Raw genomic sequence first — 144,179 nt, 5'->3', positions numbered from 1 at the left:
ATATCTACCACGTTTTGCTGAGAATTATTGAACGCTCCGGAAACGAAGCTCACCCCACCTTTAGACTAAGACCAAAAATGGCAAAAAAATTTAAAAATCTGTAAATAGCAACAGGCATATATATCAATTTTGGTCTATGAAATATTGAACGGGTTTTGAGTTATGCTCCGGAAACAAAATGATTACGGGTGGGCGGACGGACGGGCACCCCACCAATAACCACCCCACAATGACATGTCGGGGGGATAAAAAAGTAATGGGAGGTGAGCGCGAAGTGATGCATGCCAGACATTTATCACTATAGTGAAACTAACACTTAAATATAGGTGCTGGAGAACCTAGGAATATAATCGAACCTTCGAACCCACAATCACAGAATTCTGGAGTGTCCAAGGGAGGCCACTCTGCATATTTCTGCTAAGCATATGTGCTAGAATCGAGGTGGGTCTAATACCAGGTATTCACCTTCACTCCCAGTTTACCAATCCAACCTGCCACCACCTTCTCGATACGATGGCTAGAAACTAATGTCTCACACCCGTGTGTCTTGTGGCAGGAGACAACATACACCGAATTACCTCAGTAATGGAACATATAAGGTTACAAATTGTTCTTAAAATGTGAATACAGAGAGTTTCTTTAGCCACAGAATTGAAATTGTCCGTGGATATAGGATACTGCAAAAACAATTTAAAACCTTCACGATTAACATGTAATCTTAGAATTCATCATGTGAAGATTATATTCCAAGATGTGTTTGATCATAAGCCGAAATGAAAAGTGGCAGACAAACCATTCGGTAGGTTGAAATCGCCAAAGAAATCGAGTCACGACTGGTAATTTACTTGTACCTCTGAAATATGGACAAGTTTGCATCTTGGAATGGTGTTGCCTCATTTCCCTGTCGAAAATGTCAATATGGATGAAGCTCTTTCTCTTGGGGCCGAGCTATTACAACAAGGAAATTAAGACCAACATTTACACTATCCGCGCGCGATCTTAATTATAAACCAATGATTGATAGCAAACGTTAGATCTTCCCCGCAGCAGTTATTTCCCCTTTCCATGTAATAAGCAAACTATAAATCAAACGTGTGTCTTCCGTGATACCATAAACCAGGCGAACGGCGATATTGTGCATGTTTACATTCCATTCCCTGCACGTGGAGCGCTGTTCTGTAACAGGGCCCGGTAATAACAAACATCAATGGGAAATTATACTCAGCAGGGTCACGATCCTGGGCTGAAATCTGCTTCTTGATATTTCAAGTTATTGTGCTCACGTAAACTGCTGACATTGCTCTTTTCCAGTAATAACGACCCGCTGGTTCAGATACGCCGAGGCACCAAGCAAGTCAAGACGACACAACTTTTTCCTTGATGTTACTCAGTAGATTCAATAAAAGAAAATATAATGTCAGTATAATCAAATCCAGTAGATCTAAACATCGGAAAGTAGACATTATTTTGCATATTTCGATTGTGTGAAATTTCTGCAGCATTGAATCAATACATTTGGGTTTCCGTGGGGATCGGTACAAGGAACAACACACCGAGGACACAGCTGGATGAGGCCTGCAATGCATATTAGAGTTTATTGATTGCTAACATACGTTAATATATTTCCCAAGCGTAATCGCGTGTTTACTGCTGTAATGATTGTTTCCTTGTGTAAAATATAATACCATTAGTCAAGTCGGTGTAACGCTAAGCTGAACGCTGCGACTGGCTTCTGGAACATACAAACAATGAACAACTGACCGAGGGAATCAATGGTGTTTCGTACGAATCTTTGACGTAAAATCAAGCATATCCTTTCGACGAAGATTTCGTATACTGTCAGTCGGTGATGTATTTTTATCATGGCTACAACCACTAAGGGCCCAGCAACTGTGAACAACATCATGACTGAAGCATTGTACTACATCTATATCATCGTCCGGTGACATGTCTTCGTGTGTGTGTGTGCGTGCGTGCGTGCGTGCGTGCGTGAGTGAGTGAGTGAGTGCGTGCGTGTGTGTGTGCGTTTTTGTGACAAATGAGACATGTAAGGCAGGATACACTCACGTGTTTCGGAAAAAAGCAGATTGTTATGATATAACGGGATCGTAAATAAACACTGCATTCAAAGCAGAATGTGATCAACAATATTTCAACTCCTTTCCTGTTTTTTTATATGAAAACCATGATTGTATGTCGGTGGATACACAGGCTGACCTGTTTCAATGGTATTGATAACTAGCACTTATTATGCGCTAGATTCACAAACCATTGCATGATCAAAGTCTTACATCGGTGATACCCTAGTCAATGGATCAGCGGGCTGTCGGGAGATAGAAAATAGATAGCGTGGTTGCCTGTCAATCAATCAATCCAGCATTGCACGTTACACTGTAACTATATGATGTTGCTCACTATACCATGTCACGATAACATACCACTACAGCTTTTCACTGTAAGATTTCACTTTGCCCAACTACATTAGCATGCCACAGTACCATAACACTACACAATATACCAATACCATGTTACTTCCACATGTCAGTATAGCATATGTCACCGTGTTGTCTTTAGTGTTTCGATTCATTTGGGGGTACTGGTGTGGCAGTTTGTATATTTGGATTTGGAGTTACGAATAAACTGAAAGCTTCCTGAATAAAATGGACCCTTCAAGTGTAGTCTTAGTCTGTGTATAACGGGATGTTATAGAAGAGATTTGTCTGTGTTTGTATAAATACAGGGCATCTCTCACATGTCACATTACATCAAGACAAACAGTTTGTGAAGACTGTCGCTGCACCTTTGATACCCACATTAGTGTTAAGGTGAGTTTAGCACTCAGCAATATTCCAGCTGTATGGCGGCGGTCTGCAAATAATCAAGCCTGGACCAGACAATCCAATGATCAAGGGTGTTACGAGTGTGTATTTTCTGTATATTTTGTTATTAAGTACTAATTACTACTGGGTCACGACGTTTAGTGTTTTCTTTCTGCATCTGTCAACACCTGAATCTTCATAGCCGCCGTCAGACCGCTCGCAGTGCTACATTCTACATAACTGTTTCTCTTTCGCACAAAGACTTTGGTGAGTTTGCTATATTATATTTTGTGACCCATTGCCTTAGCTTTTGTCTCACTTTTATTGTATTTGAAATCGGTATTGTGAAATTGACTTGTGACTTTGTATAACTTGCTCTCTTGCTTAGAGCTTGAGCATCAGTGTACAATGACATGCGTCAACCAAGTCAGCGGGACTGACCATCCGATCCTGTTAGTCATATCTTACGATAAGCACGAGTTTACTGACGACCAAATCTACCTCGGATCTTCACGAGTACTAGTGTATAGGAGACGTGAACACTGTTATGGTTACTGGCTACTGTTACAGGTAAGTGAATATTTTCATCCCCTACTTTACTTCCCCTACCTCTGCTATTCTGCTTGATACTGTAGTTGACGCTGAATTTTAATGCTTGTATTTATTTTGTCATTGAATGTCGACAGAGTCCACTTTATTCATATTTTAATTTGTGTTAATTAGTTAACTGTATAATACACTTCCCAACTTCTTTGGCTTTACCCTGTTTAATCTCTTGCTTTAACTTGGAAATCGACAGGCAGCCACACCATATCATATTACTACCTCACTTGCCTGCAGAGATAGGAGATATGACAAGTGTTTCAGTGTGGGCGGGATTGACGACCCAGACAGTTATTATTTAGATTTGCCTAACGCGCTTTCAGTGTTACTTAATCAGTGTAGCCATGTGCTTCATGCATCTGACAAACGGAAATACTGTCTTATTTGCCATGTTGCATTATTTATCCACCAGTGTCAACAAAGTTTAACTGCATTTGTGCTGGCTAGTTTCATTCACGTACGCTTGCACGTGTAAGTGGCCACTACTTTCTATATTTGAAACTATGAGTACACAATTCCGTCGAGCGATTCACATACAGAATAGACCGGCATTTAATCAGCGAGCTAAGAGCTAGTTCGTGGTGAAATAGTATCCTTTAGTGTGCTTTCGACTAAAACATGTTTATTGAGACGTCAGGCCTTTGATGGTGACAAATTAGTGTATTGATATTATCAGAGCCATCTTTTAGTACGTGCTCACAATAATTGAATGCGATCATTCCTGGACAAGTTTATGACTGAATGTACATTAGGACTGACATGAAGTCGTGTGCATTTCAAGCTGCTTTCATTACCAGATTAGTTTAATGGTGGATAGACATCAGTAAAGTGGGGTTATTGCGGGAACTCAAACAACCTGTCATTTCTGACAACTGTACTATTAAATCAAACTTGAAAACAACGGCTAATCCTGGCTTCAGACAATAGAACAAGTAACGTGAAATTGATTATAAAAATGCGAAATCGACTATCTGTCTACTGATGCAGAGTGTGGATCAGTGAGATGGCAGTTGCTCTGAATTCAATAGAATGAGTCAATTATCTTAAACGCTGTAAGAGACAAAACTCGATCAGGTTTTTTATAATGTGCTTGCAAAGATACACAGTCGTCAAACAATCCTGGGCGATACAAAGCAGCATCCGATCTCGGTTCTCCATCTCCCAAGTACATATATTTCCACTACGCCCCTTTCATCCGCGATGCCTCACCGTATTCGTGTGTGATGAGGTGACGAAGGTGTTAATTCCTGATTAACGAATCTTGCGCTCTTTGTCTGTACAATGTCGCAAGGGACGATCATGTCAGTGTTTGTCTTTGTTTCACAAATGCCTTACACAATAACAGGTATGCAGAATATTGACACTGTTGCCTATATCAATAACGTATTGCCAGAAATACAGGGCTCTGGACTGCATTGGTAACTGCATTATCTGATTGTATGGTTATGCTTCTAAATTCAAATACAGAAGGTTTAGTGTTAAATGAAATATGCTATGTCGTATTTTTATAATGCAGGATGATACCTGATACCTGCCACAGTAGGAACCTGTTAACAACTCATTGTACTGATACTTTGACTTTTTGTCAAAGTCTATGAAGTCAAGGTGATTAAGTGGGAACTATATAAATTGCGTCACAGTATGTGGGGGTGGAGGTGTTAAAGCATTTGTCGTATCAGTGATGACGCTCACGATCTTTCATTGCGTCTTCAATTGCATTTGCCCTTTGCCGAAGAGAGCACGATGAAAAAGCAAACAATTTTCAGCACAGCGACTACAGCCAAACCTTTTTCATAGGGTGCTCCCATTGACACGCTTACCAGATCAGTCATGAAAACATATTTTCGTTTTACCAAATGGAACCAGTTTGAGATACATTCATGGCCAGTGTCAGTGTAGTTGTCAGAACGACCGTTGGCCTAATTCTTCATTCTTCATCTTTGAGAACTAATAACCCTTGTTCATCTGAGAGAGATCTAAATACTGAAGGATCTATATAATGAAGTTATAAAAGTCACAGCAAAAATAACTTCGTTTCCATTTTTGCGGAAACCTGATGGATACTGGGTAATGTAGCACTAGTTTGGTTTTCTAATCTACAAAATACTGTAACAGACTCTTCACTAATATTATGATTAGGAGTAATTGTAAATTCTGAGAATTTGCATAACATCAACGACCTCACAAATTACAGAATCTTGAACATGCAGCCTTGTCAGATCATAAACCATATCTCCAATCGGCTTGTGTTGGAGTTTCCTGACAGATCACGTCGACTTCAGTCATCTCATCTGCGTGCACGACGTCAACGTTTAGTTTCTCTTTGCCCGCAACGCCAACAGAGCGGACAGTGCAGGAAAATTGGAACAGAAGATGATCATGTATAATGGTCTCACTTGATTCCAGATTCGCGAAGTTCCGTGATGAATGGAGGAGTGTCAGCCAGATACCACACAGTGGAAGGTCGGTGGTTCGATCGACACAAGCTGACAGCTCACATCAGAAGATGTTACAAAAGGATACTTTTGGTAAACCTGCACTCGACTTTAAAGGCTTGCACTCGACAAGTACGGAGTGACTGGGTGAGTTTAATTTTACGCTCAGAAAAATTCGACCTATATCGCGGCGGTATGTAAATATTTGAGTCTGGACCAGACAACCCAGTGATCAACAGCATGGACATCGATTTGCGCAACTGAGAACAAATGACATGTATCAACGAAGTAAGCGAGCCTGACCATCTGATCGCGTTAGTCGCCTCTTACGACAGGCATTGGTTACTGAAGGCCAATATTCTAGCCCGGACCTTCACCGGCACCTAACACATTTCGGAGTCGGTATACAGCCGTGTCTTAAAGGGTAACCATTTTGAAGTCAGTATAAAACTATCATAATGTCTTATAGGGTTACCATTTCGGAGTCAGTATGGAAGTATGCCTTACGGGGAGACCATGTTAAGTTGCGGCGTGGTGTGTCGGTGCACACAAGACCTGATAACTACAAACTGAAATACGGAAAGGCAGGTGGATACAAAGAGTGACAAACATCCATACACATGCACTCCCGCCACATACACATATATCAGAAATCAGTAACGTCAACGTAACCCCCTCTTCATCTCCAATATTTGAAATGCCTCATGGATGTGTTTATTAGATGTCGATGAAGACAATACTATGTCTATGTCAGCCAGTATGATAGGTTTAGTGGGGACTGATATTAAAGGGTGTTTCAGTTTCAGTTTCCATTAATAAATGACAAGAATCTTGAATCCCAGATCAAATAAACACTTAAAACATAAACTCAATGAAGCTGCAAGTCTGTAACCAAACTCTAAAAAATACAACATATTTAATAAAAATAAAGTCAGTAAACTATCGATAGCCATGCATACAATCCATGCATCGATAGGTTTTCGTTTCTGTCATCGATTAATTTCTATCGCAGACTCAACAATTGCAATCCTTTGATAGTTCGATGCATCGTTGCATCCCTAGTGCTCAGGGTTCTGTTCTCAAAACTAATACAATGTCCATACCCGTCTTGGAGAGTTTGGTGTGGCGCCTATTTCTACAACTTGTTTTTAGTCACATCAGGACTTGAATCATGTCTTTAATATTTAATGCCTCACAACAACCCACGAACTCACATACCCGAACACGTAATCAGAGTATATGTGATATCACTGATACCACTGGTATTCGAACCATTGGTTGCAACTATACGCCATACAACCCCTCATCACGTATCATTTGACGAAAATCAAGATCACCAGGATGATGGAGCATCTTCCTCCCGAGAAATATGAGGCGATATATTCCTCTGACTACTGAAACCTTTCAAAGCGTTGACTTACTAGTAATTAAGAAATGTACTCACGTAGGCAGGGCTATCGCTACATTGTGTAAGTGGCTCTGTATCTTCATAGAATATCTCACTTAAACCACGTTGGAAGATTAATCAGACCTTAAAATATTTCCCAACACAAGACACATTCTACTTAAGACGTGCTCCGATATCATTCGTAGGTGGCGGTAGTAGATTGGAAATTACAATTCAAAGATCCTATTTCATTACTTGAAAAATAAGCATTTTTCAAGCATCAGGTAACGCAAATGCCTGGGCCGACAAATGTCACTTTCTATACGTGTACACGTTCCTGTCAATACTCGTCCAGATAAACGGTGTCTGGAACACTATTTCATTGTATGAGGTGTGATCTCTGAAGCGAAAGTATTATTATAAAAAACGCTAGATTTTGCACACATACCTATTTTTTCAATGAAGGCCTGGCTCAGAATTTGGTGCAAGATTAAGACAGTGAAAACATCTTTGTGGTCTAATTTTCTGTAACACCACATAAAATATAACACAGATAGGTAATGAAGTTCCCGCTGTCTTTGTTGCAATTATTGTAAACTAATTAGCGCTGCTGATCAAGTGTTACTGCAATCAGTTCGCGAATAAGTTGAAATTTAGCCATGCCCTCTAATGTGATGTATCTTTGCAATTACAGACAGACAGAATTCTTGCCATAGCCGTTTTAGTATTGCACGCGAAGATCAGTGTTAGAATCAGTATTCAGCAACTCAAAAAGTGACTCATTTCATCGTATTCCGGTTGCGTGGATCGATGCTCATGCTGTTGGCCACTGGATGTTCTGGACCAGACTCGATTATTTACAGACCGCCGCCACATAGTTGGAATATTGCTGAGTGTATCGTTAAACACAAAGCAAACAAGCACTCCTTTAACATTATACATGCATATTCAGGATCCTTCAAACCACTATTCGAGGTCAATGGCGATCACAATTTACTCATTCTTCACTGAACTGAAACAAATATGTCTACGGACGCCAGTTAGTGTTTGATTGCAAGTATCACTAACGGCATGAGAAAGACACGATGGCATCAACTAGTCCGGTCTATAAAAGCTGAAAATAATGTAGACCCCGTTCCACAAAGAGTGCCGTGGATGCACCTGTTACGATCAAAGTTAAAGTGAGACGAATAGACCAATTATTATTACGTTTAATGAACATGCAGCAGGATGGTTTCGAGTTATCCTTGCACAGTCAGGCTTGTAAGGCCAATCATCAGCTCAGGGCCCTTTGCCCCTACTAAACGCAGACAAGACAGCGAATTGGACTTCTCCCAGGAAACGCTGCTTAGTCGAATCCACCAAGAATTTTCCAGAGGATATGTAGATATCCCAACACTGCCGCCTTCTGCATTACCCGCTGTGTCAGAAGGGCTGTGCTCCTGGTGGAGAACCAGGGCACTCTCCTGATGTGCGCCAAGAGATCAGGAGGCACCAAACCATGGGCATCGAGAACAATGGGGAGTCTGACGACAATACACTTGGGTTGCAAGTGCGCCATCACTGAATCACTGATTCCCCGAATCTTGCCAATCACGTTGCTGTCACAAGGGACAGAAATGCAAGGATATTAATAAATACATTGGCGTTATCCAAAAGGTCAGGATCAGGTTTCTTGGCTGGAATTTTTCTGATGCTGCATATAGGCCCATTCCGAAAAAGTTTAAACGCACCATTTTCCATGGCACCCTGGACATGTTCAGGGTCGCACCACCTGACCTCGGAATTAAAGCCAAAGGCATGGCGAAGATGGTAGTATACGTTATGATATGCTGTTTGTGCCAAGAAAGCCATCCACTTACCAGTGTTCGTCAGTCGCTTCATTCCACATTTCATGCAAATATTTTCCTTTAGAATGGCATTTAAGCGAAAACAGGAAGATCTAACTTTCACATTTTAGACCAGCCGACTTTCTTACGTATCAGATGAAGGGTATCGGTGGTCATACATCTTATCTGACAGAAAACCGCCGAAGGTATGACACGGTTAAAAGCGCAAGAGAGAGAGAGAGAGAAGGGTATGACATAGATTGGCGCCAACAACAGCCATATTGAACTGTGCACGTGGTACCATCATCAGGCTGTTCCAGGGAAACCCAAGACATGCCACGATCAGGCTGACCACGAGTTACGGCCCCACAGGAAGACAGCCATCTGCGTACTATTCATCTGCGCAACCGGGTCATCACGGAAACGTAAACGGCAGCGGCGGCTCAATTTCACCAGTTGACGTCTAGGTCAGCTCCGACGTCTTCGTGCAGCAGGTATGAGAGCTCTGTGTAGAATGACATAGTCCAAGGAACATCGTAGGTTAGAGTGGGCAAGGACCTTATGTCGCTGGCTCGTGCGAAATTGACAGCGAGTGATTTTTCCGGACGAACGTGGATCCACCATGTTAGATAATGATGGCCGGTTATGCCGTCGCAGGAGAGAAGTCTAGCACCGGACTGCGTTCAAGAAGTGCATTTTTTTTAGCAGTCAGCATGATGATGTGGGAAGGAATTTGTGGGAAACACGACTGGTCGTTATACATGGAAACGTGAACGCTCAGAGATACAGATATTACATTTTACAACCCGTGGCAATACCATTTCTTCCCCAGCAACAACATGAAACACATATGCAGCACGACAACGCTTGACCCCATACAGCGTTGCCTTGAACGCCCAGAAAATCAAAGTTATTCCTTGGCAGCTCGCTCTCAGGACTTGAACCTCACAAAGCACTTGTGGTCACCTGAATCGCAAGGTAAGAAGCCAACCGACAAGCACTTTCAGACGCTGTGCTGGCTTCATTACATGTACTATAACTTTAAAAGCCGTTGTATGTTTTGCTTTGATTGTACCGATCATTAATGACGGTGTTCACTTGTATTTGTTCACTAGGTGTGGAAACAGCAGACAAACAGAAATGTGATGTAATGTACACTTTATTCTGTTCACTAAACAAAACAAATGCATCACTTTTGCAAAACAAATTATAGCGGCAGAACAAAAGCAGCATAACACAACAATGGTTATTACAAGGAGGATAATAGCCTCTCAGTAACAGTGATCTAACTTAGAAGCATGGGTAAGGAAGAGTGTCTCAGGGTATAGACTGGACTCAACATATACTGGTCTTATGCAACATGAGTTGAAATGTGAGATGATACGCAATATCTAGTTCCTCAGCTACCTGAGATCATATATTTCTAAATTATCACTAGAATTGTCTAAATGTAGCGCAAGTCTTAAAACAGCTATGTCATCCATTGCTCCTTAGTACTTAGTCAACAGGGAACAGAGTATAGCAGCTGAAACACTCGTCCGGAAGGTATAATGCTGACTCATAGCAATATTATTATTATAATTATTAGTAGCAGTATGAACAGCATGTGTCATACCTTCAGCTGATTGTTTGTTCTTATCAAAATGTCAGTATATTCTGTAAAATAGATAGGGACAATTAATATCTTTAGATGCACGTTACTACTGCATTAAAGAGACGTGATATAATCATGAACAAAATATAGAGACGGACATTAAAGGCTGAGTAAATGATGAAATGTAAGCAAATTCCTTCAATTGGATGAATGTCTTTGTATTTAGTGTATAATTGTTCTTGTAAGGAAGGCTAATTACTCTTAAGTACGATTTATGCAGTACATATCTATTCGGCTACCCTTTCGTTCCCTCCAGTCATCGTTCCCTCCAGTCTGATAAACAGGAAGGTTTATCTTCCAACGGTGCCGAACTGTCGGTGAGAGTTACTCACAGCCATCAAGGTGGCTGTTTTAACTTGGTTACTGAGTTAAAATTCGAAGATTAAAGATAAATTTCTTTATGAAGCGTTCTAAATATCTGCCGAGCACAAAAGATGAAAGGAAGACGTCGCTAGCAAATAAAGAAAGTAGACGGAAGCGGGCGGGGATATTTGTAACACGGGAATCGAATTCGTGCCCTGGCATTTAGTTGGAGCCTATCGTCAGCGAGGGTACCGATTGCTTGAAAGATGACCCGGAAACTATTATCATCTTTGGCCACGGACATTGTTAAAATGAAGTGAATGCCCTTTTATTAGCTTTCTCCAAGGCGTGTTAATTTTGTATAGTGGCCATTTTGTGTGCTTTCCTAAAATGAGACACTTCACGACTCGTGGTCGAATTACTTGCCTGCGTGAAAGCCTAGCGTCTAATTATAAGTTTGCCTTAGAGGAGCCAGATGCACTTACAAATGCGTTTTCGATGTCCTTATCGAAAGATTCATTTAAAGGCCTTACCTTCAAATACCATGGCGTTATTGCAGCTGTAGTTTAATGTGCTCGTTTTTCAAACGAGCCTTAGCTTATCCTGCAGTGAATACCAACAATCCTAAGCGTTACCTGAAAGGGAAACCTACATAGATTATTCTCATGCAGGATAGACTATATATTACACATTGTATCATGTAGTGGAGTGCGATGTGAAAAGTGAAAATGACATGTGTTACAATTCAAATTATAGCACAAAACGCTTATTCTTAATGTTTTCATAACTGATTAATGTATAACCCAAAAGCAATAGATTCAAAAGATTAATATGCAAACACAATATAAGGAATGCATAGGAATTTCAAAGTGATATACAACGATTCAGGTGTCCGATCAATGTTTGAAAGACACTTTGTGCTGTACAGGTCCGCTACGTTATCGTAATTCTGACAATACAAAATACAATACAAGCAGTCCTGATTGAATGACGTGTGCTGTTGATCGTCGTGCGTGTGTTGTTTCTAGAAGGATGTGTTTGTTAATCTGTTTGATGACTGCTTGTAAATAAGACAAGGCTGCATAAGACAAGGCTGTACATGACAAGGCTGTACAAGACAAGCTTGTACAAGACAAGGCTGTATAAGACAAGGCTATATACGACAAGACTGTACATGACAAGGCTGTACAAGACAAGGCTGTATAAGACAAGGAAGACATTAATCACTATTAAGCCATACAAAGATGCTCTCTCAGTGTTTTACTTCTTCGAAGATTACATAGACACCTGAACGTATATTATCATTGTCGTCTCAGTGCCTGTTTATGATGATTGTGACATATTACTGACATCTATACTTGTAGCGTGTGCTCATTTCGACAATATCAGACAGCAGCGTTGTAGCTGGTCTGGATGAGGCGTTGTAACCATTCATATATTTTTCAATACTACTTAGTTTGGAATCTGTCTTTGCAGAGGACGTAGGCTTTGTTTTCTTGTTTGTATTATTTTGTTCAGAAACATACGTCATAGCTTAATTATATTTCTCCAGGTGATGCCAATGAGCGTTTCACTAGTGGAAGGAAACGAAAGTCAACTGAAACGGGCCAGTATTCACGTTGGAAAAGATTTGATTGGAGGAAAATGTTATCTCCGTTCAAGTCTCCGCCAAAGTTTTCATTTTCTCATAGGCCATTAAACACTTTCAAAAGCATTCACAGACTTGAAAGAGAGGTCGGCATTGACGCTTCCTCCGTTGATAATTCTTTCGAAATTTGAGGGGGAAAATAATTCAGAAAACTTCTTTTTATTCTCGCCCAGAGGGCGCTTTAGACGTTTCATTCGCTTCACAGTTCGCGCTACCACTCTTGTGCAGAATTTAGAGGAAGGGTTTTGAATTAAATACTATGAAAAAACATGAAAAGCTACCCATTAAAAATGAACCCTTAAAACGCCTTGCGAATTCGAATAAATGAGATATTTTACATTGATAGTATTGATGACGGCCTAGAGTGCACTTGAGAAATGCACCATTCAGGCATTAAAAACTACGCAAATATTAAAGCGACAACAGCGCAAGCGGAGGGACACAGCTGACGATCGAGATTCGTCGTTTCTCTCTAAGAGTGTCTATCATTCCGCGCTTGCCTTTGCCAAGGTTAGCCCCCCAAGGCCAACAAAATATCTAAGAGAATTAAGTGCTACAAACATTAATTTTATTCTCGCACGAAAATCGCAATGAGATCTCGGATGGCTAATGGTTTTAGTAACGGTGGATGTCAATATCATCTGTATAAAATATCCATTCATTACTATGGTATGGGTAATTCCAAACAAAACTTTGTAAAAGAAACATTTATCGTTTCTGATTGAATTTATTGGTGTTTAATGACAAATACGATAGCATTAGCGAAGGAAATTATAACAGTTTCCAAGCATGGCAAATTTTATTCGCAGTTTTGGACGGTGTATTAGACAACTGGGATATTTATGGGTACCACTTTTTAACCAATAACGAATTTATTGTCGTACCTAAACGATAAAGTAATAAACCGCCTTACAGCGGGAGTATATTCTTTAATCTTGCCAACCGATCAGTATCACAGCGTTATTCCCATGTTTTGTTTTAATCGTTCACATTAATCAATGGTTCCTAGAGCTAAATGGAACGTTGTAAAAGATCCCAATAAAACTCCCAGGTTCTGTTTATAAAAGCGCTCTCTCGTTGTATCAAAGACGAGAAGGGAATGCCACTTGATATAAAAATAGGGGCACTGCCTCGAGCATGCAGTATTACTGTACATAACAATAAGCAAATTGCCAATTAACGTTCCATAGCATACAAGGAAGGCATCGAAGATTATTCCGTTATCAGAAGCATTATCCCCATTACGTACGTGTCGTTGGTATGTATACGGGTGTCACTTGCTGGTGATGGACTGAGGACCACCGTTTGTGATGCCATGGTAATGTTTTAATGGATGTGAAGGCACAGAACATCATATTTTCAATACTAGCGTTGGACAATATTTATCAGACTACCATGTCTCCTGTCAACCTACCTACCACTGCCCATCCACCAGTCTACCATGTCTCCTGTCGACGTATCAGTCTACCAGTGTGCAGCCACTACCAGTGTCCAAACACTAGTCTACCATGTCTGATGTCAACCTATCACTGACCCGTCGTCAGTAATCTGCACCCGGCCGACCAGTAAGCTATTGACTCTGCCCAGGCGTCCTTGCATTATGGCCTCCTACACACGTGAAACACATGTCATCTACTTACATCTTTCCCAAGAAGTAACTGAGAGTGGGCCGAACTTTTAAACTATTTACTCACACCATGGTCTGCTTCCGTTCAGTCAGGGTTATTCAGACCCCGATCTCTCTGGTTCCACCCGTCACGACCACAACAACACATCAGTCCGAAATGAACCAGTCCAAATAAATCATCCGGATTTCAGAATCACGATGGCGCTATGTAGGTTAAGAAATGTACACTGGCCCAAAAAAGAAACGCATAGGTGAAAATCCAATGTTATGAGAGATGATTTATTAACTTAAATTGCACAAAAAGTAATGGAACTTGAGCAATGATAATTCACACGGGTATTAACAAATGTGTGTCAAGACATATACAATCATTCACAGTGGTATTAAGCGTCTCTATTTTCCATGGCATAGTGAGAAAGTCAGTATCTGGTGTGACCACCACGCGCATCAATCACTGCTCTGCATCGCCTGGGCATTGACTGTATAAGACGTCGTATCCGCCTTTGTGGGATTCTTCTCCACTCATCTCGCAACGCATTCACCAACTGTAGACGTGTCTGTGGCTGCGGCTGTCGACGTCGTAACCGTTTACCCAATTGGTCCCATAAATGTTCAATTGGGTTCAAATCCGGCGATTTTGAGGGCCATGGAAGAACTGTAATGTTGTTGTTGGCAAGGAAATCCGTGGTAATGCGTGCTGTGTGCGGTCTTGCATTGTCGTGCTGGAAAATTTCCCTTCTAGCGTCAATTATAGGAACAACATGACGGTTCAGAATTTCATCCCGGTCGCGTTCAGCATTGAGATTCCCTTGCACATGCACCAACTGTGTCCTGCCGTTCATAGATATGCCTCTCCACATCATTACACCTCCACCACCGTGTCTGTTGACCTCACGAACGCACTGTCGAGCATATCTCTCATTTCGACGTCTGTAAACACGCATCCTTCCATCATGTCTGTACAGCAGAAAACGTGACTCATCGCTGAACCAGATCCTCCTCCAATTCAAGAGGTTCCATGCCCGAACGTTCCTGCACCACTGAAGACATGCACGACGGTGATGGGGATGCAGAACAGGTCCTGCATGAGGTCGCATAGGTCGAATTCCATGCTCTCTTAGGCGATTCCTGATGGTTTGTGGAGAGACTCTACGCAGCCCAGGAACGTGATCAGCGGTATACGTAGCAGTGACGGCCCGATTACGCAGATGAAGCACCCGGATGTAGCGGTCTTGTGCTGGAGTTGTCACCCTTGGTCTCCCACTCCTTGGACGGTCTCTGGTCGAGTTGTGTTGCGTGTATCGTTGCCAGAGACGGGAAATCGTGCTCTGCCTCACATTCAGACGTCTGGCAACTGATGACTGACTTTCCCCAGCTTCCAGACGTCCAATGGCTCTATTTCTGTTTTCTTCATTTAACCTTGGCATTTTTCGCGTCGCATAGAAAGAAATTCGAAGAATGAATCGCAACAGGACCTGTCCCCTTTTATAGCCATCATAATCAAGATTGAGATCCTGCATTTGCACGTGCACAATGCTTTCAGATTTTCCCACGTGCAGATTATACAAAGCGTTTTCAAGGTGCTGTGGTGTGGCGAATAATCACCAGAGGTTGTGTTTGTTTGTCTGTTTTGGTTGTATTGACTATAAAAACAGTTAATATTTACATTAATTGTCATTCCATTCCATATTTTCCGAAAAAATCTACTTTAAAAATGAGATTTCAGCTATGCGTTTCTTTTTTGGGTCACTGTAAAATGTAATCCAGATATGTATCTGTTCACAGTCTTGTCACAGGTAGGCTTTCAACCATCAGTAGCCGTCAGTGTTGTCACTAGGTCATTCATATCAGGACTGGGCAAACAATACTTCCTTAACGGACACACGTAGCCAGTTAGCCAGTTCCTGATAATAACTATGTTTTCAAGTTATCGCTTGGGTGTATTTGAACCTCTGGGTAACTGACAGGTTAGACTGGTGGTCATAACAATGACCCGTCAAGCCGAAGAACCAATTCATTTGCCAATGAGAAGACCTTAGATTATGCCTTTGTAGCATGTGGTTTTGCCAATGATAAGCCCTTAGATTATGCCTCTGTAGCATGTGGATGAAAGCGGAGTCAAAAACCATACACACTGAGAATTATCAGCGATGGGCATGCTCATCCTCTTGCGTTTACCTGTTACCAGCCTTTATCTGTCTAACCAGCTTCTGGGCAAGATCTATTGAATGGAGATTCATGGAGAGTGCCAACAATGCATGGACAGTTCCTATGAACACAAGCTTCACTACTTCGAACCGTACGTATGAAATCGTGGTTATCAACAAATGTTGCATTAACATCTAGTTTGGGTCCGAACGATTAGTCTCTGAGCTACACCTGCTGTCAAGGAGTTGTGGATTTAAACTGCATGGGCAATACTTTGATACGCAACTGGTATAATCCAAGTTGACGATCCGTGAGAATAAAGTCTAAATATGCCACTTAAATATTTTAACAATTATCATTGCACCCTGAATAACAAAGCGTCATTACCCGTCCAACGTGAACGTTCATATTGATTTAAGCAGGTCATTTTGTTTTATCCAGACGCGTTTCAGGACGGTAATTGAGAACTCGTCTGCGTTATGCCAATATGTCTGCACTGACCGTATAGGACAGGAAGAAATACGATAGCTGATGAGAATAATTTGATATTGCAGAGTTCCAATGGCTGGGGCCTCATTCAAATCACGAACAACTCACAGCCAATTTCAAATTATGGCTTGTTACCATCCTCTGAAGACGTGCCAATTTTATGAGGAAAATGTGCAAGTTCTTTGTTATCTCAGCCGCCGAGGCTTCTATGTTACTTGTGTAGTGTCTTCTCCTGGTGTTTTCATAAGAATTTCTAAGTGTGAACCAGAGACTGGAATACAGTGAGTGAGTGAGTTAATATTTACCGTCACATCGGCAATATCTCAGTCATGTCGTGACGAAAACAATTTATATATAATGAAAACATTTTGAAGAATAAAACCCGTCACGATAGACAGTAAAAGTACTAGGGTGTCACAGATGTGGACATAAAACTAGCATGGAAAAGTACAACATTCTAGTAATTAAAACAGACAATACAATATAAAACACGGGCTATAGATCGCCAACAACTGAAGGGAGATCACCATACTAGGGACCACGGGGACTTACAGTACATTTGTTTCCTGCATGGACCCTAGCTGGATTTGCGTCATCCCTTCAGCTGTTAACAATTTGCACACATTTAGCCATACATTAAAATACGGATATGCTACGAGTACATAAGTGGAAAATTTAAATTCACCCTTAAATGTACCCTCTCAGAAGGACAATAATTTTACAGTACTTTAATCTCCCTCGAAGATACAGCCATTAACAATCTGAGTTACCAATTCAAACTTCAATTCATAAATTATGTATTTATTTATAAATCAGCCAACAAATCTAATTATTTTAAAAAGGCAAAAGGAGGATGCAGAACGGAGGCTCATCTTTCAAAAGGTACCCATGAGCATATCTGACGACATCGTCGTATAATGACCTCTTCAAATCTGGACTTACAACCCAAGTACCTGAGTATACAAGTTAATTACCATTCACACAATCTTCATAGGTGAACCTGTCGCTTGTGATTAAACCTGCAAAAGAACTGCCCAGCGTTGCAGTTTTAAAGCTTTTTGTGTTAGTTGTCAAGTGAAGAAGTCCTGCTTTTATATTTAACAACTTGTGACAACTTCGATATGAACCAAGATACTATATACCAAATATGACATGTTGTAACCAAGATACTATATACCAAATATGACACATGTTGTAACCAAGATACTATATACCAAATATGACATATGTTGTAACCAAGATACTATATACCAAATATGACATATGTTGTAACCAAGATACTATATACCAAATATGACATATGTTGTAACCAAGATACTAGTCTGCCCCATATACGTTGCCTGTTTGTATGAACTATGAAAGACAAGGCTTACCGTTGTTACTATAATTGCTCGTAATCGTATTCATAGCTATATTCTGCTTCACAAATATTTCATGAAAGGTGTTTTACTTTTCAGCATATAACTGATGGTGGTTTCATGGACACGTTCCCCGGTTGCGCCGAATCAGTGTGTGGATGCCACATGGCCTTACTAATTATAAGGTAATATAAATACAGGTTTCCATACCAAACGACCATTTGTAGCTTGTGGCACTTTGGTCATTGTAGATTTTATATGTAAAAATAGCTGTCTTGGCGTTTTTCGATTATCTTGTCTAAATATGACAAAGGAGAGCGTTGGCGATGTTGTGTTTTTGCTCCCCTGAGAATGCGCGAACGATAGGGTTACTGCGCAGAAATGTCAAACAGTGCAATAAGTATAGGGTACCAGTACTTTTTAGCATTATCAGTATAGAAGAATTACGAAGCATCAGTATTAAGAAGACTTTACGTCTTGAATGCAACTTCCACATGATTGTCCATGCTTGTTCAGCTGCAATATTAATGATGAAACTGAATACAGCAGTTTCCCTCCTTGAAAATATCACGCTTGAATACTCTCACTGTTTATCCGCTTTAACAAATAACATTCTGAGCGAACTTTAATATAGAGGGGTTGCATAAATTCAGTGACGACACCAGCCATTTTCCTAAGAGCATGTTTAAAAATGTGAGTGTTTGCCAGATCATACTGCACGAAAGCATACATATTGATTTCCTTTTCTCATTGCGACTATGTCTCTGTGTATATGAAAACAAGCGTGTAAACTGTCAAAACAAATGCAGCATGGGCTTTCCAAAGTGTCCATTTTATCTGATGTTTCCTTCTGGTTTCAGCAAAATATGGTGTTCGTGTGATTAATAAAACAAATCTATATGAATATACGTTGGTGTAACGCCGATCTCTTGTGTCTTGTATATGACAGTTGTACGGATGATAGTGGTGAGTATTGCCATCACGATCCCAGTGTCAAACGTTATGTAGTTGTCAATGTCTTTCCCTCACGATTTCATGCTGATAACAGACATACTGTTATGATCACTCTAAAAGTATATTTATCTCTGGAGAACGATGTGTACTCGTGTAGCATCGTCAATATGTTGTCAATTGTATCATATCTATGGCCACATATAATGAATGAGGGAAGGGCGTTTCTTGTTATCTCCTGCTGGGATGGTTCAAGGTGTAAAATAACCAACACCCATTTCGTCATAGAGCAAATAAAGTTTCAAAGCCCGACTCCTTCCTGCAGTGAAGAAACATTTTGATTCGCTTTTAAGTGGCATGATGATATGATGATACAAAGCTTCAGTCTGTGTTTGGCAAAATGTACTGATACTGATTCACATCTAACATTGTTTAAGTTACAATTGGGGATTTAAAGTGATCGGGACACAGAGCACGTTCCATTGAATCACAAATATTTTGCTTTGTCAGTGACACAAATTTAAGCCTGATATTTGTTTGTGCAAGCCATGTACACCGAGAATAATTCTTCGGGCTGGAAGGATATCACCTAAAAAATCAAACAGTGAGTGACCCGACAGGAAAATGTTGTTTCGATAACTGCATCAAATCCTGGGGGACAGAAATGTAAAACAATCATCCACCATTATCAACTCAGCGGAAGAGCATAATTACATTAATAAAATATTATCATGATGTGTTTGAGTAATATGTATAGGTAATCAGGGAACACAGTATTATAACGACCTCAAATTAGTTTACATGATTCAGATAAATCAGTCAGAGTGTGTGGAACGACAAAAGTGCAACTGGGTCTCACAAAACAAACGGAGATTATGAATCATGAAAGTATGACGTCCCAGGATACAGTCGAGTAATTGGAACTTGTCAGTAATTACCACCGACAGTTGCCTGAGAACTGGACAAAAAAATCCAATTAGCTTCAATATCTATACAATAATTATCGTAGACATGCGTCACGTGGATTCATAATCCATATAATTGGGTTGCGATAACTCATAGATACAAAGGAAAACTAACTCCATTCTAATCTTAGGAGATATCGCATACAGAGATCGCGGTATCTTATTTCAGCCAAGTAGCATAAATATGTTTTCTGTGCTGCATGCGTCTTGTCACGAACACCTGGGCCATTTCTTCATTACTGTGATCCATTCATGTGCCATGTGTCCTCGTTTTGTGGATGTTTGAGTTTAGTTCAGGTATGACGTTAACACTGGCTATTTATATGGTTGTTATCAGCAGGAAAGAGAATCCTCTGAGCTCGCACATTTCGCAAACAACTTCATCACTGCTTCACAGAAAAAAACCATTCAAATCTGGTATACCTTCAGGTACCTTTGCAGGAACATTTTCATCTGTACTGTGGACAATATAACCTGGTAAACTTGATGGGTATTGTTACGGTGAGTAATTTGCCGTGACAAAAAGGTATAAGGAATCCCCTCGGAACCAGCAAAAATATAACACAGACAAGTCGAAAGAAATCAGTATTTTGTATTGAGCAGAGAGCAAGATACATTGATTCACAATAGAGGTTTCTAGAACAATGCAAATCTAAAGTAATGGGTTGCAAATATTATGTCAACTCACGAAAGTGTTGGTTTGAAATTGAGAAACAGTTATACTGAATGTTATACGGTTGATGCGGTCAGGCAGCAGCAGTAGGTTGGCTGCAAAATGTACTCCAACTGTTCTGTACTAACTGAACTCTCCGGAACTCGGCCCCTATAAGATCATTACCGATCAACAAATCGACATCTGGAACTGGGAGAGAGTCACGAACACCAACTTTCACCTCACCTGAAATCAGACCTGAAGTCAAATTCACGAAATGGAGAGGACTAGGTCGACGAATAGATAAGGTGGACTTGGTTTAGTCCAGTGTTTACAAACTCTATGTTGCCCTGGACTTATATCATCGTGACTGGTTATATCATTCTGGGACACCAAGTTTGTGTTTTGGGTAACGGTAATGAGATAAGCAGTGTATGGTTTCTTTGAAAGTGAACAAGGTTGGTCCACTCATTGTTGCACATGCCCACTACCTCCGAATCTAGAGACACATTGACTGTGTATCTTCTTAAACCATACATCGGAAATCTCCGATCTGCTGCACGAAGCGAAACAATATTTATAGGAACAGATACGCACACAGATATTCACCAAGCATCTACACTGTGGACGTGAAACAACAAAAGTTCTAGTCGAACTTGGCTGTGCGACAAACTGACGCTTCTGGGAAAACCTGAACCAAAGCCGACCTCACTTAGGTGTCTTCACAACGTCTGGCGGTCGAGGGGATCTGGTTATTTTGGGTAGTCACATGTGAATTACCAGATATGTACGTCCAATTCCGATTGACTGAGCAGTCAGCGGCTTTCTTTCTTTTATGTCGCTCGGACGTGGCAAGTGCATTCACGAATTCAATGGTAATAAATTGTAGCATATAGCCATGATATGGTCATATTTTGTGATCAACTACTGGTGCACTACTGTGTTTACACGTTCTTACACAATCTAGATACATCAACAAAATTGCCTCCACGTGCTTTCCAATCCTAGTTCTCTCTCCCATTCTTAGGAATGCCCGTGTGAACAATATAATGATCTACAAAATGACTTATACATCTACTCTTTCAGTACTTCCGTAAAGGGCAAAAACGAGCATATGTCTTTCATCTTTAATGTTTTCTAGAATATCATATCGAGAACACTGATATCCTTTACATTACATTGTAAACATATACTGTTACGGTCGTTAAATATAACCAGTAATGACATTCATGTTGGAATGTTCAACTTTTTAAACACACATGGCATTTCAAAATGCTTACATCCAGGAGGTCCATTTCGGTTCCACGGGGAAGGATATTTGAAGATTTAAAAGAGAATCAAATTGTTTCTTTACTGTTGCTATTCAAGCGCCCACTTACCAGCCTATGTCAGCATCTTACGGATGGTACAAATCATGATTTTAAAGTGGAGGAAAATGCACGACTTGCCAATATTCATGTTGAAATAGATTTCTTTGGAGGAAAATGTTAAATGTCATTCGAGTCTTTCGGAGTCTTCATTCTCTAATCTCACATGCCACTAAACATCTCCCAAAGTATTCACAGACATAAAAAGAAAGGCCTCTTGTGAAGCTTCTTCCATCGATGTTCAAGGCACACAATTCAGAAACCTTTTCACTCTCACCCTAAGGGCGTTTTAGACGTTTCATTCGCATCACAGTCCGTTATAACACTCTTACCCAGAAGTGAAAGTATGGGATTTGAATTAAGGAAAACAAAAAAAACAACCAAAAAACACCCTTTAACAATGCAGTCTTTGACTTTATCCCAAGAATCCGAACAAATGGGATACGTTACATTGATAGAATGGATGATCGCTTTTAGTGGACTTGAGAAATGCAGCATTCAGGCATTTTTACCACACAAATGCGAAAGTGGTAAAGGAGTGACCGAGTGGACCAACGAGCTTTCTCACTACCAGGGTCCGGCATTCACTTACTTGCACAATGTTGAGTTTTCCATCACAACGGATTGCAAGGACGATAAGGCCGCCTAAAGCGGATGTGGTTAAGGTAAGCCCTCTCACTGGTCGACGCCTGCTATCGTTCGCCATTTCTGTCAAGATCGTTTAGTTGAGGGTCAAAATCGACTTTCAGTCGACTTGGTAGGTGTCATGAGTGGTGATCAATAGGCCAATCACCCATGACTATGCTTAGATGAAGTTTTAATCGATTGTATGCGACGGTAGCGTAGCGATCGGCAAAGCAGGCGCGTGGGGGTATACCGAAGTGACGGCCTTGTCTAGATATAGTGTTTATATTTTACAAAGAATATTTAATCCTCGCAATGGCACGCGGGCCTGTGATGTGTAGCCCGTGTTTTGTATGGTATTGTCTCCTGATATTAACATGTTTTAGGTTTACATGCTAGTTTTATATTGATGTCTGCTATACTATAGCATTTTCAACGTCCATCGTTGAAAGGTTTTACTCTTCAAAATGTTCACCTTTCTAGAATGATTTCATCTTTATTGTATACATATTGCTAAGATATTGCTCACGTGACGTTAAAGATTAACTCACTCACTTTGAGTTTACGAAGCATAATGCCTTAGGCTGGCGAATTCACTGAGAGATTTAAGTATGCTAACTTACAAAGTTATCTTTGATATCATCGCATAAATTTGAAATAGCTAATGGTTTTAGCACGACCGAGGTCAATATCATCTGCATAAAATAGTCATTCCATACTGTAGCCTGGCTGATTGCAAATGGATTTAGAAAGAAAGACACATTTATCGATATGGCTGTTTGATTGTAGTCAAGTGATCCATGCAATCTCCTAAGCGATATAAGGTGTAACGGTGCACGCATCACACATTTGATATCGTTCATTGGCACGACAGTTTAACCAGTGCCGGATTTATGACCAAATCATAAACACTTAACAGCCGAGTATATGCTGCGATATTTGCGATTTGTTACTCTGCGTTATTTCGATGTTATATTGTAATCGTCGACCTTTAGTCTTAGAGCTTAATGGAATGTTGTAAAAAGTCTCGATAAAACTACAACGTTGTGTGTATGGGAGCAATCTTGCTCATGTTCATTAATGAAGGGCGACTGCCCCTCGATGTAAAAATATGGAATGTGCCTTGGGCAAGCAACACCACTCTATTACCCATACTTAATTTATTTAAGCCGCTTCGTGTTGGTTACACGGATGGTCGGTCGCGTGCGCTGGGTTTAATTTAGCTCCTTAGTTTTCTTAGCCATATCTAGTAGAGACTTTCGTCCTGGCCAACGCTGGGGCATGTGCTGTTTCCAAGTAGCTTTGCTTGAAGTATGCCTCTGTCCGACCAGCATGAACAGGGTACTAGGTAGTATGAGAGAGTAATACAAATATTGCCTAATTACGCATGAATAGGTATCATTGCTATATTGAAAAGGATCCATTCTGGTATTCCAATTTGTGATATGACTAGATTTCCTGTTGAGTATCCCAAATGTCAGAGATCATGCTTTTGTATCATCTGTGTCCTATATTTGTATACGATAACAATTCTAATAGGTTGTAGAGAAACGAGATTCAGTAGTACTCGTTTACACGCACCCCCATGCTCGTGTTGCTGACCCTTTTGTTATGACAAGCTATCGTCATGTATCACCCTCTTTTTATATGGCGGAACTCCATTGTCAAACAAATGATGAAGCTGACAAGAACCGCAGATAAATAAAATACGGGAAGCAGTTATGTCCCCAAGCTAACCCACAGACAGAGGGGTTTTGGAGTAACAAAGTTGACCAGAAAGGTATATCGACAATGACTCTCACAGAGCACACCGTTATGGAAACTGCTCTGCACAACAGGTATTTCTTAGCTACGTCTACCCCTTACAAATAATTTACAACATTGTTCATAACCAAAATTCATATCAGCACGATAGCAATGTTTGTATCAATAAGTGGCGCTATCCTTGTTGACCTATCAGTGATGGTATGTATACAATATAAATACACGATCTCATAGCTGCTAGTGTGAAGACATGATATTGTTATAGCAAACAGAAAGGGATTATACCTTATTTCTAGAAGGAGGGTACACCAGCAGAGATTTGTCGGGTAAGCTTCAGAGGAATATAATATTTTGTCCCATATGTCTGCACTGACCGCATAGAACAGGAAGAAATGCGATAGCTGAGCAGAGTAATTTCATATTGCAGAGGGTCAATGGCTGGGGACTCATTCAAATCACGAACAACTCATAGCCAATTTCAAATTATGGCTTGTTACCATCTGAAGAGGTGCCAGTTTTATGAGGAAAATGTGCAAGTTCTTTGTTATGTCAGGCGCCGATGCTTCTATGTTAATTGTGTAATATCGTCTCATGGTGTTTTCATAAGAATTTCCAAGTGTGAACCAGAGACTGGAATATAGATGTTAATTACCATCCACAATATTTTCATAAGTGAACCTGTCGTGTGTGATTAATCCAGCAAGGGAACAGTGTGTCGGTGGTGGTATATTGCTCTTTTCTGTCAGTAGAGAATGGATTTCCAGTCATTGAGATCTGGAGCCAAACGAGAGTCGCATTTATTAAAAAATACCCTTCAACTTAATAATAACGCAACAGACATGGTATTCAACACTAATGAAAACATTACACGAAACCATTATGAATACACATTATTCGAAACAGAAATAAACTTTACTGTAGCACTGCACAGACTATATCTTCCATTCTTCTCTGTAGCACTACGTTAAGTTTGCCTTCCACTGTTCATTATGCCGGTACGTTCTGTACATCACTGGTATCTACGTCTCATGAACATTCTCCATTCGTCACGGTAATGTTTCCCTACCATCTGTGTCCCACGAATGTTCACATCAATAGTGTCCATCCCGCTCTAGGATATTTCCCCTTGTGTATCGTGTTTATGATGTAATAGTGCCCACGAATGTTCACATCAATAATGTCCATCCCGCTCGAGGTTATATCTTCTTGTGCATCGTGTTTATGATGCAGTAATGCCCACGAATGTTCACATCAATAGTGTCCATCCCGCGCTTGGCTATTTCCCCTTGTGTATCGTGTTTATGATGTAATAGTGCCCAGGAATGTTCACATCAATAGTGTCCATCCCGCTCTTAGCTATTTCCCCTTGGGTATCGTGTTTATGATGTAGTAGTGCCCACGAATGTTCACATCAATAGTGTCCACCACGCTCTAGGCTATCCCCCCTTGGGTATCGTATTTATGATGCAGTAATGCCCACGAAAGCGTCTTCGCGGTAAAGACATCATCGTCATTAGATTATCCATACAATACATTCATTTAGTGCTCAGTTGTTTCTAGTTTTCTCTGTCTGTGATTTGTTTAATATGATTTTTGTAAAACATCACGGTCGAACTGGAAGCATTTTCCGGTAGAGACGACTCATGGACGGTGCATTTGTGTTCGACTTGTAATTAAAATGATTGGAATTGGTGTGTGACCTCATAATAGTAGCTAATGAGGCAGTTTCAGATGATTAGCAATCAAGTGTTTTATTTCGAGGGAATATTTCAGATACAAATGCCAGATTCCCATGACCCAATAGGTTTTTTTCCTACTTCGTCACCTTTTGCACTTTGTAGTTTGGTTGTTTTCTCACAGCTCAGATGCCTTTCTAAATTTTAAGAAATCAAAGGTTTGCAACTCAAGAGCGTGACCCGTCTATTTTGATTACCGAACCTACATATGTGTTGGCAGTAATAGGCTTATGTAATGAAAAGGGCAAATAGATGACTTGGAAGGTTTTCATTAGTCTCTCTAAATATGACAACTTGTAGCGAAGGAAATGTATGTGTCTCTCAAGCGAATGCCTAAAGTCCATCCAAATATCACGACACTTCGAGATTTAAGAACAATCAGCACGAAATGCAAATGCTATTTGGCATTATCAATTTATCAGAGTTGAAGTGCGGATTATGACCTGAACGCTGTGTTCATGCATTTTGACAGAGTGTCCGTTTACAGAACCGTCAATGAAGGCAGGAATTCCTCGCTGCTGTTCGTCTTGTATTGGTTTTGTTAGAAACCGTACACTGGCTAAAGAATGGTACATGTGTGCCATCCATTCATGACCAACATTCACATCTATTGTTACAACCTTATAGACATTAACAGATATGTGTTTCTCAGGTATTGGAATGTTCTATGTTACAAAACCACAGTTGACAGACAGATCGTGATTTCCCTGACTGTAATGAAGTTTCCCTCAAACGGCATTTTAACTGTGTGTTGTTGTTTTTTCTGTGGCTATGTATACTTGATCTGCAGCTTCTCATGTTTCGATCTTCTGGTAGGTATTGCTTTCGGCTGCGCAAATACCGCCGTAAAGAAACAAAACCTGTTGAAATTATAACAAGCAACTTTCCAGTCTGAAAAACCACGCCGATAGAAATATCAGTGATTGCAAATGTGCTCTGTTTTTTTCTCTTTTACTTACGATGCAGTCGCCTCTCAAACAATGTAGAGCTGATTCGTAATTGTCAAAAACGTGATCAAAAGTATATGCTCTGGAGACGAGGAGAAATTCAGACCGACTATTTTATGGGCACTAAGCACGATAATCCAGACTTTTGTGATGACTTTCATAAGTGACTCATTAACCATCAGTAATAAACGAGGTTCAAACAAGCGATACAAGTTGATCGAATGTAGCGTGAGTAACTTGTAAGTGTCGAATGTTGACACCACTGGCCTGTATTAACATACATTTTCTCTAATCTAAATACACAGAGGCTACTACAACTGCCATAGCATCAGTCTAACTGGGTTTCCCGGATTAAACTACCTGTAACATGACCAGCTTCAGTCCTCACAGCTCAGCAATGACTCTAGCCTTTGGTTTTGCCTCGGAGACACAAACAGTCATGATACAAGCTCTGGTCAAACTCTCCCTCAAGAAATACAGCGCAAGCCAAATACATGCCAGTATGATGCTGAGTGCAAAGGGTTATTAAAATGTGTTTGTATGAAACTTTGAATCCGATAAAACAGTCAACATTCAACCCAACGTACGTAGTGATAGCAGTATAAAAAGGTGCATTATTTTCTCTTTATGAACTTCTGTTACATGTTATGAAGATGCAGGTTCTTATCTAAGAAGCCGGAGAAAGTTAACAGACTACCCAAACATGTGGTACATAGTACATAGTCCCTGATCTAAACATGGACACGGCCCGGAATTCTCCATGTTGGTATGGCGATCTATAGCACATTTTTGTTCTGTATCGTCTTCTATAGTGAAAGATTTGACATTCCATTATGTAACGAAAGTGCATTTGCTGTAAATTGTATTATTAAGTACTAATTATTATTGGGTCACAACATTTAGTGTTTTTAATGATAATTATCATGGGTCACATTTCGTATCATGATGATCAATGGTATTAGTATTTTATCGGCAGGCCTTTAGGGTAGTTCTCTAGAGTTACCTCCCTTTTGAGAGAATTCTACGTTAGTGGCGATGGTCGTATTTGCTCGAAAATTCCAGAACCTGTGACCTTGTATATAAAGGCTGGTTGTCGTGTTGACAACACGGACACCCACAGATTAACTGGAGTATAGAACCTGCCTCCGTCAACGTTTGGCCTACATAACCGCTGTCTGACCGCTCGCCGTGTTACATTCAGTAAAACTGTTTCTCACTCTCGCATCAAGACTTGACATTATATTTGTGACCCATTACTTTAGAATTGACTGAGTTGTATTGTACATGAAACCTCTTTTGTGAATCTTTTGTATCGTGCCTTTGTTTTTTTTTCTGAATACAAATTATTGAAAACATCAGACGTCTGAGCGTTATATTTTGCTAATTGTTAACCATAATAATTATTAGTTTTTGACAGTTATCGCTGATAATCTAATAAGTTCTACTGTCCTTTACCGACAACTCTTTTAAATTATATACGTACCTTGTTTTCATCGCTACATGGCTGTAATAATGCTAGTGCGATGTAAACTTGTAACATCCTCACTCACCCTCGTTAATAAATCACATTCTTCCCAAAGCCCCAGATAGCAATTCTGAATATTTGTATGAATAGGTTTAAGGTTATTTTAATATATCTCGCAGGAATGTATCACTGCATCAATTCCACAAAGTAGCCATTTTGGGCAATGTAGAACGATAATCATGTAATACACGACACGTGAATCGCGGCAATGCATTATTCCAAGCTGTATGGCTGATAAGTTTTGGAGTCTCAAGAACAACCATCCATCGCAATTATTTGACATTATGTAAGGAATTGCGTGATTTTCAAGTATCTTTCTGAGTAGCTGCGTTCTTCAACGTAGTAAGGGAATACGGCGGATTCGAAAACCATCGATCAAACAAACAGCTTCCTTGTGTTTTATCGTATCATTATGACGCATTGCCTCTTCAGCGATATACAGGGAGACGCCAGTCTAAGAGGATGACTCCTTCCAGCAGAGACATGTGAAGAAACCATTTGCTTCTCGTTTGAAGCGTCTCATAAGGTTCGTTCAGAAAGCGAAATAGGCTGTGTTGACGTAATGCCATATGTCTCAAATTACATTTAATTAAATTATATGCCTTCAAGTGTCATTTGATCTCGCGTCTTGATTTCGGTGTTAAAACATTGAGGGATACAAAAATACAAAATACCTTACTGTAGAGGGTGTCGATTGTTATTCAGATATTGTAAGTCAATATAACCATTATCACAAAATCTTAATGGTGATTGGATAGTTTGATTTCAAAGTAAACGAGACCTTTACAGTAAACACAACACTTACACAATTAGAAAACAGTAAACATTCTAATTTTGGGTTTTTTTTAAATTAAAAACGTCGTGGTTATGGAGCATTGCTGGATAAGACTTGGGTATTATATTCATGAGTAATATAAACACACATAGTTGTTTTTGATCACGCTGTTTTATTTCATTGCGGACAAACATGATTACTTTACAATGGTGTTGTAACTATCTCATTACGCCTACTGAATATTTGTAGAAATATTCTAAGATTTTCTACAACACTGAGATAATAACAACCCTAAATTATGCGTGATCATATTGATAATGTTTTACATTCTATTAGTAATGTTTTCCCACAGTCATGTTAGCCTCCTGTTAACGAAGCGTTTGTAAACATAAGCAATGGTTCTCGGAATCGGGAAAACATGCTGCACAAGTGATATCTCAGAATCTTACATGAATCCTCTGCTCTCGAGTCTAGCTGTACTGTACATGTCTATTGAATCTGAAGCACACACTGGTATCAAACTGTATTTACGACGATGATATAATGACTTAAAACAGCTTGGGTTTGATGTAAATAGTGATATTAAGAACAGCGAATTACATTCAAAGAAGAATGAGCCCAGTTTAGGTTCTTGTTCTGTTCATATACTTCCATGACTTCTCATAGATTTTCATGACGTGAAAGCATTGTAAGGAAAGACTGACTGACAGAACGATTGATGCTGTTTATCAAGATGAATGTGAGACCGTCACTGGCACTAAATATCCCCAAGATCGGTAACATAAAATGCCCAAGAAGCCAGTTTCTCAACCGGTTTTGTCTGCTTTTCTGTAATTTAGAATTATCATAATGCATAACTAGTTTCATAGAGCAATACATTGACTGTGCTAAAAGAAACAAGATTTTCAGTTGTATCCAGAAGTCTATTTTCGTACTGCAGTGATTCTGTCAAACCTAAACAACATCACTAACTGAATCTATTGGATTTTGATGCAAGTATCACCTGATATGCATTATGGCTGCCATCAATATTTTATCTTGACATAGGTTGATTCACGCTATGTAATCCAAATGGGGGATCACTGTTCATCCAGTATCCATGTTTGTGACATACCCTTAAGGCTAAATAAAAACAGTGAAATGTTTCTCGGGCATCCACGTGTTACTTTAGAACGAGTGTGACTGAATCCACAACGCCTTAAGACGTGCTAAACTTTCCAAGATGTATTTCTGAGAGAAATAAAAATGTTACACCCTTTTTTCTATCAAAAATTACAAATAAAGTCCTACCACCCTAATCAGTTTGAAACAAAAATTGGCCCAAGGAAGATTTAATTTTTCTATGCAGCCTAATATTCGAATAATAGACACTGTTCTTAGTAGAAGATATTTACAGCTATGGAAAAGAATTTGTCGATTTATAGCAATAAAACTGTCATTGCATAGAATAATGGTATTACTGACACTTCAACATTTGTCGTGGTGATTTTGCGAAGACGATGTCACAATGGATTTACGAAGTGTAAAGACGTTGCACTCAATCAGAAGATTTTGACCATTCTTTGTAATGCACTTAAAACGCTAACTTGTGATATCCTGGAATTGGGAGAGTGGACGACTGCATTGGTCGCACTGGTCAAACTAGATATATAAGTAAGTCTGACTTTTTGAAGGGCTTCTGGCAGATTCCACTCACAGACCGTGCAAAGAATATTTTGGCATTCGATACACCAGATGGACTATATCAACACAAAGTAAGGCCGTATGGTCTCAAGAACGCACCAGAGAATTCCAGAAAATCGTCAACAATGTCACATCTGGTCTTGACAGCGTCGAATCTTACATGCATGATGTCCTCAAGTACAACCTAGAGTGGGAAGAGCATCTGAGAAGAATTGACAAAATTGACTGTGAATCTAGCTAAGTGTGAATTTGGGAAGGCACAAGTTGAATTTTTAGGGCATGTTTTAGGGCACTGCCAGGTACAGCCGGTTCATGCTAAAGTGGAAGCAATGGTACATTTTCCAGTCCCTAAGTCTACGAGAGAACTCATGAGATTCTTGGGTATGGCAGGCTATTACAGAAACTTTTGTTAAAATTTCTCAGCTGTTGTATCACCACTTACCAGCCTTTTAGGGAAAAAGGTAAAATTTCAGTAGGATAGCAGACTGCATTTGAAACAGTCAAAGCCATACTCATGAATTCACCAGTTTTGCAGGCACCAAATTTTGAGAAAGGATTTAAGTTGCAAATTGATGACAGTGATGTAGGTGCAGGTGCAGTCAGGAATCAAGAGGATGATTCAGGAATTGAACATCCACTTTGTTATTTTCCAAAGACATTTAACAAGCACTAGAGAAATTATTCAACAATTGAGAAGGAGACATTAGGTCTAAGAGTTAGCTTTACAGCATTTTGAAGTGTACCTAGATACCACTACGTTGCCAACTGAAGTGTTTACTGATCACAAACCCCTGACGTTTCTTCATAAAGTGAACAACAAGAATCAAAGACTTATGAGATGGAGTTTGAGCTTGCAAAGCTTCATTCTTGTGATCAGACACGTTAAAGGCAACCTCTATGTTTGTGTTGATGCACTCTCCAGGCCTTAAAATACATGATGGCTTGATAATTATCTACGTTTGTATCTGCATTATATCATAGCAGTTCTGCAAGATGTTTCTCATGTTATTCATATTTTTGCATGTCATGTTATAGTGTAGGTATGTTACTATGATTGTAAAAGAAAGGTTCTGTGAAACGTTTTTCTTCTTAAGGTGGATTGTGTTACGAGAGTGTAACACCACCTCCCTTTGGTGTGTTTTGACTGTTCCCCAATCGCGAAGCCCCGATATATATATATATATATATATATATATATATATATATATATATATATATATATATATATATATATATATATATATAAGGCTTGTGTTGTGTTGACGACACACGGACTTACACTGGAGATGGGTCATCATACTTACTGCCTACCTATATCTGTCTGCTTCTTCGTCAGTTCTGACCAACATCCAGGACAGAACGCTTGCTGCATAGCATTTAGTAGAGCTGTTTCTGACTCTCACTGAAAACCAAGACTTTGCTGAGTTGATATTATACTTATACTTTAGATTTGACTCAGTAGCATTGTTCTAGAAACCTCTTTTGTGAATTTTTGTATCTTGCTCTTTGGGCAATACAATATACTAAATATTTTTGACTTGTCAATGTTACTTTCTTGCTGGTTTTGAAGGTATTCCTTACACCTTTTGTCGTGGCAAATTATTCACCGTAACAAAAACCTTTGTTAACCGTAGACATCACGAATATAATCCCGGTAATCGCCAAAGGAAGCGTTTGGTAGACTGAGTTGACAACATTAAAAAATGAATGGGAATTACAACGCTGTTTGAAAAGTATTTTCTTAGTTCCATGTAAAGACTGTACCCCCTCTTGAACTGTGTCTGAAAAGCTTGTCGTGTGGACAAGAGAGTGTTAGAAAGTACAGCGCCATGATATGACATCAATCTATTCTCCAAATTTGGTGAAAGTAGGAAATACCGTAGTATTGATTATGTAAAAAGAAATCTGTATGTGCTATTTCCGGGAATGCCCAGTAGGTATTATACAGACTCTAGATAATAGAAACACAAATTGATTTTGCTCCAACTGCGTATCATCAGAAATGACCTCAGAGAGGGTCTGCTCCAAGGTCCTTACAAAGCACAATGGGTCTATTTCAGTGGGTTGATTTTTGTTTTTAAACGAGCATGAATTTAAACGACTGGTTTACAGAGCTGACATTTTATCAATAAAGTTATTATTAACCGTGACATGAAACAGACATCGAGACTGTTTCATTTGGTAATTTCCATGCCCTAACGTTTGGATCACATCTCAAAACCAACTTACATGTACATCTATGTGATGGAACCGCGATCACATAACCTTCAACTTCTCCTTCCACTTATACCACTTTCATTCAGTCTATACACCCCTGACGTAGTTCACCATCATTGGGTTCTACTGTTACAGATCAAGTCCGCGAATTGTAGAAAGTATAGTCCCATACTGTACATCCACGCGTGTAAGCCCCAAACTATACAGTGTTCATACCGGTTGTAAGTCGCCGAACTACATAGAACAGAAGTATGTATGTTCCTGTACCACGTTTAGTCCACCAAGTCTTCAACAATCTAGACTATATGGAATCGATCAGTTATAAGATATAGCTAACATCATAGAAATTATTTTGAAATTTGTTCATGTGCTCCTTTTTTTGTTTTCGTTGTCGTATTAGCAGGACAAAATCCACACTGAGATTAGGTGTCAATTAAAGCGCTCAAGTTACACCACCGTACAACCACTCATTCACGCGCATGCAGGTCGTCAGCGATATATTCTTATACACGACAATCCCCATTTTACGTCACCTATAGCAAATGTCCATGGACATTACTTGCAGTACATTCCAGTTGCACAACTTGCCGGGTTGGAGTACACGGATTGTTAGTTTACAAATCATTAATCCAGTCGAAGAAGCATCTTTCTGGTGTACGTTTTCATAAAGTTCAAAAAGTGAGAATGCCGATAGCTGAGTTCACTGAGTCTACCTGTTTACAATGAATTGGAGATAATGAGTATCCCGTACGCGTGTCTTATATCAACTGCATTTGCAGTTACTGGATTGCAAAGATGTAAAGAAGTTGCAAATATGACTATTCATGGACCAGCATTACACCAATTTGATTGCAGCATAAATTACAAGTACGACAAGTATTTGGCGTCAAAATACCGCTTTATATCTTGACCAAATATGATAATTACTTACATCGTACATGATGCAACTGAAAGTTCATTATTACGTCAAAAGCCGCCTGTGAGGTATACCCACAGACTAAGAAATGCGGTCGCGGCAGTTGTCTGTTTTTCTGTTTGTCTGTTTAAAAACAGACCATTGAAATTTAGCTGTCTTGGTCAGACTTGCTGCATGAACGGGTTGTTTAGTATTGTTATGTTATGTAACATCAGCAGTTAACTGTTCAAACACAAACATCGAAGCGTAAATTGTACACTTCTCAGAAATCCATGGAAAGATGCAGCATAAAAAGTAATAGCGAAACAAATGACGTTATCAAAGAAACAAATGCGTCCCAAGACTCCCATAATCACCTTATTTATAAAATGTAATTTGACATGGGCTGTCCAATTAATGTTGTATTTCTAGATTTTCATGAAGAATATAAAAAAGTAACGGGAAATGTGAAACGTTTTTGTTTGACGTCAGGGTTTGTTTTATGTCTGTCAGGACGTTGGAGGAAAGGCAGCATTGATTTGTTAGTTAACATATGTACGTACCTCACATTTATTTCGTCCTGGCTATCATGACAAATATCCATCCGTAGAACAACTTCTGTCATTTTGAAATACGATGAAAATCTCTATTCATTAACTGTTATGCAACAGTTGTTATGCAACTGAATATGGGTGAAGTGGATACTTATGTGTGAGCGGGTTAACATTTTAAGTAATATCGGCAATATTCCAGCCATTTCTTGACTAACAACAACTTATTATTTCATAATAGATAAAGGTACACTATTCAAATTAAACTGTCAACGAAGGACAGTAAACCAACTAGAATATCAAAGATATGAATATGAAAGTAGGAGGCAAATCTGAATCACTTTAATTCCAGAACACAATACGACATAACAGACTACAGACTGCCAGCAGCTGAAGATAGAGCTCCTTACTATGGGTCATAGAGACTTACCGTATAATTGCCTCCTGCTTGGACCCAATCTGCATTTACACTATCCCTTCATTTCAAGAAATATCAGACAATCCAGTCATAAATTAAAATATAACATTAATACATCCTGCGATTGAAAATATTAGTATCTTATATTTACTTGGAATATTTCCGGACTTACGTACTCTCTCAGGAGTACAATGATTATATAACACTTCAATCCCTCTTGTTGATACTGCCTTTAACAATATCAGTTGTTAATTCAAATAACTAATTATAGGATATTTATCTGTTTAGAACCTCTATTCGTTTCAGATGAAATTGTTATCTTTGAACCAACATTAAAAAGATATTTCATTGTTTTGACACTAAAATACTTTTGCCAAGTGATGAAAAACTAAACAGTGAAGGAGGACATGCTTGACTCCTTGATCCTAAACGGAAGATCGAATTGAATTCTACTCTCGACAACAAGGACTACATTTTATGAATATTTACAAATTCACTTCAAACAGGTGGCACTAAATGTCTTTCTGTCTACTTTATATAACGATCACATTATCGAAAAGAATACTGCAGTTCTACATATTGTGATTGAAACTGTTAGAAACAGAAGAAAGTGAGCTCAAGAAAATTTAAACGTGTTTCCTTGAAACAAAAATTGTATACAACCAGTTTTAAGTCTGTAATTACTGCCGCTGAGAGTTTTTACAAAACATCTTATTCACGGAAGTAGTACGCGCCAGAGGTATTTTCGTACTATTTCATGTTACATGATGTACCATCTTCCCAATACTTCGGATGTGCTCAAATCTGTAGAGCTTCATTCCGTATGATGTTGACATGCAACATATTATATTAAGATAACGATTGCAATGAGAATGAGCTTGTGTTTACGTTGGTAGGTTGGCTATAAGTTTACGTGGCACTCGGCAATATTCCTGCTATATGGCGGCGGTCTGTAAATATTCTAGTTTGGACCGAACTAGTCTGATGTGTCCGCCTAGACCTGATGAAGTTACACTTGAGATGACTAAATGTTGTAAATCTGAACTGTCGACTTATTTTAATGTGTTACTTAATACTATGCTTAGTAGTGCTAACCTTCCTATGAAATGGGCCAAGGGATTAGTGGTACCATTGCACAAAATTGGAAAAGCCTCAGAAATTAATAATTATAGATGCATAACACTTACCGACATTATGAGTAAAGTATTTGCATTTATTTTGAATAAGAGGCTAACTCTGTTCTGTTCTTTGAATGAAGAGCTGCCTGAATCACAAGCAGGGTTTAGAGCTGTTTACAACACGTTGGACTACATTTTTGTTTTACAATGCTTAGTACAAAAGTATCTTACAAAGACCAGTGGTCGTTTTTACTGCTTGTTTGTTGATTTAAAAAAAAGCGTTGGATTCTGTCAATAGAAAATTACCGTGGTACTCTGTATTGAAAAGGGGCATTCATGGTAAAATATTCAATGTCTTGTTTTACATGTATTCAAATGTAAAGTCTGGTGTTAAAATAACAAATTCTTCAATATCCAATTATTTTTATACACTGAGCGGTGTGAAACAGGGATGTGTGCTCTCCCCTTTGCTTTTCTCATTATTTGTGGTAGAACTTGAACATATGTTGTATGAATCTAATGTTTGGGGTATTTTTGTTGGTCAAGAATATGTGGACGTATAATTGTCATTTTACGATGATGACTTGTGTCTTTTTGATAACAGTGGTGTTGGTTTGCAGAGAAAACTAGATGTACTTAAATAGTGTAGTATGAAATGGGGATTGAATGTTAATTTAGATAAGACAGAGATATTAGTGCTTAGAAACGGGGGTAAGCTGAGGGGAACAGAAAAATGGATGTTTGGAAGTGATCAGGTTAAAATATCAACGTATTATAATTATCTAGGAACTGTATTTTCTAAAAGACTATGCTGGTCGAAGGAAATCTGTGCTTCTTCAAAGAGCCAAAAAGGCGTTATTTTCAGTCATACACCTACAGTATAAGTTAAAAACATCTCTCCTACTGTTTTGTTTAAGATCTTTGACACACAGAAAAAAACAATTTTACTTTATTCCAGTGACATATGTTTTTTTTTCCAAAACTGAATGTGTTGAACGTTTCCACATTAGATTTTGTAAACATGTTGTAGGTGTTTGGTATTACATCCCAAATGATTCTGCTTTGGGTGAATGTGGTAGACATGGTCTGTTTATTGACTACTATAAACGATGTATTACGTATTTGTTAAAATTGTTAGATCAATTGTTAGATATCCAAAACAACGTTATTTATCATGTAAATCATTAGATGAATGTAATCATATCACTTGTGCATCAAAGATATAAGACCTACTATTTAGTTATGACTTTGGTTTAGTGTGGATCACACACGAAGTGGGCGATTAAAAACATGTTTCTCAATACTTTCGTACAACAAACTAGGTACTGTAGAATTTGTGATTCAAGTAAATTATGTAATTATATAGAATATAAATCTCTATTGGCAATTGAATGTTATTTGTGTGCTAGCCCAGAAAGAGAATACAGAAGGCTTTTATGTCTATTACGTATATGTGAGCTCCCTTTAATGGTCAATGTTGGTAGACGGTGCGGCACAGTCCGCTATAATAGATTATGTACATCTTGTGCGCTAGGTTGTATAGACGATGAATACCACCTTCTTCTAAAATGTCCATTGTATGACCATCACAGATCAAAATATATACCATGATATTGTAAACCACCCACGATGTTCAAGTTTAAAGCTATTTTAACTTGTAATAAGATAAACATAATGTTGAACATTGCAAGGTATATGAAGGAAGCCCTATTACTCAGCAACTCCCATCTGTCATTATGATGATATTTTGTTGTATTATGTTGTACATAGGCCGTTGGTCGAATACCGAATAAAGAAATTGAATTGAGTCTGATCTGATATCTACTGAAAACATGGGCAGCTGGGATACGATAGTCAAGTTAACGCGTCTGACTGTCCATTTCCGTTAGACGCCTCTTGTGACATGCGTAAGGGTTCGAACTCCCCGAACCCCACCCAGCCTCCAACGCAAACCCCCCGGATCCGCCCATGGAACAAGCCTTGTATGTTTACACAAGCTGACAGACGTTTCCATTTCAAGGATTCGGGGTTGGGCCATTTCCAAAATGTTGGTTGTGCCAGAAACACGAGTCAGTTAGAAACTTTTACAACGTGATATATATCTTCTGGTCATTCCGTATTCTTGCCGCGTTATTATACTTATGATGTTTATGAATGTCTTACTGTAACCGCTAAACGTTTGAATCGACTTGCTCATTGTTCTTTGATCTTCAATATATACCGCCTTCTTGGCTAACCGTAGACATCACCAGTCACATGATTGTTTAAATATTTGGTTCTGATGCAGCTGACCACATGATAAGGCGTGTTATTTCCTTCGGAGAAAACCCTCGCAAGTTTTCCACAGATGACAAAGCAACCTCATGCTGCAACGTCCGATCTAATCGAATGTGATTTATTTGCATGACACATGTCAAGCAACCAAATGAAATATCATTGTACTGTGCCGACTCTATCACTGGCATCATCGACAAATGCTTCCTCCGTCCTTCCACGATTCGAACGCTGTACATCGACTTTTAATACCTAAAATGACCTCTAGCAATATACTGCTCAGAACGTGTTTTCCTGAGCTGGTGTTAATAGCGAAATGCATGCATGAATATTTATTTTGAAAAGGACGTGTGAAACTAATGATTATTCCAAGCGACGGTGTTTAACTAAAATCCCGTAAATGTTTCCGATCGGCACACACTTCGCTCACACATAGTGCTGTGCATATCTTTTGTAAATGAGTATATATCATAAACCGATTCCCTCGTGAGTGTTGTTGGCGAACTCGATTTGCACAGTGGCATCATTAAATCACAGAGAGCAACGAATCTGTCATCTTCTAAAACATGACTTCAGAGGACGTTCTGTGTACTGTGTATCTACAGTTACATATGTTTGAAGACAGTGTCCTTCTTCTGCTGTCGACGAGTGCTATGGTACGTTGAAGCTCGATTTCACGACTGAAATTAATCAAACAGAAGCTGTTGTTTTATAAGGTTGAACTAGCATAAGTGAAATGGATGTAGAAAAGAGATGCACATAGAATCTGTTTTAGAAGAGAGTGATATCTCAGTCATGTATAATGTTTCGTAACAGCTTCTGTTTGACAGTTTACTGTCTATTACAGAAACTGGAATAATTCCACGGCGTTTAATGTGACGGAAATCGATCAGCAGAATAAGAAAATAGTCTTAAATAATACCTGTACTGTTACGTGGCCACTGACCTAACACATGAAATGAAATGCTAGCAGTAATTTTGTTCGACCATGCATGAAAAGGTCGTCATGAAAAGCCATACAAAACCCAAATACAAAATGTAGAGTTACACTGTTTGATTTAACAAATCGATAACATAAAACAAAATATCCCTCTTATGTTTTTTCAATCCATATTTTCCCCAGTCCAGATTAAATTACGCTTAGACCTATTGGAAAGTAGTAAATTAATGAGTCTGATGTTTAGTCATTGATGACTTATGTGAAAACATAAATGCAACAACATATTAACTTCGTTACACGTACAACTTTCAACTTTTGATGTCTCTGGAGATTAATATTGTTGCAGAAAAGACAGCACATATACATGTAATGGAAGGAATTGTACGGAGATATCGATTGTCATTCCGTGCCGAATATCCTCAGGAGTGCCATAATATGCGGTTACTTGACAATTGTGTAATGAGTTATACATTACAAGGATTTTCGAACTAAATATCACTGAGGCAAATGCAGGAAAATTGGATATTACTGATATTAGATTGTGCTGCCTCTTACGTGGTTTGTTTGATGTCGACGTTGTTGACAGAAATGTGCTTATATATTATATGTTGCCCTAATGTTGAAAACGATATGTTTACCATTATATACAAGTTTGATTGTGTTTGCCGTGACGGTACACATATTTATGCACCCGTGGCGAACCACCTCCTCGTCGTGGGTGCTGGGTAACGCCAAGAGCTCGCCAACACCCCCGTTGTGGACACGGGGGAATATTTGGTCCACCAACCCGTTTGCCGTGGGTTGCGGCCCTGTGTCGGTGGAGGAGGGGTCCTGGTGGTTGAGGACATGGACCAGTGCTCCTAATCCTCAATACACCACTTTGGCCCTGACTTCACCTAGACGGGTGGTTGAATGGGCCCGGTTCAACCAATCAAGCCCTGTGCATGGATTATATGCAATTGCACAAAAATTGTTTTGTAATTTTTTAAACTTTAGTCTTAGCACCCTTTGTTCAGAATATTATTTGACTTGAAGTTTGTTTACATGACTTCATGCCTAGAGTCTCATGCCCAGAAGGCGGTGGCTCATGGGCCAATCTGGTGGAAGAATTAATCTTTTTTCTGCTGGAGTATATCATCTGAGTATCCTTGGTGCTGCAAGTTGGAGACCCGCTTGTGTTTAGCATTGTCCTTAGTGATAATCCGTGGTGGGTGAGGAGCTCGGATGATGAAACATGTATACTACCTATGGAATACCAACCCCCCAATAAATACCAAGTTGACAACGATGATGACGACCAACGACCTTCCAACTCAATCCACTATTGGCCACGATTTTTAGTTATAGAAACTGTAGACAAGACACCACTGAAACTTAACCCTTTTGCCATTTCCAAGGGTATACATGGCATTGCAGGTGAGGTTAAAAACATTAGACGTTCAGGCTCTCTGTTGGTTGAATGCAGCAGAAAACAGCAAGCAACGAACCTGATGTCAACAGTAGTATTTGTTGGAATTCCCGTCTCTATCACTGCCCACAGGACTCTGAATGCCAGTAAAGGCATAATCAGAGACAGCGATGGATTGTTTGCTGATATGTCAGAGTTAGATATTGCTTCTGAGATGAAAGACCAGGGAGTGATTTATGTTAAAAGATTCACGATCCACAGAAACAATGAAACGATCCAAACAAATACTTATCTGTTCTCCTTCTCATCGCCGAATCCTCCGAAGTCTGTTAAAGCAGGTTACTGTAGTATTTCAGTTGACGTGTACATCCCAAATCCTTTGAGATGTCTTAGATGTCAAATCTATGGGCACGGTGTTAACACTTGTACCAAGCCCATAACATGCGCCCACTGTAGTGAGAAGACTGTAACAGTGACTACAAAAAGTGTACAAATTGTTCGGGAAATCATTCGTCTTTCGCCAAAGAGTGTCCAGTCTGGAAAAAAGAAATGGAAATCAATAAAATTAAAGTCATCCAGAAAGTCAGCTTTTCTGACGCCAAAAAACGTGTGGAATCTGCAGCACATACTGAATCATTTGCATCACTTGTCAGAACTCCTGAATATATCTCAAAAGTAACTACCTCGTCGATACATTGCCAGACAGATTTGACGTGGGTTAAAACAAATAATGCTCAGTTTGTTGCACCCGAACAGTCTACGCAAACCTTGACATCTTCTGTCAACACTCAGGTGGTATCTAAGGCCGGGTGACAGTCCTGTAGTCAGACTTCATCTGTATCTGGAGAACAATCTTTGTCTCAGCCAACTCACAAATCACGATCCAAAACAAACTCGGAGAATATTGTTCAGACTAAAACTGACTCAAGAACAGAATCTTCAAAAAAGAGTGGCAGACCCTAGAAGGGTTGAGAAAATCCTGTAAAATTATTCAATAAATACGGATCGCTTGAGGCCATGGAAGTGTCAGAAGACTTCCATTCCAGGGCACATAGCTTGTCGCCCTCGAAAAATGTGAGGGGTAGATCCCCTATTAACCACCAAAAAGATAGTTTATGCCAAAAACATTGCGCAGTGGAACTGTGGAGGTCTACGGACTAACTTCAGTGAGATACAGCTATTAGTCCAGGATTTAACACCATCATCATTCTGTTTGCAGGAAACGTACCTGAAACAGACAGACAGTTTTACATACGTCAATTCAAAGGCTATCGTTGTTTTTCTCCCCTAGGTGATCGGGCCATTGGAGGATCTTCTATCCATGTGCGACAGGATATTATACACAGTCCTGTTACACTCAAAACTAATCTTCAAGCTGTAGCAATTCGACTTACTCCTGGTGTTGCGTTTACTTTATGCTCTCTGTATATTCCACCTTCGTCAGCACTTCAGCAGACTGATCTTCAGTCTCTCTCTGATCAACTACAGAAGCCCTGTGTTATCATGGGTGACTTAAACTGCCACAACCCACTCTGGGGAGGTACGCATACCAATGGTAAAGGTAAAATACTTGAGGAGTGTATCTAACAACGACCTGGGCATATTTAATGACGATTCAAGCAGCTACCTGCATCCAGCCACAAACACATATTCTTCTTTAGATCTGTCAGTTTCAGAGTCTAACCTATTTAATGAATTTGAAAGGAAAGTTCACAATGATCTTTGCGGAAGTGACCACTTCCCAACAATACTTTCAGAAACAACTCCATCTAATTCTCCATCATTTACAAGATATAATTTTTCGAAGGCTAACTGGTCCTTGTATCAAACTATGTGTAACTCGATACTCCGACCAGAATGTTTCAATGATGTACCTGATTCCATTCAGACATTTTCTGGCATTCTAAATGAAATTGCTGATGAGTCCTCTACGACTCCACATGTACGAAAACCATGGTTTAATACAGTTTGTAGACAAGCCAGGAGAGCGAGGAAAAAGGCTAAAAATTAGTTCCGTCACCATCCAACTGTCCACAACTTGAATAAATTTAAAATATTAAATGCAAAGGCACCTTCAAACAAAATATACGTCTTTCCTGGAAGAACTATGTCTCCAAACTCAACTCACGCACGCCTATGTCCAAGGTGTGGAACATGGTTCAGAGAATAAAAGGCAAAGGTTCAAAATCAGCTGTTCACCATCTTAAAGATGGAGATAATTTATTAACTGACAAAACTCAAATTGCAAATAAAATAATGCCATTGTAGTCCCAATACCAAAACCTGGCAGGGATCATACAGAGCCGTCTAATTACAGACCAATATCTCTCACTAGTTTGTCTGTAAAACCATGGAACGTATGGTGAATAATAGATTAGTTTGGTATCTTGAAACCAATAACCTGATCACAAATATTCAGTGTGGTTTCAGGAAAACTCGTAGTACCATTGATCATTTGGTACGACTAGAATCCTTTCTGAAAAATGCTCTAGTAAATAAGCAACATGCAGTATCGATTTTCTTTGATGTTGAGAAAGCTTACGATACCACGTGAAAACATGGCATTTTGAAGGATTTACATAACTTCGGTTTAAGGGGTCGTTTACCTCTTTTTATCTCACAATTTTTAAAGGACAGGCAATTTCAAATCCGAGGGAGTTCCACAAGGCAGTAGTTTGTCTGTTACACTCTTTAGTATCAAGATAAACAGTTTATCCAAGGTTTTAAATGATTCAATCGATGATTCAATCGATGCCTCGGGAAGGAGGCAAAGTTCTTGAGTCTAATTTTCGACTGAAGGCGCTGGATTTATTGAAAGTCGTTTCTAATTCAAAGTTGGGGAGGGGATCAAGCTACCCTCCTCCACTTATATAGATCACTCGACAGCTCAAAACTTGACTATGGTTTCATCGTATATGGTGGAGCCTGCAAAAGCAACATAAAGCTATTAGATTCTGTCCATCACCAAGGTCTAAGACTTTGTCTTGGCTCCTTCAGAACCTCACCTGTTCACAGTCTCTGCGTTGAGGCTGATGAACCATCTCTTACACAACGCCGTATAAAATTGTCTTTACAATATATTACTAAATTATACTCTAATGAATCTAACCCTGCATATAATTGTGTGTTCAATCCACTTTATGAGGATTTGTACAAGAAGTCTTCTCTTGTTCCACCTCTAGGGCACAGAATTAAACCATTTCTTTCTTCGGCCGGCATTGAGCTGGAAAACATAGCTCACTCCCGTCATATGTCCTCCCCTCCTAGGCAGTTGGTTAGACCACAAGTTGACCTAACATTAACTTCATTAATTAAAATCCGAAACTAATGAATGACAATATATACAAGAATATAATCAATTAAAAAGTAAATATAGCAATTACAAACCTTTATTTACAGATGGACCCAAGGACGGTGGTGCAGTAGCTTGTGCCACTGTCATTGGATCGAGAACAACATCTTCTAAAATTCCAGATAACAGTTCTATTTTTAATGTAGAAGCATATGCCATATTAACGGCTCTCAAATATATTCAAAGACACTCTAAACGTAAACAATATATACTCTCTTTCTTGCCTTCAGGCGATGAAAAATATTTCTTGTAAACATCCACTTTTAATTGAAATTATTGAATTATATAATGATCTTGCTACTGGCCAATACGACATCGTCTTTTGTTGGTTACCCAGCCACGTAGGCATTTCTGGGAACACACTGGCTGACCTTGCTGCTAAAGCAGCACTCAACAAACCTGTGACACCACTTCTTATTCCATACACTGATTATAAAGCCAGCATTAGGTCTTACATCCGTCTTCTGATGCAGAAGAGGTGGGACACTCAATTAGGTATCAACAAATTATATGAAATAAAACCCTACATTGGTTACACCTACTTGGGTTGTCAGTCCAGATTTGAAGAGGTTATTCTGGCCACACACTATAAACACATGAATATTTGCTTAAAGGTGACGATCCTACGTTTTGTATCCTTTGTGATGAAAGAATCACAGTCAAACATGTCTTACTTGACTGTGCTGAATATTCCATCACAAGGGATAACTTTTTTAAATCAAGAACTATGAAGGATCTTTTTAGTAATGTTAGTGCTAATTTAATCATTGCGTTTTTAAAAGAATTAGACCTGTTACATGACTTGTAAATAGATAAATATTTTATCACTGGAAGGGGGTTGAAGTACCGTAAAATTATTGTCCTCCTGAGGGGATACGTAAGTCCCTAAACAGTTGAGGTCAGATTTAATCTTCCACATTTTTAGTCGTAGAATATGTGTCATTTTAAATTATGGCTAATTTTGCATACAGTCGCCATCAGCCGTGGGGATGGTGTAAATCCAGCTAGGGACCATGCAGGTAGCAAAGGCACTGTAAGTCCCCATGGTCCCTAGTATGGTGATCTACCTTCGGTTATTGGCAATCTATGGCCTGTTTTTATATTGTACTGTCCAAATAGTGATAATATTATTAAGTTTCCATGCTACTTTTAAACACTAACTGTGATAATCTAGTGATTTTAGTGTCCTTCGTCGACAGGTTCTTCATAATGTGCACATATATTTGGTTTTTAATGTTACGTATGCTCTCGTCACGATATGGCTGAAATATTGCCGATGTGACGTTAGATACTAGCTCACTCACTCACTCACATATTTAGTTTATTGTGTATATCAACTTTGTTCAATAGTACCGACATTTCCCCGTTGTGGTATTCGCAGACGATTACATCCATTGTACAATTCTCCGATTTCAACACGTGAGATGGCAAACATCAGGAATACACGTACATTGAGCAACTTGTTTGATAACTGCACAGATGCTCGCCATAACATTCAAGCGGGACAACCAACAACAGAGACGGCTAAAATAATGACAGCGTGCTTTTTTTACTACCGTTTGAGTATATATCTACAAATATTACCGCATTTACGTCAATGTAGTCGGATGATAACGTCGCTGGCAAACTGAGTGAGCTCACCAGCTCTGCCTAATACACATAATAATAGCTGATAAGCATTTCATAAACATCACGTCATTGATAGTATCACCAAGCCTGTTTGGAAGACACAAGTCAATTTGACGATTTTGGTTCAGGACTGTGCATGTAAGTGCTTATCCTGATTAATTGTGTTATTGAGAGATTCAGTGTCGGAACATTTGCTACATGTCCTGTCGTGACTGTTGGAAAGCGATCAGAGTGTCAACTGACCGATGCGCCGCGTACCCATCCATTTATGATTTCAGAGCCAAAAAATGCATTCGATAGATGAACGCTGGGATCTTATCTATTAATTAGGTATTAAGAATTATTGAATCATACCAAAAGAAAGACGCAAGGGGTGATGGATGGTTTCACATTTTGTACTTTTGTACATATCTTTGCCTATTCATGTGATATAGTGAAAAATTGATGGATAAATATATGCTTGGGCTCCCTTTATTTTCGTACTTTTGTGCAAAATTGAAAGTGGTGCATTATATCAACTGCATTCAAAAGGCGAGTGAAAAATGAAACTCCACAAAATGTAATTTTTAAAATTAATATAATGAGTACTTTTTCTCTGTTGATACATCTATGTATCCAAAATGTAATCCCTATCTTTCGACTCTAGATAAACGTTAGCAAAACCCACTCAAACCCATCCATTCGTCGTGAAATGACGTTAGTGCAAAATCAGGTATTGCACGTGCAGTCGATTACGGGATCATTGCATCGAAATTTTCTTCGTTTGCACGTATTTGCCTTAGCCTTAAGAATTGAAAAATGGTTTTAAACCACAGTTCTAATGGCACTTTAAATACCACGATTGTCAAATGTGCAACATGAAGTTGCCGGAGGCAGTTACTCACGTCGCAAGAGCAATGGGATGCAGCCGTCGTACTGTGTATGCTTGCGAGGTCGTCTACAACAAACTGGCACCACTTCTGATCGCCCAAGGTCTGGTCGTCCACGTGTGACGTCACGAGCAGAAAACCGTCAAATCGTCCTACGTCACATATGTGACAGATATCTGCCAGCTACACGAATCAGGGCTGAGATGTTGAGAGGTCGACTGTCCTCACAGACCATTCGAAATCGGTTGCGGGCTGCTAGTCTGAATTCCATATAGTGACATGACATTCTGTGTACTCATGATTTGGAACGGCGGTGTAGCCTAATGGAACTGATTGTGGCGCTGTCACTGTCAGAACTAACAACAATTTAATCATCTTACCATCTCTTGTTCTTTTACAGTGAAGACAGAATGTGAAGTTTCTTGTTTTTTGACTCAGTATATACGCACGGATATTATATCTTTATCTGCATTCAAAATATGGAACGTAATTTCACTGATACATATTCAGAATGTACCACACGATCACTATACACCGAGCATGTATCCATGTGCCTTTTATCCACTTTGTCTTGGCTGAATTCGGTTTATTCCTTAAATAGGATGAAAACCGATCCCCAACAACTTACAAAGACCATATGTGGCAAAACATATCGCTAAAAGGAAAATAACCATTCACGGAGAGTTCAAGTTATAGTTTTGCTTCACCTGAAATATATGATAAACAAATTTTACCTGAAATATATGATAAACAAATCTTACTAAGTTCAAAGTTATTACTTCATCTGGTTTGTGACAAATTTATAAACGTCATCGTGTTTGGACACTTGTGTACTAATACATTCAGAGGTAAATAGCGATGTATCAATCTCAAATACATAATACAAACCATGATGCCATTATATTCATCCTCTATGTCATTATTGCAAAAGGAACATTATCGGTTTTCTAAAGCTAACTCTGGGCAAGGCCGTCTTCCTTTCTCAGTCATTAGTGAATGAGAGGACGATCGTAAGGCTACCCTGTTGTTTATAATTTTAATTTCATGAGCAATTTTTTTTCACTAGGAGGGAAGATACGTAGGAGATCTGGTTCCTTGCTTCATGTACTCAAGTCCGATACATGCCGACCCCTTATTTTAAGAGCTCTGTCTCTCCCAGTGTGTAAACACAATTTGAAATTCGACAGATTAGCACAGAACCACTCAAACATGATTCAAACGATCGTCACTTCTGACTGTTCACAGTTCAACGGATTTGACCGTAATCAATCCATGATATCGTGGCTGATTAGGCTGGTTTGACAACAACATATTTCCTTTGGTGACCTAACGATCGCCGATTGAGATATGTTGTCAGTGATCGTCGATACCAACATGAACACAGTGTCAGATGGTAACCTTTAACCAGCGGATATGATGATCGGTGACAAAACATCTCAATAATCATGAAGATTTCAACGACTCTGTATATGATACGGATGTTTTTTTCTGAATCCTTACCCTTCTCGACATACAGCGTCCCTTAGAAACACTTGTTCAAGTACATAGAAGTGCTTATGATTCCGACAGGATGACTAAGTGTACAGGGTGTAATCATGTCTGTCGGCGTGGGTTATTCTGATAATATCAATCAGTTCTCGGTCTTGTCCGGTATCAATTATTTACAGGGCGAGAGCTGAAGGTGAGTTGTTGCTGAATAGACAGTTAAGCAACAAACAGATGACTCAATATGTTACTCAAACATGTCGAGCCACATTGATTTCAACTACAATGCCTGACTACATGACATTAAACCTCATAAACGACTAGCTGGGTTTACAATGAACCTTTCTAGTTGCTGTAAATATGCGTTAGCCTCACTAAGATATAATAACACCGCAGAATAAGCAACCATTGTGCTATAATTTGTCACTGATCAATTTCCTCTGAGGTTTTACAAGGCCTTAAGCTCCTTATCAGTTTTAACACTACAGTTGCACAGAATCTGGTGAGGACTGTCTGCAAATTATGGGCAGCTTTCCACCGCTTTTGAAATATTCCATCAATGAAGCAGCGGGGTACACCAGGAATTCCATCGCCCATCACTATCAGCCAATTCTATTCGTAGGAGGAATCGACTGTTATCTGAGTATTGAATGCCTCGCCCTCTTTCGTACCTTCCTGCTGCTTCTGGAACGGGAGCGCTTACGAAGGCATCGTTTTAACCACCAACATCAGGAGATTATCTGCTATTACCCACGAGGGCGAGCGTATCGGGGTTCATATTTTTCATACGCTGCCCTAGGGCAAAATATCCCTTGTCATGGGAATGTGGCGTCATGTTACAATGCCATTACAATGTCATGACGCCACGGTTCTTCTGTGACGGCGGGTAGCCAGCCCAAGTTTGAAAGTAGGTTTGGGTTTATTTTCCCCAATTTAACGACTCCGGTAATAAACGGAATAATCAACTGAGCTGGAATTTGTTATTTAGTAAGTGGTTTAAGTCTTATGTGACATCGGCAATATTTGAGCCATATCGTGGCCAAACACCAGTAATAAAGTCGTAATAAGAAGGAGCATTACAAACCTGTCGACGAAGAACAGTAAAAACAATTAGAATGTCACAAACATAAAAGTAAAATTAGTTATAACATCTAGAACATTGAACTATAGAGGACAATGCCATATAAACATTGGTTTTCAACAACTGTGGTAAATCATGATACTCGTAGGACGTTTCAGTACATTTACTTGTAATTTGTGCTGTCCGTGTTAAGATGTGAACCAAAGACTTCAAAGACTCGTCGCCTAGACGCCGCGTACGAAAACTGCCACCACACACTCAGCTTAGCAACTCAATGCATACAGCGATTTCTATTTCCTGATGTCAAGTTCAAGAGAAATACGTATATTTAATGTATGACTTTCCTGGTGCTCCAATTTTAAAACACGCGATATCAGTCACTTTTCGATCGGTTAATAGGACTTGTGTGTAGTGGTTGTAAGCATTACGGGTGTTAGAGATGCAGTGTGGACCATTAAACCAACATGGAACATAAATTATGCACTATATTCTTTTCAACAGCATTGGGAACATTCAATCACACATTGTGCAAGTTTCTACATGTAATTATAGCAGCATATTAGACGGTCCTTGAGATCAATAATTTAGTTTGCAAACCCCCAAGGAAGGTTATGAAACCAAAAAACCAAATTGTTTGATAAAACTGGGTATAGCATTTGTACAGTTGCTATCATTAGTAAATACCTCGACAAACTGAAGCCCTTGGGAGATAAATGAAACGCTGGACTGCAGAAGAGTGTCCTATAAACAGAACATTCATTCCATTAGGTTAGTTTGTGGTGAGCTGATATTGTAGATTCATGTGCTTTGGGTTCATCTGGTTCCTGGAGTTTGCTCAGAATGTAAGTCGCCAGATCCTTTAGAATACCTAGTCTTTATAGAGTAGTGTTACAGCTCTACACGTGCGACACATTTTACAACTAGGAACCAAACCAAAAGAATTGCCTTCAAAACAAACCAACCCAAGGAACCTCCTAAATCGCCAACTGTACTGCGAGTGGAAGAAACATACACATAGATTCGTTGGTGGAACGAGAAGAGCACAACCCATCTAACACGATCGTCTGTTTCATTGGTTTTATTTTATTTGTTTATTATTTTTCATATATTTTATTTTATTGTGTTTGCTGGTCAGTATGCACCCAGCAAAATGTTCATGAACTCCAGTATGGTCTTATCAGAGCTGATAAAATATCACTTATACCGAAACATGTATTGCAATTGCATGAAGACAAATACAGCACAACATAGCTTAATGTGAATAAATCAAGAAAACTGATTCGTTGGTTACTTACAACAGATAACCTAATGCAGTCTTTACAGTTGTTTCTATTATTTTCCGTTCCTTTACTCACTGACGATCGTGTCTCCTAAACTGAGATGACTTAATCTGCCTACTTTGCAAACCATATCTTGTTAAGTATGTTCAGTGCTTCAGCTATTTCGCCTTCTTTTGTAAGGGTCTTTGTCCCGTGCCATATCGAAACAGATTAATGGATTCAGCTGACAGATAACCAGACAAAACGGATGGTCCTGAAAACAGTCACAGGAGAAAATGAGATCAGAATGGCATTCACCAAGGGACAAGACATATCTATATCGAAACACATTACATAGAATTTCTTTTCCTTGTCGAAATGATTTTATAAAATTATATGTTGATAATTCTAGATCGATAGCATAAGACATAATATAATGTAAGTTTGCAAGTATGAATCATGCCATGCATATATTCAATTCCGTGACGTGGCCATTGCAGCAATGTGCTCCCTAATTCGTCATTATATTACTGACTTCATACAACAACGTATGTATATTTCATTACATATTACGTGTGTGCACGTCACTGTTGCATCGTACACAATGTTATAATGGTTGACCAGGGCTCTAATATCCATGGTTCATTAGTGAGTAACGGTACACAGTCTATTCTTGTTGACAGTGTGCTCCACTAGGCTACAGTGGGAACAGTGGATTATCATATCCAAATGTTTGACATATATATTCACCTTGTGTTTAATGTAAACATTTTGTTGGTTGACACATCACTGCGTAGTACATTGAAGACATGCTACACACGCCATATTTTCAACCAAGTCACTATCGTAGAGTCGAGGCGTTTTCTGAACACACAGCATCATGGGGACAATTTCAATTTTCTCTGTTTCGAATTCTTCGTAGTGACAACTGGACTGGCACAACGGTTTTAACCGCAGTTCAGTTCTACTGCGACACGTGGTCATTAGATAATAACGAACCCGATAACGAATATGGTACTGAAGCCAGATTATTATGTAATTGTGGCGTCCGGACGACCGGACTACACTTGCTTCGACAAAGACAAAACAAGAACCACTATTGTTTTTTTTTCAATACCAAAACACAATTATCCCTAAAGACATAGTCCATTGTCCATGTAAGATATATTGGTAACAACTGAATCTTTGTGTCACCTTAACGTTCAAAATTAGTCATGTCAGACCGATTCTTAAACAGGATTCCAGTGCCTACTCTGACGAGTAAAGAAAAAATGGGTGCCAACGACATGCATTTGTAGGCAATCTTGTCCTTTGCCTCGATACGGTGCTGGAGGGTAGATGACAAATATATTGAAGGTATTTTAGAGAGTGTGTGAGTTCAGTTTTACGCGGCTTTCAGCCATATTCCATGCATTTGGCGGATTCAAGTCTAGCTAACCAACTCCAGTGGAGGCAGAAACCTAGCTTCATCACGAACACACATATTTGCAAGCCGTAATTGCAACTGATGTAAGTAGTACGACGTCTTGAGAATGTTAGGACAATCATGATTTAGATCTTGATTTCTACAGGTTAAACAATTTGCACCCACTCGGAAGGCTCTGTTCATCACCGATGAAGCAGGGTGAACGTTGCACTATAATTCTCCGGAATTTGTTTCCCCTGGTGATGCTTAAAAATGTCCAATTACTGTAATCGCCAAAGGAAACGTTTGTTAAATTGAGTTGGCAAAATGAATTTGAATGGAAATAATTACAAGAAGGCCTGAAAATGATTTTCGTGGTTTCATTTAAGGACTCAGTTGTCGTCTGAATCTTGTCTGGCAAGCTTGCCCTTTGGGCGGTAACGTATTTGTTAAGTACATGCACCGTGGTTAGAAAATCTATTTCCTCGACTTACCGAAGAGGGAAACGCCAAAATATTGATTGCAACGGAAAAAAATCAATATATCCTCTTTTCGGAAATGAGTGGTGGGTAAGATATAGTGGCATAAAAGTGGAAATTTCTTGGTTTTTTCCTCAATCTGTGTATCAGTACAAAGACAGCTCGAGCTCAATGTACACTGTGCTTTACTCGATTTTGCCATGTGTGCGAGTCAAGACTATCTGGAAAACGTGAACAAGCGTGACATATATTGGTCATATCAATCCTCATAAAGTGTCACAAGAATCTGGTCAAGGCAGCAATCGCCTCAAAGAGACATGTGTTTACATTACATATGCGCTAGTCAAAACCACATGCGTCTGCCGGTGACCAAATAATGTGGCATTTGACCTTTCCACCATGTCTTATCCATGTTGTATATGTTGGGTTTTTTTTACTCGCATGATTGTCGCGCGCGATGTGCTTTATAATAATCCCAGTAATAGTGCTGCACCAGTGAAGCAGGACACACGGTTTCGTCAGTTACTGGTATTATTCTTGTGTGATAGTGAAAAATGAGTACATGTTTACAATGAATTAATGTAGTTTCTACTAACATTGAGAGTTACCCTATGGCATGTAATGCGTTATCTCTTCCCGGTGTGCAATTGCCCAGCACCATTACTGATTCATATACTAACTCAGTTACCATAAGCCTCTTAGGAAGGCTACAACAGGGAATGTCCTCAACAAGAGGCCGGTATCACATGAGTTCTATCCATTGAAAACTAATCTGTTAACATATGTGTTCCAGTTGCTCTTCAGCAGTCCAGTTGCAGAGAGTGTTTCTCATGATGTCCATGCCTGGAGTGTATGGTCAACTCTTGCGTATACACATACCGCCGTCATTAGTATACGTGAGTGTGCTTAGTTCTTATTTTCAGCAATATTCCAGCAATAATACGACGGGAGCACCTGAAACGGTACCCATGTGAGGAATCGAAACCCGGGTCTTCGGCATGACGAACGAATGCTTTAATAACCACTAACCCATCGATCATATTTCAATACCTCATTTGAAGCATATATATACTGTTGCCTGTACAAATTTGAATAATTCGTCCACACCTTCGATTCAGCAATCTTGCTAAACAAAACAACGTATTATGTACTTATTGTGTGGGTCCTCACACATCTGCAGATATTAGTAGTTTCTATTTTCATTCTTAGCAGTTTAACAACTATTAGTTCTATCATCGCATCTACCGCTTTAGATTCAACAAGTGTCCGAAGCGCTATGTTTCCAGCACTTTTCATATTGCCACTGGCTAACCTAGGACCTGGGGACGCAAGCATAACATATCATGAGCAAGGTCCGCATACTTGCCATGCTTTTCCTGAATCTTATCAATCATATTACTCCCAAAGGGGAAAGGGACTTCAATGATGTAAATGATTTCCTTGGATTCATAAAAAAGGGAAAACTTGGGTTTGTTGAGTTCAATGCGTGTGAGGCTCTATACGGCCCTATTCCAAAAAAATTACTATTAAGTATTCTGAGTCGTACCATTGAATTCTGATTCTAAACCACTACACCTTTTGAAGAGGTGTTGAGCCACGCCATCATGATGCTTTAGGAATTCAGTTCGTGGGCATGCACAGACACCGACAGACGTTTTAATTAAACGCTGAGAGAATAATATTTCTTATTTTTTGTTTTTGCAAAATAGCACATTGACCTTCCCATGAAAAACTGAAAACCTATAAATAATTTCACACTTCGCTTGGTAGGCATCAGTACTGATTTTTTTAAAACCAGTATCCTTGTCTCATACAAGAAAACAGTGCCTTTACATCATGACATTTGGCAAGCTGCACAAGAGGGATCATCAGGCAAATAAATCTGTGCGCGAAGATACAATATGTCATGAAGAAAGATCATCAAATGACTACCCTGAACCCCATGTCTTGTCCACTCAATAAGACTAAAAGAATCAAAAACTCAAAGTAGCATAAACGTATATGGCCTTGACTGTAAGTATGTAGCACTGATCTCCATGTCTACTGCCCACGTTTGTTCTTCATATGGACATTCCGGAGTTTGTTGCTAGGATATAAATAAGTATATGTTAGCATGTGTTCGACTAATCTTCACGTGATGGTGAATAACTTCTCGTCCAAGTAAAGAGAATGATCCTTTCTCTTGCATCTTGTCTGGTTCGACAAAGATCATGTCGTTCTTCAGAGTGGGGTCTCCCATGGAAAGAGGTTCATGCTCAGGTTATACATGATAACTTCCCTTTTATCAAGCAAAGGGATTAAAGGATTTGGCAACAAACAGAAAAGAAAACTACAAAGACGGCCTTCTTTCTACGTAAGCTAAAGGTACTGTCAGGCCTCGATTGGATGAAGTGAATTCTATGAACCAGACTTGAAACAAGAAAGTAGAGAGCTGTGAGTTCCAAGTGTTCATAAATGCAAATGTTCCCGAGGAAAAAAAAGAAATCCCGAAGATTATATTATTCATAGCTGCAGTCGCTTAACAGTATTTTTTCAGATGTTCTAATTTCCAGTTCTGCCCATTACTGTCAAAATTGACTTGATTTATTTACAGCTGGTACAATATGTTTATCAGTTTTTGACCATGAGAATCAAGACCGCTGCCAGTACGTATCAATGACTTTGTAATCTAAGTTTTGTATGAGCTCATTGGTACGGTTCACTGGTTGTTGATACAAGGAGCTCTGCGTGTCTAGCGACTTGCAGACATTGGCTGTGTTACATGTATTAGTGAAAAAACAGACAAAAAAGCATCAAGAAATTCATGAACTGTATAAAAACTTTAAGAACTGACTTGCAATGCTTCTTCTTGTTGATGTGGGTTCTCTGCTGTCTCCAGCATAATATCTTTCATACTTACATACTTATCTTACCTCACACAAAAATGGCGTTTTCTGTCTGGTTAAGCGTTCTTCTATTATTTTCAATGTACCACACTTAAAAGAGAGGTACATTTCAATGTACCCTGATGCCAATGGCAACTCATTCGGTACTTCGTGGGATTACTTCTTTATCTCGAATAACATAAAGTCACGCACGATGCCGATGTCTTGCGAATGCAAAATCGAAGGTGGGGAGAAACTCTAAATTTGTTTTTCTTGTGTTGTCTGCAAAATCTTGCGATGGCTACGAAGGGATTTGCCAATGAACAAATTTTTACAAAACGTTTAAATGTAGTCCCTGTGATTATTAAGAATGGGAATTTCTCTACGACAGCTTTACCAATACAACACCTGCGTGAAACACAGCAAGATGCAAGATTCGAATCGTTCTATTCACACAGGTTGGGTGAAGTGTACGGTCCGATACCCATGCTCCAAACCGTTCATATTTAACATTGAGGTGTTCGGTAACATACATACGTTGTTCACTCGTCCCTCGGGGCCCATGGGTTGATGTACCCTCGATGTTTGTTTATGTTCAACGTAAACACACATCGAAGGTATATCAACACATGGTCCCCCTAGTGACCAGTGAACAACTTATAATGTTACCTTAATAAAATCGCATTGATCAGCTGTTGGGCAGACAAATCTTGGGACGAATGTTGCTGATGGATTCAGTTTCAATGAATCCTCCCTGGAACCAGAGAAACCTACTCAAAAAGTTAGATATAAGGTGGTGATTAAAAACAAAACGACACCTACTTGCTTTAGTGTCTTGGCAACTGCATGGATCGTTGGCAGCAGAACAGAAGATTGTTGGTTTGTCTGGTTGTACAAAACCTTGTTGTGTAATCTGATACTCCAGGCCCAGCATATGTATATTCCCTGCAGAATAATTAAATAATCATAATCAAGTAACCTTTACATGGCGGTATTCGATTGAATGGCTTAGTATAATAACTGCAGGTGGGCGGTATGAGGCAAGAATTGTATGCGGTTTAGCGTGATATTTCAAGATGCGTATCGTTGTGATTGGAGAACATCATGTAAGGTTGACGCAATGATGCTGCCAATAAAGTTTTAAGTAATTATTAATTGCGATTTTGCGGAATTGGCTCGCTTGGCAAGAGGGATGACTATACCAACCCACACACAACACAACACCTGAGTAAAACAAGCCTGAGTTTAATACCCGCAGTCACAGGATCATTTTACATAATCATTCAATAGTAATATGTTATAATTATAGTGATCAATCAGCTTTCCAGAACATTTACGTGATACGTGGGCTCGTTAACTATAGTACATTATTCATGATATACATTCAAAAGCATACAACGTAATGTCATTGTTAAATACTCTACACATCAAGCCAGAGGGCGTTTACACAATCTACATTGTACACAGTTACAAACAGCATAGTATTGGTTTTAAAATAATTTCAAACGAAAGCAGTTTCAAAACTGCACCATGTTCAAAACAATTACGTGATGGAACATGGGCAACAGTGATTGCAAACACCTATACACACACACACATATGTTTGAAAATACCTTTACAACGTACCCGCAAGACGGAGGGAACTTACGTTACGACCAGCATATGATCGGTTGTGACTTTGTGTTGTCTCCAGAATATTCAGTGCCCTTTCCGCCTTGCAGTATTTGCGAGGATAGTCGATTCCGATATTGAATGCATACAGTGTGATGTCAAGTTCAAAGGAAGTATGTATTTAATGTGTGGGTTTCCTGGTATTCCCTTTTCAAAACACGTGATATCAATTCGTTTCTTGTAGGCAAACTGGATCTCTGTGTGCAAGTGCTGCATATCCGTCATACCAGTTACAGATACAGAATCATGCACTGTCGAACAATAGCAGCAGAACGGTTACGAGAACAGATCATTTGCAAAGCAATAAGAATCTTCAAACATGTGTTCAGACGACAACAGCTGCAAATGGAGTGAGTGAGGGTACTTTACGCCATACTCAGCTATATTCAAGCTGTATGTCGGCGGTTTGTAAATAATCGAGTCTGACCAGACAATCCAGTGATCAACTACATGAGCATCAATCTGCCCAAATGGGAACCGAAGTGTCAACCACGTTAGCGAGCCTGACCACCCGATCCCTTTAGTCGCCTCTTACGACGAGCAGAGTCGTCTTTTGTGGCAAGCATGGGTTGCTGAAGACCTATTCTTCACGGGTGGCTACAAATGGAAAGCATACTTTTAGGCTATATTTCTTGTGCATGTTTGTCTGGCATGATTACTGACTGTGGAAATATGACGTCCCATTGAAGCCGCAAACTATTTGAACTGGGTCAGGATGTACATTCCATTCCCCAGCATCACATGAGTTCCCCGAATACCAGCAGACCCTTGAGTCACCTCAGAGTTTCTATATTCTACATATGTCAAAGCCATTGGAGTCACCATGTCCATAGAATTACAGAGCATCCTGAGTCATTCGAATCACTTGAACCATGACGCTCTCCAAGCATCGGAATGCATGTGGAATCCCTTGCATCCGTAGAGTCCTTACAACTTAGACTTCAAGAGCAGCCTGAGTTTCATAGTCTTCATTTCTCTCTGATCCCCAAATCTACAAGTGTTCCGACCTGGTAGTACATGTAGCAAGAGCGTCAAAGATCCAAAAGAATTACGATTCGGAGATTACTTTAATCGATGATTGTTAATATATCTACCATTCAATTGCATGACATTATTATCATATGTCACATTAAATTAACAATAAAAATTACTTGTTTTAACATTGACATGGATGTTGATCTTGACAACAAATCAACGCAAATTGGGAAATATCAAAACTCACTTCTTTTATAGGATTGAGCTTGCATTGACCTAATCAGTTTAATCTTTAAAACATCTCTCATGTGAAACTGTATCATTTTTTATGTGCCGAGTTTCTTTCTTTTTTTCTTTTTTTTATGGCACAGTTAGAACATTTTGGTATGTATTTGGCGTCGCTTGGGGTTATTCCAGTACTATCCTATATACAAAGACATGAGACGTTCAGAAATTACACTCAATAATGCATATAGTTTGCGACCATTCGCCGAAACAGACTATACTTGGCGACAAAGGCAAATGAACAAAATCCTTTTGTCTTATTTCTTGGCCTTAGTAAAAGGATAATGTATTTTGAAGTAAAAGTAAAATATTACGATTACATAGGTTAGAATGAAACGTGTAATTGTCTGGCGAACATAACCAAAAATCAATTATCAATCACTGAGAAGGAATATGACCAAGGTACCAATCAGACAACTATCCGACACAGTAACAGACATTCCACACACATTTTGAACATTGGCTGCAGTGTCAAACATCACGCTAACATCATAAGTCATGATGGCACAGTATCAGTAAGTAATAATGAATGACCACCCGGTGTCCGTCAGGTCGCCAGGATATCCATGTTAGAGTTGGGTGTCGTAATTCATAGAGGTGGCGATGAGGCCTAGTGACTCGACTGAATGTGTGTCATCGTTCTGGATGGATGATCGTACAAAGAAATTCATGTCAGCCGTCCGTTAAGACGGCCACGACACACCGGGGATTACCTCAACTTGGTATCCTCCACCGGGATATTCATTATTTAGTTCAGTGCATATTTAAACAGTTTTTTCTTTATCTGAAACTGCACTTCACATTATGCAGTACAAGTGCGGATAAATATCTAAGCATGCTAACTATGTTATTCTTCTCTTTGCAAAACAAAAACAGAACAAGGTAGATGACGCATTTCGATGATGGGTTTCACACAATACAAGAGATATCCCCAGGGGATCAACATGTTACAAGACATTTCGCTGCTTGTGGAGGGACGCCGTTACTCTCTTGTTTCATTTCGTTTTATCTTCTTTTGTCATGGATGCTGAAACTGCCCGGTTCCATTTGTCATCATTTCACTGACTGACTGACTGACTGACTGACTGACTGACTGACTGACTGACCGAGTTTGGCTGTACGCTGCTATTAGCAATATTCAAGCAACATCACGGAGGGAGCACCAGAAATGGGTTTTACACATTGTACCCATGTGGGAAATTGAACCCTGGTTTTCGGCGTGACGTCAATCATTTATAGACATAGCAACTGACTTCTAAAGAACACAGTTGCAGGGTCACATGTGTGCCAAACGTTGTGTTATATGTGACACATGCAACACTTGCAAAACAGTGATATATTTGTTGGTTTTTAACTCAAACATTTAGTGAGTGCTTGTCATAAAATATATACTTTACCAATATGGACTTTTACATTTGCCCGCCAACTGTACTCAATAACAAGCTGTTGCCAATAAACTGTCAATCACAAGATAATAAAAGATAATGGCAATATTCCCATATCCACTCCATGGAATCACAAAACCCGTCAATCAATACAGCAGCTCGGTCTTTGAAACTGACTGTGTAGCATAATACCTTGAGATATCTCTAATGCAATCTTACAGTTGAAAACAGACATCTTCATGAACAAAATTAAAGCACGAGAAACGACAATCACAATTGGGTCACCGTGATACGTTGTCATTCCGTCAATAGACACGTCAAGCAGATCCTGGCACGTCCACGTCACGTACCTCTTCCCTTTGTGGTGCATCGTACAATCAGATCTCAATGCCGGCATGATGAACTCTTGCTTGGAATATAACCAGATTTTCCCTCGTCGTTCTGTGGCTAGGTGGGATGTGAACTGGTGCCTGTTGTCCCCTGTCTGTCGATAGGCAAAAGAGGACCGGATGTTCACGCCGCTACTTCTCGACCACCGCATGTTGTGGATCGTCGTTCAAGTTTCTAAACACTGACTTGCCATGTCATGGATAACGTATTCACAAACGCCATGACATTTTCCGGAGATTGGCGTAAATGACACCCCGCCTCATTCTGTTTGTGTTTGGATCTGCGTGTGGCGTTCCCATCGCTCGTCTTGCTCAACCTAACACTCAATGTTATTTTCTGTTAACAACCTTGTCGTCAAACCTTGAAAAACTCCAGACTACGTCTAGACCTACTGCGCAAAATGGCAATTGACAACCAATTTACGGACAAATATCGGCTTCTTTTTTGTTGCGAGTACAACGATAAAATTATACTCCCCTTTGAACACTTTTTTCTCTTTTTTTATAGCAAATGCCCCAAAGTTTTCCTTAAGTGTATTTCACATTTCCTACCATAGTATAATCCAATTCTGAAATATCCATCTAGTTTCTGCATGTATTTCAAGACGCCGTAAAGCACCTTTGGTATGAGGGGTAGGATTCTACCTGAGAACCACCGTCTGAGGATCCTACAGTCAAAACTGGTTTCGATTCAAACATATTTCGATTGAAATTCGAGCACGAAATTTATGTGTACATGATTCATTCATTCTGTTGTGTTGGAAATTTGGAAAGCCAAAAGTGGCTTGAAATCTTACGATTTCGATGTGATGCTGCCCTTAGCTGAGACTCCGTAAAGCGATGTGTAAACGTTTTACATCAGTGAGCTACATGCATCACTACATCGAGATGTACTGGTGTTATAATAGCATTGTATAATACAGCGTAAATGCAAAATATTACAGATGCATCATGTAAATATGTACGGATATGAAATGAATCTGAGACAATGCGGCTTTTCTTGAACTAAATGAATGAATGAGTGAATGAATGAATGAATGAATGAATGAATGAATGAATGGGAGACCTAACCGATGTCGTTGGTAGAAAACGTTGTTGATGGTATTCGTCACTGATGTGTGTAGTGCGATTGTATACGGATATAAGGCAGTGGAAGACGGTTATGGCCCCTCTGTGGTATTTCGTTTACGTGATGCCAACATTGTACACAAACAGAAATATCACAAGGTAGGGTGGGACTAGAGATGTGATTAAAGAGATGTGATTAAAGCGTTTGATTGTCAGCCCGAAGACCCAGAAGTCAGTTCGATTCACCGCTTTGGTATAATATGTGAAGTGTCCCGTGCCATGATGTTCCTGGAATATTTTCTGTTAAGCCTATAAATTATAAGTTTAAATATCATTTTCTTATGAAACAGGAAATTGTGTAATTTAGAGTTGCAATATTTGTTTGTAGTGTCGTCTTTCACTTTCACGGGAGAAAATTCGGCAGAAAGGTAGACCATTGTCTGAACTGATTAATGATACTGTTTCGGCGTGCTCACAATCGTGATCATCATATGTTTAAGCTAGCGGGATATCCCGTTGTCCAGTAGAAACGACAGGATAAAAAGGTATAGATTTATGAAAGAAATACAGACACTATTAAAATATTTAGAGACTGACAATGGCGACACAAGCGCTGGAAACTTAATGCCCCAAACTATGATACCGTTGACTTCCAATCATGTGGTGTCCGACTTTCATGGCTGTGGTGGATGCTGTAGAATAGTGTCTTCTAGCGGAAGACTTATGGCTAGTCTCCATCTCGAGATCTTGCTATGATCATAAATTCTTTGATTCGAATAATCTGAATACACTTAACCAAAGAACGTTACCTCAACAGTAAGTTCGCTGATGGTATCAAGTGTGCGACACGGAGAGTCCTACCTGTCTGTGTGCCTCTAGTGACAGTGTAACTGCCCAAAGCTTGAACTACGCCTTGACGCTGGTGCAGGGATCATGATGACATACTGGAAATACTCGGCAGCGCAAAGTACGAGCAAACATCCCGAATATTATGAATTAACTGCAGTTCGAGTCCACCGGGTATCAGTTATGAGGCAAGCGTGATTCTATTTCGAGACACACCTATCCGGATCAACCCATTTCGGGAACAGCAAGTTTCCAGTTCCAGACCAGTGGATTTCCAGACCAGTGGATTTCCAGTTCCAGACCAGTGAATTTCCAGTTCCAGACCAGTGAATTAGTGACCCATTAGAGCAGACTGGGGTTGCCGAGTTCTATTCCTTAACCGTACTAATGATGATTTTCATTTCGAATCCCAGATTTGCGACGCTTGTGATTCCTGATATCTCTGTATCTCTCCATGTCATACCCGAGAACAAGGTCGTGCTAACCTACTGATGTCCTCGACCTCCTTCATGGTATGTTATCTTGAAACACGCGGTAATGCAGGAGAATATTGTTCGAAACGCCAGTAAACTCACTCGCCCACACGTTCACTCAAATCCCTTCCTCCCCACCCCCACCCCACGATTAACGGTCAGGGTAAAAAGCGGACATAAAGATGTGGGATTAACATTCATTTGAGCAAGTCTTTTCATTCGTTCAATTTTTCATTTCTTCTGTCACATCAAATACCATAGTCAAAGGCAAATGAAGGATTCGAACCGATGTCTATCAGATCCTAGCTCACTCTGGCACAACGCGTGAGTTCTCGATTACAAATATGCGCGCCTCTCTTCCGGAATAGCAATCCAGTCTGGTTCAATGTAGACCTACATCCGGAGAGAAATATCTAATGAGGCCTCACATATAAGCAATCACTATGATTTGCCTCTGCCGTCATAAATCGACCGGTATTCATCCACAAACACGCATATGTTTTATGACGTAGCTAACATCTGGTGGCCTTTTTGAAAGGCGTAATTACAGAGCTTCAAGTCACATCTCATTAGAGGGAACATTAACTAATTCCTGCTGACCACGCCAGTGGCCACCTCACACACACATACTGACACGTGGTGATGAAATGACTGAACACTGTCGATAACGTCTTGGGGGTTAATCGCTATTGCCGTCATAGCCCATCGCGCCCATGCTGCAAGTAGATAAGACCAGCTGCAAATAGATAAGACCAGTTTAAGAATTTAGCCATGTATTTTACTACAGTTAGTGTGTATGCCAAGGGGACGAGCGCTTTTAGTAACACCGTCGTAAAGACACATTGAATAGGCTTCGTGTCAAGAGCCAAACGCTCTGTGAGCGACGAGTTCCCACTTGTAACTTACAACACTGGCCACTACAGCTGGGAACGATAGTATCAATATTCTAACATTAACCATCCGCTAAATCTTTTCGATTACGTGTAATGGTTGCACATCGATTGCGTTAGGCCACACTAGCAGATAGACCGCTTTTGTAGTCACTTAGAAAATCGGCCCTCAGAAAATAAATCTCCTATCGAAATGTTTTATCGATTGGTTTAGCCTGTCTCGTCACGGTGGCTTCTCCAGCCAATCTGCGCCTATGTGAGGAGTTGCCACTGGATGTAACGATCTCGCCAAGTCTCTATAAATGCAGGCTGTTTTATCGGAGTCTAGCGACTAGATATGCTGGATTAATACAGATCTCCGCTTCATATACGTACAGTGGAGAATGTCAGAACAGTTCAGCTATGGATTTAGGCTCGAGATACTGTGACAGAGATTTCGATAGGAGGTATTTCAGTCGCTACCTGTGATAGACAGAGGATTTGCTATGGAAAACTTACACTTGTGACTGAGCAAGTTCTGACGGAATTAGTTCTTTTTCAGATTTTTTTACTTTCAATTCCTAATAGGACAATAATATGAAATGGAATTTCACGTGTGGATTCTCGTTTTCATCTCGTACTTGGAACTAACGAGAGGTGAGTGCTGATTAAATACTTCTAAACTCAACAATACGAAAGTATCATTATGTTGAGAAATGAAAATCCACAACATATTTTTACAACGTTTAACCTTTCGACATTTTGTTTCCGAAGGCTATCAAAGCTGCAATCCAATTGTAACAGATACCGTGCGGGTGAATTGTAGCTATCAATTATTCATTAGAAGGAAATAGCTCTTATAAAAAGGGGCATAAGAAAATACAAAAATGAAAATTGTAGTTATTGTTGTTCTAATGGAATGTGTCACACGCACGTATTTCACTGAATACGGTCTACCATTATCTTTAACAATACACACTTCACACTTCAGTTTGAATATAAGCTAGCTGCATGTCGGATCGAACTTAAATCACGTTTATACTCTAACTTAATTAGATATATATAATTCACATGCCAGACAACGCCTGTTACCAGTACGGATGCAGTTAGGATGCATGGTTAATGTTCCATTATACTCTTTAACCAAGCTGCATTCTCTTTCTGATATATCTGCTGGCTGACATACTGAAACTAAAATAATATACGAGGAAACCAAACCAGCTAAGGTTGTCATGGTGGTATATTCTTTCGCGTGTTTATTGACATGTATAAGACATCTTTTTCCAAAGACTGTTTGAAAGACTGCTAAAACTCAATGGATCGGATGATCCTGTGTTGGTTTAAGTACATATTATCGATACAATTAGTTTACGACATGCCCTGTAATTCAGGAATGCTAGTGAAGCTTGGCATCTTCTCGTTCGTTTTTTTTTCATATATATCTGGTTTAAATTCATTTACATTTGACACCAATTATGAATCATTTATCAGTACCATACTTAAGCATTCCGATGTTTAGTGGAGATGTTTTACCTCGTCATATCTATAAATGAGTAGACACATGACTGCAAGTATAACGTGTATAGTTACTTAACAACCTTCACCAGAATGCAAGCCTTTGAGCTTTGTCAATGATTCTTAATGCGGTGTAATGGCAATGCCATTGTTAGGCAATATATCATTATCTTGTTGTAGATAGCGAATCGATACTTGTATTATAGCAAGCGGTTTTTTTGCGTTGAATGCACTTACATGCAAAAAGACGATATAATGATTTATACATCAGTCTAACTGCAGGCCCCCACACCATGATCAGACGTGAGCATTTGAGTCGGGGTGTCTTTGACTCGTTCTTAGACAAGATTCTAACTCTGACAGTTCGGATAATGGTTGCATGTCGGACAATAGTGGTGCCGTCATTTGCACATGATATGATGAATGATTGATGGTGACTTTATGAAATATAGACGCTGTATATGCTTACAATCGATGTAACCACACGGGCATGACTAGATTTAGCTACATTGTTGAAAGAAAAGTTGTAATACGCCTACTTTATATCTATTCCAATCGTTACTCAAGGTGACACATTCTGAAATATTTCCGTCGTCCGCTGTGTTTACAGTCGCAGCGGTGATCCAGCATGGGTACAGTGTCAAGTGGTTGTGGACAGAATGTCTTGAGCAAGGCCATGTCTCTGAGCGGTGTAAAATCCAACTGGCTCACAGAACACTCAAGCAATGTAATGACTGTTCAGTAAGGCTGGGTTCCATTCTCGAATTTGCCGACGTTTTGAAGCACATTCCGAGTCCACTCCTTGTTTGTATTCATTCGTATCTGTCTATGTCCTCCATTCACTACCTTGGTTGTATTTATCCGTATCTGTCTGAGTGTCTGAATCAACAACCAACCAGAATCACCCCTCTCTCCGTCCCTAGCTTAGTGGTATTCACCCGTATGTCTTCCATCCACACCTTGGCGGTATTCATCCGTATCTGCCTATGTCCTCCATTCACACCTTGGCGGTATTCATCTGTATCTGTCTATGTCCTCCATCCCTAGCTTGGCGGTATTCATACATATCTTTCTTCGCCCTCCATCCACACCTTGGTGGTATTCATCTGTATCTGTCTATGTCCTCCATCCCTAGCTTGGTGGTATTCATCAGTATCTGTCTATGTCCTCCATCCCTAGCTTGGTGGTATTCATCCGTATCTGCCTATGTCCTCATTCCACACCTTGGTGGTATTCATCCGTATCTGTCCACGTCCTCATTCCACACCTTGGTGGTAGTCATCCGTATCTGTCTAAGTCCTCCGCCCACATCTTGGTGGCAATCAACGGTATCTGTCTATGTCCTCCATCCATAGCTTGGTGATATTCATCCATATTTGTCTTCGTCCTCCATCCACACCTGGTTGGTATTCATCTGTATCCATTTCTCGTCACTATATGGCTGCAATAATGCCGATGTGACGTTAAATTTTAACTCACTATTCATCTGTATCTGTCTACGTCCTCCATCCACACCTTGGTGGTATTCACCCGTATCTGTCTATGTCCTCCATCCACACCTTGGTGGTATTCATACATATCTGTCTATGTGTCTGTATCAACATCTAACCAAACCAACAGGCCCCACTGAGCACGGTACGACTGCCGGAATGACAGAGGAAAGTGCCCACACGGATACCACGGGGAGGTCCAAGTACAATACTTCTCCAAGCCAGTGAATAGCGACTATAATGGGAATCGATTAACAAAGTAGCTAAACGTGGAAAGTACCTTAACTGGTTCCCTGGGGAGGACCAAATCAAAGCTCAAGCATGGCTGCGTCAGTATGTCCTTAACTGTGTTGGCTGGATTATAGCACGTTGCGGTCAACACCCGGTGTCACAATCATTGTGATGGCCTCTCACACCATTAACGTTAAGTTCCCATTCCATTTCGTTACATGGCGGATTCTGAGCTGTTTCTGTACCTCTCTGTTTACAGATGGATTGATGCAGTTGTCAAGCGTGTACTGTGGGATACTATATAGGATATTCTGCTACTCAAACATGAATACTTATTAACACAAATGAAACATGAATATTTGACATGTGACTCGCTGTTATCGATTCGCATTATATCAACAATCCATGGTGTTGTAACATATATTTGTTTGGTCGGGTTTCAGTGCGTGAAGTTGTATCTCGTCTTGCAAAAAAGGTTACTAAATAGATCCGCCATACCTCATAAGCAAAGACAAATATCTATTCATCATCAGTAATGATCAGTATCAATACTCGGTTCTCGGATAAAGGAGTTTCAGAAAGTTGATATTATCATATCAAATAGCTCCATTTCCGTATTGAGCGTTTGCTCTTCCGCTGTCGCAAAACAGGTTATGGCTTTGACGGTATGTGTTTTGTTTCCCAACGACAGCTGCAAGGAAACTGTTGTGGAAGCAGATACTGCCAGCAGGCTTCGATTATACGAGTGAGTGAGTTTGTAAGCTTTCAATATGCCTTTGCCCTTGAAGGGGTACGCAGAATAGGACACTACACGTTGTCCCCTCGTGAAGACGACCTTGGGCCGTGATGAGACAACGCTTCATCTGGGTAACCAGATTGAATACTGAAGAGCCATAATTCACCAGGATCTTGTGTTTGCGTACCAGGATCGCGTATAAAGTCTCGTCTAATGCTATCCTCGACTTGTCCTGAAATTCACCCACACCATCGGTTCCATAATGTGTGTGGAGTGTGCATCACTGCTCTAACAAAGTTCTTGAGGGCATTCAATTAAAAGTCTTAGGTGACAAACGCTCTCACCTAAACACACACTTTCACTCAATCTTTTGGACAACTGCTCTGATATTGACACAAGCAATTGCACTCGCACATCCACTCACGCCTACACACCTACTCAGTCGGACAGGTCCATAGATATCCCCATAGTCATTAGCTCAAACTCACACACACTCACATACTTACACACTCGGGCAGTTCCAAAGGTATCCACTGTCATTCAACTCTTCTTCCTTCTATCTCTCTCTCTCTCTCTCTCTCTCTCTCACTGCTCACCGTTACCTACAGTCACTGCAATACATACATGAGGACTGGTGATCCTCCACGTTTACCCTTATTTCTGCTCCCGAACGGAGCAGGACACACGCAAACGTGACAAAATGCATAAGAGAAGACATCGATATCCTACCCTTCTCACATGCTTAATATTAAATGATATTTGATTAATACGATATCTTTGACACAACTGGCATGACTTGACAAACGACTTTCCATCAGCGAGTGTAACTTTTTGCTGTGCCCACGACACAGTAATCCCACACAGCACGCAAATATTGACGATAAAAGTCAGCATAGAGAAAAGATTCCAACAAATCATCTATCATACACATCATTTAATGACATTTATTTCGCAAGCTAACATTACAGGTCAATATTACCCTAATACTGTGACCCTTTCAATCTAACATACCTAACTGAATATGGTGTTGAACGCATAGCGAATCTCCTGTCTGTGCTGAATGTAACCTTTCAGTAAGGCGACCGACTTTTATACGCAGAGCTGCATATGCAAGCATTCATCCAATCTGAACACATTAGAATGCGGTTGTAAATTCAGATTACATCATAGTTGTTCCCATCAGGTCATACCGACTGGGTACGTAAGTCCCAAAACGTTCAAAGGCAATGTAAACTGACCAGGATATTTAAGCGTAGTATTTTTGTTATTTTAATTTTGGCTAAACGTTCTTGCAGTCGCCAGTGGCTGAGGGGATGGTGTAAATCCAACTAGGGTCCATGCAGGTAGCAAGTCCCCATAGTGTGGTGATCTACCATGGCGATCTGTAGCTCGTGTTTTATATTGTATTGTCTATATAATGATATGTTATAACTTTCCACGCTAGTTTTAATGCTAATTGTGATATTCTAGCTGTTTTGCTCTCCTTCGTTGACAGGTTTTGTAATATACATATGGTCTTTTTCATTTTTAAATGTTCTCGTCACGATATGGCTGAAATATTGCCGATGTGACGTTAAATATTAACTCACTCACTCAGTCATACCGACCGGTTCACAGGTTCACTGCAATCATCAAAGGGAAGGATATTTTAGCATCTAGGCTGTACCCATGTCCGTAGGGCGATTTATGTGTTTTAATCCAAGAGGCAGTCATTTTCATGCTTTCTCCTGAATTTAGCAATGTAAAACAAGCATATTAACAATTATTGATAAAAATACACAACTCTGAATCAATAGACACACAGGTGGCAGGCGTGTGATGATTGAGTTCAAAGTAAGTCACCTGCTGGTCGAATATCGCACATAAAATTGAATTTGTCTGACGGGACCTAGTCGACAGCCAACAGCGACGTGTTCAGCCAAACGGCAGCGTCAACGAACACATTCGTCAACACATGCGGTGAGGAACGCTGAAAACAGACACGTCTTTATAGAATATTCCATGTCCCGTATTCACATGAGTGAGTGTGTTTTACGCCGCTTTCAGCAGTATTGTGTCAGTTACGTAGCTCTGGTGGTGGTGGAGGATGAACGCCCGAAATGATAAAAGACTTAAACATCTATCACTTTGATGGAAGCCACGGGGACAACTAGAAACATAAACTGGACAAACTGAGATTCGAACCAAGGGTGATAGGATACTGGATTGTCTATTGGACCCATACTGAAAGCCATATACCGTAGAACTACCGACTTTTTCAGGGACATGTTTAAATATGAATGTTCTCGTTACTACATACCCCGATAGTACATACCGACTACAAGAATCTACTTGTACAGATGACACATTAACTCTACCTGTGGTTCTTTAGTGGTGAATAGTTTGATCCAAATGATTGTATTGCAAATCATGCAGGCCCCTTCTACTATATCAGAACAACATGAAAACACGGAACCGAAACGTTAAGTTTATAAATATCCACATGCATCCCAATTTGCCGTTTCGACCAAGTGTTACACACACATTAAGGGTCAGACGCTTGGGCGTTGTTTCGGATTGACGTCATTGTTGTAATGCTCTATAACACCTTAAATGTAAAATCGTTGCATATTGTATGTGCATAGCAGTATCATTTCTCATAATGGCAGTAAACTGGATGTTTTTATGGAAAGTAGATTACGATCAAATTATTTAACTGTCACATTTCGGAATTGTTTATCGAAGGCCTTGGTACAAACTTAGTTCAGCTCATCTAAACCGTTCAAAAAAATTGGAACAGATTTAAGATTTCTCTCTAAATCAATTACAGATGTGTTGGGTCTGTGCAGAACAATAATGTAAACCGTATTTGGACATTCGTCATTGGCTGGGGATGGTGTTAATTGCTTGTCCGCGATGAATGTTTTAGTTTGTAGTTGGATTCCTTTAAACAAGCATTGATTGCTATGGTACTCGCTTTACAGGACTTTCGATCTTGTAAGGTAACTGAGTACAGATCGGAAATACAATTACTTCTGGGGCCTACTGTGAAGGTGTGTAGTTATGTTTGCATCAAACAGTCTTTGTTTACCTGGAAAACAGTTACTGAACTTACAAGACTGTAAGTAGTAATGCAATGATGCGCCCTCGGGAGGCTGGGAGACACTGGGCAAGGGACACGCTGTATGCTCTGTGACTAAAGATACGGGTCACCGTCGGGTGGATGGGTACGCGCTATTGTTCTTGTTATTGTGCGAAAGGGATATAATAGCCAAAGGTGTTTGAGATTAAAATCCTTCGGGGAGTGGAGTGTTATTTAAAGCACAAAGGAATGATAACATCTTTCAATCCAATTGAAAGGTAATTTTGTAGAGGTTTCACAACTTAATTTAAACTTTCTGGAATTTTCAAACAATCAAACGGTCCCGGCGTCACTGGCAATAACAACCGGCGCCGAGGTTCAAACCATGCATCAATTTGGTGCCATTTATTACCCCACAATATTCAAAACAGCTGTTCTTCAGGTCCAGTGGTGACCATTCTTAGACACATCATCATTGAAAGAATTCTTTAAACGCAATAGGTTGAATTGATCACACTAAGCCAAACGTTTCCTTGAAGAAAGGCTGGTCATAATGTGTCTGTGTCTCAAAAGAGACTATTGGGTTCAGGCTTACCGTTTTATTGGATCCCTCCTGGAGACTGAATAGCACAGCGGAGGGGGAACTGTCTTGAATCGATTACCAGATCTTATACATGAGTTGCTTCCATACGAGTTGATCAAATAAAACTTACATGTTTCCTCTGTGGTGGGAGAACCCACTGTATTATTTACTGACAATCCCGTTAATCAAAATGTCACCAATATGCCTTGCACAATGGCGTTAACAATTCGCCTTTGTTTCTTTTACAACATCTTCCATAAAATGGAGATCGTCTAATTTATAAAACATGTGTGAGGGTCTGTCCGTCTGAACAACAATCAACAAACAATGCATATTTTTAGCAGGGATTGCTACGTCCATCGATTGCTGTCAAGTATTGCTCTATTTACGATGAAATATGCATCTTAGTTTGACAACATCTATATATCAGGCCAGGTATTGACATTTGTCAATGCGTGAAATAGAAAATGCATCCTGAGTGTTTTACAGCGTAATTTTCTGTTTTATTACTTTAGGCAAGAGAAATATATGAGATACTTTGAGTCCGGGGATACTAATATTTAATGAACAAAGCTAATACGCAACAACGTCCGAGGATCACAGCACCGATTTATAGGCAGTTTGGAAATTTGTTTTCGTTATGAAAGACTAAGATCAAGGCCACCGATTCATATCAATTTGTAAACTATTGATTTCTCTGTGAGACTCCGTATCAAAGCAAGGTGCTCCCCATCTGTGACACACAACAGATGAGATTGGACATTGCACTAGGAACACAGACATTGTTAACATTCTGCTAGTCATGTGGCTGAATCAGTACTGATCTGTACAGACATTGGGGGTTTCAAGGGGAAGAGCTGAGATGACGATTTAAGGATATTTTAAAACATTTGAGTCATAAGGCCTATCTGTGTTGTATACAGTGCGATAATTGTTTGTGTTTATGTGGGGAAATTGTTTCATAAATATGGTGATGTTGTGTAACACGGGCATCACACTGTTACGGTTAGTAAATTGCCGTGACAGAAGGTAACATAAATCTCCCCTGAACAAGCAAAATATAACACACAAGTCTAAAATATTCAATAATATATAGAACAAACAATGAGCAAGTTACAATGAATCACTATACAGATTTTTAGCACAATGCAGTTGAGTCACAAGTCTAAAGTAATGGTCACAAATATTTAATAATCACGCGCCAGAAACGTGCCATTACAGAGAAAGCGGACTTTACAAATGAAGCTTGTTTGCAAGGTCAGTACTCAGGCAGACTGTACCAAACGATGCTGACAAACAAGCGTTGATAGGCAGAGGCACACAACTCCTGTAATTCCTAGTGCAACTCCGTGTGTGATCGTCAAAACAACAACCAGCCTATATATACATTGGCACAGTGTCCAGCAAAGTATCAATTTTCAGTCAGAACTATTACCAAGGAGAAGTTAACAATAGATTGCCAAGGGCAGGTAACTGGACCGCTATCAAGAAGGTCTGCCGCTAAACATACTTATTGCCATAGCATACAGGATATAGAAAGTGACCCACATTTCACACACAAAACTCTGCACAATGTGACCCAATTATAACTATCACTAAATCAATGATAATACAAATTACAGAAAACACTCTCGTAACAACATGTTGTACCAAACAAAACATCCCGTATCTGTATGAAATAATCAAACACATGTCACATGAGCTCATATGTACATATGTTTGACATGAATGCATACTGGTCCTGATAACAGCGCGTGTTACACTGCAGCACAGTTGACTAGTTCATTTTATTGATATTGATGTAAGGTTGATTCTGTTTTCAATAGAGAATTTAATTAGCTGGTAATAAGAGTGGATGATGTAGAGAATATTACACCCTAGGGATTCTCATGCCGATTATACAAAACTATAACAAAACAGTAGTATGTCTTGGATCACGTTCACTCAATGTCTCACTGAAACCTATGTCAGTAGCACACTTGTAATATTGTTGTGTACGTTATGCTAATGTGGTTTGCCTTTTTATGAGGTGGAGCTGGGGGGAGCTGATGTCGCACACTTAATTTTCACCCGGGTATCAATGGTCATATAACTAAAATTCACTTTCTGGATATTGCTCTCTGAGGTCAATGTCTGTTCTGTCCACACATATCCATGCATAGTCTTGCGAGTGTATTATGGCGTTTTGCTACTATAATTTCTCTAGCCTGTCGACATGACTCTGCTGTGTCTAATATACGTGAATGATTCATGCCTCGATAATACCATGCAGAAAATAAGTAAAGATATCGCTATTCCAATTCGTTGTAACAAGTTGTTTTGCGCAACCTTGAAGTGGCAAATGCTACAAAGTTGCTTTGCTTGATAGATCATTACGTAGAGGAACCACAAGATACAACCGCTTCATATGACACAAAGCCCTGGGCTAGTCTGTCGTGTCGCCTGTCTGTCTGAAGTATATATATCCAAGAAAGCCCACGCAAGTCTACAAAATGTGGCAAGTCTAGATTTTCATAGCTTCAGGGTTTGTACCAGTCTGCTGAATGCATAGCCAGTATATGGCTAGTAATTATCAGTTGATCTCTAGCTGTCACTGGTGTTTAGTATAAATTCATGTGGAGGCTCCCACTCGGCTCCCCCATGGTCCCACACTTGGCTAAGACCTCCTGCCCTGTCCTCTCACCACGATGCAGCATGTGTCGGGTTTTATCCAAGATTCCTGATCTTCCTTCCTGGAATTCTGTCTTCCTGAGCGAGTCCCTCGACTCACAATGTCTTCGGTAGTTTAACAACTACTCTCCCAAATGAACATATTTTACTGGGAAAAGTTCATAGTAAAAAAATAAGAATAACATAATAAAATGGAGACTGAGACTTTCTTCACTCTCAGAAGCTAAGGGAATCTAGACTTGCCACATTTTCTAGACTTGCATGGGCTTTCTTGGATATATTTACTTAAGGATCTGTACAACAGACTGTTTTTCTATCTTAGTTGTTTTGTGACTTCAGTTCAACAGGACTGGTACAAATCGATGGCAGTCTTTTCAAAGGGTTTTACAAGACGGCACAAAGTATTGAAAATGAAGAAAGCCTCAGATCTCCATTTCAATATATTATGGGTTTTTTTTCACTATGAACGTTTGTTTTCAGTACAATATGTTCATTTCAGAGATTAGCTGTTAGTCTAAGACCTGGGCCAGACGTAGCAAACGAACAGGACAGATTCCCTCTAACTAACCTCCAGGGAATTAGTGCCACTACTGGGCTGGCTTTTTGACACTGATGCACTCGTACAATTGACAGAACAAATACTGTGAACACTGCGGGTGTCAGGATCCGCCTATAAACGTCACAACTGTCCTCTGATCAAGAGATGGGGCACACGAAAGAGACAATTGTAAGGGATTAGTACAAGGGCAAACAGCTGCTTTGAAGGCAATTTTCAGTCGGCAAACATTCTGAGGTGAGAGTCGATAGGAGGAATTACTGGGAGCCAAAGCCTTCGAAATACTTGTGGTTAAGCCCTGGTGAACCACGACAATCGGAGCTGGCTGCTACATCTATGTCATGCTGCAACCACGCTTACGCAATAACATGGTCATGTTTTGCTTGATTTAACACAATGATTGATTAAGGTTTAAAACGCACTGAAAAGTGAACGGAAACAATATTAAAATCAAATACAGCATGCAATTTCGCAGCTTAATTATTAATAAAAGAAGACGTGTTGAACTCGTGTGGTTCTATGATTTAGTGTCCTAGTAAATTAGCGGCACAGGACGATGTGTCCATGAGGGAAATCCAATACAGACCCTTGTCATACCCAGAGTTGTTGACACCGCCAGGTTGTCCCTCTAACCAACTATCACTAGAGGCACTTGATACGTAGAAGGGTTAACATTGCGTAATGTGAAAGGAAAGTTTAAAATGACTTACCTTGGACATCTTGAATGTGCGAGTACTCGTATATGTGTGAGAGATCAAGGGGAAAATAGTAATTAAACCTAGGTTCAAACTCACTAATCGCCGTGTCCCCGTGTCTTAGTAATATTTAGATTGCAAAGCCACCTTGTCCTGGTACACCTGTAACATTAAGTTCAAAAGGTCACATTTCTCAATGTCTTTGTAGTCATTGTAAGCCAAGTGACATCTCACAGTTCACAAGGCACCAAGTCCGTGTGTGTAATAATCACAAACCAACCTGTCCCTTGTGCCTTAGTAACAACTGTATCACTGGAGCTTGTCCGCCGGTCTTAGTACTAATTATTGCAGTTGGTCATTATATCCACGCGTCTTTGTATCAATTACCTCAGTGTACCAGGTTATTCCTTCATATCAGTAGGATAACGAGACGTATTGTCCCCAGGTCTTGGTTGTCATTAGCTCAGTAGGTCATCTTAGTGTTAGTGTAATGATCTGGGACATCATTTTTGGTACACTGACTATCAGTTTCTTTAATTGCAACCCAATATATTACGTGTGCGTCAAATGGCCAGCTTCGAAATATTTTGTTCATAGACGACGATAAACCTCCGACTAATGTGACATGAATGAAAGGGTTCTCTTGCAAGCAATGCACTCCCACTATGGGAGAAGTCGATGAAGCCTGTACGTTTTACTGATTCAATAATTTTATGTCTATTTTGTCTATACGTTCCTGTACACGTCTGCAACAGTTCAATAACACCCACTGTCGTCATTCAGCTCACCTTCGTAGAAATTTACACATTACCATGGTAACGCATAGCTATTACACAAAATATTGATCAGTGTGTTACCGTTGAAATATCACACATTTCGTCCGATTTTGTCCGTTTTATCAGTCTGAAGCCTTCAAGATACACTTGCGACAATAAGCACATGGCCTTTAAAATTTAATTTAATTCTTTTCATCGACAGCACTTTTCGCTGTAAATAGCTCCTAGAGTCGTGTAGAATGTGTATAAGAAGGTGTTTTTAATGAATGTAACATGATAGTGCAACATGCTGTTGTTCTTTTTGAAAGTGTTTGTTTATTTATCATGGTAAAGTTTTATGGCGAGTGGATCTGGAACAAATTATACTGTATCTTCAGATGACATCCGTATTCTCCTCAATGTGATTAAGGTTTTCTCTAGTGGGTTTATGAGCAGCTTACTTCAGGCACAGTTCTTGACGTATGATGTCCTCTTAAGCACAGCTGACCACAGACGTAGTGTGTGAAGATTAATTCCGATTTTGAAGGCTTGACGCCTAGCACGGACTCATTTCATTTGCGACCATTTCAAACAAGGTCTCATTGTACAAAGTAATCTGGGCCCTACCAATATCATCACGCATACCATCAAGTATACTTCTGACACCACAAGAATGTCACAGCGTCCACACTCTGAAGCAGAACTATGGCCATGGCTGTACCAATACCAGCCATATCATTGTTCTAACATATTCTTATGACTGTAATGGTAGGGTGAGACAGTGCCACGGGACTAGGGGCAGTGGGGTAGCCCAGTGGATAAGAATCCAAAGATTCTGGTTCGATTTCCCCCATGGGTACAAAGTGCCCATTTCTGGCGTACCCTCCCCCCTGCTAAAAGCGGCGTCAAACTAAACTCAGTCACCAACTGATCTAGCAATATTAAAGGACTATTGTAGCTTATTAACCACTAGGCTACGGCTACCCGCTCTCCCGTACCTAGTGAACAGTTATCAAGGTAGACAATTACTAATCAATGACTAAAACAGTTTATCGCAACCATATGAATTCGGTGACATAATATAGCCACTGTTTCGCAAATTTAAAATTAATGAAGGCCATTTTGATCCCAGTTTTAACGTGCTAATCGCCGTGAATAGAGGTTTAAAGCTATGGATTTTGTCTCTAGAATCAATTATCGGCACGCATGTTGAGCAAAGGTAATCAATATTCAATTACGGTCGATCATCTCGACATCGTCAGTGAAAAGAGCATGAAATGATTGCTTGAATACTGTGAAGTATGCCAGTGAACCTAGTTCATGCGTGGGGATAGACAATCAATATTAGTTACTATTCATAATTTCAACCAAATCCCCCGGCTGTTCCTCTTGTCCTCTAACCACATGAACTCGACTAGTCACTGTCACGCCTAACTGGAGTGTCTTCCCCGGTGAGGTTCTAATGAGTACCACATTCGTTTCCACCGAAACACGACGGATCAGGTTACCGGATCTGTGACACAAATGTTCGTCAATATAATATCACCGGTGCAAACTGCGGCATGTGTCATCCCTTTTCTGAGAACGATGAAGTATATGAATCAAACAATTTAAACTTCTAACATACGGTAGATACAAACAAGTGAACACATGCTCATTATCTGAGATCAACTGCTTGGGGTTTAGAGTTTAATACAGATCCGCATCAAGCTGCTACTTGTCGATCTGTTATATCTGTGTTATCATTCCCTGATCATGTGCTCAGTGTATCAGTCACTGCTCTGACTTTGCTCACGTGAGATTATCTGCACACTGAATCCCTTCGTTAGCACCTGTTGAAAACCAGTTCTGACCAGTTCAACGATTTCTCGAAACAATCTTAGGTCTGTCTTAGGTTTGATTTAAGGTGGAGAAATTGCAGGAACATCCCCACAATAAACTGAAATCGATATCAAGCATAAATATTGCAGACAGTTTGGTGGATAGATTACTTAAGGTGTTCTGACATTTTTATTTCAGAAGCGCAGTTGAGTTGAAATCTCAGTTTGAAACTGAGTAATAACTGAAGTTTGTTTATATATATATATATATATATGTGTGTGTGTGTGTGTGTGTGTGTGTGTGTGTGTATGTGTGTGTGTGTGAACAACGTCACTACCGCCATATGTCTTATACAGCACGACGGTTCACATTTCAGCCATCGCAATATGTTAAAATACAGACAATTAAGGCCACGATCAAATGGGATTCATATATCTGGACGTACGAATTAATAACATACAGCAAATATCAATACTGATAGCAATAATGCACGACCCCACAGGTACTCCTTTTGTTCGACACACTGCGTCCTGAGACTGTCCTACATACCATACACATTGATTAACCGTCTGAATCCAAGTTCCTTTGAAATATTCATTTTAGTTTTGTTTTCTCGCGTTAATGTGTTTCGTTTAAGCGGTTCAACGTGTTGACACGAACAGTGCGCTGGTAATCTACGACCCGATATTTTACGAGACAATGCTCCGTGTAAAAGATGATATTAATTTTTGTATTGCGTGTTGGCTGCACGATAAGAAGTTTAAAACAGAAATGAATTAAAGTGAGATAATAAAACACGATATGCGATATGCAGGCTTTGCTGGCGTTGAGGCGGACACATCTTCATGACACTCCGATAATGACATTCTGGTACGTCAAACTCCACTTACAAAGACGTATATAAAAATGTCACATGAAACGTTTTGAGCATTTCGTTCAAATAATGTCGTTTGATTGAATATTGTTAAAAAAGATTGGCTTTCATATTAATTTTTAATAGGCCTTTTACAAGGGTTTATGAGTACAATATTTGAACGATTTCAAATCATTTGATTTCTTTGAAGTGAGAAATATACTCTTTGCAGAATCGCTATTGAAACATCTCTAAAAGGAGTCTCTGAACACAGATATTCTCAGGTATCCTATTCCACAACTTCAATCTCTCATTTGACAGATGGTCGATACTAAGCACCAACAAATATTCATGTGGTGTCACGCACTTGTTCTTATTTTGTTTTGAAGTAATATCCCGGTGAAAGGTCGATTAGCAGTAGATGGACGTATGATCGGTATACATTAACATCCCCTGTTCCAAGAACTGTTCTTACATCCACACGTCTATAAATGATGGAAATGGTAGAACGGGAATAGTCAGTGCTACTCAATCCGGCGGATCTATGCACTGTTAATCAGATGTTGTGTCAAGTACCTTGGCGTTCTTGCAGCTTAAAGTGTATATCAGATGTTTGGATGTAGGAGGGGTTAACATTCCTCAGGACCTCTGTGGTCAGAGATTATGGATTTATGACTTAGGATCAATTAATCATATGCATAGTTTATTATCTGTCTCTTGGACTGTGTAATGGAGATACGTAGGTGCTATTATTGTATTATGTGTGGGGAAGGGAGACGGAAAATGCATTTTGTTTCAATATTTAATTTGTTTCCTCGTAGTCTAACACAGAGTTTATTTCGTAAATGCATTAGTTCGACACGGAAAGAAGTAAATGTATGTTCTGATGTCATCTGTCCCCGAAACATTCTTCTGTCTGTGATATAAACACGAACCACACATCATGCAAACTTCGTGTGACATTGAAGGAAAACCACACGCCAAGTAAACGTCCTGCGACATTCAAGGGAAACCACACGCCAAGTAAACGTCCTGCGACATTCAAGGGAAACCACACGCCAAGTAAACGTCCTGCGACATTCAAAGAAAACCACACGCCAAGTAAACGTCCTGCGACATTCAAGGAAAACCACACGCCAAGTAAACGTCCTGCGACATTGAAGGAAAACCACACGCCAAGTAAACGTCCTGCGACATTCAAGGGAAACCACACGCCAAGTAAACGTCCTGCGACATTCAAAGAAAACCACACGCCAAGTAAACGTCCTGCGACATTCAAGGAAAACCACACGCCAAGTAAACGTCCTGCGACATTCAAGGAAAACCACACGCCAAGTAAACGTCCTGCGACATTCAAAGAAAACCAGGGAATGCCAGTAATAATTACAAAAATGCATACTACCTATAACTGGAACTCGGACCAACAATTTAAACAATTTGCAACCATATCGGCCAATAACATCATGGATTATGTATTGAATTTTGATAGTTTTACTTTGAAAGATGATGTGTAATGACATCATGTTTTATCATCCCCTTTGTCCGGTAAACATCCTTTCATTTTATTACCAGTGACTTCAGTGAATGAATACCTCTTCAAATTCATAGGGGACGTTTATTGTAACCCACTTTCCATCCCCCAAGTAGAGTGTTATGGGTCAGACACCCAAATGTGTTGAAATAGAATGAAACAGAATAATAGTAGAAAACAAACGCTTCTCTAATTTCCGCCAAAACAAGAATGTCGAGAGCGAGCAAATGCTGCAAGAAGGTATATCAGGGAAAGAGTCCTACTTTTCCTTTTGTCGTATTCGACGCTGCAGCGGCTTATTATTCACACAGCTTATTTCATCATAGCACGATACCACACGTGGCATTATAATGGGAACCATGTCCCTATTCACATATCTGTAATATGTACCCTAAGACAACGAGGATTTTATGTTACTTATCATGATTGTTTTATGATGCTGTATTGGCATTGCATTTGGCCTTCCACGCACAGAAACCTCAATATCTCAAAGTGAGTTAGCTCAATAAGGTACTTCATGGCAACATGCCTCTGAGATCCCAACCGATACATGTTTGTATGATCTAATCTCGATACTCAACATGTATAAACTGATAACTCTGTTTGAATGAAATACATTTTCTATGTATATTGTTACAGGTGAAGTTTCCCTTCAATGCAAATACGTTTACTCGGGTGGCACTAAACATTATTTCGTAGGGACATAATTTAGGTTTGTTTGAAGCGAGCGGTGTCAATGTGTGTTTAGAGCTTCTCCGAACAAATGAGACTTGATATTCTCTGTTTAATATTTTCTCATCAAAAACGTATTTCCCCAATCACCATGTTTTCCGAGCCTATATGCACCATTGGAATAAGGTATATTATGTCATATTACTGCCCACCATCGGCTCTTACTGCCCTCTTCCAGCTTCCATAGCCATGATGGACCAACGATCCTCATGTACAATATCACTCGCCTTTATAACCTTATCAGGACGCGTACTTAAATACTTATGATTACAGCAGTAACAAATTAGGATGCGGACAACCATCGCGTTATTGATGTATTCCACACGTCAGCACGGCTTCGTCACATGTACAACCATCCATGTTAGTCCTTCTCACTGACAAGAATTGTTTCTGAGAGACAAATGTCTTAATCATCGCTTGGGGCTAGCTACAAATGTCATAACCTAAAACTGAGATAGTGCTTTCAGTGCCTAGCTACAAATGTCATAACCTAAAACTGAGATAGTGCTTTCAGTGTCTAGCTACAAATGTCATAACCTAAAACCGAGATAGTGCTTTCAGTGCCTAGCTACAAATGTCATAACCTAAACCTCAGACAGTGCATTCAGTGTCTAGCTACAAATGTCATAACCTAAAACTGAGATAGTGCTTTCAGTGTCTAGCTACAAATGTCATAACCTAAAACTGAGATAGTGCTTTCAGTGTTCACTAATTCACTGCATATTGACTCTTCTCTCAGACTTGAGTTTTCTCCATGCTCCGATCTTTTCCTCACGTACCATCCTCTTCTCATTTCTTCTCCATACATCAGCCTCCAAGTAAACGGTCGCACAAACACGTTCCAATTGGCCACATTCGCCATAAGAAGGGTATGGAACGCCAATGGCCTGGGTTGCACGTCTTTCTTGTTTTACTATCGACCTCGAGGGAGGGATGGCATGGCATATTTTCCACTTGAGTGCTTTATTTGTTCTCCAAGCGTGCTGTTCTCGATGTTTGATTTCTGGAAGCTGGCGCAGACTCGTTGGTCTTACAACTTGATTACTTAGTTAAGCCATAGAAAATACCCTCTCCTCTGTTAGATAATTTCATTTAGCTGTTACAGAAAATTAGTATTAGCAAATGATGTACGATACCAAAAGAACGGCGGGAAGGGAAGAATTGATTCAGGTCGTTTTGGTCGATATCCTGCCACGACACAAACCAAGCCTTTGAAAGCCTTCGTAATGACGACAGCGGCCCTACGTGTGGCGTAACTGCATATAACGGGTGCAGTCAGGCTCGCAGCTCTTCCAGTTGGAGTCTCGTCGATTTGTTTGTACTTATGATTCATACTTTATAAAACCAGACGTTTTTTTAGTGACGGAAATTGAGTGGCATGGTTGATTACTTTTCAGAGAAAGTAAACTAGCTGGCCATTAAACCGGCGTTTGCTGGAGGGAAGGCCAGAGAGTAAGGGGAATGTTTGTCTATGAGAGCGTTGCGACGTTTGTGATGTATGATAACAAACAATGGGTTTAATTATAATCAGAAATTCATTTCGAAACATAATTATTTGCTCTTGCAGGGATGCATTTGTTGTAATTTGAGTGAATGAAATCGGCCTATATTTCATTGTGTATTTAACTGATGTCTCTGTAAATTTGGACGTCCATGTACACATGTACAAAAGATGAAGCTGTAATTAATACCAGCACGTAACATCAAACATACTGTCCAGATGTAGCGTATGATAATCGGCTTCTGTTGACAGATTGTATTTTTCTTTCAATGTGAATCGTGGCTTACCATGAACCCATTTCGCGAAAGTATGAGTTTTGGTTAATGTCATGGAGCCTTGACAGGACACAACGACTGCTTACGCGCAACAGTGAAGTTTCGCTGAGTCTTCTTCTGCAGTGCAGATAGCGCTACTGCTGACATTACAATACTTACTCCCCACTACTGGTAAACTTGCCGCTGATGCTGGTGACGTTTTAAATAAAATCACTACCCTCATTCCTGCACCGAATGCTACTTTTATTGCTACCTGCGAAGATCCAGGTTAGAACTGGTCCTCAGTAACCCAGGATTGTTGTATGAGGTGACTAAAAGGGATCGGATGATCAGGCTCGCTGACTCTTATCATCGTATCCCAGTTATGCAGAACGATCCTTATGATGTTGATCATTGGATTGTCAAGTCCAAACTCAGCTATTTACAGACATGCGGCTGAATTATGGTGGAATATTGCTAAAAAGCGGCGTAAAAATAAAATCATTCACTACAGATATGTAGCTGGAATATTGCTGAGTGTTGCGTGAGATTATGCTCACACGGTGATTACTGTGGTCATTCATGAACCATCCCCTGTTTCTATAAAGAGTACTACTGCCCATTAGCTCTTATTATGGTTTGTTGATTCTACAACACCGCCGTTGATTGTACACTTCTCTATATTACTTCTATCAGAACTCTGGTCCGTACTATCGCTATCTCCACACACAAATCCTCCGATGAAGATACTTCCTGCCAATATTCAGTACAAGGGTTCTTCATCTCCCACAGGTCGCCCAACAACTACCACCATCTCATAAAAACGACCATTGAGGAGGTTTGCATTGCAGACCCTGAACCAGAATATTGTTCAACATGTATATGCGTCTGAGGTCCCAGAAGATACTACCGGGGATTGGATGGGGCGTGAATGAAATCAAACCAACCCTTGGCGCCACATTGCCACTTGAGCCTTGTTGGGACTTGATGAAGGTGTGCTGGTGAAGTGACCTATTCTCCCCTGCTAGTTACACCGCTGTATGAATTGAACTCCCTGTTGTTCTCGTGGTGCAATAAATTCATTTGTAATCCTACCATGCTCGCTTGCCTTAACTCTACATGTAATTGTAATATAGATACTACGAGAACTCAGTATGGCCACCTCATATTGACGTTTGTATGGACTGGAGGTTTTTGCTGAATCATTGTAACATATACCACAAACATGGTACTACTTGTTGTGTTATCGATCGTGTTAGTAGACAGTAGGGGTAGCCATATTTTTCAGTCGCCGCTGTAATCTTTTAACAGTTGTGTCCCTGTCGGGTTTCTGAGGCATGTTCATAACCCATATTCACCCGGAGTGGTAGTCTTAGTTCATCCCACACCTTGGTTCCATGCAAACGTTGTGCACGTCATAAACCAACATTGCACTATGGACACCAACCAAAAGGACAGTACAGACATTTACTCTCTGTGGTAGATGTTAGTAAGCTTTGGTACGATAGAAACAATGAAAGCATATTTTCATAAAACCGCATACTCGGTGCCTTGGTCGGTGACACTGGACCTTCTCTTAAATGTCATGCACGTTTGTTAGGTATTTGCAGTCATTCCCTCACTTACACAATAGTTTTTCACAATCGAACCAAATTGTGGCAGCAAGTAATGTTAGATACGGAGGCGGCAATAATAATCGAATAATTATCTCGGGGCAAAATTCCCTCATTACGGGAACAATGCCTAAAGATGACGTCAAATGTATAAAAAGCCTTTGGGTTATCACCCATCTTCTGTAGAGGGACGTTTAGCCTCACCGGGTTCATCGTTTCAACTACTGGCACAGGGCATGTACCCGATTTGCCTGGCCTCCATGCTGAACCCTTCCTAAACACAAGATGAACCATCATCAAATCTAACTATACAATTCATACCGAACACTTCCTCATTTCTTAAATCGGTGGCTGTTTCGAAATTTCCACATGTTTAATTATTGACAATCCCAATGTACTGTTCACGCAATACAACCACTAGGTATTTCCCTGCGGAAATTCCACGACAACGGCACCGGGCATGTTATTGGATTAGAAACATCATGGCCTGTTAGCTGTTGTCCAGCAAATAATAGTCAGAAAAAAGGGGCACAGTGCCCTATTTACGCTTCCTATTGTTCGTGATACCTAAACACTTCCCCTCATTGTAATAGAACATTCAGACATATCGGAGTTACCATTTCCTCCCATTGATTTACGGATTAATTAAAAGCGAAAGTAGAGTTACCATACATTGATCTAGCCTCTCAGACTATCACTGACTTGAGCACTTACAGCCCGAGGTTGACTGTCTTGGAGATTCGATTTGGTCTTCGGACTTGGACACATGTGAAGACAAATATATTAGGCTGTCGATGACAAGTTCAGGGAGAAAGTGGGTCTTTTTGAAGTATATCGTTGAAGCTTGCGATGCCTGGGACAGCTACAGGAAGGAACTCTGGTGGGGTGGGAGGCTCGTCCATTGTTTTACTGGCGTCAGTCGAGATATAAACGATTTAACCTTTTAAATCTTTATCTCCTAATGTGGCTTTTTATTGAGGCGTGTCCTTAAAAGCTCTATCAACTCCTTTAGGATGGAAACTGTTACTGGGATAATTAACTTTGAGAAGAAGAATTTGATTTAACAAATGTTTTCGTTTCGTGCTATATCTACATTAGGATTTAATTCACGGAAGTTAATTTAATTACATGGAGCGTGGCTGTTGGGTTGTAACTTAGCACTCGTTTGTAGCTACACCCAGACTTGAGCCCATGTGCTTGATTGTTCAAGTGGATGGACTCGGTGCTGCACTGCTATAGGACTACTAATGCCTCATAATCAAACATGAAACTTCATTGATGCCTTCCTTGAATTCGGTTCAAATTAACTTTTAAAGCCGGTTCTTTTAAAGTGGTTCTGTGTAACCCTGCTCAGGTGAATTACTTGGAGACCCGTTTAATGACCATATTCAGTTCAACAATACTGCAATGCGTTGTTGACTTAGGAATGAACAAGAAACCCTGTAATGAGACGGTTCGTCGTGTAAAGCTTTTATCAAGATCCGCATATTGTTCGAATCCCATTTATAGTGTATGTGAGCTCTATCACCACGTTCTCCCTTTGCCTCTACCTACATGTACACATGGCTAAAACACTAGTTATATATCTGGTGTTCTTATCTCATTTTGAGTAGTATATATCCGAAGGTACATTGCACTGTTTTCACCATATGTTACCCTGGACACGGAGTCTGTAATGGTAGCGATATTTGTTGTACAACTGCAGATATGTCACCCGGAAGGGATTTCGCGTCCTCCAGATCCATCACAAATGTGAAACATCGGAAATGTTTTCTGTCGGTCTTTGAGTGGCTCAATACAAATGTTGATGTACATTTAAGGTGAAAATCTCTTCCTGTAACAATTGATTTCATGCCAGATTACCTCTGCGGTGCTTACTTCTCATTGTTTAAATGAAACATGACACGCAGATTACAGATCACGTTGATCCCAGCTCGTTACCGACAAACAAATACGACCATTTACATTTGATATACGAACATTCCGTCACAAACTTGTCTTACTCTGTGCAAATTCAACGATAAATGGTTTTGCATGACCTTTCCCATGGATTACTCCCTACAGGGCCTGTAACTGGGTTTGTGTTGCCGTGCTTGACGAACAGTCCATATACAGACCAAGAACGTCCCTACAAATGTGTCACAAGGCGTCTTCTGTATTCGATCGTCAGATCATCTCGATGTCAAGTATTCTACATCGTGTATCACTACTATGACCACTGCATATGACTACCCATTATGACACAACATGCCCGACACCATTCATGAAATCACACCTTCTCGTAAACCATATTTACCATCTATCTGCAGTGATGCCGCTATCAAGTGTAAGTTAGTTACTGTGTTTCAACACCTATGTTCAACAGTAAGAAGTCGGTATGTGCGTTACAATTACCGGGTACCTGACTTTCTTGAAAGCCTTTCTGAGCATATCCCCAAATCAGCAGGAACCATACCGACATTTACAAAGGGAACTATTAACATAACACAAACACTATTTCATAACCAGGCTGTATTAATCTGACATATGCCCATGTTAGCTTACATAACAAATTTGGTTTCTACAATTGCACACCATCACCTCCTCAACTTACCTGGAGAGTGCCAATCACAGCAAACACGGTTTATATGTGATACATAATGTTTGCGTCTCTTTTTCAGCAGCTATCTTGGTAATGAATAACTAGATGCAATATAAGATGGGAACATAAGCTGGAAATGTGTTCATCTGTAAGGAATGATACAGCCTCCCATAACCAAGCTGTGGAATACGGTAGAGTGTGACAGGACCGCGTCGTATTCGTCTGCCATGCATTCCCGCATTCATCTGTCATGTATTCCCGCATCCACCCATCATGTGTTCTCGAATTCATCTGCGTTTTTGAATTTATCTATCTTGAGTTCTCGCATTCATCCAGCATATGTTCTCGAATTCATTTGTCATTTCCTCTGTGTTCAAGATGTAACACATGTGCTGTTTTTCGGCCTTGTCCTCTTTATTGGTAATTACAAATAATTTAGTTTCCCTTCTCTTCAACTTCAAAACCATTATTGCCAATATTGCGAACTAAGAGAGCAATTCGGAGACCTCATCATAAAGTTCATTGTGCTCACTAAAAAGCACGATTTACAAATCGTCTAACAAACTACATCAAAGTTAGCTGGGCCACATTGCCCTGTAAATTGTGTGTATAGTTGGCGGGAGATTATGAAGCTGTATTGATTACTAGACAGCTGTTAAACCCGATCCAGTTAAGTCGGGACAATACACACTGTAAATATTGCAGATTGAATCCATTTATTCCGCCGATACAAATTTGCCTCCTCTAATTCTTTTGTGATTGCCCCGTCCCACTTATAAGACCGTCTTTCCGGCCAACTAATGATGAAATTATTACCCTTCAGCCCCGGCTGGCCTACCGTCATTGTCGTGACGTCGTCGTTGTGCCATCTGGGGTCACGTTGTCGCTATAATGCGGGGACGAACCGCCACTGGTTGGTCTATATGCCCAGCAAAACTTCATCATGAAATTAATGCTCCAAATTTGCTAATATAACATTATCAAAGGAATATCATTTATATTCAAATGAGTGATGGTCAGTAATTTGACACAAATTGAATAAAGTCCCCCAGTCACAAAGCGTTAAATCGTGCAATGTGAACAAGCTCGTTTTTCTCGTTTCGGATTTGAATTTCAGCTAATGCTATAACGATAAAAGATGTTCTCAAAGGCTCATTATTATTCATGCCCTTCTAAGATATTGTCACTAGAACAGACACACAACTGAAGACTCCATGGTTAGCTTGTAGCGATGTCTTCTACATGTAAAAGTCTATTTTATCTTTCACACATTGAATTTCAATGGGAATCCTAAGTAGCATCTTCCAAGAGAGATACAATGATGGCAATGTCATGGCAGCGTTAATTGCCCTCAGTCCAGCTCCAATACCACAGATACTCCAGCGGGAGAGATTGCCATTAAATCAGTTCATCAAATGACCAACAGCGACTGCTAAACAGTTACTTAAATGATAACTTTTTCCCGTTTTACATACGTTAACTACCTACAAATAAAACCACACAAGAGTTACCGTTTATAGTCGGAAAGTTGATTTGAAATTTACCTAGTAAAATTACCTGGTCCTTGAGATGTCTTTATTCCAACGACGGAATACTGATTCAAACCTGCCATCAGCCATATTGGAATAGTTACGCAGGACCAGATGTTATTAAATTTATATACCAGATCTCTGTCAGACAATACAAGCGACGTGTTCTCTTGGCACCTTATATTAACCCGACCGCTGGTATTGTTTTAACTTTCGGTGCCATCAGCGACCGACGTTCTAACCATATGAAAATGTTTTACTACAGACACACAAAAAAACATGGTGTAAATTTCGTTTTTCTAAACCTGTTTAAAACTTTGAACAGCTTCATCAAGGCGGGACTCGCAATTTCCGCTGCACGTGGCGTGTGCGAGTGATTTATCACATTGTTTTCTGTACAGGACGGTATGAAATCACAATACACATCCTTGCTTTCCTTCCTTGGTTAACCTGATGCCACTTTGTTAAAAGGTTTGTGGTCTCTCATAATTAATTTTTTAAAAGATGTAAACTATATTTCAGATCAATTTCAAGACATTTACTCGCAATCTCAGAATGATACCAAATGCTAATGAACACTTATGTATATCTTAACTGCAACGTTTAATCGACAAATTGAAACTATAGGAATACTCCGCTTTATCCACGACAACATACCAGTGGGGAAATGACCTGTTAACATTGAGCCCGGATGTGTGCAAGACGGAAACGGTCTACCGTCAAGACTACCACGATCCAGTGTCTTTGGAATCTGCCGTTTTCTCCGACCCAGTGAAGATATTAGTATTGGCATAACCATGCTTTAGTAATGCTGCCCATTAGCCAACTCTACTCTGCAACGTGTAATAAATAACTACGAATGTCAGGATATGTGAAATATATTATCCCAGTAATCAGCAGCTGGATTAAATTCCCTCGGTTAGCCATATATTTTCAGGAATTTCCATTGTAACAGAGCAGATCCGAGAATTGAGTGAACATTGTCAATACGTAAAGTTGAATAAAAAAAAACCGATATATTAGCAAAATCATTAACGGTTTATCAGGCAAAATTAGTATTTATCAGGCAAAATATACTAATATGTCTCAATGTGGAGATATGTCTGACAGACGAATGCTTGTCATTGTTTACTCTGTGCATAACAGTTGCTGATAACGTGAACCTTGGTCTTTGTACAGAGATCAATAGGAAATGTATTCAACTTTTTTCAGCTTTTAAACTTTCGGAATTCATGTTGCTTTAAGTAACCAAATATGTTTGGCGTTTTATCACAATACCTTACCATATTTTGTCGTAGGTTTGTAGTGCATTTATGGATGAGGAGGGAGCTCCTATGACCTTTAGTTCAGAATGCACAAGCTGCTCCGCCGTTACTATCTGGCTTTGTCAAAGACAAAATGCTTTCTGTCCCAGCAATCAAACATGTACCCAATCCCCCTCCAAATGTCAATTCTCTAGAAGGGGGGCTATGCCCTGTGAACTCTTACCCATTTGTGGTCTAAGTCGAAACATGTCAGTTACAAAGTTTTGTCAAATATAGTGGATATACTGGATGTCTTTGTGACATTAAGGGTTACCATCAACAGCTACATTGATATACATTACCTAACACAGGCCAAGTTACAGAGGAGCGAGGGGGATCGGGCTACTACAGTCATAACCCAGACGCAAACCATTTTAATTACTGCATTCTATGTTCTCAAATATTTAGAGAATGTCACCATGGCGGTGGAATGCTAGATGTGGCGTTTGATAACCACGGAAATGTCTTGAAAGACGTTCATAATGAAATTTCATCATCAAATTTCTTCTGACTACTAGCTAGGCATACCTTCCAATCTGGAATAATCTGAATACTTGTCTGATTGTGTGTATGTTTTGACAAATATACAGTTTCATTCTACAGGAGCTTCATCGATTTACACCAACTGCAATCGGAGTGTTAAACACTACGCTGTAAATTATACTTGTAACCTGCTACGCAGTCGATTTCCCTATTGTCCTCCACCATTTACAGTTGCCATAAACTTCGACCAACCAGGAAACGGTGTCCTTGGGCTGGGGCGAGTAGTCTGTGTTCAAAGGTCAAGGGAAACATTCCACCCCGCCTGACTGCAAATAACCACTCGTATGCATTACCAGTTTTCACACCAAAACATTCATGCTCATTTATATTATGGGTCTGGCTCTTGAAACAAGGAGCCATTGTTCCGTTGAGAGCGCAAGTCGTGGCGCTGTCCCGTCACCCTTTTGGCGGTATTCCTTCAAGCCTCTTTGTCTTCCATTCCTTATTACCCAGAGGCTGTGCCATTTGTCAGCGCCTCCTAGCAGTGATGCGGGATATTGACGTTTTAACAGGTCGTTTATTTTGGCTCGTTTTCAATTTTGCGAGATTGATAACTTGATTTGAACGAGTTGGCCAGTTGCCTTTGACATGCAGGTACCAGCTAATTAATTCTCACTCGGTGGTGTCATTGTTGGTCGATGTCTACCCAGTTCGTGAAAGAGTATCGACACGTCTCGATCAGTCACTTTAGAGGTTAGAGAAGTACTAATCAGTGCTGATATACGTCCATTAGAGATGCTAAGCGCCCTGAAACCATACTGTTTGCTTTGAAAGCTTCCACACATTCCTCCGAATAAATTCCATTAGATACTTCCTGGCTGCTGGTGATTTGTGCCACCTTTTTTCGTCAGCGAAGGGCGTTCACAAATTGTTACATCAAAAACAGCTAGGGTGATTATATAGATCAGTTTTCGTATTCTAAAAGGAAATCAATATATTCATCTGAAAAACGCTAGTTACATTTCACCTGTCGATTTCGCAACAGAACGTCCGTTGCCTCATATTTTATTCATTAACACTTTTCTGCTGAGATAACGATAAATAGTGCCCTTAATTCTGATGCTACGAGGCGTTTTGACCCTTGCGTTAGTTATGTGTTCTCTCTCTTTATAAATTAACGATTTTCGATTTACACTCAGTGCGCTGGTTGACCTCCCTCCCTATCAACTATGACCTAGATCAACTATTTGTGTCAATTTGGCTTCGTCCAATTTCACCAAAACTGAACATACATATATTTGATTGCGTCATTTCTGGTGATTTCAGTCCTGGAATTGTATGTAGTCTTTCCATATTTTTTCCAGTTGTGCAAAGTTGACGTTTCTTGTAGTGTATTCAAAATACAAGACATGCATGACATCCAAGACAAATGCATAGCCCAACAAGAGCAGGAGAGTTCAGTTCTATCTTAGTACACGTAAACGTTCAAACAAAGATGTGAAACCTATTATCGATGATATTTCCCCCTGATACCAATATATTTCTCGATCATCACAACTTAACTCACATTCTTTGTGATTCATAAGCGCATGCTCGTGATAGAGTCGATATTTTATGCAGGCTTTTAATGATTTGTGGAACTGTTTTGTGCCTTAGTTATGCACTGTGCCAAAGCGTGGGAGTGGGGAGGGTGGGGGTGGGTGATTAGATCTTATGGAGCACCATTGATGGTTTGAAGTGGCGCACTAGGTTGTAAAGGAGGTCGGGAGTCAAACTGGGAATGGTCATTGTGAAACAACACGAAAAATGGGTGAAATCACCGCTCTGAACCGATATGAGAAATTCGTTGAAGAATGCTACTGTTGAATGCTACTAATGACACTTTGTGCCATGTCCTACCCCTTATCTATTAGAACTGCATCGTGGATGGGTTTTGGGTCGACGTTAACATATATCAGTGACATGACTGATCTGTTCACTGCTAAAAGGTGAAGACCAAAAGATAGCCTCGGCATCGCACGGACGTTTTTGTTTTGGAGGTATTGGGCACAGTCCTGAATCGATGAGCACGTGCATTATATTACTGGAATACTGGACATCACTCGATTCGTCAGTCAGTCGAGTGAGTGAGTGAGTGAGTGAGTTTCCTTTACGTCGCACTCAGCAATATTCCAGCTATATGGCAGCGGTCTGTAAATAATCGTATCTGAACCAGTCAATCCGGCGAAAAACAGCACGAGGATCGATTAGAGCAACTGGTATACGATGACATGTGTCAAGCAAGTCAACGAGCCTGACCATCCGATCCCGTTAGTCACCATTTACGACATTCTAGGGTTTCTGAAGATCAATTCTAACACAGATCATCTTGGAATCTTGGAAGTCAGGAGTGAACTCAATGCCGACTGCCCCAGTAACGACGCTTTCTACATCATTGACGTCTCTGATTCAAGTAACGTGCAGTGATTTGTGAAATGTCACCTCGACGCCGCCCATGCAAATGTCATATGTGCAAACGTTTTGCACTGTCCAGACATGTACTCCGACACCACGTACGCGTGACAACCAACCTGTTATCTTGGTTTCGTATTTCCCTCGTTCTGTCTAATCAATGATGGAGCCGCTGACCCTAGGCGGTAGCGTCCATTACTGACATTCTGTGTTTGTTTCCAGCAAACCCACATCAGTTGAAGGCAGATTTGAGAAACATACAGCATTTGGGCAAAACATTCAGCTGTGTGGCCCCTTCATGATTTCCACGGCAAACACACGTTCAGTTCGTTGCATTCATCACATGATCAATACTATTTCTTCCTTCATGATTAAATGAGATACATATCATGTGTTTGAGTATTTGGTTCAAAGAAACGCTATCCGTCCGCTGACAACCGAGTGTGTAGATCAGCGGAGTAATTCTGCTGACAACTGAGTGTGTAGATCAGCGGAGTAAGTCTGCTGACAACCGAGTGTGTAGATCAGCGGAGTAATTCTGCTGACAACCGAGTGTGTAGATCAGCGGAGTAAGTCTGCTGACAACCGAGTGTGTAGATCAGTGTAGTAAGTACGCTGACAACCCAGTGTGTAGATCAGCGGAGTACGTCTGCTGACAACCGAGTGTGTAGATCAGCGGAGTAAGTCTGCTGACAACTGAGTGTGTAGATCAGCGGAGTAAGTCTGCTGACAACCGAGTGTGTAGATCAGCGGAGTAAGTCTGCTGGCAACCGAGAGTGTAGATCAGCAGAGTAAGTCTGCTGACAACCGAGTGTGTAGATCAGCGGAGTAAGTCTGCTGCCTGGGGCAGGTTCTTCATGAATATTGAGGCGTGGAGCTTGTCGCTTGTCCACCTCGTATTAAAAACACCAGTATATTTACTGAGTTAGAGTTCAGTTTAACGCCGTTTTTAACAATATTCCAGCAATATCAGGGTCGGGAACACCAGAACCCAGGGGGGAATCGAACCCTGGTCTCCTGCCTGACGTACGGACGCTTTAACCACAAGGCTACCCCACCTGTCCGTATCCTAAACTGACATTCATAAGGATATACATCATATCCGCTGGTATTTCTTACTAAGAGTGAAATATCATACTGACTGCAAACACGATCTTGACTGAAGTGAAAAAGCACCAAGAATATGACAAGCGCTTTGGCAACGGTATATATGACGGCGACACGCACAGGTGGTTATACTATATTATCTTACCTCACACATAAATGTAGCTTCCTGATTGGGTAAGTGCTATTCTATTATTTTCAATGTACCCCGCTGGGAATTCCGAACTCATCTGGTGCTCCTTGGTAGTACCTTGTGTCGTCTGCAAATTGGTGATTCGCATCGCATTCAACAGAAGTGCTGAAAATTAAAATTTAGGTGTTCGGTAGGATAAATACGTTGTTCACTGGTCGCGAGGGGGCCATGGGGTCATGTACCCACGAGGTTTGTTTATGTTGACACTACACTACTACTACAATGAACGTTACTGTAGCTGCCTGTTCGTTATGATAAGCATCAACTGTGTCTATATTTGACAACACAAAACAAGTACATCGTCTGGACATGACGACACAGCACGATCAGGTCAGGTTAACCACCAGGTCTGTACATAGGTCAGCTTGCGTCGTGTATAAGGGCATATTTTCACACATGGAATACCCTATAACACCTGCTGCACGTGGTAATCAGGTTTCACAACAGACGTACCCACACAACATGTCCGCAGTTGGTTGAAGATCATTTCATAAAGACACACACCTTCCCAGACACGTTCGTGTAAGAACGTCATTGCACCGCTGAGAAATCCTCTAATTGCTTTCGCAACGAAGACACATCGAAAACTGAATGTTGACAGTGGAGGTACAGCAATCAGCGTGTGTGTAGAAAAATGAACAGGTTCAAATGATGGAGCGTTCCGCAAGGAGGATATAGGTGTTGTTGAATTGTACTTCCTGTTTGAGTCAGATCGGATGTCAGCAAGTGTGTGAGCACAACTCGTCCAAGGCTCGCCATTTCAGAAACGTACCTTTCCATGTTCGTACATGTTTGAAATGTGGAAAAACAAACAATTCATGGTTCACACCATGTCGATGAGATAAACGTTATATAAATACAATCCTCCCTTGCCACGTACCAAGGACCATTGTTCAGGTTAAGGTACTTACATGTAGAGTTCGATTTTCAAGCGCATTAGGCTTTCGTTAGGACTAGCGCCAGTCACATATCATTTTAATGACAAGTTTCAAAGAAACCCTCTTTCATGTAAGAAATGGGATGGTGGGGTAGGCTAGTGTTTAAACGTTGTCTCGTTATGTCGAAAACGGGGGTTCGATTGTCCACACGAGTACAATTTAAGAAATGGGAATGGCGAATGTTCATTATCAATAGTAAAATTATGCACATGTCCGTACCTAAAATGGTTGCAAAAGAAACCATTGACATTCCAAATTGCTTGGTCCTTGCTGCTTGTTGCTTGCTGTTTGTTTCTTTACGATATACACGTACTTGGCAATATGCTTGGAGTCAGACTTGTATCAATGTGTCAGAACGAGTAAAACAACATGCCTGCCATCCATGGCCTCGCAGCTTGTAAACAATTCAAATACATACGATCATGAAACTGAGAAGCCCTCGAAGTGCTGGAGACAATCTCTATTAGGATAAGACTAGGTAAGATAACAGTTTACTATCCTAAGGGAAATGTATATCACATATTTGATCAAGACTAAAACATGAAAAAGTATACGTGATCAAAAAATAAAACCAGTATGAACAAAAGAAAATGTGACACTGTAACAACTACAGATAGGAAACTTATGGAAATGTAGATGTTATCACGGAAGTGAAAACGAAAAATGGTACAGTTTAAAGGTATGTATATGTATATTAATTACGATATGTATCGTAGGTATTTTAAACTGATTAAAGTCATCCGTGGTATACAGATTCCATCACAAAAATTGTGGGGTTATGCCGGAAAAATGAACTGTCCTGATAATAGACATGTCCAGTTTGGCGAGTTGGAAGAAATCTCTGTGTGGAGGTGCCACGCTTAGTCAGACCCCACTTATAAGAGACTTAACTTGCACACTCGTGGAAGTAGTATTAAAGCTGTAAGATAGAGCGTGCTCTCGTGATGCAAGGGACAGTTTGGAATAGTGATCGGAACCGTTTGAAAACCGTGACGTGACTGGTGTGAAGCCCCTCGGATCAACCCCATGACACCCCTGTGTGATTTTGAAAACACTGGAGCCCGTCATTCGAAACATTAGAAGCCAAGGTTTAACCTCATTGTTAAAGCATTAGCTCGTTGGTCGAAGTTTCGGATGGGAATGTGAAGAAACTTTCTTGTGATGGAGGAATATTGCACAACAGGTGTAAAATCCTATATGCACATAAATTTGAAATTACCCTTCACGAACATTTGGAATCAGATACATGTGTTGGATTTGACCCTATAATTGCCTTTTACGCCAAATGAAATCTGTTCACGCGGGTAATCAAGAAACTATTCCACGTATTTGACGCTATGATTTGTCACAATGGGTACTTTAATGACGTCGTGTTGCTATCTATAAACATGGTGATCAAAGCTTTATATCAGAAGTTTTAAAACAGACGTCTCAGACTCTGCAGCCGAAACCCAAATCACTGTTAGATCACTTTGCTGCAAAACCCTAGTGACTGTTCTTCTCTGTTTGATACAACTGTCCATTTTCTTTCACGATGAGTTCCATTAATTCACTAAACAATCAGTTCCAACTCGCGTGAGGATCACCTCACACAATGGCCTTCATGATAATATAATTGACTACACAGTGAAATCTGTCAATAATCTGGGTAATTTTTTAGATCACCTCATCCCCATTACTGCTTCCCAAAGAGACGCAAGTTCGCTGCGGGGTGGCCCGGGGGTGAAGTGATTATTCTTCCGCTATTACGCCGTTCCATCACGGTGTCAATTATTTGCAATATCTCGGGACGCTACAAGCCAAATATCAATAGCGCAGACAGCGATGCCACCTTACATATGCTGTGGACTGACGCTAATTGCAGCAAATAAGGCAATCCGCATAAAGGTTTCCAACGTGGGGCAGCCTTCCTACAATGTATCGCCCAAGGCGAGAATATGTTTTGTTGTTAGTAATTGTCATTTCTTATTTTTTCTGGTTCAAACCTTTTGTTTAGCTGAATGATGCGTTCTGCTTTTGGGTAGGCATTGTGTGTCCTCAGAAAGTCCGCAAAAGTTTCACTTTTGAACTTCAAAAGTTGATAGGGTGGTTTATATCAGACAGACTGCATCAACTGACCCTTTAAGTCAGTATGGCACAGACTACGCTACCTTAGCATCATATAGCACAAACTAGCATAGGCTTGAGAACATTGGGCTGCTCATGATTGCACAGCAAAACATTACTAACCATTGCATGACATTAGACTTGATTAGGGTTGCAAAGCATAATGTAGAACGGTTTGGCAGACCTTGCTCGCATCTTGATCACAACATATCTGCATTGTGAAGTGTTGATACATCTTATCTCTGTCGGAATACTTTGAACACCAATTCAAACATTACAGCTGACCAACGGTTCTAATGTCTTCCTGTCAAAAGGCGCATCTGTGCAGACTCTACATCTACTGGCTTAATGACAGCAGGAAATGGGACCCCGTGTCCTCCGCTGATCAAATGATTTTCCTTCCGTGTCCTTTTCATCCCAACAAATCATCACGGTAACGTGACGTACTACCATGCCAAGCCCGTCTTCCCTGTTTGACAAAAGACAGTAACAAGCCTGATGAGTTAACCCGGCGCACGAACAACTTTAATTAGACAGGTTCATCATACGAGAAACTCTCAGCAGCAACCTTATGGTGCTGGTACTTTATACATGTTTCGTATGTAACCAGAGCTCACAGAGATTGTCTGTGTGTGTTACAATATCTAGAGATAGAGTAAGGCCCGCCAGGGACCAGGCGTCGCAGCAGAATCTTGGAAGATCGACTGCTTGGCGTTGATCGTATTAATGTGTCTCGACATCAGTTAAGTTTGCATTAGCTCATGTGTCCAGTTAGCGTTTTGGGTCGATACAGTAGACGAGGTGCGTAGCATAACGTGTCTGTAGGTATTCCCGACAGTCGCCATGAAAACATCAACGTATTTCAGTATAAAATGCATCTATGTAACTATGACTGTTACACTCTTTTCTTTATTTGTTAGGTGACCTTTGGACGAAATGGTGGACCTACCAAGGGATATCAGGTGAGTCGATTACTTTTTACTGTCTTCCCCACTTAATGACGACTGCGTCAAAGTGTTTACAGAGTTGCTTCCCTTAGATCATGTCATCCACAGTTACCACACTTGACACAAGTACACGACTGGTAAAACTGATTTACGTTTACCTTTCTCAACATAAAGTAATTATAGAAACACGTACCAAACAAAAAGAGAAACATAAACTACTTTCGTCAAACATTGTACAAAGTGGATACATTTCGTTTATGGGCGGAATGAGCGTGTGCTCTCCACAGTCAGCAGTAGCAGGATGGAGTCACTTTTCAATGTCACAGGTAGTACCCATCTAAACTGGAGTTCATTCGTATAAGTGCCCGTCTGGCATTCACAACAGTAAGGCTGACTGATCTCTGAACACAGCATGAGGCAACCTATAGCTACGTCAGTGTTATGCTATCAGTATAAATCATTTCCCCAAATGTAAAGTTTCTTTTGTGTTGAGTATATAAAGGATAATGTACCAAGGTGCCAAAATTCCTGTGCTTTCTGGTTTGCTGAAGAAGATGAATGCAAACTGCTTGTGTGGCTTATCGGCTCCTGACCGCTTGGTTCTTGGTGGACATGATGGTGACCAGCCACCGCCATGTCAAGTACGCACAGCTGTGTAGCCAGCAGACGTTCATTCGCACTCACTGTGTGCTGCTAAAACACAGCGTTGATAACCAGAAGGGCGACTATTCTTCAGCATGGCGGGTAGTTACGGGTAGCTGCTACGTATGGTGTCAATCGGGCGACTGCCGCGCATCACGTCACATACTGGATGCATCGTTGAAATATACATACAAGCCGCCAGAAGAGGTGGGGTTAGCACCACATGTTCTACCGAATTTAAGAAATAAACAAAACGTTTCTTAACCTATAAGAAACGTATCAAAAGCTTTGGATTAACATTCATTTAAAGCTATGAAATTCAAACAAAACACTAGTTTCTAACCATCTGAACCGGTTTCCTGGTACGCGTTAAAGAGGCATCCCCGCACAGCGCATCCTGGTTCCCTAGACGTCAACACGGGCAACATGTGCATCACTCAACCACTACCAACACTTCGGCCGTGATTACTGCAAGTCTGACATTAGCTGGACATAATGCTATTGCCAGTGAGTGTAAAGACAGGGTAAGACTCTGTCTACTTCATCACGACGTTAAATGAAGCCATGTAATCCCCCCTGGTTTCCGGCGCTTGTCACCAGTCGTTCAAATCAGGAGCTTCTGGCTGTGTGTAGATGAAACCGATCGCTGGCTCCATCCATGACCAAGCTGTCAATCCAGGATATTAGTTCTTGTCTCCTCCGATTAATCGGAACAAAGTTAAAAGCATCACATGGAAATCGTTTAGTACAGGGTCATCTCAATTCTATTCTTCTGACAGTGACTGACAGTGCTAATGTACAGATTTAGTTTACGACTGCCTCCAGCTGTTGCATCTCCGGTTTTCCTACACATGGCTCGGTGGCTATGTCTACATGTATGTTGATTTCATTGACACATATCGTGTAATTAATACTTAGCGAAATTTCATTCGCTGAAATTATTCAGTATTGTCTGATGCCGTATCGACTTCCGAGAGGAAATCCAGTTAAATACATATGAATGAAAACTGGATAAAAGCATATTCAGTTCAAGTACAGTGCAATGCCAAGGTGAATCCCTGGTTCCCAGCTGAGATTGTAACAAATTTAGGAAAACACAGCATGCAGCAGGAAATGCTAGGAGTAAGCTGTGGTATAACTCATTCACTGTTTTGGGTAGACCAACATATTTCAGTTTAATAGTAGTCCAGAAACCTCGGATTTTGGACTACGTCGGTCTGCAGTAAACAGGGAACGAATAGTTCCACATATTTTCGTATCGCTGTCGCTAGTCCCAGCAGCCTTATAGGCTCGATTCCTCACATGGTGACAACGTGCAAATCCATTTCTCGTAAAAGCGTATACCCGTTGGGTAAAACCTTATTTACTCACTCTCCTTTAGAGCTTCGTTTACTTCAGCTGAAAATTATTTCAAAGCATCAGATTGTATGCATGCAGTAATAATAGCGGTTTTCATTGAAAAGCAAACCATCCCAGGCATTGTGGGGAAATTGATCCACGCCCCGTGCCTGCCTCGGTTGTCATATTATGCATGATGTATCGATGATCTGGCTGTTCATTCATCAATATGTATTTCGACAGTATCTGGCATTAACGCATGGTTCGATGTATGATACAATTTATTGTGCTATAAAGCTTACAATGCATATAGGTATTTTGTCTGTCCTGACCAACACATTTGAGCGAGTGCGTGATGTGGTATTGACGTTGGAACTGTACACAGTCACCGTTGTAGCATGTAAGCTTGTATTTGAAATATATGAATGTTGTTCCCTGAACACTCTGATTATACTTGCACGTGACGCACTCCTGTGTGTCTATTCTGCTCACGTATAGGAGATGTTACCTCGTTGAGCTGAATCCCCAAAAGTCTAAAGCCATTACTTCCATCACTGATGTTTATACGTGGCAATTCTATCAATCTCATTCTCATTTCGACACGCCGTAAGTAAACTTCTTAAGACCAAAAGAAACTTGCATCTGTCAGAAAGGAAATTTAAAGGATCCCGAAAGACTAATTATCTATAAATAATTTTGCAAGAAGGATACTAATTCAATGCCAAGCGTTCACCACAATTAAAAGTAACAAAAATGTAACATAGGGTGACTGAAACCAATTTTGACAATGACAACTGCAACGTTTGTTCATGTATTTCATATTTAATCATCAGTTTACTGGATCAAGACAAAGGTTTAGCTGCTGGTGAACGAGTTACGTTCTGAGTTCAAGGTTCAAACCGGTCTGCCGTCAATACCACAGATGGATTTGACACACAATAAGGCCACGTGGGTTTTCCAGGACACATGTTGTATATTCACTTCCTCTCAAAATAACTCGTGATGGATCGTCACGATGTAATACGTGACCGGGCGTGTCAGGCCAGATGCAGATTGCGGAAAGAGGCAAGTCCAGGGGTGATGATGAAGGTTGTTATTCCTGTCGGATCTGACAGCAGCCGCTGAAAGCTTGGGTGTGTAGGTGTAATGATCAACGATACGGCTGGCCAAACGATCAAGACTATTCATGAATCATAATAACTAACCAATATCGCCTCTAGTGACAGGGCGTGGGTAATCTCTCGCCCTTGAAATATGGGTGTGCTAAGAAGATTAAAATCTTTTGTTGGGTATGATGCAACAGCTAGACTCAACGTGTTAATAGTTAGCTTTATTTTTGTTGGCTTTAATGGTATGATCGATGTCCCTGATGTACACTCAAGTATGAAGTTTAAATGACATTCAAACTAGAATATTCAACAGTACCACCTTTATCATGAGAGTGGTCGTACTTGGCTAACTCAATTACAAAACTGTTGCAGTAAAATCACCGTGTGTCATCACAGTGTGGACAACACGCTAATGTCCCTCGCGTTGTAAACGTTTATCACTTTGAGTGCATTTCAATGAGTGATGACCAAACAAAGGACGAACCCCGGACTGCTAGATCACATCTTGAACAGTCTTGTGACATACCTCTGTAATCCTCTGTACAGTCCGTTTTCGTAGCGAAATCAACATCATTTCCAAAATACAATAATTATCAAATGTCAGGTTCTTTCATTTGTTCACCAGTTGGAACATGCACGCTGAGTATAATAATACTCCTGGCGCCAAACCAGGGCTACGGAAATCATGGCATAGCTTTCTGAAACACTGTGATGTACCTTGTGTAGTGTTCAACACACCTAGCCCACACACGACCGCAGTGTGGAAGTATGGCCATCTAAGGACTCCATCCAAATAAACGTCTACTGTCTGTATCACTCGGGATTATCTAACTCAAAGCAAGGTAGCATTAATCGGAGATACGAATACAAAACCACCTTGAATTGGTTTACATTAAACTGAATTCACTCACTCATTCGAAATGTCAAGACTTAAATTCACATTATTCTCTCTGACTTGCTCTCCCATCGGAAAAGGGCACTTCTCAGTGATTGTGCGCTATCATGTCACGCAGAAAACCGGATTTCATTTTCCTTTCCGAATATAAATCATTACGTCATTGGGTCGTCCTCCATGTCCCTCCCAACATGTCACACACGACGTAGTGCACTCAATCAAACTAGAAGTTCAATAGCAGACACGCTGATGAGAAAATCCGTCCTGAACTTTAAAACAACTAGACTTTGCGCTTTGTTGAGTAGTGATCGTTGGAAGGTTACATGGGCTGGTCGCGGTGGGTGCGTAGGGTTTAAGTCTAGCAATATTACTGTGGTAACGCCACCTTTCTACGTACAAGTCTTGGGAACTGACTCCGTGCCTTGCGTGACGAGTGGATCAAACTCAATCATATTAAATACGACACAACTTGGAGAGAAAATATAACTCTTGAAATAATAATGGGACAGTATGGTGATTACACAGTGAAGGTTAAAGCCAGAATTTGTAGTGTACGGATCAAAACACTATTGATCGCCACAAAACAGGCGTTCATACGGCAGGGTGTAAATGACCCGCGTGATGATAAGGACGTTTCATGGCCTGATGCATTGCTTGAAGGGCGATCATGATTGATCAGTGATTTACTTAAGAGATATATAATGATGTACGTGAGTTATACGCACGACCCACACTGAGCGTCTTATTGGGCACGTATGACTCGATGCCATAATTCAGTGGTAAAAAGAATCCCACTGTCAATGATTCAAAACTGCATGACCGATTCTGCTAGTTCTTTTAGCAGTGAGCAAACAGAATTTGTCTGTATGCAGACTGGATTTGTCCGCGAGTTAGAGTAATTACAGCCTTGCTCTTGCAGACAGATAAATATTGCATCTAATCTCATGGATGTCGCGAATTGATTCAATCACATTTATCAAGAAACAAAGATAGGACGGCAAAACCAATGCTAGTATAGAGAGGAAATAAACAGTCGCTTTCTACTAAATCAACAAGCGTATCTGATTGGTGTGCTCTCGAGATTTCTGAAGGTTAATTTCAAGCTTTAGACTGAGCAGTTTATCAGAACCCTGACTTGATACAGTCCCGATGTCTGTAACTTTGGCTGGGATCTCATGTTCATGGTTGGCGTAATGTCCACAGCTGTTTGGGCTGCTTCTCACCTTACTGTTAAACGTTGTGGTTGCACATCTGATTCGGGGGGATCAATAAGGCAGCTGAAGCTGTGGGACAAGGCGGTGCTTGTTTTCGGATTGACTTCTCTTGAAATATTATATTCGTGTTGAGTTTATTTCACCCCCGAGAATTCAAACCTGTTATGCCACAAAGAGAATATGGAGATCAACTTTATGCATTGTACATAAAACAAGAAGAGACAAATTTGTTGTAGGCGTGAACGTTTGAAAGCTGGTTTGCACATCATTTCCGTTTTGACACGAAGTGGCACAGTGTGGCTCTGCCATGTGATTGGCAATCACATGTCATGGTACATGTCACACTAACTGATTTAGCTGGTCCCGTCCTGGATTCGAACCACAGATATCGGACGAGCAATTTATGAAACTATAGACCACAGGGAAACGCATGTAGTAACGCATGACTAACAACAAAGCTGACATCCTGGGTGGACTCTTGGAAAGAAGTGCTCTTCCAGATCCCGCGCCAATCTTTACACAATACATGCGTCAAGTTTTGATCCGGTTGCCGGGCCCTGTGACCTGGCTAACTGCATATCTTCTTACTGGGACGACATGGTCGTTACTCACTCATAACATCAATTACCGGAATGTCTGGTCTAGACACGATTATTTACAGGTCGCATTTATATGGCGTGACTATGTCAGTGCATGAACAACAAAGGAACAAACACAAGGCTTCCCAAGCTCCCATAAAATGGTTAAGGACTCACAAACGTATCAACACATTCTCAACGAGTCGATAGTGGGATTGAGATCATTTGTCAATCGGAAAAACGGCTCTATGGATCGGTTAAGCGTTTGATTCAAACAGACTCCTGTTAGCATCACTGGCCTTGGAACAAGCACTTAGTGTGATTAACGAGATGTACCATATGCAGATATTGTGTTCTTATCCGTTTCTGCCACAGGCGCCTGAAAGCCATTGTGCCACAACCCCGAGGGTGTCCAGTATTGATGCTGGGGCGGGTTTTAGACATCATACCAGACATCCTGTTTGTGGTAACATAATGCAGCGTGTTAATAGCCCTGATGGACACGTACTTGAAGCACTTACATGGCTCACAATGATATTATTCTTGATACATAAGTCTGACGGGCGACGCCCGTTGTTTATACCGTCAATGCTGCGTCAGCACAATATAAATGCAATATAATGCGGAAACATGATAGTATTTTCGTCAGTGTTATAAATTCGCTTTACACTTTCACAAATCTTTACTAACATTGTTACTATGGCATAATATCACAGCTGTGCTGAACCATTACTGCACGTGTTCACTGCTAGAGCCCCGTTCTTTACTTTTGAAGACATGTCCTAATGTAACATGGTCACTGTACTTAAATGCTTTCAAAACCAATATCGTTTTATATCTGTTACAGCATCACCATTGGAACCCCTGTCTAACACTGTTATTGTTTGCAACACTGTGACTGTAGGAACATTTTTCTAGCACCCACTTGTTGTAACCCGTTTTAAGGTCATCACTGTATAAAGGGCACCCCCGATGTGTACATTCTATTCAAAAACCGTATTTGAAAAAGGTAACATAACTCACAGACAACTTGCCCTCTCACTCCAGCATCTCTTCACCTGTAACCTGTAACCTGCACTATCGCTCATTTGGTGACCATGCCAAATGTGAGAGCACCTTTTTGAAACAAGTGATGGTCAGACCTTGTTTATGCATGCTTACAACTGAGACCGAGCCTGTTGTAGATACACCACTAACAAACACTAAGACAAGATGTCCTGATTCGTTGAATGATGTAGATGTAGCTACCTCAATGCTGGTTCAGCTCACACCCCACTCAACTGCAGCCGTTCGCCCCCCGGGTTCACCGCGATAGGTTTGGTGCCAAATGCTTCTTGTGTTTAAACTGATTTCACATGCAACTGAAGTACTGAATCAGAATAATACCATTGCCTTTGAAGCATTGATAATATGGAAATGGAAGGTCCGTATGATCCCAGGAACAACAAGGACATCAATAGTTCACACCTCTTTCTCTCTTCCTATCGCCTTCATTCCTAATGACGCTATGTAAAAAACATCAACATTATTCATGAAAGTTTCACTGAATTGCCAAAACGAAAACGAAAACTCTTTCAGCAAATATTTTCCCGAACTAATCAACTGCGTCTCATTCGGAGTGTTTTCCAATAGATTGAGAAAATTGGAACATTCGAGCAAATGGCACGGTTCCGAATTAAGCTATCAGAAGACCTTCCTTAGGGGAGGGATGCTGTGTTTGGTCTAAAAACACTCCATCTTAAGCACTCCGGAAATTCGTTCCCTGGACTTTAGTAACAGCACCACGTTTCCGTAAATGAAGGAAAGAGAGTGTAAACATTTAGCATTTAAAGGGAATCTTCAACGTTGTTGATCCAATATTGGAGTAATCTTCTGGTAGGATTCGTGTGCAAAGTTCACGATTAGTGAGGCACGGATGGTGACTGTCAACACCACAGCATTATTGCAGCAACGAAATAAAAAGCTACGTACTTTGGAAGTAATTGTTATGAAAACTGTGCGCGGTATACGGGCTTCTAGGCTTGTTTTGATATAAGACTAGATCTTAGAACTAAGAGTAAAAATAATAATTCGTCTTGCTCATTGTGTCACCTGTCCATGAGGAAGCATTTATTACTTTTCCTCTGGAGAGATGTTGTCTTTGAAGACAAAATGCAGTTGAAACGCTGTCAGGGCCAGGATCTGCTGATTCAATCTGTGTTCGATGAATTTCAAGATTATGAAGGTTTGCAGTTATCAGTTTCTTTCCACCTTAGTCCGTGACATCATAATACAACTCAGGTAACAACACGTTACACCCAAATTTACTACATTTGATGGAATGTGTTATTATATAATATTCATCTATAGCTGATGCGAGGCGTCTTCTTTATTTGTGGGTCCTGCGCATTGGCTTGTATGAGTATGTCTTCACGTGCAACAGTAACTATAATATACAGGCTCGTGTTTACTGGGAAAGCACCCACTACTCACAAAACATGTATTGCGAAGGATTTCAAGTATAGTTTCAATTTATTATTATTCGTGAGATTAGCATAACATGTGAATTACAGTACATCAAGTTTCAACAGAATGCATGCATACTGATTCATAAACAAAAGTAAATTCTATCTCAAATGACATGTCAACGGCTGTTGACGTGGCGTCACTGTTTGTTTATGTTTTGGCCTCGTCAACACTCCCGTTGTTAGAGCGTGCATATTAAATTTTTAAGGTGGGGATATTAATTAATGTAGATAATTGAATATAGTATATATATAGTAACGTTTTGTTTCCTGGTCAAAATCTGGCGTTGTTAATTACATTTAGGGCTTTTAGTCAAATCAATTATGTCAATGGTTATAGTAAATGAACCTACTCTATTGTTCGTGAGTCTTTGTTGTGAGTTCACCGACTCTGAGTGTCATCTGAAACACCCCAGGCAATAACGATAGCTGTAAAACATTAGCTGTGTCATGTAGTGCATGATACCTGTTGTATATGACGTGTTATTGTTATGATTATTATTGTTTTCGATGATGCACCTAGTGACGGTTCCGTGGTGAGACATCACGTAGGGGTTCATCAAGTGCAAGTCTTGATCATCAAGTCATAAGGCATTGCCATGACTTATTGAGTCATTAGGTGCAGATTATATATATAAGATACATAAAATAGTAGATACCCGAGGTGGTTAAAGTGTCTGGAAAATAATATTTCCAAGTGTGTCAATATTCACTCATTTACACGTGATGAATTTATAGATACCGAAAGTTTTACACAGTAATAGCTCACGTTAAATAAATACGGTAATATTTGTTGAGAAATATTTCAGCCATTTCGTGGCAAGAACATGGATTTGTTTATGTTACAATAAGGGCATATGACTGCAGTTAAATGACAGGAGAGACAGCACTAACTGTTGCAACAAATCCGATTAAATGTTTAAAGACGTCAGAATTAAACTAGGAACTGTTGTGAAACTATGGCGTGTTTTAATACAGACACATAGTTGCAATACGACGCCTAGTAAATAAAAATATACAACAAAAGTGTAATCTTCTTACAACGCCGATAGACGAAAATAAGGCACTTTACACATTTATTATTTAGATATCTCCGTGAGCTTGGTGGACCTTGATTTAACATGTCCATTATATATCTGGAGTACACGGGCATATACGCAGTGTTTAGGTTTAACAACAACTCAAACAAGATTATTCCTGGTTCACACTTGCGATAGTGTCGCAATACTTTCACAATAAATGAATATTACCGAATTTGTACAGACATATTGAGACCACTTGGTTGGTTGGCTTGTCGTTTAACCCGTTTAAGCAATATTCCAGTTATATTGTGGCGGTCTGTAAACAATTGAGTCTGGACTCGACAATCAAGTGATCAGCATCATGAGCATTGATCTTCGCAATTGGGATATGATGGCATCTGTCAACCAAGGTAGCGTTCCTGACTATTGAACCCTTTTAGTCGCCTCTGACGACAAGCATGAGTGAATGAAGCCCAGTTTTAACCCGGATATTGACGGGTTTCTATGGGTGCGAATGCGATTACATGTAAGCAACTGCTATGACTCAAACAAGATTCATCATGTCAATTGAATAAGGACACAAGAAATGTCTTCATATCCTTCAAGAGGCGGACTTATGTACTACTATGAAGTCAGTTTCCCTGAACACTTTGACTGAGTGATTGAGTGGGTTGACAGTTCCTCTCAGCGATGTCAGTGACGGCTTTTTTGTGAGAGCAAAACCCGACGAGGTCCGGGTCTTCGACGCTTATTACCTAGGTGAAACCTAAGCTCGAGGCCATGGAGCTGGCAGACCAAGAAGGGTACAACTGGGTTCTAGCCCACCAACGTAGGTTAGTGGAACGCCCCCAGGTTTCGAGCGACCAGGCTCTGTGATGGATTCCAGCTTGTCATTCCGCCCCAAGGGTGTCAGACATCGATCGAGCTATCAACCACCAGTGTACCTGAATGATTCGATTATTAAACGCCCGCGGTAACATATGGAACATTGCCGCGAACGAACACACAAAGTTAATCCATTTCATCTGCCAAGAAAGCGTTTGAAATATATGACTTTAGTAGAGACAACCTATAAGAACCAGCAATGTTTTCTTCTGTATTTCCAGAATACCCGCGTGTCACTGAGACTGGCGTGTTTATAGCCATTACCACATGCTGATCACATACATTGGTCAGGCATAGAACGAATGCGGTGAAAACGTGACATTAATAATATTACTCTCCAATTCCAATATAGTGACCGATACCTCAATAGCTCTCCATACACATGATAACACATGTCTCCTGAGCAATTTATTTGTTATCATAGACCTACATGGTCAATTACTACTTTCCAGTTTTCTCGGAAACAGATTTTATCCCTTTTTGTGTACAGTTACGCTGAAATTGCCTCCGTATCTCAAAATAACACAGTACATCAATATCGTTCGACGCGATTAATATCTTCAAGTGCGAAATTGGTTCGGTCGGTATGATTATTGGTGCACCCAAAGGACTATATCTACTGTCTTTGGCAAAGCACTTAATATAATACACCGGTTGAGTTTCGGACGGAAGTTCCCTCGCCGAGACAAAATAGACCCTTGTATTCCTACATCCGTGAAGCCAAATTTACTGTCGTCCTATCACCTCAAGGTGGCTGTTAGTGGAAGAAACATGCAATTAATGTTGCCGGTAATTAGCTTTGCGTTGGCGAGATTTCAATGCCTGAGTGTCACGCTATCCCTAGAGGTGGACTTCGTGTGGCACAACGTAGGTAGCCACGGGTCAGAAATACATCCCATGCGTATTAATACCCTTCTGTATGCGGGTATGTTCTATGCAACGGATGCCTTAATTTGAAAGCAGTACGGTCGTCGGGTCGTCACAGAACGTTTGCAATGATGTGTTTGTGTTTTGAAAATGTTCACCTTTCTCTCTCTCTCACTCACTCTTTCTCTCAAACTCACTTTCTCACTCTCCATCTTTCTGCCTGTGAATGATATCATTCATCCAGCTTTAAATATAAATGATATTTACAGTTATGCTCTTCGGTGTTTTGTGTCCGAAATGTCTTTAATTCACTTACTGCGACCTCCAAATCCTATACATTTAAAGCGAAGTCTGTGTCAGTCGGTAACGAGGTGTTCACAGACTCCCTCGCAACCAAGAATGGAAGATTTAATCAATCAACACCCGAGTTCAACAACACAATGCGCTGGTGGTATGCGGTAATGATTTAATTACTGCACTCCGCGTCTGAAGAGCAGTGAAAGTGGAGGTGACAAAGCAATGCCCGCACATTGGCATCTAGACTGGCGTGGTCTCCGTTTTATCATACTGAGCAACAATGCTGAAAGCAAACAAAATAATATAATCTAGCGACGTTTATTTCAGCACTTAAAAATGGAAAAAGGTCTTCTTTGTGGGAACGCATTTTTGAAACATCACCTGCCTCATGTCTGTCGCTTCACGTGTTAAACAATTCAGGTATTTGTGGGCGTGTGGAGGCACATTTTATTAGTTTACTAACTTCTTATGCTTAATGCTCAGTCGCTCTTTGTCACATCCCCAGGAGCATGGGGGCTAGAATTAGCGTTGTTTGTGAGGTGAGAAAATGATGTGCAGACATGATGACATGAGAGTATTTTGCTACATTCGGTATCAGCAAACTGGCACTAATTGCCGGCACGAAACGTCATCTACCATCAGCATGGTAAAATTGTGTTAAATATGAACATCTGGAGTTTTTAGTCTTTAACACAGATTTCAGTTTAAAATTCGTGTTTGTGACTGGTGAGCTAGGACATGAACCTGTGTCGTGTCGTCATGTCTGGACACCATGTGGCACTGATGTTTTAATATCAGAAACGGTCGGACCTTTATTTATGAGGTGTTTCAACATGGTATTGACGATGATGTGGGCACAGCTGATGTCATTATAGTTTGTGTTTAACGGCCTTAACGATCCTACGTCTGATGTTCTGAACATGATGAAGTTTGTAATATTGACGATGTGGACAACTGATGCTTCTGATATTAAGCTTTACGCCAGATTTGATAAACGTTTGACGTATTTGAACTTTTTTGCATGTTTAGACATCTGTTGGGAACTGTATTCACGACAGTAATGCTTCGACTTGTCTCCTCCCATAAAATAGTTCACATGGAACAACAAATGCTTTGGCCACGGCTAAGATTAGATCCACTCCATTTTGATACACGATTTTTTTCTGGACGTTGGGTCAAATGGGGTTACAAACATTACTAAAATGTAATGGGTGGAATAAATTAAGTTCACACCTGTATTCACGTTCATATCGATACATTAAGAGCTATTATTGACTAATCCAGTTAATGACTCGTTTCGTATATAATTTGTGTACAAAGTGCACAGTATGTGAAGAGATGCCAGTGTGTCGTAAGGCTATTGTTTATATAGCTATGGTTCCGTGTGGGTCGTCTTCTTCATCTCCTCTTGAAACGTTTCTTACGAGATGAAAAATCGGCTCGCGTTGATACGGTCTAACATACCGTTACGAGAGTGCATTTTCTGTAATTTGTATTATCATGGATTAATGTTGTGATAGCTTTATATGGATTACAATATTTAAGAGTTTTCAGTGATAGTTATTTATATGTCACATTTCGAACATCGTAAATGTTCAGTGGTACCGGTGTTTCAGAGGCACACCTTATAAGGTAGCGCTTTAGAGTTGATTACCTTTAGGTTTTGACTGTTGGTAAACACGAGGCCGGTCGCGAAGGTTCCATAGTTCTCTGGGATGCTCAAGAAACAGTGATTGTATATAAAGGCTGGTTGTTCTGTTGACGGGACACACACACGGACTTACATTTGGAATTATAGTGGAGTTGCGTCATCATTCGGCCTCTACCGACATCTGTCTGCCTCAAAGCCTGACCTACATTCAAGACCGCTCGCTGAGGAACATTTAGTATAACCGTTTCACACTGAAAACCAAGACTTTTGTGAGTTGACAGTACATTTTGTGACCCATCACTTCAGATGTACTGGAAACGTCTATAGTGCTATCATTGTAACCTGGTCACGGTTTGCTCCATATATAACTAAACACTTTAGACTTGTCTGTGTTATATCTTGCTGGTTCTGAGGGGATTTCTTATACCTTTTGATACAGCAAATTGTTAACCGTAACACATACAGATTAAAATGACAACGAGAAAATCTTCTGCTGCTATAGTCGTAGTATCCATGGTCACTGTCACGTTCCCGTCGGCACATATGACGTCATGTACCCTTGTTCATTAACTGTCGGGAGTTTCCGTAATACCAATCTATTACGATCTTACAAAATTGTTGTTCAGTTTTAGAGAATTTGAGAATGGTTTTTACTTCTATAAAAAAGGCAGCTTTTGCGCTACTAGTTAGTTATTTTCGTTGTAATTCTCGGCAACAGATTTAAACGCGTATTTCTTATTCATAAATCCCATGGGAAAAAAACATCCACGTGTAATTACTGCTGGCTAATTGCAGCCAGGGTTGGACACATCGCCAAGTTTAAGGCCCATTTTAGTTCATGAAATAGCATAAACAAAAGAAAGGAACAATAAAAGTACACACATCAGCGAAATGTTAATGGTGGAAAAACCTTAAATGACACTTCTGATAACAGCTGAAACGTGAATACGTATTCTATTACTCAAACACATATGATGTTCTAGGATATTTTTAACGACTGCATAGTGAAATCTATTGCTGATAAAAGTACTCTTTGTCACATTTCCGTTCTTTAAAGTAGGGGAAACATATGTAATCCTTTAAACCTGCTCATATGAAGGAAAATTCAGAATATAAACGATCAGTGTTGAATTGCGGATCAAGCACGTTATTTTGAAGGATATGTTTGTCCAGCATGACCATATATGGAGCCTCGTTATTATCCACAGAGGATGCCGCCTACGCTGATTTCATTGCAGCCTTTGAAATTGATAGACAACACTAAAGAACAAATACGCCGTATTTACCCTCAACTTTCGATTCTTTGAATTGTGTTTTATGTCATAATACAATGTGTCCAGTTCTGCGAAGTTCTCTTATTCTTTCTCTCTTTGTCTCCCTCTCTTTCTCTCTGTCGTCTCTTCTCTTATTCTTTCTCTCTCATATATTTTTGCTAGTCTCCTTTCAGCTCTTGGAGGTAACTTATTGTTATACAACATCACAACCTTCGCCTCGGACACAAATTTATGATGAATTTCGAACCGGTATAAAGGGAAATTCCCAGTGTGAACTTGTAGTGGATGGTCATCGATGGTCTATCGGGCCAGTGACCATAACCTGGACGTTTAGCACTACTTTCCCTTTAACTCACCTCATGTGCATGCCTTTGCGCAGTGACGTCAAGCTTGATGGTTTGGCGTATCTCATTTCTGTATTTTGTACCTGTTACCGTACGTACTATTGTTTGTCATATATGGTATAGACGTTGTATTGGGTTAATCTGGTTTCAGGGCCTGACTACTGGGGCCTCCTGAACAAAGAGTGGAATCTATGCAGTAAAGGCAAGCACCAATCTCCAGTCGACATCAACCCAAAGACTCTCGTCTACGATCCAAATCTCAAACCACTTCGCCTTGATAAACACAGGGTAAGATGGAACCACTTATCGTGTAAGGAGGCTTGTTGCTGTCCCGTTGTACAGGTGACGTCCCATATCTTCAGCTCGCAGACTCCGATGATGTTTTCATGTTCACTCTTCGTCTTCTCCGATTTCAAAAGACATCAAGTATTTCGCTTGCGATTTTGAAAGTCCACTCTCTGAAAGGTTCAAATACTCCATGTTTCCCAGAAATATCATGACACTAGATCACCTTAAACACCACCGAATGCATATTTGGCATCAAGCAAAATTTAAATTATGTACAGAAACTGATCTGCATGTAATGCAACTTTTCATGTTACGATGCAGCGACAAATCATACATATGATGTTTCCACAACCTTCCTTATCAACGCCACAACCTGTTAGAAACGCAGCATAAATATCTGGGCTGTCATCAGCATGTGTAATGTGTTGATGAAATTGTAAATAGTTCATTGATTTCTCTGTCATGTCAAAGACAAAAATATGAATGTTGTATAGGGCATTATTATGTCATCACGGAATCTTGATGTAAAGTGAAGCATCCACATCTCATCAGGTAACAACCTTCAAGTTACCTTGACATCTACAATGTCATATGTGACAGTTATTTAGCGTTCGGATATGAACTCTCATTTTAGTGTCTAATTTGCCAGTATTTCTTTTCAGTGTTATTGTAGGCACACTGCCATGTTGTAGAGGAACAGGTCTGTGAACGTTGGGGGTAGAATAGGTCTTAAGCATCCCATGCTTACCACAAAAAGTGACTATGCTTACTATAAGACGCGACTAACGGGATCGAGTGGCCAGGGTCGCTGACTTGGTTGAGACGTCATCGATTCCCAATTGCGTAGATCACCGGATTGTTTGGTCCAGACTTGAATAGTCGATCAGAATACTGGTCCAGCACATTTTTGCACGTGCAGAACGTATGCAATTTAAAAGGTTTCCATAGAGTCACATTGAAGTTGATTTCTTTTGCTAAACATGATTTGCAATGGATACGACATGAAACAGTGACTTGTTTATTTATAATATAAATCCCGTCCTCCTCACATACTATCCACATTCAATATGTTAACAAAGGACCGGTGTATGAATACATTTGCAGCTGAGGATTTGACCATGAACTGACCCCTCTGAGTGCAGGCTAGCAAAGAAACGCCCAAAAACTATAAGATGACTGTTCTAAAATAATACTCAGTATTGAATCTACAGACACTAACACCACCAGCACCAACAAAAGTTATCACCATTGCCATTCATCAGAAAATCTAGCTTCCAACTCAACATATATCTCAGTTCAGTGTCTTGATGAGTGGATCCTATGGGACAATCACATAAACTGACTATCCTGGCTGTGTGACGTACGGTGTGTCAGTGGATGGTGTAGACGTGATGAAATTGGTTCCATTAACCGTTAACCTATAGCATTTGGTCCTTCTCGGGGCACAAACAATTACACGAGATTGCAACGGATGACGAAAGGAAGACATTTGAAACGACTGTTTACTTGATCCAAGGGGCGCTACTCTCATTTACCATTTATGTTCAAGGTCGTATACAGACGAGTTGATGAATGCTGGGCTGATCTTTCGACATAATGCTTTGTTTACTGGTAGTACTCGGAGCTAGAATTATCTTGGTTGGAATCATGATAAAGCCACAACGTTTACACAGCTTGAACAAAGGGTCAGTCCGAATACTATATTTCAAACGTATTTGTTCGCGTGTTTCGTGATCAGGACAGTCAAATGGAAAACTTCGGAATCCAGTGAAATATGTCGACGATGCAGCTTTCAGATATATGCCTACACGCATATCCATGCCACGGCTGTCGGAAGCTGAACAGGGCCACAGATGCATCAATTCGAGTGACCTGAAGTCATAAATAACTTCGTCCGCAGTTTATGCTGTCACAATATTTGTCATAAAGGAATATAGATATCAAAGGGATTTTGTGTTCACGGATAAGTAAGAAGTGTATTGTCCCACATGGATCCACAGACTCGGTCACGCCGTCGACTGCGTGTTCGACCACTGGTTCAGACTCGATAAGTAATTTCCATAACGTAACTTCGATAACTTACATACTCAGATACAACGTCGCGTTTTACAATAAGAAATTTAAAACGTTTTGTCACATGAAAATGGACCATATTTGGGAAACTGGCAGTCTTTCTTTGAGTTCATATTAACACCGGAATAAGTTATCATGTACTAAAAATGTTTCTGCAAATGTAAGAGTACGTGTTCCGACCCGATAAATCCATACATGGTCCTCGTGCAGAAATTTACATAGGAATATGGAAGTTTAACTTTCTAAAACACTGTTGTACTCGCAAGATGTATCACTGTACTATAAACAAACATGTAATTAAACAAATTTTGTCGTTAAGTACACAATGTTTATATATGCATGGGACAACTACATGGAAACTTAACAACCAACCCATCTCAATGTGGAAATGAAATCACGAGGATAATTTGTTTCCTCTAAAAGAAACGTCCTCTGCGGCTTAAATACTCCAATTCGCCTTTTAGGCTTGATTAGCCGTCAAGAAGGATTCTCCCTCCGTCATTTGAGATTAGAGAAAAATTGGTTCCTCCATTAATCTCCGTTTGTGATCACCAACGTCTCTTAAAGGGGTTATATCATCGTGGTTATTGCTTTAGAATTTAAGGGCTTGTGTTAATTTTATCTTACAGTTCACTTTAATAACAGTTTTGTATTTACTTTCCCAGGTTTGATAAATCAACACGTGATGGGTTTATGGCGGTGATCAATATCATCTTGGTGTCTATTAGCAAGTAGTTTAACAAACCTGAATATTTGGTATCCGGGGAGCGATTGTAGTTAGAAAATATCGATTTCAATAGCAGTGAGTTAGAAGATGAGAACGATGTTGTATTGATTTTAAAACAAATTACTGTTACATGAGTGGAATTGGGTTTTGAAAAACTGTTTATCGCCCCATCGAAATTCGTCACTCCTAACAAAAGAAATCAGGGACGTTCTTACCATTCGCCTCAAGATGACATCAGCGTTCTGTTAGAAGATTGTTGTTTTAGTTAGTTTGAATGTAATTACTGTTGTTGAAGAAATATGGTTGTTTTGTTCAGAATAAACACATCTAACAAAGTTAACAAATATCAGATCTGTATTGGATAACGCGAGGCAACCATTTCACGGTTTCACTCAGTGGTAGTTGAATAGATAAAGTTGAAAACTTTAGTGGTTGGTAAATGATTCCTCATCAATAAGAATATGTTTCCACATTGTTGTGCTCTAATCAACAACTCTTGGGACATTAGTGAAAGAATGCCTCTATGTATCCTTGGAAGCAATCATAATTACATTGTGAAAAAATGCATCGTCTAGAAACTCTGAGGATGTTGTTAGAATAAAGATACCGTTACAGAATTAATGATTACAGTTAGAGAATGAGACCTTAACTATGGGGATCGGTGACGTGAGAGGAGGTCATTACGTGAAGGTGACATCTACGTTATGAGGCAGCCCTACAGGGGTGCCCCACGCCCACTACCCACAACACAAGGTTTAGCGGCGAATACCTGTTGGTATGTTTTCCTCACCATTCCCATGACCACGAATTTCCAAAATGTAAAAACCTGCATCGCTGCAGACCATTTTTAATATTTGCTGTACTGACATTCTATTCTAAATTCTACTATTTTTGTATCATGACAGATAACAGCCTGTGAGTGAGGTCAACTTAACGCTGCTTCAAGCAATATTAGGGAAAGAATGCTACTGCTGAAATGCAAACTAGTTTCTGTTTCCATGGTAATGGAAGACTATGCGTGAAATAAGACAATGAATGTGTCAACATTTAATTTCTGATTGGATGTATGGAACCAAACAGTGATAAGACCACGTCAGTACCTTGAGTACAGGCTGGTGGGTAATAGCAAGAACGACACGCGATGACGTATCTGTTCCACTATAGTCAGCGCTAACACACGAGGGACATTGGGTGCAGGGAACTCCATCCACAGACAACACTGAGGAACAGATATATGAGTTCATCCTGTAAAGTCCTTTCGTGTGTTGGATTATTGGACACGAGAGGTTCCCCTGTGTCGGGATTCTTGAAAGATGACGTAAACAGCAATAAACAATTTTGTCTCCTGAAACGAAGCCATACTTGTATTTATCCTGTTGTAAATCAAACAGTTCGGCGTCGTTTGTTTACAATTATCAGCAACGTCTTTAAAAACGAAATGGTCTCTGAAGATTAAAGCTTGTTCTACAAACAAAAGTGTCTTTAAGATGCTAAGATCTTTAGCAAAACCCCTGAGGCACACTAAATGGTGTTGAAAGAGAGGGAGTTGTTTCAAGAACAGTCCACTCACACGACTGAACGTATTGATTGATGTTTGTGCATGATCGATAGCATATCACTAATAGCATCAGCAAAACATTTAGGTTTAGATTGCACGTGATCGATAGCTTGTCAATGTTATTACGTTTGCTACTGAACCAATTCGTTTTTCAGGCAATGTCGCAATTTGAAATGAATACCTCCGTACATACCGGGTTTTCCACGAACAAACATTCATTGCTGTAACGTGTAATATGTATATTAATTTGACATCAGTTCACACTACCCCCCATCAAATGGTGTTCCATATTCCTAAAATTTCCATTAATCCAAACATATCACCTACAGACATTTTACCCAAGCCATTTGCGATCATCTCGCTATGAGTTGGTTGCGACTTATACCTGTGGCAGTATCTGCTAAATCGATGGTTGTCATATCCAAAACATATATGCGCTGGAAGTTGAAGTGTGGGATCTACCTCACAAATCGTTCAGAGCAATTCGGTTTTAGTAACACCCATGCTTTGATATAGAGTTACGACAGTCGTAGAGCTGCCATTCATTTGTTTTACAAGATCCTGCTTCAAGCGACCATAACGATAAGAACATCGCAACTCTAACATCGACTTAAGACGGTTGTAAATTAAGATCCTTTGTGCAAGTCGATCCTCGCAGATAACGCTTACCGTATGGGATCACAGAATGGATCACTGTTCAGAACCGATAATGCTGGAATGTGCGTCGTTGTATCCCCATGGTGTTGAACGTTGCTCATATTATCAGTCACTCTATAAATAGTTACAGTCAGCAATGTCGACAGAAGAAAATCTACCAGTAATAGCAATTACTGTAGATCATCAACAAATCGCATCCAGTCCGCAAATCATCAACAATCCTAACATAAATCTAAGTTTGTTCTCATACCACAGGTGGACGCGGCGTTGATGAACACGGGCCATGACCTCCTGCTGCAGGTGAACACCACATACGAGCCTTACTTCACATTTACTGGTGGTCCATTGTCATATAAGTAAGTTTATTACCACTATTAAGGGGATCTCTTATGAGTATATTGGGTTTAGATGGTCAGGGTGTCTATGCGTGTGTATGTCGCTAGTCCGTTTTTAAACTGCTAGCCTAGAAAGGTACCATGTCGAAGACCTTGTTTCATCACCATATTGCTAGAGCACGTATTCTGACGTCACAAACGCCATCACGGAACGTAACATGGGAATTGATAGTCAAGTCTCAAAAGGGGCTGTCTCAAAAGGGATTTACAATATTACAGTATGCTAAAATGTCAACATTACGGTTTTGGTTGTTACAATAATGAAGATGAGCATGTTAAATGATTTCCGATATTTTTGTTTCTTATCCCGATTCTCTTTTCCAGAAGCGATGCTGGTTCTCTTTTTTGGTTCGGAAGCGGTGCTTCAATTTACTGTAGTTTTTTCCTACTTTAGAAGCAATGTGTCAGTTCTTAGGCTAAATGATGGTGACTGTGGCGTTGCCCAACCGCAGTAGCTGTCTGTGATGTTTCTCCATTAAGAAAAATGAATAATAATTTCAGGTACAGAGCTCACCAGATAAAACTCCATTTTGGGCGAGTTGACCAAATAGGTTCGGAACACTCGGTCGCAGGACGTCCATTTCCTATAGAAGTAAGATCATTAATTCCTTTTTTCGACTTGTCTGGGTTTTTGCCTCAGACTGCAGATACAACAATGTCTAAAATATTTCATTGTATTCATTTTATTGAACATGGTTGTCAGGTTACATAAACTACAACGCAAAAGAAAGTTATCACCTTCTTCATGTAATAGACATACATGTATGCGAGATTTGTGATAATTATTTTACAAACAGCATCATGTTCATTGTACGCCTGGTCTTCCTTGCCTAAATGCATTGAGAAGTTGTCAGTTGGTCAAAATATAAAAAATACACAAATCAGTTCATTAATATTACTGACAGCAAAAGAGTCATGTGAGATACAGCAGCAGAACGCGAGCACACTCATTAGCCTCGTCAGTCGGCATAATACGTAAGCGCCTTGCTTTATTGTGAAGGAAAATGACTTTTGTTGGCTGTTGTCAGTTAAAGCGCACCACAAATTAAATGGTATAAATACTGCATCACTGTTTTGGCTGTCATTCCGATCTCCCCGAATGATTATCAGTCTCTGGCTACAAATACCCCTTCGTACCATATCCCCCTCCACCATCGAACAGATGAACTTCTTGGAGGCAGTTTGGCTCTAGTCGGTCTTCTCTCAGTTGGAAACCTCGAACTCTGCGATCATTTCAGAACATACTCAACTGCTGATGGCGTGTCTCAGTGCTGTCCTTGCCGTTGACGTCGTCGTCACTAATCTGTTCCGAAATCTGGTCTTTGATCGATGCCGTAACCCTTGGTCTTACCGATCTTTGACGGTCATGGGTCTGGCCTGATTGCTGATAGCGGTCTATCAAACTGCCACTGGTGATCCGGCTGCAGTTTAGACTCACGTTGTGAAGCCCTACACTGTCCATACCCCGTTAACTCCTTGCACATGCGTAATCCTTGGCGTACTTGTGTTGTTTTTTCTTACTACATCCTTGCTCTATCCACATTTATCAGTGTGTGGACCAATGCACCACAAGTATGTTGTTTGAAAAGTACACTCTTCCAAGTTTTCGGACAGCTGCACTTTGATCGGGATCGTTGTGCGTTTTGGAATACCGTTTTCTGCTTGGAATCAAACCTGTACCACCATTTGTGGGCTTTTCCATACCATTACTGTAAGGGTGATAACTTTCTTTTGTCCGTTAGTTTAAAAACGCGAATGAAACGTCACCGTTACAATGCACCTCTATCGTGTTCGACGATTTGTCTGAATACACGACAAATCAACGCTTTCTGGGGAAACTATGTTCTCAGTGGTCAAATTTAATACTTCGTACAATTGGGATAATTAAGAACACCCATTCCGATGTCAGTGTGTATCAACTACATAAATATTGATGGGAAGCATGCACGTTTTAGTTGCAGATATATGGGTATAACCATGATTTGTACAGCAACTTTACAGAAGCTGAAATGATGCCACATGGTATTGCAGCTATATCTATATTTGGTATGGTGAGTACAATCAGTTTTTGTCCATTTATATAAACTCTTAAGGATCTTTACACTCGATTGATCATTAGATAATAGTATTTTGTGTCAATATCTTTTAAGCAAGTAAACAAACAAAATTGTTATTGGAATGGATTTCCAGTAGCTGATAACAAAAGTATCAGAATCTGTGATCACAGAGTGTAACCTGGTCAAATGTGAACCATCAGGTAACCGACAGCTTGGAACGTTGCTCTTGCGAAACGCCTATAAAATATGACTAAACTCAGAGGCAACAGTAACAGTGTTACACACAAACAACAAACATAATATGTATTACTTGCTTACTGCAGCAAATGAAATGCAATTACGTTGAAGGAGAATTGTTTCTGCAAGGTATGGTAACCATCACGTGCTCATATCACAGGAAGGGGTTCACAAGCAGGTTCCCACAGTGAGGTGCAAGTATATCCACCCTGTGTATTGATGCAAACCTGGCACATACGCTTCCTACGTTCTTGATTTGGCGGTGACCTTTCACCATTGTTGAAGGATTCGGATGACGTCGTCTTATCCCAGACGTGTTCAGTGGGTGACAAATCAGGGGATTTGGCGGGCAAGGGTAGCACAGTGTTTTGATCAAGACATGTGGTCACACGTTATCATGTTGGAACGTCAATTCTAGACTGGTTTGTTGTAAAACGGTGAAGCTCCCTCTTGCAAAATCACGTCTCAGTACCTCCCAGTATCCAAGTTCCCCTCCGTCACATTCATTGGCATTCTTGATGCAGTTGTTATCTAACCCCTGAGGCTAATGAACCCACCCCGAAAAATAATTCTATCCAAAATGCATGTACTGTTGTAAGCTTTACCTGCGCGCATGTGCCTGCCGTTGTCCTGCGAAGAATGAAACGTGACTCATCAGAATGGAGAACTCTTCTCCACTCACGTGCTCCCAATCGAAAGTGTTGCCTGCGGTACTGGCATGGATGTCGTAGACGCGTAGACGAACTGTCTCCGAACTGTTCTCGCACATACACCTATGTTGCCAGATATGGTAAGGTCTGGAATGCTCTTTGGCAACACGTTTCGGACGTTTCAAACGGTCTTCAAACGGGGTTGTTATCGTCTGTCTGCCAATTCCGACTGGATCCATGGCTTGACTGTTTTGCAACAAGTGCTGCATGATGTTTCTATGAACGTTGAGTCGAACTGTAATGTAACGCTGCAGTACGAGGCTACAGTTTTCTATATGCCACTAACTCCGAGCCGTGGCTTGTCAAATGTTTCCAGAATGATGACACTTACTTGGTTGCGCTCCTCTGACACACCATTTCTCTGCTTTAAATCCCTAAACAAATTGACATTGGCTAGGGAAACATTTCCATGTCACAATAACGTTTGCTTCTGAGTATAAATATTCACCGTCTTTTCATATATGTTTTGTACATATGTGCATACTTTATGTGACTATTTTGCAGTTTTGCAAAAGACTAAAATTGAACTCATGTCTTGAACAATGTGAAATCAAGGACAACGTGTCAATAACATGCGCAGATCGATTCTCATGCTGCTGATTCCTGGATTGTCTGGTCCAGACTCGAGTATTTACAGACTGTCGCTATATAGCTGGATTTATTGCGGCGCAAAATTAAATTCACTAACTCACTCAACAATGAAACGTATCCTCTCTTCTCTCCACAGATAGGCGAGGAAAAGAATACTGAATTTGAAATTTTGGTGCAAGCATCACAGCAAACAAAATTCAAAGGTAAGGGTAACATTTTCTATCGCCATGTCATCCGCCTTCAACAAGGTTTAACATGAATGATATTTGTCAGAATACATACATATACCTCTGCAGTTTCTAAAGACCGGTTTGTATGAATAGGGTAAAAAGTATGTATGAAGTGTGTTTGATTTAGCATATTACCAGTGTAGGTAGCCGATTACGTGACATGCACTTGTATGGATTCGAATGTTTACTGAGACAACATCATGTGCAGTACTGCAAATCATCGTACACAGCACCTCTTAATATTTGTGAGAAGACACAAGAAAGTATGTTTCTTCATGCATGTGAATCGAAATTTTCGCCTGGACTGACGAACTCGGAACACGGGATTTTGGATCCGACGTGTTAGCTTCACATATGCCATATCTAACATCTTGTTTCGATCATTTCCACACCATTAGTTTACTCCGACGTTTGATGGCATGATGGCAATATGTTAAAGCGTTTGAGGAACACAGGAACCGGTTTTCTCCACAAATGAGATTCATTCTATCTTTAGCGCCTTTTGAAACCCTTTTAAGCTTAGGGGGTTTTTTTGAAGACGTTTTATGGTAGACATTTCCCCATTTGCCTCATTTGACTGACGTACATGTAATTCCCTGTTGTGACTTGCACATATTTGTTGACTTGCCTGTGCGTGTGTTTCTAACTGATGAACACCCTCGCAATGATTCATAAACATCTGTTGTGATATCGTTGGAATACCCCTGATAAGTGCTATTTTGCATGAATTCTAATTTGTTTTTGTCTTAAACTTTTCACAGTGTTCATTGTTTTGTTGCAGGGGATATTTTACAGCTTGGTGGATTTTCTATATTCCATTTATTACCTGAAACTGATTCCTACCTCACTTACGAGGGTTCACAGACGCAACCAAGCTGCATGGAAACAGTCACGTGGGTTATACTCAACAAGCCCTTGTACGTAACGAAAGATCAAGTAAGAACCCTTTTTCTGACATACTTGAGTGGATACGTCTGTGAGTGAGTCAGTGAGTGAGTTGAGTTTTCCGACGCGTTGCACAGTGTTTCAGTTACTGCGTGTTAACCTCATGTGTGGAGAAAGAGACGATGCAGGATTTTGACATTACCGGGCAATATAGATGTACCACTCAGGCTTGGGTGTTGTGCTGAATAACGTAGAAACGGCATTATGTCTCACTCATATCTCTATATTATGATGCAATAAAGTAACAATAACAACGTCCAGTTAGAGGAATAAGTAATTCCAGTTAGCTGCCTCACATTTTTTAAATGACCAATATCGATCGTATTGAGCGCTGGCGTTCATGCTTTTCTAATGCGCGTCAGCGTGAACACCGGTTTGAACAGTATGTCTGTCACATCACGGAGTTTTCAGTTAATGTCATTTGAAAGGTATCTGCGTCGCAGGTCAACCGCTTCAGTAAAAACAACAGACAATTGGATCAGGTACACCTGCCAGGATATCCATCGTGGAGAAAAAGAAATCATACTCCCAACTCCCAACTCCCAACTATTTCCTGCAAGGGACACTACCACGGGTCGCGATATTCGTCGTCATAAAAATTGCTCGCGATTCTCGTTAGAGATGTTGACTGTTTATCTTGTATTGATATTCCCCGACCTAACCGGAGCCTCTTTTCACTGTTCAATGCAACCGAGCCCTTTATGGCCTTTATTTTAATCTATTTACGCTTCATAAGGCTGCTATCCGACTTGTCTAGACGGGGGATTTTATACTAATGATTTCCATCAACTTGTATACCCAGCCTTGCCAAGCATTAGGAAGGTCAATACTATAAATAACTGTGACATTACATGAAGATTCCTATTGTGGGCTGTTAGGTTGATAAATCCTTTAAGTTTCCGACAAGCTTGTATTTCGAATGTCCATCAAAACAAATGACTAGTCACTATTTAAGTGCAATATTCAAACGTTTAAAGTGTCGTAATTACAAAAAGAAATGAAATGTATAGACACCAGGCAGTTTTTGTCTTGGCGAAATTCCTACTGAAACAGTATTTCAGTAGTAGACTATTTGTCACAGGATACTTCTACTGTCCGTGGCTGGAGTACTGATGCTTATAATCAAAGCGATTAGCAGATCCTGACATAACTAGGAGATACAACTCCTGGGCCATTCACATCCTCTGATTTAATAGGGTTTATATTATTATTATTCAATACAGAGACACAATACTCCAGTCTTGAGTCACCTATAGGTCATTTTGTTTAATCTACGAGGAGTGAGTTGTGAGCTGCTTTTAGCAGTAGCCCAACAATGTCACGACTGGGTCACCAGACCTGGGTTTCACACAGTGTCCAACAATGTCACGACTGGGTCACCAGACCTGGGTTTCATCAGACCAGGCTTTCACACAGTGTCCAACAATGTCACGACTGGGTCACCAGACCTGGGTTTCACACAGTGTCCAACAATGTCACGACTGGGTCACCAGACCTGGGTTTCACACAGTGTCCATGTACCGGTTCGGTTGTTCCTGACAAATGAACACTTAATCCACAGGGCTACCAAACTGCCACGTATACAAATTAATGATACATGTAACCTGCTACCAAAACATCTAACTTGAAATGCAGTGGCAATATCTCCCAGGTTGAAACTGTTCATTTAGCTGACACGTTGTATTTTAGTTTCAGTCAAATGTTGAAATAATTTCGGAACAAAAGCTGTCCATAAAGAACAAAGAAACCATTCCAGATATCTGCGATTATTTAAGCAGACTAAATCCATCAATCCATTATGATGTCAGCAACAGTTGCTATAGTGACAGGGCTCCGAACGGACCTAACTGTCGGTATATTGTCAGTATCTCTGGCAGCAAATTGTCGATATCTATTTAAGACTATTAGTTAATATGAGTGCAGTTCTTCTCCATCAAAAGATCAATACTCTGAGCGGAATATACAACTCCCGCCGATCGTTGTCTTTGCACTTGTACTTATCCCCCAGATGGGTACAATATCTAACTCCCATCTCGAAGACTAGTGTTGGAATTTAACTTAAAGTGTTCTAAAACCATACTCACGGAAACATGCATGTCTGTCAAGCGTTGTGTTGAATTTAGGTTTCCTAAGAAGTTGTATTAGGTTTTGACAGGCAATCTATAAATGTCAGGTCTATTCCCAAACTGCGGTGATGTAAACCAGTAGGAATGCATGCATGCGCCCTCTGGTTTCAGAAGGATAGAGTTAAAGACAAAGGATAATCAAATTTTAATCATCTCTAGGTCCTCATGTTTTGCGGACATTCAGACCTGGCGGACGGAGATCAGGCTTTTTCCAAAACTGCATCGTTCTCTCTCTGCTCCACAATCAGTCAACTACTCACGGAAACGTGGGTCTGTTGCAACAGTCAAGAAGGACTAGGGAGCCAATACCACAGTAAAGTAATTACTGCCATATGCCCTTGGTGCATCTAGACATGCACCGCGACGAGCATTGGTTGCCAGGAATCTCTACACAAACACTGACAGGACTTTACGTCTGATGTATTACTCTTATGTGAAATTACCTTTTCCTTTTCAGTTAAACATCTTGCGCCAGCTGCATAAAGCGCAAGAAGGATTGCCCCAGGTGCTTATGGAGAACAATTTCCGTCCACCGATGCCTTTAAATAGACGCACCATCAGAACCAATATAGCACCTAAAAAACAGGTAGGTAATATTCAAACAGCATGTGGGTGGCCTTCCTAATCCTTGTGCCCCGGGGACTCGTGGAATAATTGGTCCCCAGTACCCCCAGTAATCAAAGTCCACATTAAGGAGGGTGGTTGTATCATCGAAGCGTTAGTCGTTGCTCGCATTGCCACACGGTTAATTGACCAGCCCAGGGAGAGCCATGATGTTTCTGGAATACTGCTGCATGGTACGTAAAACAATATTCACAAGTCCTTCCACTGGTGCTTGTGGCTGGTTTCAGCGAACTTGCTGCGCTTTGTCCAGGACGAGGAACGTTGTAGCATATACATTTAAAGCAGCCCTGTTGTATCTGAGTGACCTACTTACACAACTGGAGTGAAAGACTATGGATTATTGACCTGTTTAATGCGACATAGAAATTAAATATTTGTATCTACGACAGTTTGCTGAAGGCATATAACGTCCACACGATTTCTGCGGAGGTATTTTAACGTAAACACAATAGTTTTTTATTTACTTAGTTTCGGAAACACTGAACACAGGTCTGTGTATAAATATGTGTGTCCTTAAGTAACGTTTAATCACTTTTTCCTGTTGCAGGAGCAGAACTGTGGTGTAACGAAAATAACATTTTATGAAGGTAAATCGATTTGCAATTGGGATTACTTTATTTCATACTCTGAAAAAGGTGTTATAAAAGTATTCAACGAGTTTAATGTATCTTGAGATTGCTGCTCACGTTTACAACGATTTGAATTAAGTGTCAGCGCAATATATCGTTTTCAAAAGTCTATACCACTTTGTCTTACCTTCAATTTTCTTTTCAGTCAATGACAAATACAAGGTCACATGATTGTTTAATTGCACTACAAGACATCGCGGGGGGCATTATACTTCTCACTACCTGAACAGGTGAGAATACTCCATTCCACTGAACCCAACTATTAATGGGCAAGTTAAACATGTGTAGTGGTTCGCTCTCTGACTATTACGCAAAATGAACATACACAAATGTTAAAATAATGATGAAGTCAGGAAACTGCATTGACATATTGTAGGTCATTAAGTGTTAAATATATTTATTAAACTTGACAAAAGACAAACCAAACTTCCACATGTCGTGTTGTATCAGAAACTACAGCACAGTTATAACCTTCTATATTCTTCTGTCTATACCGTCTAGTTCCATCGTTTTCCATTTCATTTGACCCTATTTTGTGAGTGGCCATTCTTGTACATGTGTTGATATCCAAGTGAGAATTTCTCACGCACCATCATTAATTTTATCATGATAATATCGAATCTAATCATCTTATCCGAAGAAATATTTTCCCCACAGGTCTGCCTGTTCATCACACTCACCTTTAGTCTTTCTCTGGGTTGGTATTGGAGGAATTCTAAAGGGACAGCTGAAACATGATTATATAGTGGTAACGGTGCAACAATGGTGAGGACTGCTACGACGGATTTCTCGTCAGGGGATAGTAGCGAACTGACCAGCCGTGGACTACAAGCATCTATAAAGTGTGTGCTGCAGGGGAAATCAACAAAATGTGCATCTGGCGCTAGTTCACGGAACTGTGATAAAACAGCGTCTCGTTTTATTTGAAACTAATTTGACAAATTTTGTCTAGTTCATATGACAAGGGCCTCTGTTTGACATTACCATCGACGATTTCCGGATAAATGTGACGGTACCTTCTAAAGGCATCCAAAGCAAGACTTCATGAAAATGAATGACGTGTGTTAACATCTACTGAGATATGAATATTTGATCAAAGAGCGTTTGGTATGGAAAGACAGTTCACTGGTAGCCTTTGGTGTCTTCCAGGAGGTATACGATGACGTTAATGGAGAGTGGTAGTGCTACACCATGAGGATGAATTACATGCTAACTATGCAAACTGGCAAATCAGCCACATGTGCTAATTCGAAGAATTATTATTACTTACTTCCATTAAGCCATATTTGTTGTTTGTGTATTGTCTTAGGAAATTTCAAATAGCACTGATAGGTTGTTCATTGTAAAGGTTATATAAAGCAAACAAATCAAACTGTATAGTCACAGAAGACCGTGGCAGCAATGATATGCTTTCTTATAACATTCTTTTTATGTCTTCATACACTGTTGCTGAGTAAGTGCATTTAGGTCTGACACAAATCGGTTTTCTAAGTCCACGACAATCTCAGAATTCAAAGTAACTGCTAACGTCGTTGCCTTTTCATGCTTGTTTGCATTTCCTGTTATTAAGTATTAATAAGAGGGCGTAAATAGGGAAGTATCATAACTTGATAGGGCTGGTTAATGAGTTAAGATTGTAAGTACCAGTACTTAATCCTTATCGTGACCTTAACTTCATGGCACAATAAAGTAGGTATAGGCAGGTTTCTATACACAGATGATTCTTTTTCTTATGCTGTACAGTTAGGGTCAAAGATCTGTTTTTTTCGAAACACACACTTTAAAAACGCTTAAAACACCCTATCGAAACATTTGTTTTACATGTGTGCATTCTGTAATAGGAGATTCCTCATTCAATAAAGATCTGAAAGTTCTGAAATATAGGTCATATGAACATAACCGTTAAATGATTACGCATGGGACCTTGCGTTACCTGTTTTGTCATGGAGTTAAATGCCTGGAGACGCACTGAATGGCGCCAAGGAACGTCTTAAGAACGTTCGCTGCAGTCCTACTGGTGATTATGGGAAATTTGAGAGCACTTTGCGAAGAACAATAATCAGCTTTGCTCGTTTGGAATATAAGCTCAGCACGTTCACTTAATTATCCCGGCTGGCGGCCATCAGGCACATATATTTCTATTATACCTGACAAATTGTTTACGTGCTGAAGTGTTCGACTTTAAATCTGATGGCATTACATTTGATTAAGTTGATTAAAACACAGGCTAATAATAGTAATGTTTGTTTCCGGAATAGCCTCGTGGGTGAACTGCAATGTATGATTACGATTGGAACATGTACTCATATAAATTCTGATGGGTAAACACCACTCTTCCACCTAGAACAACACGCTGGTTTCAAAAGCAAGTAAGGTATGGCTTAACATGCACTCATATAAATTCTGATGGGTAAACACCACTCTTCCACCTAGAACAACACGCTGGTTTCAAAAGCAAGTAAGGTATGGCTTAACATGTACTCATGTAAATTCTGATGGGTAAACACCACCGTTCCACCTGGGACAACACACTGGTTTGTAAAGCAAGTGAGATATGGCTTAGCGGATTCCATCTTGCATTACATGATATGTACATTTAATGTACATTCAGTAATACATCAGATCGTACATACAATGGAAAAAAAAACATTTGATGAAGAATTTTAGTAACGTTCATTCAATTATACACATTGTCTTGACGACAACACGTTCTCTACGATACGATACGTACAACATACACTTCAATCCCGTATTTCTCCGTGACATTAATCATTTCATTGTTAGTAATATTAACTGCTATCCGTATCATCGTTTACTTTTGGATCTTAGAACTGAAGCGTCTAGCGACACATTTCGGCCTTGGAAGATTTTAGTGTAATGATTTGCTGTAATGCAATTTTAAGCGAATGTAATTTTGCCCAAGAGGTAATTATGAGCTCATGTCGGTTAAGAGATTAACATGTTGGTGCCGAGGAGAAAACACACCCAAAACAAAAGTAGTAAAAACAACGAGAACGTGTGTAAATACAAGATAGTAATAAAGTTTTACCTAAAGACCGTCGCTCTTAGTCTTTGTGTTAAGGTACACAAATGACAATGGTCGCCACATTAGATGACTGCATGTGACGATTGTTCAGTTTATCCACAAGAGTCAGAAATCCTGGCATTGAGACACCACTCCGCTGGTAACAGGCAACAGCAGCTCGTTTCCTTACATGCTCATTTGTACATATTTCATTTGGCTTTGGGTCTACCATTCTATCTCTCCTCTAGAACCAATATTTGCTTGTTGAAGGTGTGTTAGGGTTGAATATTTATTGAGATACTACATTTGTGGATGCAATAATATTTCTTTGTTCAATAAACTATTTTTCATTTTTTCATAGTTTGGTATTTCATTTAATAAGGTGTGGACCATTGTCGCTTGGAGAAAAGAAAAGAACGTTCGTAAATACTCTAATCAAAGACGTGTTTTCCATGAATTCGGTCGTCCATTGAAGTGATCCTTCGCGTATACCTTCCTTCTACAACATTCATCGGGCACCTGCGACGTAATGCTGTCACAAGGATTCGTGAAGCATAAGTTCTTCACCCAATTTTATTACTGATAGGTCAGCATCATATCCATATCTGTCGACATATCCATCGACCACGACCACAAGCGATAAGAAAGGATTGACCTACGCCATCGCGTCGCTTCATATACCCTGCTTGTGCACACACACACATTTCCTCAGTGTGTCGCTTATGGACTGAAGACATAGATTCCATTTAGGTGTTAGGCATTGTTTATGGCCACCACATCGCCTTATCACAGTCACACCAGTGCCCTCTCTGCAGTCAACATGATGTTGGTGCACAATGCCAGTAGCGCTCCTTGTCACAAATAATTACTTCTTTGCATTTACCACGGTTTGGGTAATGTCAGCTTCGAAAACCAGACTTCAACGGAAATTGCAACAGGAAACTTGGCCATGTTTATGTCGACGTCGTGTTTTCTAGCACAAGAACTGAATTGTCAAAGTTCGCAGCGATTTCAGAACAACACGCACTTCGTGGTCTGGAACAGCATTGGGGCTGACATTGACCACGTACTGAGCCGTTGACAATATTCGCATTCAGGACCATTGAATCGACTTTCTGTTATTTTATATAACAACAGCTCTATCCCATTCAACTTGCGGACACTTAGATTGATTGGTCCTGCGGACATTAAGTGACTTCAATAAACCCTTGAGGAAAGGCACATGGTGAAAGGTGGTAGCCCATGCACCGATGTACATCGAGTGTTTGCATCGTGGCTTGGCAGGGTACCAAAGAGCGATAAAGATTATCAAGGGCTGTCGCCATATTTAGCAAACATTTTCAACTCAACCCATCTGTAAACAAGGAAAAATGACAACAAAACACTGATGGCAGGTCATGTATTCATCACAAGTTGTTCCTGTATCATCCCCACCGAAAGACACAGTTGCGGGTTCGAATCCTATTTCTCCCCCGCTTGTTTGCGTTTGGATGTCACAAGGGTGGTATACATTTGAGACCTGCATCGCTCCAGTCTTCATACAAACGTCAAGATGTGATGTAGTGGTCTCCTGTGCTCTATTTCTTCCACGGAAATTCAGCAGTTAAATGTCTTGGCCAGTAGAACATTTTATGATTAGGGATGTACTGTTGCAGAGATACGTTTTAGTCATGTATATAAATTCGACAAAGCGTTTTGAACCAAATGGCGTGTTTCATGCAACTGCTTCACGTTGTTTCACCAAATGCCATTTATCTAAACCCTGCTATCGTTGTAAATCAATCATGGTAAGGTCGTTTTGCGACTGACATGCAAGTACACGTTCCACAAATCACAATGTGACACATATATTGTTAACTGGAATTCCACTTCAGTAATCTCCTCGTTGTAACCACTCGCCTCAAGGCAACACATTTGGTTTCGAGCCATGCATCAACTGGTGTCAGACATGGATATAATTCACTACCCATACCATTTTTGGTCAAAGGGGCATATTTCTGATAACAACCAGAGGACAAAAATACATGTTAAGTATCTGAGCCGTCACAGCATTACCATCTTGCAAAGAACATATCTTACCGTGTCTACACTGTCTAATTGAGCCTGGACATTGGGAACGCGTAACCCTGAACCGAAATGTTTCCAAACCAGTCGTCAGTGCGTTATGTTACGTGTAACGACTCCTGCGACATCTTGCTCTTCAGCAGATAGTGCCAATTCCCAGACCTCCAAGGTTCTCAACTGTTTTATTTCCATATCCCAGGAGCGATCTTCACGTACGCTGTAGCTCTCCATTGCTATTTCTATCACTTACTCAATATTCAAGACTGTGATACCTTTTGACAGATTCTCTATGCGTTCTGTATGTCACAGTAACCTTTGCGGTAACCATTACTTTGGAACAGTTACATTCTACCTGCATTAGTTTGTGACTGCTAGGAAGCTACAACGACACTACGCATCTTCAGCTGCCAAATCGCTAACAAGTAAACGCCATTACATAGGTGTACAAGATAACACAAAACACATTTCTAAGGAAACGATCCGATAATTATGAAAGAGCATTTGAATATTTGCACCCTTTGGTCAATATTTCATGTTAGTGATTGAACACGGTCTTGGAGTATCAACATCTTGGAGGTTGGTCCGATGGGGAAATTCCTAAATGGCTTCGTTAGCACTCATGTAACTTATCATATCCAGTGCCACTCATTCCCCACTTCATGCATGGAGACGGTAGTAGCTGATCATCCATGACGAGTTGTAATTCCTATTGCTCTCAACTTCTAGAGTGTCCCACAAACACTTCATAATTTTAGGCTTGTTCACATACACTTAGACCAACAACAAACCAGACCAAAACAAAGCAGGCGTGACTTTGCCGAGAATCACACTTCCATACAGTCATACATCCAGTTGTACGTATGACTGTCGTCGCGACAGTCGCAGCAGTACAGCATCATATAATCGGACATTAAACGACGATATACTGATGTTTCCACGTACTTGCTTTATCTTTTTATACCTTTGTCTCCATACTTCATGGTACAGGCAAACATGTATGGATACATGTCATAGTGATACAATAGCATATGTATACATGTATAAAATGTACATTCAATTCATCGAACTGTGAATTATGTGAGTGCTTCAAATAAATTATCACGTTGAAGTATTTACATAATGTCGATCTCCATTTATTGTATTCTGAATACTGAAAGTAAAAGTTGATGACTAATCCCTTAGGTTCGTCAATGTATTATATTAAGTCGATTATAGTTATTTATAGGTAATGTTGCGCCATCAAATATTTCATTACTCGCATATTCCGATTGAACTGATCCATTGATTGTTCTGTTTATTGATTGACTGGCTGATTGATTGATTGGTTTATTGATTTATTGAATGTCTAAAGAATAAAGATTCCTGCTTTGCCTGCGGTTCCTCTCTGTTAGTTTTTGAAGGCGTGGAGATCCCCGAGTTAATAGTTCTAGGCATACACAGGCCTCAACACAAGCTTGTTTCAACTGGTATGTGGTAAGTGTATGAGAACAAGCCTATACAATTGTAGGATTATTGTTGTCATATATGAACGGTCTGCCTTCTTGTAGGATTATTGTTGTCATATATGAACGGTCTGCCTTCTTGTAGGATTATTGTTGTCATATATGAACGGTCTGCCTTCTTGTAGGATTATTGTTGTCATATATGAACGGTCTGCCTTCTTCAGGCAGTAGATCATTCACAACCATCTTTTTGTACCACTCATGAAACAGAAAAGGATGATTATCGATTCTGATACTGTCGTTATTCAATACGAATTGTCTTTGAATCTCTCCTTCATTTACAATTTCATGTTTCCAAGTGAATATTAAATACGACCATTCTAAAAGTAATTATTGCATGTTGTTTATAGTAACAATCCTATAGCAAAAATGAGGCTTGATATTAATTGACTAGTGAAGAGAAAGGTCCATTTGTGGTCAAAAGGCGACTATGTTTGTCGTAAGAGGCAACTAACTGGGATCGGGCTGTCAGGCTTTCAGACTTGGTTGACACATGTCATCGGTTCCAAGGTGCGCAGATCGATGCTCATGTCGGTGATTACTGGATTGTCTGGTCCAGACTTGATTATTTACAGACCGCCTCCATATAGCTGAAATATTGCTGAGTGCGGCGTAAAACTGAATTCACTCAGTCACTCACTCTGGGACATTTCAAAAGATGGCGTGTAAATCATACTCAGTCACTGTAAGACTGTCCAAGTACATCACGTCGGGTCACTTTCACTGCAAGCACGAAGTTGAAACTAAGTTTTGTTCCGATTACCAAATACAAGCTAAAAAAACACTTCGATATCTATATCAGTAAACATTCCGCTAAAAGGCAGATTCGATTTTTCGACGATTGTTGATCCACAGTAACCTGTTTCAGTTGACACAGGCTTTGGGTGTCAAACTATTCAAACATAGCATTAGACACGAGGCTATCAATCTGTCAGAAATCCACTTACTGCGGATATTGTTTTGCTGTTGGTCGACGATTCTTGTCGGTTTGGGTTTCACTGATACAACAGAGGTAGTGGTGATACATTTGTTATGCATCTTCCTCTAGTGTATTGTGGTTACATGGTCAAACAGAAATACTCACAGGGATGTGTTTGGCAGATTTGAGATAACATTATTTGTGGAAAATATGCTCATCGGCTTCGTGCAAAGGTGTGTCGTACAGAAGCGATAACCATGTACATGGTGTCATATCAGTCATTGCACAAAGGTGTGGCAGAAAATTGCGATGATCCTGTTTGTGAAGATGTATCAGAACACGAAATAACAGTTTCTGTTAGTACCCTTTTATAAACGTCTTCCAGGTCCAATGTTTGAGCCTGGTATATTCCCACTGTCATGTGATTGCGGTCCCATTACGAATTTTATCTCTTTTTTTGTTGGAAATAAACTATGTTCCTACATAGGTGGTAAAAGAAAAGTATTCGTAATATTGGTCAGCTGATATCATGCGCATAAGTGCACCCTGCCTTTTCTATTTTTAAAATGGATATATACTACCAGAGATATATTTGAAACACGTCCAGTGTTTACTCATGGGTTTAACGACATTCAGATGTGCCACACATACCCTTGTCATTCACCCTCTTTGCATATCTCTGGACACGTGCACCGTCTGTTCCACAAAACCTCTCCAGGTGATAACTTTTGAATTTTAGTGTAGTCTTGGTGGCTTGCTGGTTGGTTTCTTGGTTGGTTGTTTAGTTAACGCCGCACTCAGAAATATCCCCGCTATACGGCGCGGGTCTGTAAACAGTCGCATCTGGGTCAGACAATCCAGTTATCAAGAGCAGTTTTTTTCCTAGACATGACAAATGGGTGTATTCCTTTAAATACTTCTTGCATTTAGTGTCTGCTTCAAGCACTTCCACAGCACAGTAATACCCCGGATAACCCATTTTGCCTGAGAGGGCTAAAAGGTTATAGACACATCCCACCGGGTAGTCACTTTCTGCTCGGTGAACATGCAAGCTAGAACAAACTTTTCAGAAGTTTAGGTGAGACTACATGTATCACATGCCTTTCGTTGTGGAGTAGAACTGATGCCCCTAACACTCTCAGGAGCCATGATGAACATATAATATTATCATGAACCCTGTGAAGTAACATTCAAATAACTGAAAGCAGAAGAGCAGACAGATATTTGTGAATTTGGTGTGGTTTGTGAGTTTGGTTTTATGCCTCTTTTAGGGGCAGACACTGTTCCCATGAGGGAAATGGACACCGCGTATGGTCGTGTTAATCACTAGACGTCCCCACCGAACCATTGCAGGGTCCTTTCCCGGAGGGATCGAATGGTAACCATACCCGCTGATTTTGAAACACAATGTTCCTTTGACTTGCACACCGGAACAAACACAGCCATGTTGAAAGGACATTTATGTTACGTCTAAAGCTACAAGTTGAAATGTAAATATTTTGTTTATCGATCTCGTCAGTCGGCCTTCGATCCGCCAATAGCCACAAAGAAAATAAAGAAGTCCGTTGGGGGTCTTTTTTAAAGTAAAATATGCGTGTTGTGATCATCCACTCTATTGCACAAAACTGGTCATCCAGTGCTGCATTACCTATCATACCGCCATGTGCAGTGTTTCGTCGGGTGGCAAACATATCATGGAAATGTGTGCGTAGGGAATGCTACAGGTTCATGCTTAAGCTTGACCCATTAATTAGACTTTCAACCACTCTCTTGCCCTTTACGCCAATAGCTATATTACAGGAACCTTCTTCGGGAGATGTTCAGTCTTATAATACCCGGCCGGATATGGCTCAATTATATGCATGGCCAATTACATCTCTGATACGTATCAGGAACAGTGTGTTTGGATATCACATATCAGCTCCATGCCAGAACTGGAACTTCCCCCACATCAACACTGAGTGAGTGAGTGAGTTTAGTTTTACGCCGCACTCAGCAATATTACAGCTATATGGCGGCGGTCTGTAAATAATCGAGTCTGGACCAGACAATCCAGTGATCAACAACATGAGCATCGATCTGCGCAATTGGGAACCGATGACACGCGTCAACCAAGTCAGCGAGCCTGACCACCCGATCCCGTTAGTCGCCTCTTACGACAAGCTGAGTCGCCTTTTATGGCAAGCATGGGTTGCTGAAGGCCTATTCTACCCCGGGACCTTCACGGGTCCATCAACACTGAAGACCTGATACCAACGTAGAAGGCAGAATGTTAAACCATTATAACTCCAACTGCAAATTCCGTAGAAACACAGCGGTACATGAAACATGCATGAAACATTCGTGAAATATGCATAACATATTCTACAATTAATTTAAATTTGTCCACTGTAATGTGATTGATGTGTGATAACAATGGAGACAAATAACGAATGTCTGTCATGAACCAAAACAATTAATGAGACAGAGGGTTAACAGCAGTTTTGAGTTCAGCTCAGTGATGCAGGAGGGTTAGAAAAATTGTACAAGGACCTTGACCAGTTGTACTGAAACCATTATGGGATAGTGTTATAAAGCCATGGGTTGTAGAGACGGCGAATACGGATTGTTGCTGTTCGATCCGTACAATTACAAAGTGGTAGAAAATTCCAGCCACGTGACAGTCTCGTGCACATGTCATTTTATAGACATCTGGGTTGTATACCTTAACTTTTTGGGACTAAAGAACCACTTCCTCTTAGTGCACAAAGTAAAAAAAATATATTATCACATTGCACATATAAAAAAGAAACTTGGAATTATATACTGACAGGATTTATTTAAGATATTTTGACACTGTGGTTGTTCCTATAGTATGTTGTGGTGCACAAGTATATTGGACCTCATATTGTAAACTTGCTGACGATGTACAGTGTAACATGTCTATATGGTTTCTCATATCAATGTGCAAAAGAGCAAACGATGCTATGGTTTGGTGAGTGTGGCACAGCCCCTCCCGACTTCTGTACACCAAGGGTTAATAAGTATTGGCTTCTATATTTGAATGACCACAAAGCTACCTTATGGAGAACACTGGCTATACCACTTGGGCTACTCATATTAAAAGTATTCTGTTTAGACTTGGATTTATGAGAGGTTAACAGAAGATGTGGGGAATATAAACATATTTATTCACCTTTTTAAATCATGATTATTTGACAACCTACGGCTATCATGAAATAGTTTTGTCAACAGTTCTGTCAACTTAAAAAAACAACTGAACCTGTATGAAAAGTATGGTAGGGAATGGAGTAGATTCACTTTTATATGTAATATAGTCATGTGATTTTTGAGACCCAGTAGAAAACGGACATCACCCAGATGTTGTAGTTCCAGGACGTGTTGCATCACCATGATCAGCGCCATGCAAATGAAGAGTAGGAATGGAAGAACAGATATGGATGTTATAAAGAAATGATATATGCCAAATGAATAAAAATAATAAATATGTTATTCTCAAGTTATTTCGATTCTTGAAAGCACATACACTTTTAAAATACATTGTTGAATTTATAAGCTATGTGTTTCGAATGTATTAGATCTATTTATTGTTAACTGAATAATGTGAAAACAACCATTTCAACTTATTTCCAGCGTACGCCAGGAGGAACTGTGAAAAAAGGTCGAGTAATGGGTCATTAAATTTGCTAAGATAACGATGCTAACTATATTCAATCAATGTGGTCGTTCGGATGATGTTTTGTATGAACGATTTCGAGGCAATAGCGAGCTGACAAGAAATATCAACATAAATATCGCTGTTGAAAGTTAGGTCTTTTGTATTGCATACATTATGTCAAAAGATTAACAGAAACTGTCGATGTTTACCGAAGAGCAACCAAACATGTGTTCAAAGAATGAGGGTAGTGCTAATGCTAGGGTTAGTGGTCAAACACGGAAAACAGGTACACAAATCGAATACAATGAGCAAAAAGATAAGAGAATGACCTACACACTCATCACTTTGTTTTGTGAAAAACATATGGTTTGATTGAACCGCACGTTAAAATAGTCTGTCCGGTTTTCGATCTGGTTTCTAGGATCGCGAGTGTCTCCCTTGTGTAATTTATTCAACGAGTATAGCGGTAGAATTGTTCTAAAATGTTCATTTCTCCATCGACTGCGATCAAATTTGAAATATATGTTAATCCTAACATACAAACGCAATGTTTTTACTTTTAAGAATTATTGTCGAAATAGAGATTCGAACCACTGTGGTCCAGTGACTGGCACATCACGCAGTTGGGAAATGTGACATCCTGTTTTCCAGTTCATAATTTCCGATCGACACGTGGACGACTCGACTGATCAGAAGTGGTGCCATTTTGTTGTAGACGACCTTGCAAATCATTCTCAGTACGACAGCTGCATCCCATTGTTCTTGCGACGTCAATAACTGATCTTCCCGTTTGCAACATGCCAACACCACCTTTACGTTGCACATTTGACAATCGTGGTCTTTAAAGTACCGTTAGAACTGTGGTTTAAAAGTGTGTTTTTTTCAATTCTTGAGGCCAATGCAAACGCCTGCAAATGAAGAAAACTTCGATGCGAAGATTACGTGATCGTCTCCACGTGCAAAACCTGATTTGGCACTAACGTCATTTCCACGACGAATGGATGGGTTTCAGTGGGTTTTGATAACGTTTTTCTAGAGTCGAAAGATAGGGATCCCATTTCTGATACATAGATGTGTAATCAGAAAAAAAAATATTTATTATATTTAATATTTTTAATATTTTATTTTTTTAGATTTTGTGAAGTTTCTTTTTTGACTCAGTATATATGTATTTCTTCTATATTCAAGTAGTAGACTTGCTCCCAGAAAGACAGTATCAGTAAGTGTATCTATTAAATTATCCAGATGTATCATTAAACGTATGTCATAAGTTACCCAAGTACAAGGCTGTGAAGATCTGGAACCATTTCTGCAGTTCCCATGTACTCCCGGAAAAGAGCACAAGTAATTGTGTATTGTTTTATTTAGCCCCATAGTTACATACTTTATATACAAACATATTATTGTAACAGACTGAGTGAGTGTTTTACGCCGCTTTTAGGGGCGCTCCAACAACATCATGGACGGGAACACCGCAAACGGGTCCTCCAGACAGTACCTATGTGTGGAATAGAACCCGCCGTGACTAGCCAAATCAAACCATATCTGAACATCTTGTGACATGTTCATGGTAGTTTGTTGATTGAACTGGTATAGAGTGAGTGAGTTAATATTTAACGCCACGTCAGCAATATTTCAGCCAGATCGAGACGAGGATTTATTTCACATTGAAATGGAAACAAAACCTGTGGTCAAAGAACAGTTGAAACTAATGGCACTATTTAGACAATAGAACATGAAAACATGCTATAGATCGCCAAAACCTGAAAGTAGTTCCCCTTGCTTGCATGGGGACTTACAATACTTTCGGTACTTGTACTTAAACTGCTGGCGATTGTGCTGGAGTTTTAGCCAGCATTAAAATAACAAATATTCCATGATTAAAAGCGTGGTAGATCTAACTTGACCTGACCTAAAGTGGGACCTACGTAGCATAACAACAGAGGTCACCAGGGGTCGTCTCAAAATATCGTTCCTTTTTCCACAACATCAAACTTAATCACATAAATATGAATTTACATACCTTTACATTCAGTTTTAATAAATGTGCAATGCATAAACACAGCTCTAAATTAACACATAGACTGATTCTGGAATATATCAATTTACACTGCTGTAAGATTGGACAAATGGTCGGCATACAGATTTGAGTTTGCACACCAGCCAGAAAAGAGTCTTTTCTGCGGCTTTACTCACATAGGAACTACATCACAAATAAACTACAAGGATTAATTAGGGATTAATTATCTGAGTAGAGGCACCCCCATGGCATGTAATGAGCACAGCCCATCAGGTCTCCCAGGAGAAGTGCATGCTTACAATCACAACTTAAAGTAGCTTGATACAGTCTAACTGACCAGTATCTTATGTGGTTGTGAAGATTCTATTATACAGAATGTAAAGGACTGAAGGGAGAAGGGTACATTGCAGTTAGTGAATGTGAATGTGAATGATAAACATGCCATGCTTAATATACTGGAGCAGGAATAAAGGTATAATGGAGCAAAGGTGAAATATTTACGAATGAGTTATTTATTTAAAATAGTATAGTTTTCCTCTTATATATAAGGCATACTGCAGTGGTCAAATTTAATACCGACATGGCTGGACTTAGGAAAGTGGACTTCGTTCTTAGTCAGAAAGGTAAACCTCAGGTGTTTCTTGGCGGTTTCCGTTACCAGAAGAATGTCACTAGACGCAAATCAGTTCACTGGAAGTGTGTCATCAAGACATGCCATGGCAAGTGCACGACCGTTGGAGATTATGTGAGAAATATTTCTCAGCACTGTCATCCCCCATCAGACGAAACATCAGTAAAGTTTGTAAGTAATTTGAGGAAGAGAGTGCGGGAAGAAACAACTCCTGTCCAAGTAATACATAATGAAAAGATCGGCCAACTCCCACTGGATCAAGTTCAGCAGCTCCCTTCTCTTTCCGGCATTGCAAGCAGCGTGTACAGGCACAGACGTTCCACCATTCCCCGACTGCCAGCAGCTAGGACTGAGGTTCCTATTGACACCTACCTTGGTCACAAACTAGAGATGGCCGCCGATTGGAGGCGTTGATCTAATTGAACCTGAAGAAGGAAGAACCGATTCAGTGTTAACAGTCTTATTGCTAATCCATCATAATCCCTTAATCCATTATAATCCCTGGTGCCGTGGAGGCCAAGTGAACATAAACCATTCAACTGGTACCGCAGCATTGAACTGACAGGCTTTGATTGACAGTAGCTTCATGTTAACTGACCCGTGAAGGTCCCGGGGTAGAATAGGCCTTCAGCAACCCATGCTTGCCATAAAAGGCGACTCAGCTTGTCGTAAGAGGCGACTAACGGGATCGGGTGGTCAGGCTCGCTGACTTGGTTGACACGTCATCGGTTCCCAATTGCGCAGATCGATGCTCATGTTGTTGATCACTGGATTGTCTGGTCCAGACTCGATTATTTACAGACCGCCGCCATATAGCTGTAATATTGCTGAGTGCGGTGTAAAACTAAACTCACTCACTCACTCACTCACTCATGTTAACTGAATTGCTTCCATACTATTCACCCATCAATATCCACTACTTCATAAATGAACATACTTCAGTAAAGTTATTGAGATGCAGTTAACAGCAATTTAAATATGTCATGACGGTCATATTGAAGTTTACCCCACGGCCACACATAGGGTGAGCCAACAAAATGCACTTTACACAATATGAAACGCGCATTTGAGATTCAAGCACAAGAGAGCAAAATTGCCAAACAAACTCTTCATGGTGATATACAGGTGTGTTGGCTTGGAACTGCGTGGTGTGGGAGTAAGTTGTGAGTGACAGGGCGTGTGAATCTTTATCTCTCCACGTTCCATATCATACATCAGAGGAATATGAAATGATCAGCTTTACGACAAGCACGCAGTCAGCATGTTGTCACAGGCATTACGATGAGTAGGCAGATCATGTTAGGTTTACATACCAATATGCGACAGACATATGACAATACTCAACATTAATTTGCTATGGCGAGCCGAAAATCCCATGCGTATACCGGGTTAGTCGAAAAACGATACGGCTATATAAATGGGACATCAAAATCGATCATAAAAGCCGGCAACAAATAAAACGAAATGGGTCGGTGTCATACGCATTTGCAAAGCGAAGGAGGAAACTATTGGATCCTTTCTGGGATATTGGGCTCGAAGCGTAGATTGTCCCGAATTAAAGTGAAAATCGAAATTTTGCAAACTGTAAATATTGGAAAGCAATGAGCTGATTCCAAGCACGTTTCGCTGGCCAATAGAAATTCAAGCAATTAAACCTGAACCCTGGGGAAATTTGGCACGTGAAATAAAACTTGGTTGCAGATTCAGACAAGATTTAGGAATGCAAATTACTTCGATCCTTTTAAGCACCGATTTGGGGAAGAAAAATAACCTTTATTCTTTATCGGCCTTTTATTCATTCCCAATGTGCCCTGATTGACTACTAAAATTGTCTTGCAATATGAAAGAGATACAAGAATCCCCATTGAGTGAGCGAGAACAACCATCATCAAAGCTGATGGTGACAGCACCAAGTCCACAGCAGTTGCTTAGTGACCTTCGTAATTGACCCGCGTTCACTATAGTCTTTCTTGATAGCAGCTGATTGACAGGGTCAGTTATATCTTACAAGAGCTCGTGAGCAATCTTTCCTCCATCCAAAGCACTTTGGCATTTGGTAGTTTGCGAGACAGGAGATAATTAACATTTGCCACGTGGGCCTGACATCAGTAAAAATATCGATCAAAGACTTTATCAGTGGACAATATCGGCGCTCTTAGCATTGAGCTCTGTGCAAAACAGAAAAAGAGATTGAATGTGATAAAAAATACTGACTGCAGAAGTATGGAAGCATGTGAATGTCATAAAAACAAGACGGGAAGGAGGAATCATCTGTGAAAGCCATTAGTTCCTAGGAAGGGAACTTCAAAGGACACATGTTGTTTAACGTCAAGAAGCTGAACTTTTAATAAAGTAGTACTTAAGAACTGCATAAACCTTTTTTTTATTGTATGCAGATCACTATTTGCTAATTGTTCTTGAGAGTATAATCCACAAAACTACTTAACCAATGTTTATATGTGTTTGGTAAATTACAAAATATCAATACGTTGTAATAATGGTTTAGAATAATATTTGAGTATTTGAGTGTGTGTATGCACAACGAAAGTTTGCATGACTGGAATAGTTCTTGTCGGAATCGATAATTGAACTGAAATATTTTCATGCTATTTACATACATGCTTGACACCACTCTGCTGTTTAGACGATCATTAATGATTGTGCATTAATGCGTAATTAGGTTGTGTCTGTTATGTACGCATGCATTGATTTGAGCCAACATTCTGGCATATGCAGAGCTACCATATTGTGACAAGGGAGTGACTGATTAGTGCACATTTCGTGGGAAAACATAAGTCGACACCAGTCGACACCGACATGGTATGACAGGCATATATTTCTTTTTTTTCCAATCTGCATATGCGCTTGTAAATCTAGATTTGAAGACATCTTTCTTCTACCACAAAACAGTGGTAAAATGCCTGCGTTATATGTTGTCGACCAGAGTAAACACGTGACATCATTAACTGACTCGCTGTCCAAGGCTGTTGCCGACGGTCAGACCTCAGGTCGGTGGTCAGCTTAAAGTAGTGAGTCTGGCACTTCATGACCTGGACAAACTCTTGACAACTAGATGGTGTCAATCATCAACAGCTCCTCAAACGGAAATTGATAGCTAACATTTCTCTGGTCGCGAAACCTTCAATTTGCCATTAACTAGCTTCAGTTGAACATTTCGTAGCCTTGTCAACGCGCGTAAATATGATAAGACGATTACTAGCTCTATTGCCTTTGAGATGGTGATTCGGTGGATATGAAATAAGTTGTATGGAGGGTTATGCAGGGGCACCTGTCACTAGACGGTGTAAGTTTGGTAGGTAGATAGATAGATAGATTGAATTAGCTTTGAAGATATTTACTCATATCTAAGTATTGCTCTCTGAAAATAACGAAGGACGACTTCGTTTTATCAAACTGGGTTTTCGTTTGGTATTCTGACAAATCTAACGGTAATTACCTGAAACGTTCCTCACATAACTGATAATCATATCTCGCTCAGGTTTGAAACCGATCGTCATTCCACCTATTGGTAGGCAGCCGTGGGGAATAACTCAGTGTTCTCTCAATGGTAACAACAACACCATTTTACCACGTCATGAAAGGTGGAAGTGTATATTCGTATATTAAAATTGAAACTTTTGTTAAAAAAACGTCAGTCTGAATCATTACGCATTTAACACATATGTACACCATGTTATCTGCGATACTGTTTCTCTGATCAGAGTCCATGCGCCGATATACACCTACAGCCATACCCTTACACCGATAGGCACCTGAAGCCACACGCATGCACCGATATATACCAGCACACATACCCATACACCGTTATACACCTGCATCTATACCCATACCCCGATATACATCTGCACCCATACTCCCACACAGATATACACCTGCACTCACACCCACACACAGATATACACCTGCACTCACACCCACACACAGATATATACCTGCACTCACACCAACACACAGATATACACTTGCACCCATACCCACACACAGACATATACCTGCACTATACCCATACCCCGATATACACCTGCATCTATACGTTGCTCACGATTGCTATAGCAGTTGTATGAATCTGTCAGTGGTGATAAATCACCGGTGCAATATTGAGGCCTGTGTCAAAGCCAACCACAACATATCGCTGAACGGATGAC

The 144,179-nt window shown here is 40.1% G+C and overlaps 1 protein-coding gene across 1 annotated transcript; it reads left to right on the top strand.

The window, feature by feature from the left end:
* The first annotated feature begins 63,812 nt into the window (after positions 1-63,812).
* On the top strand, positions 63,813-129,572 carry LOC137274661 (carbonic anhydrase-related protein 10-like). Its single transcript, XM_067807982.1, has 12 exons — positions 63,813-64,151; positions 97,701-97,742; positions 112,499-112,635; positions 117,906-118,006; positions 118,547-118,637; positions 120,001-120,096; positions 121,777-121,843; positions 122,652-122,806; positions 125,399-125,527; positions 126,113-126,152; positions 126,340-126,424; positions 126,852-129,572. The coding sequence occupies exons 1-11, from the start codon at positions 64,097-64,099 to the stop codon at positions 126,363-126,365; spliced, it is 939 nt and encodes a 312-aa protein (XP_067664083.1). The 5' UTR covers positions 63,813-64,096; the 3' UTR covers positions 126,366-126,424; positions 126,852-129,572.
* Positions 129,573-144,179: the final 14,607 nt, after the last annotated feature.

This window comes from Haliotis asinina, chromosome 2, assembly GCF_037392515.1.
Source record: "Haliotis asinina isolate JCU_RB_2024 chromosome 2, JCU_Hal_asi_v2, whole genome shotgun sequence".
In the NCBI taxonomy this organism is placed as follows: Eukaryota; Metazoa; Mollusca; class Gastropoda; order Lepetellida; family Haliotidae; genus Haliotis; species Haliotis asinina.
Note: the sequence above shows the minus strand (reverse complement) of the source record. Positions and strands in the feature narration are given on the sequence as shown.

Excerpts from the sequence above, each read along its gene's own strand:
- LOC137274661 (XM_067807982.1), top strand. The coding sequence starts at position 64,097 with ATGGAATTTCACGTGTGGATTCTCGTTTTCATCTCGTACTTGGAACTA. Across the intron at positions 97,743-112,498 it reads GACCTACCAAGGGATATCAG|GGCCTGACTACTGGGGCCTC; the intron begins GTGAGTCGATTA and ends ATCTGGTTTCAG. Across the intron at positions 126,153-126,339 it reads GAAAATAACATTTTATGAAG|TCAATGACAAATACAAGGTC; the intron begins GTAAATCGATTT and ends TTTTCTTTTCAG.